General features: G+C 39.6%; 22 protein-coding genes and 1 non-coding gene across 30 annotated transcripts in view; 8 read left to right on the top strand and 15 right to left on the bottom strand.

Annotated features, from left to right (window-relative positions):
- myom3 (myomesin 3) overlaps positions 1-15,090 on the top strand; it is a 50,541-nt gene extending 35,451 nt beyond the window's left edge. Inside the window, exons 20-37 of one of the 2 annotated variants that reach the window (XM_077720013.1) lie at positions 711-892; positions 1,363-1,477; positions 2,744-2,900; positions 3,523-3,629; positions 4,674-4,718; positions 4,824-4,960; positions 8,020-8,164; positions 9,416-9,475; positions 9,597-9,664; positions 10,512-10,622; positions 10,699-10,786; positions 11,776-11,814; positions 11,898-12,003; positions 12,852-13,015; positions 13,081-13,117; positions 13,191-13,213; positions 13,282-13,337; positions 13,746-15,090. In XM_077720013.1, coding sequence (XP_077576139.1) covers positions 711-892; positions 1,363-1,477; positions 2,744-2,900; positions 3,523-3,629; positions 4,674-4,718; positions 4,824-4,960; positions 8,020-8,164; positions 9,416-9,475; positions 9,597-9,664; positions 10,512-10,622; positions 10,699-10,786; positions 11,776-11,814; positions 11,898-12,003; positions 12,852-13,015; positions 13,081-13,117; positions 13,191-13,213; positions 13,282-13,337; positions 13,746-14,018 — 1,913 coding nt within the window. In that variant the 3' untranslated portion in view covers positions 14,019-15,090. Of the gene's footprint in view, positions 1-710; positions 893-1,362; positions 1,478-2,743; positions 2,901-3,522; positions 3,630-4,673; positions 4,719-4,823; positions 4,961-8,019; positions 8,165-9,415; positions 9,476-9,596; positions 9,665-10,511; positions 10,623-10,698; positions 10,787-11,775; positions 11,815-11,897; positions 12,004-12,851; positions 13,118-13,190; positions 13,214-13,281; positions 13,338-13,745 lie in introns of those variants that run through there. The other variant, XM_077720012.1, reaches the window with a different exon arrangement.
- Position 15,091: 1 nt separating this feature from the next.
- Positions 15,092-15,791, top strand: fabp10a (fatty acid binding protein 10a, liver basic). Its single transcript, XM_077720018.1, has 4 exons — positions 15,092-15,187; positions 15,264-15,436; positions 15,534-15,623; positions 15,696-15,791. The coding sequence occupies exons 1-4, from the start codon at positions 15,121-15,123 to the stop codon at positions 15,744-15,746; spliced, it is 381 nt and encodes a 126-aa protein (XP_077576144.1). The 5' UTR covers positions 15,092-15,120; the 3' UTR covers positions 15,747-15,791.
- Positions 15,792-15,912: 121 nt separating this feature from the next.
- On the top strand, positions 15,913-19,758 carry srsf10a (serine and arginine rich splicing factor 10a). Of its 3 annotated transcripts, none has more exons than XM_077720016.1 (6): positions 15,913-16,128; positions 16,913-17,017; positions 17,693-17,796; positions 17,863-18,022; positions 18,120-18,152; positions 18,277-19,758. In XM_077720016.1, exons 1-6 carry the CDS (start codon positions 16,064-16,066, stop codon positions 18,542-18,544), a joined length of 735 nt encoding a protein of 244 aa, XP_077576142.1. In that variant the 5' UTR covers positions 15,913-16,063; the 3' UTR covers positions 18,545-19,758. The 3 variants fall into 3 exon arrangements, with proteins under 3 accessions (XP_077576142.1, XP_077576141.1, XP_077576140.1); XM_077720015.1 differs by having other exon boundaries at positions 18,117-18,152; XM_077720014.1 differs by having other exon boundaries at positions 18,102-18,152.
- On the bottom strand, positions 18,963-22,848 carry pnrc2 (proline-rich nuclear receptor coactivator 2). Its single transcript, XM_077720017.1, has 3 exons — positions 22,642-22,848; positions 22,064-22,339; positions 18,963-21,283 (listed from the first exon to the last, which is right to left on the bottom strand). Exon 3 carries the CDS (start codon positions 21,259-21,261, stop codon positions 20,761-20,763), a length of 501 nt encoding a protein of 166 aa, XP_077576143.1. The 5' UTR covers positions 21,262-21,283; positions 22,064-22,339; positions 22,642-22,848; the 3' UTR covers positions 18,963-20,760.
- A 9,410-nt stretch (positions 22,849-32,258) lies between these two features.
- On the bottom strand, positions 32,259-39,365 carry ccne2 (cyclin E2). Its single transcript, XM_077721819.1, has 12 exons — positions 38,997-39,365; positions 37,143-37,184; positions 36,551-36,632; positions 36,429-36,485; positions 36,166-36,308; positions 35,500-35,635; positions 35,272-35,418; positions 34,952-35,047; positions 34,732-34,866; positions 33,148-33,259; positions 32,915-33,072; positions 32,259-32,780 (listed from the first exon to the last, which is right to left on the bottom strand). The coding sequence occupies exons 1-12, from the start codon at positions 39,083-39,085 to the stop codon at positions 32,664-32,666; spliced, it is 1,314 nt and encodes a 437-aa protein (XP_077577945.1). The 5' UTR covers positions 39,086-39,365; the 3' UTR covers positions 32,259-32,663.
- A 566-nt stretch (positions 39,366-39,931) lies between these two features.
- Positions 39,932-46,400, bottom strand: tp53inp1 (tumor protein p53 inducible nuclear protein 1). 3 transcript variants are annotated; one of them, XM_077721333.1, is made up of 4 exons: positions 46,282-46,400; positions 43,398-43,711; positions 42,321-42,783; positions 39,932-42,220 (listed from the first exon to the last, which is right to left on the bottom strand). In XM_077721333.1, exons 2-4 carry the CDS (start codon positions 43,528-43,530, stop codon positions 41,998-42,000), a joined length of 819 nt encoding a protein of 272 aa, XP_077577459.1. In that variant the 5' UTR covers positions 43,531-43,711; positions 46,282-46,400; the 3' UTR covers positions 39,932-41,997. The 3 variants fall into 3 exon arrangements, with proteins under 3 accessions (XP_077577459.1, XP_077577457.1, XP_077577458.1); XM_077721331.1 differs by lacking the exon at positions 46,282-46,400 and adding an exon at positions 45,230-45,450; XM_077721332.1 differs by lacking the exon at positions 46,282-46,400 and adding an exon at positions 43,990-44,213.
- A 1,777-nt stretch (positions 46,401-48,177) lies between these two features.
- Positions 48,178-52,598, bottom strand: nagpa (N-acetylglucosamine-1-phosphodiester alpha-N-acetylglucosaminidase). The gene is given in 11 exon segments (XM_077720849.1): positions 48,178-48,747; positions 48,998-49,049; positions 49,455-49,580; positions 49,647-49,748; positions 49,751-49,866; positions 50,072-50,200; positions 50,280-50,388; positions 50,466-50,605; positions 50,983-51,250; positions 51,460-51,743; positions 52,357-52,598. Coding segments are annotated over 11 exon segments (1,560 nt in total). The 5' UTR covers positions 52,446-52,598; the 3' UTR covers positions 48,178-48,602.
- Positions 52,599-52,751: 153 nt separating this feature from the next.
- On the bottom strand, positions 52,752-57,159 carry plekhf2 (pleckstrin homology domain containing, family F (with FYVE domain) member 2). Its single transcript, XM_077721771.1, has 2 exons — positions 56,917-57,159; positions 52,752-54,854 (listed from the first exon to the last, which is right to left on the bottom strand). Exon 2 carries the CDS (start codon positions 54,841-54,843, stop codon positions 54,115-54,117), a length of 729 nt encoding a protein of 242 aa, XP_077577897.1. The 5' UTR covers positions 54,844-54,854; positions 56,917-57,159; the 3' UTR covers positions 52,752-54,114.
- A 2,711-nt stretch (positions 57,160-59,870) lies between these two features.
- LOC144199545 (adenosine receptor A2b) lies at positions 59,871-62,768 on the top strand. Its single transcript, XM_077721260.1, has 2 exons — positions 59,871-59,906; positions 61,665-62,768. Exon 2 carries the CDS (start codon positions 61,699-61,701, stop codon positions 62,761-62,763), a length of 1,065 nt encoding a protein of 354 aa, XP_077577386.1. The 5' UTR covers positions 59,871-59,906; positions 61,665-61,698; the 3' UTR covers positions 62,764-62,768.
- Positions 62,769-63,877: 1,109 nt separating this feature from the next.
- On the bottom strand, positions 63,878-67,381 carry ndufaf6 (NADH:ubiquinone oxidoreductase complex assembly factor 6). Of its 3 annotated transcripts, XM_077720925.1 has the most exons (9): positions 67,168-67,381; positions 66,767-66,866; positions 66,518-66,640; positions 66,390-66,446; positions 66,139-66,241; positions 65,898-66,031; positions 65,227-65,328; positions 65,101-65,157; positions 63,878-64,247 (listed from the first exon to the last, which is right to left on the bottom strand). In XM_077720925.1, exons 1-9 carry the CDS (start codon positions 67,350-67,352, stop codon positions 64,119-64,121), a joined length of 990 nt encoding a protein of 329 aa, XP_077577051.1. In that variant the 5' UTR covers positions 67,353-67,381; the 3' UTR covers positions 63,878-64,118. The 3 variants fall into 3 exon arrangements, with proteins under 3 accessions (XP_077577051.1, XP_077577052.1, XP_077577053.1); XM_077720926.1 differs by lacking the exon at positions 67,168-67,381 and having other exon boundaries at positions 66,763-66,866; XM_077720927.1 differs by lacking the exon at positions 67,168-67,381 and having other exon boundaries at positions 66,708-66,803.
- Positions 67,382-67,775: 394 nt separating this feature from the next.
- Positions 67,776-72,302, bottom strand: wdr73 (WD repeat domain 73). The gene is made up of 8 exons (XM_077721673.1): positions 72,145-72,302; positions 71,496-71,563; positions 69,712-69,797; positions 69,332-69,420; positions 69,199-69,266; positions 68,974-69,126; positions 68,339-68,689; positions 67,776-68,144 (listed from the first exon to the last, which is right to left on the bottom strand). The coding sequence occupies exons 1-8, from the start codon at positions 72,201-72,203 to the stop codon at positions 67,927-67,929; spliced, it is 1,092 nt and encodes a 363-aa protein (XP_077577799.1). The 5' UTR covers positions 72,204-72,302; the 3' UTR covers positions 67,776-67,926.
- On the bottom strand, positions 69,869-71,497 carry pdcd7 (programmed cell death 7). The gene has a single exon (XM_077721671.1). It carries the CDS (start codon positions 71,421-71,423, stop codon positions 70,152-70,154), a length of 1,272 nt encoding a protein of 423 aa, XP_077577797.1. The 5' UTR covers positions 71,424-71,497; the 3' UTR covers positions 69,869-70,151.
- Positions 72,303-72,483: 181 nt separating the features above from the next.
- cfap418 (cilia and flagella associated protein 418) lies at positions 72,484-74,155 on the bottom strand. The gene is made up of 6 exons (XM_077721672.1): positions 73,580-74,155; positions 73,360-73,450; positions 73,241-73,293; positions 73,096-73,161; positions 72,866-72,961; positions 72,484-72,643 (listed from the first exon to the last, which is right to left on the bottom strand). Exons 1-6 carry the CDS (start codon positions 73,711-73,713, stop codon positions 72,484-72,486), a joined length of 600 nt encoding a protein of 199 aa, XP_077577798.1. The 5' UTR covers positions 73,714-74,155.
- Positions 74,087-74,183, bottom strand: trnas-aga (transfer RNA serine (anticodon AGA)). The gene is given in 2 exon segments: positions 74,087-74,131; positions 74,147-74,183. It is a non-coding gene; the product is annotated as a tRNA-Ser (tRNA).
- A 377-nt stretch (positions 74,184-74,560) lies between these two features.
- Positions 74,561-82,611, bottom strand: LOC144199681 (uncharacterized). Its single transcript, XM_077721492.1, has 26 exons — positions 82,591-82,611; positions 81,267-81,351; positions 81,124-81,189; positions 80,918-81,055; positions 80,594-80,739; positions 79,813-79,866; positions 79,684-79,737; positions 79,446-79,499; positions 79,305-79,358; positions 79,125-79,178; positions 78,988-79,041; positions 78,823-78,876; positions 78,674-78,727; positions 78,290-78,334; positions 78,071-78,124; positions 77,881-77,934; positions 77,741-77,794; positions 77,333-77,404; positions 77,218-77,253; positions 76,651-76,695; positions 76,533-76,565; positions 76,093-76,239; positions 75,852-76,028; positions 75,535-75,625; positions 75,384-75,461; positions 74,561-75,106 (listed from the first exon to the last, which is right to left on the bottom strand). The coding sequence occupies exons 1-26, from the start codon at positions 82,609-82,611 to the stop codon at positions 74,904-74,906; spliced, it is 1,977 nt and encodes a 658-aa protein (XP_077577618.1). The 3' UTR covers positions 74,561-74,903.
- Positions 82,612-83,458: 847 nt separating this feature from the next.
- snrnp48 (small nuclear ribonucleoprotein 48 (U11/U12)) lies at positions 83,459-86,137 on the bottom strand. The gene is made up of 9 exons (XM_077721178.1): positions 85,805-86,137; positions 85,187-85,300; positions 85,055-85,115; positions 84,868-84,948; positions 84,537-84,719; positions 84,359-84,480; positions 84,180-84,298; positions 83,754-83,867; positions 83,459-83,690 (listed from the first exon to the last, which is right to left on the bottom strand). The coding sequence occupies exons 1-9, from the start codon at positions 85,946-85,948 to the stop codon at positions 83,606-83,608; spliced, it is 1,023 nt and encodes a 340-aa protein (XP_077577304.1). The 5' UTR covers positions 85,949-86,137; the 3' UTR covers positions 83,459-83,605.
- Positions 86,138-86,311: 174 nt separating this feature from the next.
- Positions 86,312-90,083, top strand: sri (sorcin). Its single transcript, XM_077721179.1, has 8 exons — positions 86,312-86,533; positions 87,304-87,354; positions 87,437-87,506; positions 87,597-87,640; positions 87,736-87,883; positions 88,629-88,742; positions 88,816-88,874; positions 88,942-90,083. Exons 1-8 carry the CDS (start codon positions 86,495-86,497, stop codon positions 88,966-88,968), a joined length of 552 nt encoding a protein of 183 aa, XP_077577305.1. The 5' UTR covers positions 86,312-86,494; the 3' UTR covers positions 88,969-90,083.
- On the bottom strand, positions 89,588-95,970 carry LOC144199507 (uncharacterized). The gene is made up of 11 exons (XM_077721177.1): positions 95,516-95,970; positions 94,526-94,906; positions 93,507-93,872; positions 92,692-93,048; positions 92,597-92,614; positions 92,015-92,078; positions 91,904-91,947; positions 91,149-91,299; positions 90,914-91,027; positions 90,143-90,210; positions 89,588-89,775 (listed from the first exon to the last, which is right to left on the bottom strand). The coding sequence occupies exons 1-11, from the start codon at positions 95,897-95,899 to the stop codon at positions 89,752-89,754; spliced, it is 1,971 nt and encodes a 656-aa protein (XP_077577303.1). The 5' UTR covers positions 95,900-95,970; the 3' UTR covers positions 89,588-89,751.
- A 667-nt stretch (positions 95,971-96,637) lies between these two features.
- mettl25b (methyltransferase like 25B) lies at positions 96,638-99,721 on the bottom strand. Its single transcript, XM_077721692.1, has 8 exons — positions 99,308-99,721; positions 99,115-99,233; positions 98,572-98,788; positions 98,424-98,486; positions 97,884-98,024; positions 97,135-97,784; positions 96,862-97,046; positions 96,638-96,797 (listed from the first exon to the last, which is right to left on the bottom strand). The coding sequence occupies exons 1-8, from the start codon at positions 99,440-99,442 to the stop codon at positions 96,709-96,711; spliced, it is 1,599 nt and encodes a 532-aa protein (XP_077577818.1). The 5' UTR covers positions 99,443-99,721; the 3' UTR covers positions 96,638-96,708.
- isg20l2 (interferon stimulated exonuclease gene 20-like 2) lies at positions 99,665-103,575 on the top strand. Its single transcript, XM_077721693.1, has 4 exons — positions 99,665-99,828; positions 100,374-101,038; positions 101,827-102,027; positions 102,111-103,575. The coding sequence occupies exons 2-4, from the start codon at positions 100,394-100,396 to the stop codon at positions 102,249-102,251; spliced, it is 987 nt and encodes a 328-aa protein (XP_077577819.1). The 5' UTR covers positions 99,665-99,828; positions 100,374-100,393; the 3' UTR covers positions 102,252-103,575.
- Positions 103,576-103,750: 175 nt separating this feature from the next.
- Positions 103,751-111,616, top strand: bcan (brevican). Its single transcript, XM_077720292.1, has 14 exons — positions 103,751-103,836; positions 105,887-105,969; positions 106,106-106,492; positions 106,672-106,849; positions 107,082-107,209; positions 107,281-107,538; positions 107,619-107,990; positions 108,099-108,617; positions 108,895-108,999; positions 109,062-109,220; positions 109,764-109,846; positions 109,923-110,067; positions 110,516-110,698; positions 111,301-111,616. Exons 1-14 carry the CDS (start codon positions 103,793-103,795, stop codon positions 111,420-111,422), a joined length of 2,766 nt encoding a protein of 921 aa, XP_077576418.1. The 5' UTR covers positions 103,751-103,792; the 3' UTR covers positions 111,423-111,616.
- An 84-nt stretch (positions 111,617-111,700) lies between these two features.
- Positions 111,701-114,478, bottom strand: hapln2 (hyaluronan and proteoglycan link protein 2). Its single transcript, XM_077720293.1, has 6 exons — positions 114,074-114,478; positions 113,843-113,941; positions 113,368-113,751; positions 113,189-113,305; positions 112,858-113,040; positions 111,701-112,328 (listed from the first exon to the last, which is right to left on the bottom strand). The coding sequence occupies exons 2-6, from the start codon at positions 113,919-113,921 to the stop codon at positions 112,048-112,050; spliced, it is 1,044 nt and encodes a 347-aa protein (XP_077576419.1). The 5' UTR covers positions 113,922-113,941; positions 114,074-114,478; the 3' UTR covers positions 111,701-112,047.
- Positions 114,479-119,023: 4,545 nt separating this feature from the next.
- Positions 119,024-124,791, top strand: rhbg (Rh family B glycoprotein). Its single transcript, XM_077720291.1, has 11 exons — positions 119,024-119,244; positions 121,621-121,807; positions 121,998-122,148; positions 122,215-122,362; positions 122,443-122,609; positions 122,999-123,136; positions 123,202-123,335; positions 123,407-123,528; positions 123,630-123,703; positions 124,292-124,364; positions 124,475-124,791. Exons 1-11 carry the CDS (start codon positions 119,055-119,057, stop codon positions 124,498-124,500), a joined length of 1,410 nt encoding a protein of 469 aa, XP_077576417.1. The 5' UTR covers positions 119,024-119,054; the 3' UTR covers positions 124,501-124,791.
- The last annotated feature ends 10,098 nt before the right edge of the window (positions 124,792-134,889 follow it).

Here is a 134,889-nt window from a genome sequence, read left to right as displayed (position 1 = left end):
TGGTACCAAAAAATGGTACCAAAATATGGTACCAAAAATGGTACCAAAATATGGTACCCAAAAATGGTACCAAAAAAATGGTACCAAAAAAATGGTACCAAAAAATGGTACCAAAAAAATGGTACCAAAAAAATGATACCAAAAAAATGATACCAAAAAAATGATACCAAAAAAATGATACCAAAAAAATGATACCAAAAATGATTTAGCTACATCTATTCATTGAGCCATATAATATTCACATCATGCAAACAAACTTATTCCAACTCGCTCCTTTATATCATACATCATTTTTCATCACCCATAACAAGACACATGACGTATTTACCCATGCTGGGTCATTTGTTGCCCGTCCTTCAGCGTTGCCATGGCGATGAAAAAACGCCGCACTGAAACAAAAGCCCTCGGAGATGGTGGGTGTGTGCTGAGAGATGTATGATTATTACATAGAAACCACACACACACACACACAGTTCCCATGACATTAATATTGAAAATGGAAAGAGGCGCTCTCAAGCCCGAACCGGTTTTGAAGCGTGGATCATTAATCCAAGCAAATGGGCTTCCCTTGATGACATTAATAATTCTAAAGTGGCCCCCAAAAATCATTACGCAAATTAACCGCCGCAATCGGGTGGCTGGCGGAATTTTGTTTCGTCCGTTTCTCCATGATTGATGGACGCCGTCGCTCGGCGGTCAATCTTCCTCAGGTTGTCCTTTTGACGTGGAGGCCCGCGAGGTGAAGGACCGCTCTTTAGTGCTCCGATGGGAAGCCCCGCTCTACGAAGGCCGAGGACCCGTCACGGGATACTTGTTGGAAATCAGCCAGGGCGACCAATCCGAGGAATGGACTGCTGTGAATGCCGAGCCGGTTATGCACACGCATTATAAGGTATATATTTTAAAAAATGAGTGTGAATACAGCGGGCTAAAATAACATTAACTATATTTCATGTGGGCTGGACCATTTTAGATATAATATTTAGATTTATTTTTTTTATTTGGATTATAAGAACTGGATTAAAGTACCTGAATATTCATTTTTTATAGGTCTAAAACAATGTTTATTTTAGATTTTTTTATATATATTTTTAGATTTTACAAAATGATTTTCTAACTAAAAACTGAAAAAATGGTTAAAAAATTACAATTATTAATTTAAAAGGGGGAAAATCAGGAAATCTAATATACATCTATACTCTTCATTTTAATTTGATCCTAAAACAGAAAGTCAGCACTCATCATTTACCTTCTCGAGCCGCACAATATGATGTGGCGGGCCAGATTTGGCCCCCGGGCCGCCACTTTGACACCTGTGCAATAGAGTGTTAAATGTTTGATGGTTTTTTTTATGGTTCGCAGGTTTCGGGTCTCGAACCGGGTCAAACCTACCGTCTCCGTGTGTCCGCTGTCAATGAGGCAGGAAGGGGTGCCGCATCACTCCCATCCGAGTCAGTCGTGGCACTGACCTTGCCAGGTCAGCTCCCGCATAATATTTATATTACAGTATATAGATTCTGATATGGCCCTGTACAAAAAATTCATTTCATATTTTTTTTAACAAAAGGTAAAATTATATATGTATACATTCATGGATATATGGCACAAAAGGGAATCCATTTGGTTGTGGTTGTGGCTCTACTCCAAAAACAGCAATTTATCCAAAGAAAATGCTTTGGAAAAGAGTGTAGCAAGAAATAAAAGTATGGATCTAGTAGTACCTTCACTTTATTTTATTTAAATTCAACTTGTTCTGCTTGAATCAATTTTAAAGTACTGCCTTCTAAAGCAATGGCAAGATCAGACAATAACATAACATCAGACTATATAATTTTTTGTGGGGTTTGTGTATATGTAGCATATGTATATATACATTTATATATGAAAAAAATTACAACATTAACTATGCAAGACTATGACTTGCTTTTTTGTTGTCCATCTTTTTAATATTTTATCAAGTATTGTATTTTCAAATATGTATTTCAGCCTACCCTTTAGTTTTTTCCTGATTTCAATGCACTATTAAAGTGAATGACGGCCAATACATTAACATGAATGTAGTTTTAAGCATATGTATTTATATATTCCTTCATTATCAATTCTGCTTATCCTCACAAGGGTGCTGGAGCCTAAACAACATTTCAAGATAGGTATATTTAAAGAATATACATCCATTTGTCTCACAAACCTCACAAACTGGCTTCAAAATCACAATCAAGCACTTCAATGTTACTGAATGAGTCATTTCTCTTTTGAATCCCAAAAAGTGGCCTCCAACTTAACAATCTTTGATGTTTTTTAAGGGCCAAATCATAAACAAACCCACAATAATAATAAAAATAATTATTGGACATAGGCTTTTTCGTCATCATCAACAACAAAAGCTTAATTGTCATCATACCGAGAAACTGCGTATGACAAAATTGGTAGTGCTTCTCCATAAGGTGCGTTTTCTCGGCAAAAGACCCAAATAAGTAATAATTTTGGACTCATAATTTGGCATTCTGCCATTTTGGATACATCGCAGTCAGCCAGTAGGAGGCATATCACTGCCCAACGTCTTTTAATATAACCTCACCCCGAAATTATTACACAGAAGGGACCATGTGTTGTGCTACCGCAAGTTTAAAGTCCTGATGAATGCGGAAAAAACTCTCCTTAACCCTATAATAGCCAATTTCCCCTCTTAATATGCACCAATTCAAAACAAAACCAACTCTAACATCCCTTTTGTCATCCCCAGACACCAAAAACATCGAGGTTGGCGTCGACAACGACGGCTTCATCTACTTAGCGTACGAGTGTGATCGTGTCGCCGACGGCAACGAGGGGCTCTGGAATAAAAATTACACCGAGCCAATCGACGGCGCCAGAGCTCAGACGAGCAACGAAGACGGCAGGTAAAGATGCCCCGCCCACAAGTGCGAACATGGGGTGACGGGGAAAGGACACGAAGCACGACTAAGTTGTATTTCGCCCTCTGAACTCAACTTTCAGACGTCTGTGACCTTTTCACACTCCTTAAGTGGCTTCTCGTGTTCTGGAAAGCGATGTTCCGTCGTCGTCTTTCCGGTCGTAAAACGATTTCATCCTGCCAAGGACGAAATTTATTAGGATAAATGACATCCGTTCTCCTTAAAATCAGAGCTAATAGAGCGACTGTTTTATTAAAATGAGGTTTACAACGTAATGTCGGCCCCCCACGAATACCCGAATGTAGATTTGTGTCCTTGTTAATGGGCTGCGTGGAAGAAAAATTGACATTTGAAAAAGCTGGTATACAAACGCTGGTATTTCTAGAGTGCGTGTCGTCCTGTCAAGTGTGAAATTACACGACAAATTCAATCTTTTCCAAGCTGCCTATTTCCAAAAAATGCTCCGAGTGGTCCCGAATGATGGCAGACCAGACAAGGAGATGTACTCTATAGTATTGTCGGTGGGGGGAAATAATGTAAAATGTGTCGGTTTTTGCTGTTTTGTATGTAAAATTGAGTCAAATGGATGGATTTTTATATCCTGCAGGTCTGTCTTGACCTTCAGTGACCCCTCTGAAGAAGATCTGGGTCTCTACACTGTGGAGATGAAGGACGATCCCAGCTTGTCATCCAGCCATCTCCTCACTGCGGAAGGTCAATCTACTTTAAATAGTTACTGCTACTATGTAAAAAGTATTTAAAAATATACTAATAACCAAGTGGCAATTACAAAAATTCGAACAAAATAATTGTAATACAGCTAAAAATCAACATTTTTCCAGTTTTTTTCAACTTATATTCTTAATTTGTTTTCTATTTTGTAACCTACATTTTACTTATTCTTTTGCCTTTTTACTTAATTTTTTACTTTTTGATTTTTTTTTTACTATTTTGTCGTCCATTTCATATCAACTAACATCAATGGCAGCCAATTACATAATTAATTTTATCAAGCTACCACTCTGATATTTTTTAAAATTCTCCCATTCACATTCCATGTGCATTCCGCTTCTCTTCTCAAGGGACATGGGGGTGCTAGAGCCTATCCCCACAAACTTCAGGCAGCAGGCAAGGCACACCCTGATTTGGTTGCCAGTCAATTTTAGACAAACAAAACCATTCACACTCATAACTAGCATAATTTAGAGTGTCTAGCAGCTAGACACTCTAAATCAGTGTATATTGGTAGACTCTAGCTAGCCTAGCATGCATCAGTTGAGGAATATAGTGTATTTTCCGGACTATAAGCCGCATCAGCCAAATACTATCTACTATATGAACAGCATTTTTTGGAGGACATTTTTAAATGTTATCATAAACTAAGAGTGAGCATACTTTAAAGTAAAAGTAGTTAAATGGAGCCCAACAGGCTATTTTTTTTTATTTCTATATCAATAGCTTAAATAAAACTGAAATAAAAAAAATGTAAAAGTTGCAATTGAATATATTAGTCACAGGCCCAGAAACTATAAAAAACAAAAACATGTGACTTATAGTCCGGAAAATACGGTATTATGATTAACTTCAGGAATATATATAGACTAAAAATCACCTTCAGGGAATCGAACACGTGAACTCTTCTTGCAAAACGACATCTTCAAGGTCACGACACTAATAAGCCATCATGTCCGTCATCAACTTTTCAAACTGTCATCAATGAAATCAAAGTTTAATGATAGTTTTCTGACTCTCTGGCAGACCTTGAACGCCTCAAAGAACTCAGCCATCAAGTCAGAAATCCACGTACGTATACACACACTCTTGCGCACATTTTTTACTGAATTCGCTGGAGCACTTTTGAAACCATTGATCATTTTTTAATAACTGCAACGTCTCATCCTTCGCTAGTGATCGCTCTCAAGTCGGGATGGAACGTTGACGTCTCGGAAACCGGCGCCGTACGTCTGTGGCTTCAGACGGAGAGCCTGAGCGACGATGCCGAGCTGCGTGTTGTGTTTAATGACCAAGAAATTTCCAGTACTCCGGTAAGAAACAATACAAATTTTTCATTTTTTTAATCAAAATAAATGAGAAAGACATGGTGGCACTTGTTACCATGGTTGCCATGGCAACCGCTGTTGATTCAAGTGATGCCAATTGCACTTGAGTGGGTGGAAATATGGACGAAAAGTATGAAATATGTAATATCCACATGACGTTGAACTGACCAATCATAAAAGTTGATTGGATTTTTGAGAGATGTCATATACATTGGTACTATGATTAAAATTAGTTATTGGAAAGTAATGGATAATTAAAAACGGGCTCTTTGTAGTTGGGAAATGAATTTTAACAGTATTAGAATAAATGTACTGATCTCTTAAGTGAAAGAATTTAGCATTTTTATAATGAACTCTATAGCTAGATTTGATGCTAATATTTTATCAGTTTTTTGATAAATACAGCCATGTTAAAAATAGCTTTTTTCATATTTTGAATGGGAAATGAAACTTTTTTTTCACGTTTTCTGGTGTTTAATTTTTACTGAAAAAATTTTGCATTTTTATTGAACTCTTTAGCTTAAATTAATGCTAATATTTTATCAGTTTTTTGATAAATACAACCTTGTTGAAATAGCTTTTTTTCATATTTTGAACGGGAAATGAAGCCATTTTTTCATGGTTTCTTGTGTATAATTTTTATTGAAAGAAATTTGCATTTTTATTGAACTTTTTAGCTTCAATTAATGCTAATATTTTATCAGTTTTTTGATAAATACAACTATGTTAAAATAGCTTTTTTTCATATTTTGAATGGGAAAATAAGCCATTTTTTTCATGGTTTCTGGTGTTTAATTTTTAATGAAAGAATTTTGCATTTTTATTGAACTCTTTAGCTTCAATTAATGCTAATATTTTATCATATTATATTTTATTTTGATAAATACAACCATGTTAAAAATAGCTTTTTTCATATTTTGAGTGCGAAATTAAGCCATTTTTTCATGTTTTCTGGTATATTATTTTTACTGAAAAACTTTATTTAGTATTTTCAAGAAGTGGCCTTTGGGGCTGACATTTTATTATTTATAATTATGTACAAAGAAACTAATTATAAGAACAGAAAGTATTTTTCTTCTATTTTGAAAATGAATCTATACTATAGACTATTTTAAATGCTATTTTATTCTTAGCGCATCTCCAAATTGGCCATCTGTCCCTATTAAAACTAAAAATAACTCAACTCAAAGCGCCCCAAACTGCTTTTTAAATCATTCCATTTTAGAATTACAAACAAAAATTGATAAAAGTGTTAAAAAAAATGGGTGAGATATTGATAAGAAGCGGGTGAGAGAAAAAATATGGCCGACGTGGGTCTAATGTGGACTGTAATTTGAAAAAAAGAAAGCAGACGGAAAGGTAGAACCAATTGAGCATTTTTATTTATTTATTCTTTTTATCTTCTAAGAAGGAAATTACCTTTGGGATGGCGGTGAGGAAAAATGACAATAACACGGTTGGGCAGCGTAACACAAACATTATTTACAGCGGTCTCGGGAAGGACCTTTTACGTGTGTTTTGACACACAAAACAGAAACTGAGCCATTGTTGTTATTGCATGATCCGTCTATAATGAAGTCGGACGAGAATGACTTCCCTCAAGGCCCCACTGTGTGGGCAAAAGTGGCAAATTTATGATTTTACAATTTGAAAGGCGGCGTATTGTTTGTGGGGGGCCGTAAAGACGTATGATGATGAAGCGCTGAAGGAAAGGCTTGCTTTTGCTAGTTCAATGTTTTATATAATGAAAGGATTGTGTGTCAAACGCAGGTTAGTTGGTTGCAGTTAGTTGCTGCTTGTTATAAAAGAAACTTCATGAGTCAAACTGTCCGTTGGGGGAAGAAAAAAAACATTGAATCAACAGGTGCAAATTCAATGAATGGCGTATCTTAATGTTTGTTTTATATATAAGGCACACTGGATTATAGGGTGCAGTAGTAGTAGTAGTATTAGTGGAAAGGATTGTGTTATATACTTACAATCGACGAAGCTGTAGTAGTAGTGGTGAAGGTAGTAGTGGTAGTGAAGGTGGTAGTGGTGGTTGTAGTGGGGGTGGTAGTGGTAGTGAGGGTGGTAGTGGTAGTGAAGGTGGTGGTAGTGGTAGTAGTGGTAGAAGTGGTGGTTGGAAGTGGTAGTGGTAGTAGTGGTGGTTGGAAGGGGTAGTGGTAGTAGTGGTGGTTGGAAGTGGTAGTGGTAGTAGTGGTGGTTGGAAGTGGTAGTGGTAGTAGTGGTGGTTGGAAGTGGTAGTGGTAGTAGTGGTGGTTGGAAGTGGTAGTGGTAGTAGTGGTGGTTGGAAGTGGTAGTGGTGGTAGTGGTGGTAGTGGTGATAGTGGTGGTAGTGGTGATAGTGGTGATAGTGGTGATAGTGGTGATAGTGGTGGTAGTGGTGATAGTGGTGATAGTGGTGGTAGTGGTGATAGTGGTGGTAGTGGTGGTGGTTGGAAGTGGTGGTGGTGGTAGTGGTGGTAGTGGTGATAGTGGTAGTGGCAGTGGCAGTGGCAGTGGGGGTGGTGGTGGTGGAACAGAAACACATGAGTAGACAGATGTTAATTCCGAAGCAAAACTTTCCTATAACAATATGGAAACTTTGATTGAACACAATCAGTCGATTCAACCGAGCAAAATGCAACGAGAAATCAACATGACTCCTGTATTTTAATTAACTTTCTCTCTCTGTGTGTCTCACGCAACCGTCACTCAGACAGTACTCCCGTCTCATTTCCATTCCGGTCCATTATCTGCCCGCCATCCCAGAGTTCCATTTGAGAAACGCTGATTACACGGCGTCGCTCAATGATCGCAGCTGAGGTTTGCCAACGCCAAAGCCCATTTGCCTGATTAGCGCCCTCGGGCTCGCCGTACATCACGTCCAAGTCCCATCACCATCTTGCCTGGCGCTCTCAAAAATAATGAACGTAAAAGCGTGGGAAATGAGCTCAAATGATGTTTTTCCCTCACGTTTCATTGTTTCGGGCTCCAGTTGGCAAATATATCATAATGTAGTGCTCGGAATTACATTTTTTTTTTCTCGTTTGTGTCTTCAGCGCCGCACGATTAGCTTCGACAAGGCCGCCGGGCTGGTGGAGGTGAGGATGGATCGTTTAAGTCACGACGACGAAGGCTCGTACACGGCCCAGCTGCGAGATGGACGCGCCAGGAATCAGTTCACTTTAGTCTTGGTGGATGAAAGTGAGTCCCGTGCAACATTTAAAAGTGATGCGTCATTTTTTGGTGGTAGACAAATTAGTCTAATTGGGTGGGAATTACAATTGTACACTTTTTTTTAAAGACTGAAATATAGATTTATTTGCCATGATTATGGAATTTAACATATTTGTATTTAAGATTGTTAGCATTTAGTGAGAAATAAATTATTATCTAAAATGACTATATAATGATAATCACAGAAATGTCAACCCTACAAAAATGTGGAAACATTTTTGGTATGATTTTATTATTAGTATTTGGTTTTATCTTTGTAGTTTTTCATTTATTTCATTTTTTTGGGGTTTAGATCAGGGGATATTATTATTGGTGGTTAATATATTTATTTATTATATATTTATCTATTGTATATTCATTCATCATATATTTATATATTATATATTTATTCATTATGTATTTATTTATCATATATTTATACATTATAATTTATTTATTATATTTATTTGTATATATTTATTTATACATATTTATTTATTATATATTTATTTATATATATTCTTGATTCTCATTTTTATTATACTTTTATTGATTTAATCATTTAATCACTACTATTCTTTTATTATATTTACAGTAAATTATTTCTTAACCGTTTTACATAGGGATGACAAACTAGACCACTACAAACACACTTCCTGCTCACTGTACTGCTCACATGACCTCCTTTCTAAATTTTTCTACTTACAGTCAACACCTTTTCGAAATGTTCAATTTAGTAGCCGATTTATACAATATCTCAACTATATATATATATATATATATATATATATACATATATATACATATATATATATATATATATATATATATATATATATATATATATATATATATATATATATATATATATATATATATATATATATATATATATATATATATATATATATATATATATATATATATATATATATATATATATATATATATATATATATATATATATATATATATATATATATATATATATATATATATATATATATACCAAATGCGATGATTTTTATTAAGATTTTCCCTTCAAAGTAACACATTTGTACTCCTTATAAAAACCACAAATATGGAGTTGAAAATTATGAATCAGGGGGCAGCCTATATGCGAGAAATTGTAAAATACAACGATTTTAAGGCAATTTTTAAGGGTATAATGGGAAAAAATATGGTAATTAGATCGGGATGGCAATCTGATCTCTAATTACCCGCGTTCCTCCCCTTTAGAATTCCGTGAATTGATGGCCCAGGCGAACATCAAACGACGCGAACACGAGAGAAAGAGCGGTAAGATTCCGATACCACGAAACACGCATTCAAACATGGCCGCCTCATTACGATAACAAATGCTTTGCACTGACCTTTGGACACCGAATTGCCCCTCCCCTTTGCCCCTCCCCCCACCCAGGGCCATACTTTGAGGACTTCTTGTCGTGGGACGTTAACGAGGAATGCCAAGTGATCATAAAGTGCAAGGTACTTAATTGCGGCAATGAAAATAACGGCGCCGTTTTTGTCTGTGGTGGCGCTCGTTAGTGCCTAGCGATAAAAGCGCAACTTTTATATAAATCTCTAAAAGCTCTTTGTATAGAATTGTGCAGTCGTTGCAGTTATTTCTTCTTCTTTGGTGGTTTTATGTCGTTTATGTATTTATTTTCAAGCCAAAAGAGATTAAAAACAGTATTTTAAAATGTTATTAGTTTTTAGTAAAATTGATAATGAGATGTTACATAGCACAATTATCGTATTAATTTAAAATCAATATGCATATGTGTATTTTTGGTGGAAATGAACGATAGGTAGTAACACTTCAACTTCCATCCACTAGTTGACCGCAGTCTTCTGCTATGCCCTTACGTGTAGTAACTAATCTTGAACACAAGGGGCGCTGTTTCCAAGCTCAAGTCCGATAATATAAAATCGCATATTGAGTGTTATACATCCTTTAAGATGTTTTTTTTTCGTATTTAGAATTGCATTTAAGCTGTTTTAGACGAAAGGTGTTTTCATTAAAATTCCTTTGTGTTTTTTTTAATTTATTTTATTTTTAGAGTTAATTTGTAATTAGTTTTTTCCATTAATTATATTAGTTTGCGTTTAATTTTGCTTTTACGCTCTGGGTTATTTTTGTGTGATGGATTTTTTAAAAGTAATTTAAAATAGATTACTCCATTTTCTTCTAAATTTCAGTGCTATTGACTGCAATAAAGTCCTCCAATTCATTTGAACTCAGTGATAATTCGCTGTTCCCAGATCAGTTGGAATGGATGGATACGGTGGGCAAAGGTAATTAGAGCAATTTAACACTTTAATATTTCAAAAGGTGACAAACACAACTAAAGACTCCAAACTCAAGTGGTTCAAGGACGGCGGCGTAGTGACCCAGGTCGATTATGACTACTCCTCTGGATCCAGCGCACTTACCATTCCACAGGTAATCAAACACTAAATCAGCATGCATCCCTTTTGAATGCACAATTACAAGAATTGTGTCTAATGTGTTCCCTCAGATGGAAAAAAAGCAAACGGGCTCGTACAAAGCCGTGGTGTCGGACGCCAGAGGAGAGGACGTCAGCACCTTGGCTTTGCGAGATGGAGGTGACAAGCTCGTTTGTTTAATGGGTTTTTTTACGCCGAGGCATTTAAGCGAGGTTCTTGTTTAGTCAAATTGGAGCATTTTTACGTAAATGAAAGTAAAAAAAAGGCTCGATTGACAAGCTTATTGTGTTTTTGGGGTGATTTTGTAGTGTTTTTTTAACAATATTTTTTATAAAAAGAGAAAAAAACCTACAAAAACACGTTTGGGTGATTAGGGGTTTGCCACTAGAGCATGGGTGGGCAAACTTTTGGTTGCGGGGGGCCGCATTGACTTTAAAAATTTGACAGATGGGCCGGGTCAAAACAGAAGATACGAAACATATAAAAAAGTGCATCCGTTAACAGTACACATGAAACATAAACAGAAAAAAAGACTACAGTATTAACATACTCATCACTCATCATTAAAGTCAAACGTATATAGGTTCAAAAGGTAAATAATAGTACAGATATACTTTTAAAAGAACATGGGTGGGTAAACTTTTGGGCCCTAGGGGCCACATTGACTTAAAAAATTTGACAGATGGGCCGGGTCAGCACAAGATACGATACAAATAAAAAAGTGCATCCGTTAACAGTACATATGAAACGTAAACAGAAAAAAGGACTTAAGTATTAACATACACATCACTCATCATTAAAGTAAAAAGTATATAGGTTCAAAGGGTAAACCATAGTACAGATATGCTTTTAAAAGTCTAAATATTACTGAATACGCACCATAAAAACACAAATTTCCCAAATTGTGGCAGCTCCTACAACCTGTTAACCATCATAAACGAGGTATTACTGTAGATTGAACATCTTTTGCCGTCAATAACCCCGAAATGTGATCATTCCCTGCCGACCCTCCGCCTGAAAAATTGGACTACCCACTCTATTTCTTCATAACCTTTCTAGAGAGTGACCTGGCACACTCATTACCATTCGTTGGGTGGTAAATGTCAGCTTCCGCTTCTTATTATCTGTTGTGTTATGTTTCTTTACAGAGTACGAAAAGCTCCTGCAACAGCTGAGCAAACAATGCGGTGAGCAAAGCGCGCGTTCGAAACCCGTACGTCGTTGTGCTGTATTGACTGGGTCGGTATCCATTTTTTTTCTATCTCGGCAGGATTGTCAGCAGGTCCGCTGAGGGTTCAGAGTACGGCAGAAGGTTTCAGGCTTTACTGCTGCCTCACATATTATATAAGCCACTTGAAGACCACCTGGAGCTTTAAGTAAGCGCTATAGCGTGAAAATCAGACTCAAGAGAAAGATTTTATTCCAATGTTGCTAAAAAGTATGACAGAAAATGGCTTTGAAATGAAAGCAGACTCAATTTTGGACACAAATCCATCCATGAAAGTGACAGAAAAGGCTTTAAAAAGAAATTATATTCGGGTTAGGTCTTCATTTGCAAGATGTTCTAGCTCCGCCCACAAGGAAAATCACCAAATTGAAGATGTAGAAGTCACACTAGCAGGCTGTTAGCATGCTAGCAAAGGTTTTATTGTTGATATGTGAATGTTTTGTCCACATTTATTAGCACTCGATATCTAAAAATGATCTAGTCTGGTTGTGACGTCACAAATCGAATGCTGGGGGAAATAGTGGGCGTTCCCTGATTTTTTTTCCCGTTTTGGGGGGCGGGGTTAACTATAAAAGGGTCAAAGGATTACAGTTTGTGTATGTAAAATTATGTGAAAAATATCACAGTCTGCTTTTGTTGGAATTTTTACAGTAAATCTATAGTACCATCTACTGGTCATCAAGATATTACACTTAATCTCGGTTAAAATTTAACCAACAAATGAAAGAACTGTTAAAGAAATCTGGATTCAGATCTGGCATTTTTCGGTAGTGAACATTATGTGGCTCTTATGCTATGAATTTAAATTAATGAGTCACTAGTGGATGTCCAATTCACTTGAACTAGGAGATTGGCAGCGAATGAACATGTGAGTTTCAAACTAGTAGACCTCCCACTTTCAATAAATTGGACATCTAGTGTCGTTGGTAGCAGCGAATGAGTTGAAATGTAACATTTAAGATAATTCTGTAGTAAATTCCTGTTTTTGTCTCGCAGAGGTAAACAAATGGAGCCTCAGTCCAGGATTAGGATGGGAAGCAACGTTCATACAGTTTGGATGGACATTTTTAACCCAACGGAGAATGACAAAGGCAAATACATCTTGGAGATGTTTGACGGTGTGGAGAAACATGACCGTCACATTGACCTGTCGGGACAAGGTAAGGCCCGAGTGCCATATTTTTCTTATGAAGAAACGTTGTTGTAATATTCACATTTTTCACAGCATTTGCAGATGCCTTGCTGGGACACCAGAAGTTGAAGTAAGTTCAGTTTAAAGCGATATGGCGTGTTTTGCTGAGATGACGATCTGATGTTGCGTTTTTTACCTTTCAGGCAAGAAGCCGTCGTTGAGAAAAGTGAGTTAAAAATGTCTAATGGGTGAATATTTGAGAGTGGCTGTCATTAAGGACTCATTTTTTTTCAGACCGGGCCAAGGTCATTAAAGGTCTTCCGGATATGGTGGCCATCATGGAGGGCAAGGTGAGTGAGACATTAAACGATATCATGATTATAGTATCTTCTCGCATATAAGCCGTATTTGTAACTCCAAGAAATGATGACTGGATTGAGAGTAAGGCTTATATGCGCACAAATTGGACTTTACATGCACAAAACTGCAAGGTGACAAAGACCAAACGCAAGTCAATGCAGCCTTCAAGGTCATTTATTTCAAAAAATGAGAAGAGATAAAGAGATAAAATGCTAAACAACATTTATTTTGGCGTCTACGAATGAAATTCAAGAAAAAAATAAACCGTATCTTGCATAAAATGTGAAAAATCTCACTTATTTGGGCCTGCCATGTTTTAAGAGTATGGCTTATACGCAGAGGCGATCAATATGTGAAAAAATACGGCATACAAATGGACGCTATGTTTTCTTGTGCAGTCTTTGTGCCTGACATGCTTCATCGAGGGCGACCCAGTCCCGGATGTCTTCTGGTTGCGCAACGAGCGAGAAATCGTCGGCGAAGACCAGTACTTCATCACCAGGGAGCCAGGCTGCACCACCATCACCATAAACAACGTCCGAACGGACAACTCGGGCAAATATTCTGTGCTGGTCCGCAACCGATGCGGATCTGAGTCGGTGGATGTCACCGTTAGCGTGTACAGGCAAGATGAGGCGCCGCCGGCGAACGCTGTGGAGATGGGATTGTAAATGGAGGTTGGGAGCAAGGACTAGGGGTGGGCAAACTTTTGGGCCCGGGGGCCATATTGACTTCAAAATTTTGACAGATGGGCCGGGTCAGCACAAGATACGATACATATAAAAAAGTGCATCCGTTAACAGTACATAGGAAACATAAATAGAAAAAAAGGACTAAAGTATTAACAAACTCATCACTCATCATTAAAGTATAAAGTACAAAGTCAACATTTTTTGGACAATGTCGGCGGGCCGGATTAAAAGGCCGTATGTGGCCCGTGGGCCGTAGTTTGCCCAACCCTGGTCTCATATTGTAATAACATTATTACATGTCCTTATTAGTGCCCCCTTTTAAATTTTTCAGATAACAAAAGTCTAAAAAAAGTAGGTAGTTAGAGAGAAAAAAAAATCTGATTCGAATATTGGTCACAGATCCAGTCAAGGGATGAAAAAAATGGGACTTATAGTCCGGAAAATACGGTATTTACTTTTGTTGCTTTACATGTTTAACTAGGGTGATAAAATAGAGCAATTCTATTTTGGATGTTAAGTAATGCGAAAGGATTTTGTCACGTAGGTTAGTTTGATTTGAGAATCAAGGGAATGAAATACAGAAATAAAAAAAGCTGATTTGTACTTTAAATGTGCAAATAGTCCACGGGGTCGTTCACCTCCCCTAGTAAGCCCCTGAAATCGAGTTAGAGGGGATTTGCGTGAAGTTCAATGGCACTGCGGAGGGAAAGGTTGCGGACGTGTATGAAGTGAAATTGCTACTGTTTATTTTATATTACGCCCTGTTTGAAGATGGTGTCTATTTAAATGGAAAAAAATATGCAATGTAGTGCTGAGTTTTGAAATAAAATGTATTTTGTGTGTCCAAGTTTTGTGTTGATTGGTGATGCTAGCCATGTGAATTTTGGGTTGTGGCTTAGTAGTCACACTGGAAGACAAAAGTTGACGGTACTTAGATTTCACTCCATTTTTTGTAGCATATGAACTCAGGGTTGTTCAAACAATGTCCGACGGGGTTACTAATTAAACGACTTGTCCGGGGGTGAATATAAGCAACTTGCCTGGAACAGACTCTTCCCATTCAGCCTCCTATTTGGTCAACATGGACTTCAATGGAACATGGCAGGTTTACGCCCAGGAGAACTATGAGGCCTTCCTGAAGGCCATGGGTGAGGACACTAAAAAAATGGTTCTATCTTGAAGTGAGTATTTATTATTATTTTTTAATTTTATGCCACTCAACAGATCTCCCCGATGATGTCATTAAGATGGCCAAAGACATCAAGCCAGTGACGGAGATCACACAGAAGGGCAATGATTTTGTGGTGACCTCTAAGACCCCAGGCAAGACCTTGACCAACTCCTTCACCATCGGAAAGGAGGCTGACATCACCACCATGGATGGCAAGAAACTCAAGGTTAAATGCTCATGAGGAAAATATAAACATTTGCATATCATTTATGATTATTGAGATCTAGTTTTGATATATATTCTCCGTTCTATGATTTATCCAGTGCGTTGTCAACGTGGAGGGTGGAAAGCTAGTGTGCAACACTGGCAAATTCATCCACATCCAGGAAATCAAAGGAGGCGAAATGATCGAGGTACCCCGAACGCATCATTTGCCAGACTTGTAGAACTGTCTCAATTTGGATTTTTTTCCCTTCTCATTTTAGACTCTCACCATGGGCTCTGTAACTCTCGTCAGGAAGAGCAAGAAAATGTAATAACCTGGGCAGTGAAATCTGAAATAAATGTCTATTTAAATCAAATTCAAAGTCGGATATTTTTGGTGTTTGTATTACAGTAGTTGTACATTTTCCGTTTTTATATTCCTCCCCTAAATCCACCCCGGTTTGGTCATTTGTGCGCATGCTCAAACCAGAATCTGATTCCAAAAGCGCAGGCGCATTGCGTACTGAGACGTTAGCAACATAGCGTGCTAGCCTCGAGGCTCGGCATTATTATTGCAACAAACAATAGAGATCGTCGAAAGATTTTGGCTAAAATTACTACCGCTGCTGCTAACAAAACGCCGCAACAAATGGCGAGGTATCTGCGACCCCCAAACTCCTCTCTCTTTGTTCGGAATATTTCAGATGAGTCCAGGTGAGTCTTCACAGCTAACCGTGTGTAATATCCCAACCGAATGATAAGACATTTTACAATCAAAGGCGACTTCGTTCGCGAATCGGTGTACGTTTGTGTATGCAATCAAAATCAGATCAGATTATAAAGAAATCGCCATTGTTTAAATATATCTATATGTCAGAAGAAATGCAACGGAATTAGAGGAGGCGTTTGCTAACATCCGGGTACTTTGAGACATTGCGTTTAAGCAGCCACCATATTGACGTAGTGACGTAGACACAACATATAGCTAGCAGTTAAATAAGTTTAATTGTATTTTTAATGTCTTACAATTAATTGAATTGTTTTAAGAAGTTAATCATACTGTATATTCAAATTTGTATATTTTTTGTCTAGATAAGAGAAGCTATTTTCTATCATTTGAAATCGTATTTATGTAGAAAACTGAATTACTGGCGTTATTTCAGAGATGTGAATTAGAATACAAATATTAAAAATTAGATGCCTTTAAAACAGTAGATAAATGCACCTCGTACATGAGTCGTATTTATAAAACATACTAAATTGGTGCATTAATATGTTTATAATCCTAAAAAATATTTCAATAATGTATCATGCAGCCATGTTAACCTCCTTTTGTAACCTATTGTGATTTTTTTTTTCTTAACCCCCTTCATTTCTTTCCCAAACTTTGACCAAAAAAGGTTTCCCGTGTGGGTTTGTACATGCAACTCGTGTGGTCTTGAAAAAAAAACATGAAAGCAAAACACTGTGCTTATGTGATTATTTCACAACACTTTAGGCCAGAAGATTTGCGGCGCGAGTTTGGCCGTTACGGGCCTATTGTAGACGTCTACATTCCACTTGACTTCTATACGCGGCGACCAAGAGGATTTGCTTACATTCAATATCCTTTCTCTTCTGCTTTTGACTGTAATATGCGTCAATGGTAACTGCCATCTCTTCTGTTGTTGCCTCAGAATGGTAAAGATACAGTTCTGGAGAGCCCCCCCTCCCCCTACCGCTCGCTACACACAGAAAAGTTACCAGGTAGAGTAGCCAAAGACCAAGCGCTAGCAAAAAAACGAAAACCCAAAAAAAAACAAGCATCAAGATGCAAAGATGGGGGCGAACAAGAGCGAGAAAACAGCCATTTTGTGGAAAAAGCGAGCGAAAAAGGGTTTATTGGGCAAAGACAAGTTCTACGTATCTTCTGCCAAGGCATTAAAGAACAAGCTCAAGTTCAAAGAACAAGCGTGTTAAAAGGTAATCAAGACAAGCCTTTTATTTTTGCATATGTATCCTCCTCAAATCTAATATGTCATGTATTCCAATGACTAAATGATGGTTATGTATTGTTCTTATTTTATGATGGGTCCGGATTTGGCTTCATATAAATAGGGGAGGGTCTCTGTAGTGTTTGTGTGATTGGGTGGACTAAGTAAATACTATATTCTTTTGCATATATGCCATATTTGTTGCAAAAAAAGCAATTTATTAAATGGCATTGGAGAAAATATTGAGGTCCCGCATGTGAGGTCAACTTTCCCCGCCAAAATAAAACCCTTAACCGCGTCAGCACGTTCGAAGATGTGCGAGATGCTGAAGACGCACTCCACAACTTGGACCATAAGTGGGTGTCCGGTCGCCAGATTGAGATCCAGTTTGCCCAGGGAGACCGAAAGAGTAAGTTGAAAGCCCCTTTAAGTCCCTCAACTGTACAATTCTCTAACTGTTCTCTCCCAAAAAAAGCTCCCAACCAGATGAAGACAAAAGAGCGACACTCCCCTCGCAGTTTTTCGCGTTACGACGACGATCGGCGAAGACGCTCACGTAGTCGCAGCTACGGCCGCCGGCGCTCACGAAGCCCTTCTTACGACCGCCGATCTCGGAGGTCCGTCAGTCCGAGACCGTAAGTCATTCCATCTTTTTTATCTATATATTCTCTTCCCTGCATTTTTTCAAAATAAAATATGACATGCTATTTACAGTTCACGCTCTTACAGCAGGCACAGACGCAGTAGAAGCCGTGAACATGACAAGTAAGCTTTTTTCTTCATTTTTACCCTTATTTTTATGCCATTGACATTTTTTCATGAGCAGATATAAGTACAGTAATCCCTCATGTATTGCGAATTAACTTTTTTAAATTTTCTTTGTGGCTAGGTACAAAGGCGGCCAAGACAAACGTAGTAACCGAGGCCAACGCGAGCCCGCCCCTCGAGACCGCTCTGCGTCCCGTTCGCCTTCCCGCAACAGGCCCAAAGGCAGAAAAAGTCCATCCCGGTCTCGCACCCCCGAATGCCAGGATGAAAACCCCCGCCTGGCACCCGGTGCCCGCGGCAACTCCTTCACACGCTCTGTTTCACGGTCTGTATCACGCTCGCGATCGCGCTCCCGTTCTTGGGCGGAGTACAAATCCGGTCACCGTTAAGTTCGATAATTTTGGAAAATATTGTGACTTTTGTAGGGTGGTTAAAGACGTCAATGCCAGTGAGTTTCAAATTCTTTTTCTATCTATATTACTAAGGCTAGCAATACCTCGAACGCCACTAGAGGGCGATATAACCGTATCAATCTACAGAGCTCAAGTACTAATGTGTCCTTAAGTACTTTTAATGCCGCCTAGCAGTGATGTTAATTTCGCTTAATAGACAAAAGCTAATATTTTGGGCAAATTTACATTGTTTCAATGTTAACTATAGTCAAGCTAACAATGTATCTTCCAGATTTGTGTGTTTGTTTTTACAATGACATTTCTCAGTAGTTCAATAAAATCAAACACAAGTTTCAGTCTTACCCCTTATTATACAATAACCCCAAAAAGATAGAAAACAAGACAAACACATTGCTTAGGGGGGAAGGGAAAGGGAATTTATTTTTGTTTTGACAAATTTGAATTTAACCAATTATTTCTAATCTTATACAGGGCAGTTTCTATTCTTCAAATATAGTGACAACAGTGGGGGGACAGAATTTTAACCCAATTCGTGACAAGTTTTAATTTAGAACAATGGGACATTGCAGGACTTTAATCTGGATGAAGTATTGTTTAAAAAAAATAATTTAAAAGCTGGCGGAAGAACAGCTTGAGAAATTTTCATTTTCTAAACAAAGGGTGCTGGAGCCAATCCCAGCTAACTAAAGGCAGAGTGGCCAAAATGATCCAATAGTTTTTTCTACAAAGGCTTTAAATGAAAAAGTGAAATCCATCCAGATTAAAGTCTTACATGGGCAAATGTCTCCGATTGAAATTGTAACCTTACGCTGCATTATACAAAATCATAAAAACATGTGCAAGATCTCCGAAAAGATTTCAGCGCAAGGACTAGCTCGCTCATACTGGCAAATGCTCGGTTTTCATTTTTTTTCTTATCAAAAATATTCTTCAGCATCTTCGAAGTAGAGACGCAATGCATCTCATAACATTCAGTGTTATCGTTAGTACTAAAAAATACTTTTCGTCCGCAAGCCTCCATGGCGAATGGGCCTGCAAATGTACAATATGCTACAAGTACTTTATACATACCAACATTAGTATTTACACGGCTCCTGAAAAAACATGTTTAAATGAGGTTTTGTCGTCTTTAGTCTGGCTATGAAGCAGATTCAATTCCACGCAGGGAAAAACAAGAAGAAAAAAAACAAGATAGTCAATGACGCGTCTGCTGATTCAACAATGTCGCGGCTTGTAATTTAACAAAAACGAGAGTAAGCGAAGTGCAAAATGGGCTCAAAAATGATAGAACGCAAACAACGCACTTGGCTTGATTTGTCACAGAAAAGGCGGCAGGTTCTCGTCTTTTTGACGTCAATTTGCGGCACGGGCAAGACCAGATTGAGCTGGTCTTCTTCCGCGTGCCATTGCGCCGCAAATTAACGTCATTAGACGAGAACGAGGAAACTGGAACGTGAGGACAATGGGAGGAAAAAATGGCTTTGGTTAACGCACGGCACTACCAAAGCCCGCCAAGACCGTTAGGATACGCTTTGCATTTTTTTTTGGGCGCAAAGCGTTCGGCCTTGAATTGCACAGCGCCTCCCAAAATGGAGGACAATAACGTTTCCGGGAGGCAGCGCGAATACGATGAATAGCGACCAGGCCTTAGAGCAACTCGCCTCCTGTAATGCATCTGCGCACAGCGCAATAAAAAAAAGAATGATGGGTACACAGGAGTCGAGTGCTTAAAGCCTAACCCGTGTGCCAATGGCGTCAACTTCTCGACAAACCTTATTTAAAAACAATGTACACGTGACTTCCCTGCAGAATCCAAGTTTTCAAACAACAGCACTGGGGCGGGCGGGGGTGGAGGGTTTTTTTTCCGCATATCTCGAAATGTGCTACAAAAACAGAGGCGGCCGCTCAACTGGGAGTTACTGAATATAAAAAAATAACAACAGCCGTGTATGTTCACAAAAAAGCTAAAAGTGATGGGATTAAAGTAACATATGGAAAGGGGAGGGGGTAGTGTACCCAATCTGCTTTGATAGCCAAATCAAAAAAAGAAAAACCGACGCAAAATACCGGGGGGGGGGGGGGTGTCTGTTTGTGTCTGTTTATGTCGTGGCCGGGAAGGCAGTTCTGTAATGTGTGATTTGGTGGTGTTTTTCTAAAAACGCACTTAAAAGTATTGCAGCCATTTTTCTCTTTCAGGCTTGCACCTTTAAGAGGCTCTTGAGCTGGAAGCTCATCATCTCCCTGCTCTCTCCGGCTCCCATGGGAAAAGCCACCCAGTGGCTAGGCGGCTTGGGGAGCACGCTGGGCGAGGGTGGCTCGCTGAACTTAGGCCCGGCGTAGCTGGGGCTTCCCCTGGCGCTCAGCAGCGTATTGAGGTGAGATACAGCCCCCTCCCAGTCCCGCTCGTAGGCGGCGGCCAGGCGGACGATGGAGGCGGCCGCCTCCGCTTGCCGCGTCTCCGTGGAGCATTGGTATGGCAGGGATGCGCTCTTGTCGGCGCTCCGGCGGCGGTGATGGTGGTGGTGGGCGCCGACGGCCCCCGCGCCTGATGCTGACGACGACGTTGTCGTCATGTTGCCGCTCTGCTCGCGGCTCCTCTGCTTGGTCCGGCCCAGATGCTGGTTCTTCTTCTTCTGGCGCTCGTTGTTGGGGCTCGGAATGTTACTGCACCGTTCTCCGCTTCCACCTCCCATGATGCTTCACCTCGAGTGTCACCTGAATGGGAAAGGTAAGTGCGAGGGTGAGTCCTTTTCCTTTACATTTTATGTCAAAAAATGTATATGCCTTAAATTGTTAAAAGCTACCTAAAAAAATGTAGTGGATAGTAAAATTTTGCTAGTGTTGTCGGTCGTTTTCCTTTACATTTTATGTCCAAGACCGCCCCACCCCCAATGATATGCCTTAAATTGTTAAAAGCTACCTTAAAAATGTCATGGATAAAGATTTTTTGCTAGTTTTTTTTCATGAATATTTGTGTCAGGGAGCTGATAGTTTGATGGCAGTCATATTTTAATATGAAAACAATTTAATATAGATGATTTTTAAAAATGCTATCAAAAATTGATCATTCTGAATTGTGAGGACGAGAATTTTAATCGTAAATGGGGATGCATTTTAAATAAAATCAAATATTGTATAATAGAAAATAATTAATATATGAATACTAAAATAGGATATAAATAATTAATTGAAACTCGTTCTTTTAGTGAACAAAACGTATTAAAAAAAACTTGTAAAGGTTAGCAATAGACGAAACCAAATATCCCTCAGTAGGTATTTACACCAAAAATATCTCGTCACGCTAATCCTCCATAAAATTAACTCTGTTAAATAAAAGTCCATTGCGTAAGATTCGTGCCCATTGTAATAGACGGCCGGAAAGGTGCAGCAGTTAAGCTAGGTGTTAACCTAACCTACGTGTTAGCACTGGCCTGGCCGCCCCTCCTCCCACCGAAACGGGACGAAAACAAGCCTCAGGCAGGGCCCTGAACGCACCTCTTTGTTTCCACCAAGCAGTCTGAGAAGAGTTGCCTCTTCTTCGTTCTCTTTGCCTGTAGTTCCCTTTCAAACGGCCTCCGTCTCCAAAAGCAGCCGACGTCGAAAATGTCGTCGTCGTCTCCGGTTCTCCTCCTGCCGGTACGGAGCGTTCTTTGTCTAGTCGAGTAGGCCGGTCTGGCGGTCGTCGTGTGCCTATGGGCGTCGCTTGCTCGCGGAGCCGAGCTGAACATGAATTCACCTCGGCGCACACGATACAACACGAAGCCGCAGGGCCTGATAAATATAAACAAAAAAAGAGAAGGGCCATTTTTGTTACATTCATGTGTTTCATGTTTAGCGCAGTTGTTGTTGTGACGCAGTTTCATTTCGTTCGGTGCAAATGGTCATTTAGTGGGGGGTGGGGGTTGATAATAACTACGTAATTACGTTGTAATAAACATAGTAAAGCTATTTAGTCGTTTAGTTTGAGAAACGTTGTTGTATATCTATGTAGTATGGCGAAGAATCAAAACAATAGGGTCGAGGCTGTTGTAATGGCGACCAGTCTAAGAGGAAGAAAAACAAGTATCCCTTACCGACTTCTTCAGGCTTGGTCGTCGAAGCCTTTCGTCCGGGGTTGTTGTTTTAGAGAAACAAATATTGCTCGGTAGTATGTTCCGCAATCAAGAATAGTGTTAACCCTTAAAATGGGAAAACAGAACTTGAAAAAGCAATCGTCTCCGCTCGCTCTCTCTCGCCTTCTTTTCCGACTGCGTCCGAATTGCCACAAAATGTCTCCCTTGGCTTTGCTAAGTATGCGGTCGAGGCCCGCCTCTGGCCAATCACGTCTAGAGTTAGAAGGGTTACAGCCAATCAGCGGCGAGTGAGCCGCTTGCATTCTCGACTGTTGCCAGACGAGTGATGTCAGTTGCCGAGTCGTCTTTTCGCCATTGTGCTTTTCCGCAGTTTCCCCATAGAGAAGTGAAAACAAAATATCAAAAATTACGACATACGCCTACTTAAAAAAAAACCTTCACTTCCAGAGAAGTTTGTAAGATAATCAAAAGTGAATATACAAGCGACAAGACAAGGAAGGGATTAAAACATTATATAATGGCGATTCTCCGTCTAAATTCAAGAAAACACTTTGTTTCCCTTGCCCCACTCGAACGACAAAAACATTGACTTTACAGCCAAAGTTAGGCAACTGCGTTTTAGTTAGTTAAATATTACACAATTAAGTCTTGTTTGAGCTTCAGGAAAATTAGTTATAAATGAAATTTAGGGCTTAAGTGGTTATCAAAACCATTGGAAAGTAAAGATAACATTCCAGGCCATTTTATCTGAAGTCACTCAAGCCTGAAAGTAAAAAAAAAATTCTGATAGTATAAAAAATAAGGAGATACGTATGTCAACATTTTGTTTACATGTTTTTGAAACAGGAGAGTGGGTAAAAAGTACTGAATGGATGTACTTGGCCAATAAATAACTACGACCTAAATCTCTTTAAGCAAACGTCTGCCTAAGCAGCCAAATTCAAAGTCACATTTCCTGTAACCCCAAATGTAATCAATAATAATCCCATTATTCATTTGTGTGTTATCTTTCAGACCAGAATACTTGCATAACCCGTAGCCACAAAAAAAACTCCTAACTATAGCACACAAAGAACATTAGATTTTTTTTAAAGAAACAAAAGAGCACAGAGAATGTCTGCTAACTACTTGTAACAAAGCTACCAAACAACTTGGCTCCTTGTTTTTTTTTACCCATTAGGCCATTAGTACGTGCGTCACAAAGAGTTCGACCTTGCGCTTTGAGGTAAACAACAATACTACTCGAATCGACCTCGTGACCCAGTCGAGAATTGCTTTCCTACGCTCAGATGTGTGCGAACTTTAAAAGTTGCACAACACTCAAGTGAGCTTGCTCACTGGTTGGGGGGTAGGGGCCAAGTCGAAAATTGCAAGTCCAAAACAACAGGGTGTTCCATAATGTTTGAACCCATTTTGTAGGCTCATTTTTTGAGTATTTTCATTGGAATGACCCCAAATTTTCATGGCTCTTGTAGTAACTTTTAAAGGTTTTTGTGGTAGTTCAGTAAATGGAATAACTTTTTAAAATTAAAATAAAGACTTATGTAATTTTTTTAGCAAAACAATTATTCTGTAAATGGAATAACTTTTTAAAATTAAAATAAAGACTTATGTAATTTTTTTAGCAAAACAATTATTCTGTAAATGGAATAACTTTTTTTAAAATTAAAATAACGATGTAGTCATTTTTTCCAGCAAAACCATTATTCTGTAAATGAAATAACTTTTTTTAAATTAAAATAAAGATTTAGTCATTTTTTTTCCAGCAAAACCATTATTCTGTAAATGGAATAACTTTTTTTAAATTAAGATAAAGACTTAGTCCCATTTGGGAAACATTTTCCCTTATTTTTTCTAGATATATGTAGTCAAGACCTTCCACTAATGACAATAAGAAGTGTGGCCTAGTGGTTAACTCACCTGTCTTTCGTCTAGGTGGCCTGGGTTCAAATCCTGGTCTGGCAAAATTTTCCCTTAGTTATTTCTATTTATTTGTAGTCAACACCCTCAAATAAAAAGTAAGTGTAGTCACTTGGTGGCGCAGAGGTTAGTTCACTGGACTCCTGTCTGGGAGGCCTGGGTTCAAATCCCGGTTCGGACACATCATTTTCACTTAGTTATTTGTGTGGATTTCTTGTCAAGACACTCAAATGATTACTAAGGAAAGTGTAGTCACTTGGTTGGCGCAGAGGTTAGTTCACTGGACTCCCGTCCAGGAGACCTGGGTTCGATTCCCGCTGTCGTCATTTGGCTGATAACTGAACCAAGTCGTCTGGAAAATGGAACAAGAAAAAAAAAAAAAGAAAAATCTTTTTAATTTATATTAAACACTTAGTCATACTTTTCAGCAAAAGGTTATATTCCGAACTGCCTTCGGCAGTTCGGAAGACACTTGATGGAACTGTCTGTGCGAAAGGCGTTCTCGGGTCGGCCTTCGGCCGACCCTCGACCGCTTGCTTGGTCAGTGAACCGCCGACACCGGGAAGCGAACTCACGTTCTCTCCGTGCAAAGGCAAGTGTGCAACCCACTACACCAACTCGTGCCCCACTTATACATAGGTGTTGAAACGTTTTATCCAAGGAAATGGGGCGAAACACTTAGTCATTTTTTGGACAAAATGCTTCATCCACCACTGAAGACTTATACACTTAAACACTTAGGCATTAGAACTTATTCTTTTAACTGAATAATATTTGGAAAATCTTTGCAGGCACTGGGATTTGAACCCACGACCTCAGGGGTGGCAGACTGATGACTTAGCCACTGGGCCACCACCTTGTGAGAGAAGGTAGTAATACTTATACTTGTATCTTATTCATTTATCTGAATAATATTTGGAAAATCTTTGCTGGCACTGGGATTTGAACCCAGGACCTCAGGGTTGGCAAACTGATGACTTAGCCACTGGGCCACCACCCTGTGAGAGAAGGTAGTAATACTTATACTTGTATCTTATTCATTTACCTGAATAATATTTGGAAAATCTTTGCTGGCACTGGGATTTGAACCCAGGACCTCAGGGGTGGCAGACTGATGACTTAGCCATTGGGCCACCACCGTGCAAGCCAAGGTAGTAATACTTATACTGTTATCTCATCCATTTACCTGGATAATATTTGGAAAATCTTTGCTGGCACTGGGATTTGAAACCAGGACCTCAGGGGTGGCAGACTGATGACTTAGCCATTGGGCCACCACCGTGTAAGCAAAGGTAGTAATACTTATACTTGTATCTTATTCATTTACCTGAATAATATTTGGAAAATCTTTGCTGGTACTGGGATTTGAACCCAGGACCACATGGATGGCAGACTGATGACTTAGCCATTGGGCCAGCACCATGTAAGCAAAGGTAGTAATACTTATACTTGTATCTTATTCATTTACCTGAATAATATTTGGAAAATCTTTGCTGGTACTGGGATTTGAACCCAGGACCACAGGGATGGCAGACTGATGACTTAGCCATTAGGCCACCACTGTGTAAGCAAAGGTAGTAATACTTATACTTGTATCTTATTCATTTACCTGAATAATATTTGGAAAATCTTTGCTGGCACTGGGATTTGAACCAACAACCACAGATGTGGAAGACTGATGACTTAACCACTGGGCCACCACCCTGTGAGAAAAAGTGGTAGTACTTGTAATTTAGTCTCCTTCATTTACCTGAATAATATTGGGAAAATCGTTGCCAGCACTTGGATTTGAACCCAAGACCAAAGAAGTGGGAAACTGATGACTTAACCACTGGGCCACCACTCTACAAGATTAGTTAGTAGTATTTGTGGTTTTGCTCTTTTCACTCCCAGATCATACTTAGTACTTTATTGTACCTTTAAGTGGGAAAAGTTAGATAAACTTATGAAGCAGAGCAAACCATATTTACTATATCATTTCATTAAGAAAAAATACTTAACTATACTATGTCATTTTTTAAAGAAAAAAAGCCTTACTATACTATGTCGTTTTTTTTAAGAAAAAAGCCTTACTATACTATGTTGTTCTTTTAAGAAAAAAGCCTTACTATACTATGTCATTTTTTAAAGAAAAAAGCCTTACTATACTATGTCGTTTTTTAAAGAAAAAAAACCTTACTATACTATGTCGTTTTTTAAAGAAAAAAAGCCTTACTATACTATGTTGTTTTTTAAGAAAAAAAGCCTTACTATACTATGTCGTTTTTTAAAGAAAAAAGCCTTACTATACTATGTCGTTTTTTTAAGAAAAAAGCCTTACTATACTATGTCGTTTTTGAAGAGAAAAAAGCCTTACTATACTATGTCGTTTTTGAAGAGAAAAAAGCCTTACTATACTATGTCGTTTTTGAAGAGAAAAAAGCCTTACTATACTATGTCGTTTTTTAAAGAAAAAAGCCTTACTATACTATGTCGTTTTTTAAAGAAAAAAGCCTTACTGTACTATGTCGTTTTTTAAAGAAAAAAAGCCTTACTATACTATGTCGTTTTTTAAAGAAAAAAAGCCTTACTATACTATGTCGTTTTTTAAAGAAAAAAGCCTTACTATACTATGTCGTTTTTGAAGAGAAAAAAGCCTTACTATATTATGTCGTTTTTGAAGAGAAAAAAGCCTTACTATATTATGTCGTTTTTTTAAGAAAAAAAGCCTTACTATACTATGTCGTTTTTTTAAGAAAAAAGCCTTACTATACTATGTCGTTTTTTTAAGAAAATAGCCTTACTATACTATGTCGTTTTTTTAAAGAAAAAGGCCTTACTATACTATGTCGTTTTTTTTAAGAAAAACGCCTTACTATACTATGTCGTTTTTTAAAGAAAAAAAGCCTTACTATACTATGTCGTTTTTTAAAAGAAAAACGCCTTACTATACTATGTTGTTTTTTAAAGAAAAAAGCCTTACTATACTATGTCGTTTTTTTAAAGAAAAAAGCCTTACTATACTATGTCGTTTTTTTTAAAGAAAAAAGCCATACTAAACTATGTCATTTTTTAAAGAAAAAAAGCCTTACTATACTATGTCGTTTTTTTAAGAAAAAAGCCTTACTATACTATGTCGTTTTTTTAAGAAAAAAGCCTTACTATACTATGTCGTTTTTGAAGAGAAAAAAGCCTTACTATACTATGTCGTTTTTTTAAGAAAAAAGCCTTACTATACTATGTCGTTTTTTAAAGAAAAAAGCCTTACTATACTATGTCGTTTTTTTTAAGAAAAACGCCTTACTATACTATGTCGTTTTTTAAAGAAAAAAAGCCTTACCATACTATGTCGTTTTTTTAAGAAAAAAAGCCTTACCATACTATGTCGTTTTTTTAAGAAAATAGCCTTACTATACTATGTCGTTTTTTTAAAGAAAAAGGCCTTACTATACTATGTCGTTTTTTTTAAGAAAAACGCCTTACTATACTATGTCGTTTTTTAAAGAAAAAAAGCCTTACTATACTATGTCGTTTTTTAAAAGAAAAACGCCTTACTATACTATGTTGTTTTTTAAAGAAAAAAGCCTTACTATACTATGTCGTTTTTTTAAAGAAAAAAGCCTTACTATACTATGTCGTTTTTTTAAAGAAAAAAGCCTTACTAAACTATGTCATTTTTTAAAGAAAAAAAGCCTTACTATACTATGTCGTTTTTTTAAGAAAAAAGCCTTACTATACTATGTCGTTTTTTTAAGAAAAAAGCCTTACTATACTATGTCGTTTTTGAAGAGAAAAAAGCCTTACTATACTATGTCGTTTTTGAAGAGAAAAAAGCCTTACTATACTATGTCGTTTTTTAAAGAAAAAAGCCTTACTATACTATGTCGTTTTTTTTAAGAAAAACGCCTTACTATACTATGTCGTTTTTTAAAGAAAAAAAGCCTTACTATACTATGTCGTTTTTTTAAGAAAAAAAGCCTTACCATACTATGTCGTTTTTTTAAGAAAATAGCCTTACTATACTATGTCGTTTTTTTAAAGAAAAAGGCCTTACTATACTATGTCGTTTTTTTTAAGAAAAACGCCTTACTATACTATGTCGTTTTTTAAAGAAAAAAAGCCTTACTATACTATGTCGTTTTTTAAAAGAAAAACGCCTTACTATACTATGTTGTTTTTTAAAGAAAAAAGCCTTACTATACTATGTCGTTTTTTTAAAGAAAAAAGCCTTACTATACTATGTCGTTTTTTTAAAGAAAAAAGCCTTACTAAACTATGTCATTTTTTAAAGAAAAAAAGCCTTACTATACTATGTCGTTTTTTTAAGAAAAAAGCCTTACTATACTATGTCGTTTTTTTAAGAAAAAAGCCTTACTATACTATGTCGTTTTTGAAGAGAAAAAAGCCTTACTATACTATGTCGTTTTTGAAGAGAAAAAAGCCTTACTATACTATGTCGTTTTTTAAAGAAAAAAGCCTTACTATACTATGTCGTTTTTTTTAAGAAAAACGCCTTACTATACTATGTCGTTTTTTAAAGAAAAAAAGCCTTACTATACTATGTCGTTTTTTAAAGAAAAACGCCTTACTATACTATGTCGTTTTTTAAGAAAAAAGCCTTACTATACTATGTCGTTTTTTAAGAAAAAAAGCCCTACTATACTATGTCGTTTTTTAAAGAAAAAAAGCCTTACTATACTATGTCGTTTTTTAAAGAAAAAAGCCTTACTATACTATGTCGGTTTTTTTTAAGAAAAACGCCTTACTATACTATGTCGTTTTTTAAAGAAAAAAAGCCTTACTATACTATGTCGTTTTTTTTAGAAAAAAGCCTTACCATACTATGTTGTTTTTTAAAGAAAAAAAGCCTTACCATACTATGTCGTTTTTTTAAGAAAAAAGCCTTACTATACTATGTCGTTTTTTTAAGAAAATAGCCTTACTATACTATGTCGTTTTTTTAAAGAAAAAAGCCTTACTATACTATGTTGTTTTTTAAAGAAAAAAAGCCTTACTATACTATGTCGTTTTTTTAAAGAAAAAAGCCTTACTATACTATGTCGTTTTTTTAAGAAAAAAGCCTTACTATACTATGTCGTTTTTTTAAGAAAAAAGCCTTACTATACTATGTCGTTTTTTTAAGAAAAAAGCCTTACTATATTATGTCTTTTTTTAAAGAAAAAAGCCTTACTATACTATGTTGTTTTTTAAAGAAAAAAGCCTTACTATACAATGTCGTTTTTTAAAGAAAAAAAGCCTTACTAAACTATGTCGTTTTTTAAAGAAAAAAAGCCTTACTATACTATGTCGTTTTTTTAAGAAAAAAGCCTTACTATACTATGTCGTTTTTTTAAGAAAAAAGCCTTACTATACTATGTCGTTTTTTTAAGAAAAAAGCATTACTATACTATGTCGTTTTTTAAAGAAAAAAAGCCTTACTATACTATGTCGTTTTTTTAAGAAAAAAGCCTTACTATACTTTGTCGTTTTTTTTAAAGAAAAAAGCCTTACTATACTATGTCGTTTTTTAAAGAAAAAAAGCCTTACTATACTATGTCGTTTTTTAAAGAAAAAAGCCTTACTATACTATGTCGTTTTTTTAAGAAAAAAGCCTTACTATACTATGTCGTTTTTTTTAAGAAAAAAGCCTTACTATACTATGTCGTTTTTTAAAGAAAAAAGCCTTACTATACTATGTTGTTTTTTTAAAGAAAAAAGCCTTACTATACTATGTCGTTTTTTAAAGAAAAAAAGCCTTACCATACTATGTCGTTTTTTAAAGAAAAAAAGCCTTACTATACTATGTCGTTTTTTTAAGAAAAAAGCCTTACTATACTATGTCGTTTTTTTAAGAAAAAAGCCTTACTATACTATGTCGTTTTTTTAAGAAAAAAGCATTACTATACTATGTCGTTTTTTAAAGAAAAAAAGCCTTACTATACTATGTCGTTTTTTTAAGAAAAAAAGCCTTACTATACTATGTCGTTTTTTTAAGAAAAAAGCCTTACTATACTTTGTCGTTTTTTTTAAAGAAAAAAGCCTTACTATACTATGTCGTTTTTTAAAGAAAAAAAGCCTTACTATACTATGTCGTTTTTTAAAGAAAAAAGCCTTACTATACTATGTCGTTTTTTTAAGAAAAAAGCCTTACTATACTATGTCGTTTTTTTTAAGAAAAAAGCCTTACTATACTATGTCGTTTTTTAAAGAAAAAAGCCTTACTATACTATGTTGTTTTTTTAAAGAAAAAAGCCTTACTATACTATGTCGTTTTTTAAAGAAAAAAAGCCTTACCATACTATGTCGTTTTTTTAAGAAAAAAGCCTTACTATACTATGTCGTTTTTTTAAGAAAAAAGCCTTACTATACTATGTCGTTTTTTTAAGAAAAAAGCCTTACTATACTATGTTGTTTTTTTAAAGAAAAAAGCCTTACTATACTATGTCGTTTTTTAAAGAAAAAAAGCCTTACCATACTATGTCGTTTTTTTAAGAAAAAAGCCTTACTATACTATGTCGTTTTTTTAAGAAAAAAGCCTTACTATACTATGTCGTTTTTTTAAGAAAAAAGCCTTACTATACTATGTCGTTTTTTTAAGAAAAAAGCCTTACTATACTATGTCGTTTTTGAAGAGAAAAAAGCCTTACTATACTATGTCGTTTTTGAAGAGAAAAAAGCCTTACTATACTATGTCGTTTTTGAAGAGAAAAAAGCCTTACTATACTATGTCGTTTTTTAAAGAAAAAAGCCTTACTATACTATGTCGTTTTTTAAAGAAAAAAGCCTTACTGTACTATGTCGTTTTTTAAAGAAAAAAAGCCTTACTATACTATGTCGTTTTTTAAAGAAAAAAGCCTTACTATACTATGTCGTTTTTTTAAGAAAAAAGCCTTACTATACTATGTCGTTTTTTTTAAGAAAAAAGCCTTACTATACTATGTCGTTTTTTAAAGAAAAAAGCCTTACTATACTATGTTGTTTTTTTAAAGAAAAAAGCCTTACTATACTATGTCGTTTTTTAAAGAAAAAAAGCCTTACCATACTATGTCGTTTTTTTAAGAAAAAAGCCTTACTATACTATGTCGTTTTTTTAAGAAAAAAGCCTTACTATACTATGTCGTTTTTTTAAGAAAAAAGCCTTACTATACTATGTTGTTTTTTAAAGAAAAAAGCCTTACTATACAATGTCGTTTTTTTTAAGAAAAACGCCTTACTATACTATGTAGTTTTTTAAAGAAAAAAAGCCTTACTATACTATGTCGTTTTTGAAGAGAAAAAAGCCTTACTATACTATGTCGTTTTTGAAGAGAAAAAGCCTTACTATACTATGTCGTTTTTGAAGAGAAAAAGCCTTACTATACTATGTCGTTTTTTTTTAAAGAAAAAAGCCTTACTATACTATGTCGTTTTTTAAAGAAAAAAAGCCTTACTATACTATGTCGTTTTTTGACAACGCCTGAAGCTTATTGCAAAAGTGTTGACGTCAGCGCTATTTACAGGACATATTTCATACTTTTAATGGGTGTGGAAATGTGTCATTCATTGCTAAATGTTTCCTATTACTTCAAATGTAGTCATTGAATGTGACAATTGATTCTAAACAATGAATGTTAACATGTTTTTTTTTTAAATGGTTGTTTTTTTTTTAAATCCTTAAAATGGAAGTGTAATTCATGGTCCATCAGTTATGTATCAATGAGCTCAATTTTTCACTCAGATAAAAAATATTTTTTTTATTCCAAGGAATTGCAACATAAAAGAATGTTTTTTTTCTTTTTCCACAAAGCGTAACACTGTACAAAACCTGACAATATTTGCGCATCTGAAGGCACAAACGTGGCTTTTCGGTCATAAATAGCGCTCAAAATTTCATATTTCATGACAATAAATACGAGCTGGCGACGGCTCGGGTCAAGTTTCCAGGAAAGTAAGACTCTGGGGGAGAAAAACAACAAAAAAAAATGAAAGAAAAACGAGAAAAAAGGAGCAGTCGCTACAGCGACTGCAGCTGCATGTTCCCATGTTGACTATGGGATGGAATTGTAGTGAAGAAGCAAGCACCAAAAAGGTCTTTCACAAAAAAATCTCATTTTGTCACTTGAAATAAATTACTTTTTCTCTCTTCAGTGATTGGCCGGTTTTTCCGCACTACTGGGCGGAGTCAAAACTGTCGACACTGGAACTACAGGCGATAGCGGACAGTCGGCAGCGTCCGGAGTTTGGCGCTCTTGTGCTTTACGCTGCAAGGCAAGTATTTGAAAATGACAATATATTAAAAATATTGATTTTTACATTAAAAAAAAGTTATTATCCTAAAAAAAAAAATGGAAAAAATATATCATTTAGGGTAAAACTAGTCTCCTAAAAGTCTCACCAGTAAATCCAAATAGGCAATGTGCGTCTGTATGTTGTGCCTATCATCCGCTTTAACGTTCTCAAAGGTCTTTAACTCCACGTTGCTTTCAGAGCGGAGCGTATCCGCGAAGGCACCCATCCACCGCGCACACCCCGACACACTCTCCCACGTCAGACCTGACCGAGACGGGCGTTAGCCTGTTAGCATATCCTAGGCTAACTTCCCATTCGACATGGACAGATGGAACTTACCGGACACTTTGTTGACTACGTCAAAATTGGAAAAGTGGCAGAAGGCAGCAGCTGCGAGGACGCTGTAGCTGTAGTCCAATGAGTGAATGTCCATCATGCACAAATCCAACAGCTGAGAGCAGATAAGAGGAAAAAAAAAGGTCAGAGAGTCCAGGTTCATGATGACCACAGCCAATATTTGTCAAAGTGGCTTTTTATCAATTGGACCAGGCCATATGGCTCAGGTGCAGATGATCTCGTGATCAAGCCTGACATAAACGACCTGCCACAGCTGCTCATTAAGTCGGGACTTTTACTATACTATTTTGTTTTTTAAAGAAAAAAAAAGCCTTACTGTACTATAGTGTTTTTTTAAAGACAAAAAGCCTTACTATACTATAGTGTTTTTAAAGGAAAAAAGCCTTACTATACTATGTCATTTTTTAAAGGAAAAAAGCCTTACTAAACTATGTCGTTTTTTAAAGGAAAAAAGCCTTACTATACTATGTTGTTTTTTAAAGAAAAAAAAGCCTTACTATACTATGTTGTTTTTTAAAGAAAAAAAAAGCCTTACTATACTATGTTGTTTTTTAAAGAAAAAAAAAGCCTTACTATACTATGTTGTTTTTTAAAGAAAAAAAAGCCTTACTATACTATGTTGTTTTTTAAAGAAAAAAAAAGCCTTACTATACTATGTTGTTTTTTAAAGAAAAAAAAAGCCTTACTATACTATGTTGTTTTTTAAAGAAAAAAAATGCCTTACTATACTATGTCGTTTTTTAAAGAAAATAAATGCCTTACTATACTATGTTGTTTTTTAAAGAAAAAAAAAGCCTTACTATACTATGTTGTTTTTTAAAGAAAAAAAAAGCCTTACTATACTATGTCATTTTTTAAAGGAAAAAAGCCTTACTAAACTATGTCGTTTTTTAAAGGAAAAAAGCCTTACTATACTATGTTGTTTTTTAAAGAAAAAAAAGCCTTACTATACTATGTTGTTTTTTAAAGAAAAAAAAAGCCTTACTATACTATGTTGTTTTTTAAAGAAAAAAAAAGCCTTACTATACTATGTTGTTTTTTAAAGAAAAAAAAGCCTTACTATACTATGTTGTTTTTTAAAGAAAAAAAAAGCCTTACTATACTATGTTGTTTTTTAAAGAAAAAAAAAGCCTTACTATACTATGTTGTTTTTTAAAGAAAAAAAATGCCTTACTATACTATGTCGTTTTTTAAAGAAAATAAATGCCTTACTATACTATGTTGTTTTTTAAAGAAAAAAAAGCCTTACTATACTATGTTGTTTTTTAAAGAAAAAAAAAGCCTTACTATACTATGTTGTTTTTTAAAGAAAAAAAAGCCTTACTATACTATGTTGTTTTTTAAAGAAAAAAAAGCCTTACTATACTATGTTGTTTTTTAAAGAAAAAAAAAGCCTTACTATACTATGTTGTTTTTTAAAGAAAAAAAATGCCTTACTATACTATGTTGTTTTTTTTAAAGAAAAAAAGCCTTATTATACTATGTTGTTTTTTAAAGAAAAAAAAAAGCCTTACTACACTGTGTCGTTATTTAAGGAAAAAAGCCTTACTATACTAGAGTTCTCACCTGTGTGATCTGGACGTACGTTTCCTGCGAGAACTGTGGCACCAGGAAATTCTCGCCATCTTTCTGAGCTTCCACCTGAGCGTAAAGTTTCAACCACGAGATGGGGGTTTCAGGACACAAGTTCCAGTCCAGTGCCTACAGAAAGGAAAAGAAGCTTTTCCATCAGTCAGCCGCTTAGAAAAGCTCGGCTTAATGCCAGGTGAGAGAGAGAAGGCGCCACCTTGAGGACATGAAGTTCAGTGCGGCGGATGTCCCACGTATCGCACGCGCCATCCGTCACGTAGGCAAACTCGTTGATTTTTGGGGGGTAGATTTCCTACGGGGAAAATTTACAGCAAATGTTCAATATTACAATGAATAAAGGGAATTGAAGTCATTTTCTTAATGCATTTTTGTTGTAAAAATTACATTCAAAATGTGACTTATGACAGCCTCTTCTTTGTGTTTTATTTGTATTATTGACTTACATTAACCACTGCTTAAAAAGTAATATCACAGTTTGAAAAATCAGTTAAAAATGTGTTAATTTTAAATCCTGACCTCAATCTTGGAGGCGATGAAGAGCGCGGTGATCCCGATAAGCTGCAAGTAGTCCTTGTTGACGTCTTCCTGCGTTAGCATGAAGCGGTCGAAGAAGTCCTGCGCCAAGTAAGCCGTCTGCCGGTGGAGGCAGTACACCTCGCTCACCTGTAGGGTACATCAAAACTTATTATGAAAAAGGGAAGGAGGAAAAGAAGGAAGGCCTTGATGGGCAATTTGTCTACTGACCTCCAGCAGCCAGTCGAGGAGGATGGCCCTCATGCCGGGCTGCAATTTGCCGTGCCTCTCCATATAACTGCGGTCATGGATGTATTTGAGTTCCTTGTTGAGCATTTTGATCCACACGTCGTCTGAGCCGGCCCAACTGCAAAGACCGAGTCTCCATTCTGAGTCTACTTGGCGTACAAGAGTATATACAGTGTTCCCTCGCTACTTCGCGCTTCAGCTACCGCGGACTCGGAGCTTGGCAGATTTTTTTCAGGAAAAAATAAATAAAAAAATTAAAGATATTAAGTTAAAATTATAAATTACATCATTTTACAAGAGGTGGAAACAAAATATTTAATAAGAATTAGTAATTTCATCAAAAAAGGCCAAATAAATGGTCAATAACATGGTGAGAGTTCAGGAATGGCATTGATGACATCATGGCTGTTTACAGGCCCAAAAAACAATGTTCACAACTCCCAATAACGATGTTTCTTACGTGCAAAAAAAAAACTGCAGAAGATCCTCCATTCGGACTACTATGATGTTTTTGCTTGGTGGTGCTTTTGTGCATGTGTTATACGTTTCTTTAAGCATTTTTGAAGGGGCACGCCTACTTCGCGGAAATGCACTTATTGCGGGGGGTCCCGGTCCCCATTAACCGCGATAAGTGAGAGAACTGTATACCTGAGTCGGGGGAGTGGCGAGGCCTTGACGAAGAGGTTCTTGAAGCGGTAACGTTTGAAGCCGGACGGGTCGGCTGGTCCCAGTTCTTTGTGTGGCGTCTCGATGAGGACGCATGGGCTGGCGCCATCTTCTGACCAGCACTTCTGCTCAAGAGAAAACAATATGGATTATACATAATATAAAAGTTGTATTATACTATGACAAGGCTTTTTTTTCTTACTATACTATGTTTTTTTTTTAAAAGATAACAGACAAGAACAAACCTGAATTTCATAGCAGCTTTGTTTCTTGGGAGCGGGTTGACTTTTCTTGCAGGGTTGCTAGATGGAAAAACACCAGTGTTGTCACGTAAAAGGACATGAAACCAACCATTATGTTAACTAACCTCACACTTTCTTTTCCTGGGAGGTGATCGGACGGCAATTTCGGGGGTGTTGGAGTCTCTGGGCTGAAGGGTAATGCGCCCGCTAAAGGGAGATTAGAAAAATCAATATTTAAAAGTGATAAAACCAAAAAAAAGTATGTAGGTTTTTCCATTTTTTTGTATTTTTTCAATATATTCTTTTTAATATAGAAGAATATAAACGTTTCCCCCCTTTTAAATTACCTTAACATGTTCTCAAATGAAGAATTTCTAGTTACACATTTTTTGTTTTTAATTCATTCAACAATTCTTCACATGATCCCCTCATTCATCAAACAAATAATCAAATAAACCCAAAATATTACAATATCAAAAGATAACGAGCTCATGACTCCTGCACTAATGCTTTTATAATCATGTCCTCCTGCATAAAAATCAACTGGTGATAAAGTGATCCTCAAAACAGATTAATTCGATCATGACTAAATTGATGGTGGCAACCCTGCTTTTCCTTCGAATAATCTCATAATAGTTTTGGGCCCACCCATCCTAACCTAATCCCACCACTTAGAAGACCCCCCCCATTCCTCCCACAGTATTAGTAGTATCTCACCTGCGTCTGGACATGGTTGCGGTTACTTGAATTTTGGCGCTACTGCAAAAAAAGACACAAAAACATGAGTGACATCATCAAAATGGAGGGAACATTCTTTCGGCTGATTCTCACAGAAGTGCTAATGATCCACAACATGGCCTCTCAAGTCAACAAAAGCCTTAAGCACTCATCTCAATTCAGCCCATTAACCCATTGACGGTACTAGATGTCCAAACAATTTGACGTGGAGGGTCGGCGGGAGGCAAACAACTTATATTCGTCGCCGCCCGCCCATTTCAGATGGATAATTAGTTTAAAATTTGATGACTATAGACGTCCAATCTGTTTAAATTGGGAAATTCGGCAGTGAGTTGACCAACATTCTGCAATTCAAAAAGAATTGGACATCTAAGGGTGATAAACTCATTTTAAATGAGTGATTTATTTAATTTAAATGTGGACGCAAGCATAATAAACCATGTGACTCATTGACAAAATCTAATTAAATGTGTTCCACATTTAGTATCCAAAACTTAGGGTTATTCTAGATTAAAATAACAAGAAAATCATTCAAAATATTTTTTTAAAAAATACACAAATACTATTTACTATTAAAGAAAATGGTTGCATGTTTATAAACGTATAAATATAGGAGTCAAACAGCTAATCAACAAATTATTTGGCATTAATAGTTTAAATATTCACTAGTCTTCATTGCAGTTTGTTATCTAACAAGTTAATTTACTAATATATTGATTATTTTACACATAAAAAAATAAATAAAATCCAGTCAAACTAAACTCAAATGTCAGTGACAACCTAATAACACTAACAAAATCTTATAGCACATTACTAGGACATAAACAGTTCTAAAGTAATATTAATAACATAAAGTGACCCCAAAAACATTAAACTTACGCACTCGATATACACTAAACAAAATGGTGGATTTAATGTTACATAAATAATGGAATATAACAGACAACTAGACTGGAAAGACGAGGGGGGGTTGTTGTTCTTTCGTTTCCAAACAAAAAAAACTCTCAAAATACTTTTTATTAATACACAATTATTACCTCCAGTACTAGAATAAACGCTTCCGAAGCTTTTCGATGTACTTTGAGCGTCGACAAATACCCGAAAATGTAACTTTATGCGAGAATACAAAGCCAAAGTCGCGCCAATTTAAGCAGCGTTAAGCGGGAGGATTGGGGAGCCCCCTCAAAAAGCTCGACAAAGTAGCCCCCCAAATCCCTCTTAATACATATTTATTAACATTTCATCCCCGTGAAGGTTAAACCAAAGCCCCAAGCCCCGAAATAAGCACAGTGGTTAATGTTAAAAAGCGTTAAACGAGTTGAAAAACGAGTTCGAATTTGGGAGGGAAGCTACTATAGCTGTGGTTAGCAAAGCTGCTAACTGGGTTAACATTGTTCACGACGCTGTTAACAAAAAAAATAACAAAATAAGAACTTAGTCCTTCTAGCTAAAAGATCTACGATGACAACGGAGTCGAAAATAAATTTAAACCCCATATAAAATAAATTGTATATGACTTTTTGTCAGCAAGACTACGTTCCTTCAAGTAAACGAGCTAAAATTCCAAAATTGCACCAGCTGTTCACAATAATATATTATCACCATGTTAAATTATCATCGCTGATATTGCTATGTTTATTCTTTGTCTTTAAATAGAAAAATACTAAAAGATACGGGACTAAGGCGCGTTTTCGTGGGCACAAACAGCACAAAGACGGCTTAAAGGAACGCCTTCACCTCGGCAAGCAAGACTAAAAACTAAAAACACTTTTTATAGTGATTAAAATGTTTAAAAATGGTTTACATTTCGAAAGAAGAGCTCCTCAAACTTACCTCCAAGGGGGAAAATGAATGAGTGGATCAGCTGTGGCGCCGGCGCCAATCCTTATATCCGCCTGTCCTGCCGCGCGTCCAGTGCGCATGCGTATTCCCGTACCCCACACATACGCGCTCAAATGTTTGAAAACGAGCGGAAATATTCGACATTCGATCCGTCCAAGTCTAACCTGAACCCCAAACTTCGTCCGCCGCGACTGGGTTGCTTCTTTTAACTATATCCCAATGTTTTGGCAAGGTTTTCCTCACTTCTGTTGTCAAACTCCATTCATTTCAATGGGCGATGTTGCTTCGCGATGTTTTTTGACGGAAATATGACTTTCCGTATGTTCCGGTTGGATTTAAAACACGCGGTACTTCCGTCGACGTCTTCCGGGACGTAAAAAACGTGAAACTGTGGTCCAAAAGTGGCGTTTTGGGACACTTTTTAACAAGAAGTCGGATAAGCTTCCGCGTTTGGGGGAGGAGTCGGCTTGACAACTAGCCAATGAGAGAGTTATCTGTATTGGACATGTGACTACTCAGACAGAATGTAAACATTGAGCACGTGGAACAGCTGTCAAAGTTGTCAATAGGATGGAAATGTGGCGTTTGGAAGAACAATGTCGCACAAAATACATTTAGGATTAAGTTTTAGTATTTTTGAAACAATATAAATGGTTTTAAATCAATTTGTGTTGACCAAATATTGGTGAAAATTGCAGTATTTACTAAGAACAGTCTATTTTGATAGTAATAAACAATGGTAATTGATTTTATTGCAAATTACGGGCTCATATTTTCACACAATTTTATTAATTTTAGGAGGTTAAAACTCCATTATAATGAAAAATGAGGATATATACAGTATAAAATTATTGTCATTTTTGCAATATCTTAAAATTGCTTAACTAGGTTACCAAATAATTACAGAAAAACTAAGATGAGCACAATGTGTGTATGAAAACATTTATTTATCGACTAATAAGAGATCACACATATGAACTATGACATTTTCAAAATAAGACGCCCCATCAACGTCAGATTTCCAAGCAAAGTGAATTGAACAGTCGTACATACACAAAAATACAAAGATATGTTGATAAATAAAGAATATAATAACCCTACAATTCCTACACCATGTTTTTTTTTTCCTTTTGGCAAAGTGCGGTATTATTCCAGTAAACTACACAACAACAAAAAAACGTGTAACACTTGGTGAAAAAAAAAGTAACAATAAAATGCCACAAAATTTGTCTTCACACTCAAACTGAAAAGTGGAGGTTTTGCTACATGATTCTGCTTGCTTGTGAGTCTTTAAAAAAGGGCAAAAAATAGAGTGTGGGTGCATAGTTGACATCCGTTTGCCATCCAAAAATAACAAACTACAGGGAAAAAATAGTCCAAGTACTTCTTGATGTATTGTCCTATAAACATCTCAACCTGGAAGGCACGTAATGCACAATTTTTCAAGGCATTTTACATGAAAAAGTCCAAAATATGACAAATCCCTGTTAGTTTCCATGACGACCGATCCAAACGATAAACTGTGATCCTTCGGTCAGAGGAATTGATGAAAAAAAATAAAGATTGCTGAGCTTTACATTCAAGAAATGACCGTTTCTCGTGTGGATTCATTTGTCGGTGCTTAAAAAATAACGCACAAGTCCTGATTTGTGCCCTTTCCTGTTTTTTTAAGAGAAATAAAATAGTAATCGACTTAAATACAACAGCCAAGATATTCAAATTAGGTCATGAACAACAATTTAAAAATAATACAAAGACAAAAGAATAAAATCTAAATATCAAAAATTCTTGCTACCCTTTTTTTGGTTTAGTTTTACTAGACTAAGTTAACATAAAAACACAATTACAATTTTTCACAAGCAAATCGAGGGAAAATAATCATAATAATAATCAAGTAAATCTGCATTTTCCATGTAAAAAGTGATTGGTTGTTATGGAAAAGCATTGCGTTCACATGGAGGGAAAAGTTTGTTTTTTTGAGTAATATATTCAGTTAAAATATTTTTTGAAACCTATCATGATTTCATTTTTTTAACCTGTATCCCTCTTGAATATTACAAAAAACTTTAGAAAACAAAGAAAAATAGTCATAAACAGAAAACAAATGTAAAGATTTGGAGTTATTGCAAAACTACAGAAAAAAGTGAAGAAAATCAGGAAAAATATACAAAGTATAATCAACAAAAAACAGGAAAAATAGTCAAAAAAATGTTTTTTTTTTTTAAATTACCCTCCCCCCAAGTGAAAACAATACACCTCCATAGGTTGTGACCCTGAGAAGTGAACTGCAGATTTCTTTAAAAAAAACAACAAAAATAAAATAGCAATTTTTGCTTTCTTGCATACCGGCTAACAATAATTCTATCGGCACACTCATACACGCGTCGTCATACTGATATGTAATCTTGTTTTTCACTTTTCCAAAAAAAAAATATTTTAGGCTTTTTTTTTTTAATACATTTTTTTGTCTATACATTTCTATTCATCATAAAGCTACCATTCAAACAAGGCAAGTTTAGTGATATCTAACCCAGTGACTTTTTAACTTTTCCTTTTTTTATATATTTTTTCCTCTTTTTTTTTTTTTTTTGAATGCTGAAGAAAAGTTGAAATTGACAAAAAAAAAGTCAGAGGCAGGAACACGGCCTCCATTTTTAAACTTCTCCTTGAAATGGAGTGGGGAGGAAAATGACGATAAAAAGAATAAGTTCTCTATTTACATTAATTTAACTGAAGGGAAAAATGGGTTTGAGTTTGAATTTTACAACAACAAAAAAACAATTAAATACGCCACAAAAGGAACCGTTTTTAAATCACTGCCAAACAAGGTGTTCAAGTCTAATGATAGGTCAATGGGGGTGATGATGTCATCACATTGTTTAGTGAGCCTGCCTCTGAGTAAAGTGACCTACAGCGCTAATTCTACAGGAAGAAGTGTGGGTGGCTCGCCAAGATGGCCGCCGACGCTGGTGCTTGTTTTGCGACGGCGCCCTCAGAAGTTGAGATGGCGCTGGCCTGGCTGGTGAAGGTGGGCGGGGCCTGCCTTGGGTGGGTGCAGCAGGTTAAGGCGGCGCAGCGCGTTACGGGACAAAAGCGACTGGCCGCCGCCCATTCCCGGGCGAGTAGGCGGGAGGCCGACGCGGGCGGATAGCGCCGCCGCGTAGCACGCCGACTGATGGAGGCTACTGCGGCGTGGGACTGATGACACTTCAGATCTAAGGGGGAGGGGCATATCAACGTAGGATTGTTGAGAAACATTGCCATAGTTTTAAGGGATGTAAAGTTGTTGTTTTTTAAGATATGCGTCATTCTCACCTGCGTCGCGAGCCATCCAGAGATCGCCGTCCTTTCTCCTTGGGAGCGGCGGCCATTTCCAAGTCCAGAGAAGCCGGAAGGGTGTCAATTTCGAGCCCGGGGAGACCGCGATGGGCGTAGACTGACATGCTGGGGTGTTCGATCAGCAGGTTCTCCAGAGGACTGGTTTCCACCAAGACGGAGCGGAGGCCGCGGCCGGTGAAACATGGCGGTGGGGTGACGAACCAGCTCTCTTCCAGGGACGCCGCGTCCACACGGAGGAAATCGCCATCCTCGTCGTCGTCCTCCTCCTCCGCGCCGCCATCCGGGTCCGTGTCGGCCGTGGAGTCCAGCGAGGTGCAGGAGGCGTAGCGGATTGGCGGGCTGGCGGCGGGGGAGGGGATCATCACCAAGTCATCTTCGTCTTCGTCGATGGCGGCGCCGGAGAGGCTATCGCTGCCGCATTGATTGGTGCAGCTGTCGGCTGGAGGGAAAAAGAGCGCTTAGTTTTCACGTCATTTTTTGGACAACAAGGTTATCTCATAGTCAGTTTGTATGGGGAAAAAAAGACAACAAATGCAATGTGCTACTGTGACCGCCAGAGGGCGTTGTTATTCATATCCAAATTTCACATGACCATGACAGACCTCAGTCTCCTGAATAGCAGCTTTTATAAACCCAAGGTAATTATAACATTATTTTTGCATCCCGTGGACGCCAAAAAACACACTCCAGTTAGCATATGAGTGTGGTTTCTCCACTAGAGAGGACGTTTTAAAACATCAGCTGGCTAGACACTAAAAATAACCCATGACTTTTTCCTTTTATTTAAGCAAGCACATACCAAATATTGCTGTTTATCGTTTACACCTTGAGTGCCAAAGATTTAATAACATATCTTGCACCCCTGCAGAACATGAACCGACTTGACCCGAGTTACCGTCTGTTTATATTTTGACTGGGATCTATTTTCAGTCCGTAGATGGTCCCGAAATAATGACCTGATTCTCCAACTGTTTGACCTCAACTCTCACCTCACCCTGGCACCATTGTACATTTTCCTATGTAAAATTGCCAGTTAAACAGGTTTTGACTCACCTAGGAAGTTGACCAGGATCCAATCTTCCTCATCCTCCTCCTCCTCAGGTTGCATTTCATGGCGGCGGAGGCGGCTCGGTTGAGGCGTGACTTGGTCGTCGCCAAACAGGGCACTGGCCAATTTCTGGAACATCCTGCTGAGGCGCGGTTCGGGTACGGGTGGCGAATCGATTCGGTCATCAGCTGCGGGCGGAGATGCGCTCGTCCGGGGCGCTAAAGTGCATCAAGTGCGAGGTGGCGCGGCTCATCGGAGAGCCACCGGGCAAAACATGGTTTAAAGTGGGGACGTGGAGGAGAGAGAACGATCGGAAGACCTGAAAAAAATGGGGAGACAAAAAAAACAACAATTTAGCATTGTGGTATTCACTTGCTAGCTTGTTTATGGGAGTTTGCATTACATGTTAGTTTTCAAACTTTTGTGTTTCCTGTATTTAAAAATGTAGGAAAATGACAACATGAAGTGAGATAATTGAATGACTCGTTTATGGTCATTTTAAACCTCAACTTTTAAAATCGCAGCACTAATATGTCATATGTTTCCAACTTTTGGCTTTTTCAAAAGGTTAAAATAAAATTCACAGTGGCATCTAACCTTTGTCTATGGACGCGCCACTCTCCTTAATGATGGTTCTTAAGTTGCCATTTCGAAGAGGAAAAAGTGTAAGTATTATGTAAATCGAGTGACAGCACTTGTGTTTACATTTTCAACTTGGTTTATTACTTCTGAAATGTTTGTCGTTACAGAGGCGCGTGACGTTCACGGTACACGCGCTCTTTGTTTACCACAATCGAAATGAGCGCATTCACGTGATTGCCGTTCGTCAGAACGAACCCATATTTCGTAGTTTTTTGTTCCTAAAGGTGGAAAGGTTTCCCCCCACACATTTTGGGGTACCGGAACCTGCTATACATCGTGTACTTTTCTCAAATTTCATTTGTCCGACGACACTTGAACACAAAATGAGTTCAAGATTTGGGTTCACTGTGGTTGTGCTGCGTTCAGTACCTTCTCTTCAGTATCGTACTTTTCTGTGTTAGGGTAAAAAATATATTATTTTCTTTAACAACTGTTGTACTTTTAAAAGTATTCGAACGAGAAAGAGCCCAAACGAATACGAACAAAATACTTAGTAGCGATAACTTTCGTCAAAAACAACAACAAAATCGCTGATAATCCACTGCGCCGCCTCGACACTCAATGTAACAAACATTTTACATGCACGCAAATCACTCCATTGGCTGCGTGCTAAGTGGCTAAAAAGTACAGATACTTATTCGACTATAAAAAAATGGATACATTAGCAAAAACACCATGTCACTTGTGTAAATAAGTGGTTACATGTAAGCTTTTTGTTGTGAATTCAAACAAATAGACTGGTGGCAATATTGGCTGGCTAGTTTTTGGTGTTAAGTCACTTTAAAAGTGGGGGTCGACGAGCCTGTTTGTGTAAAGACGGTTTAGCTCGTTAGCAGTCGGGCGTGGAAGAGGAAGGGAGGAGGGGAGATGTTATTCGACACGAATAGGGAAGGACCAACCGACGTCTGTATGAAAACATAACAATGTTATCATCAAGCACTAACACAATTAAAATCAACGAAAAAAAAAGGTTTATAATCCTGCAGAAAGACTTAAAAACACCGAGCAGACACCCCGACTAATCTAGAACAAAATGTACAACGACGGGAAAAAAAACAGCCTGCAAATGACAATAAATCTCTAACAAATATTTGATATCAACTAGAATTTATGGTGAATAGTTTTCAAAATGTGTCAAGCCTCATAAGAATGTTTCTGGTCGAAGTAAAATGTGTGGAGAAAACAAAGAACCCACCTGCAGTTCGGTCGACGACTTGATTTTTATCAAAATAAGAAAAATCCTTTTCGATCGCGAGGTAGATGAGTTACTTTTTCCAAGAGTGAAAAACTTGCCTTATTCTTCGCAGAAGAAATAAAATTACAAAAAACGGCGTTATGTTTTGGAATTGAACATCGACTGTGGATACTTCTTCTCTCCGACTGCTCTCCCTCTTTTGTTATTGTTGTGTGGATGGAAGGCCTACTAACAGCTGATCGGAGTGACGTAGTCAAATAGGCGGGGGCAACAGAAGCGTCTCGACCAATTGCAAGCCGCGGAGCTGACTGTCACTATCCCACGTGACCAATGTTCGCCCTGGGACAAGACTGGGCAACGCTCGCAGTTGCATTGTTACATAAGCCTAACCATATCCGGTTCTGGTTTTCTTTTGTAATGTACTAAAGATTTATGACTATTTTTGCTTTAGGGTGTTTGTTACCGGGGTTTTTCCTTCTAAGTTGTGTACTAAACGTTTAAAAATAAAAAGTATGCTATTAAAAAAACTAGTTTCTATTAAAACCACCAGCAAGTTGCAACATGCTAACGAGAGTTAATCACAGGTCAAAACGACTTTTTTCCACATTTGATTAACCTCCAAATTGTTCAGATACACACGTGCTTCTAAAATGTCATCTTGGAAATAAAGTTGTTTTTGTATCCTAATGTTTAATAGCAGTTAACTATTAACATAAGCGCAAACATGTTTATAACAAGAGTTTTGTGGACGCAATGTTTTTTTTTTTCAAAATATTTTTCTTCTTTGGAATACTGCTTTATGGAGACTTCAACTAAAAGCTGGATTTTTTTTAAAGTATGCTATCAAACACAGTAATAACAGTAACCTATTCAAGCAAAGTTTAAACATTTTCCCTTTTAAATAGAAAGTAAAATTTTTGTCAATATAAAGACACTGATTAATAATATTTACATTAAATATGTCAGTCTGTCACATAACTGTCTTTGCTTTTAAACTAGATCAAAACATAACCATAAATTGGAAAAACACAAGCGAGATAAGGCGTACTTACCGTCTGACCCACCGTTTTTCCATTTGCACACAAACAGGTGGCACCTGGACATCTGATGACATCACACAACTGATAAGAACGCCGTTCATGGCCTTGGGACTGAATCCGCTCCGACGCAACACGAGCCCTGGAAAAGTGTGTAAATCATTTTGTAAACATTTGACTGAACGCCATTAAATCATTTACTGCCATTGACAGCGATCAACGTCTATGCAGGAGGACAGCAAACAATACATTACAATGTTGACAGCAATAAATGTCCAACCGTTAATGAGTAAAATCAGAGTATTAAAATATGAAACAATGCAATTTCTCAAATACGAGATGAATAAAGTTATCCATAATCCATAAGATAACTATAAAAATGCAAAGAATTATGTGAAAATAATCTTGCCATTACTGGTAACACCCCAGTCAAAATGGATTGGACGTCTATCATTGTCACTGGCAATTATATATATGTATATATATAGTCTATTTTATTTTTTGTCAAATGGATGTTTTTTCTGACATGGTGGAAAATTCAGACTTTTTAATGTATCACTAAAGGTATATTTTATTCCCCCAAGTGTGTGTAAACGTTCTACTCACAGTAGAAAGTAGGACACAATACTTATGTAAACTTTTCTTCTTCTTGTCACGAATGACGTACGCAATTGTTAAGGAATGCTAGTGGACAAAAAGTTCTCCGATCAGTGTGTCAGTGTTTCAGGAAAACAATCCTAGAAAGACCTTACCACATCCATATGTGGCGGCGGATGTCTTTACATAATAGTGTTTTTGCATGTGTTGCACAACTATACTGATCATGTCAATAACATGCTTTTTTTAGGGTCTAGTGGGATGTCAGAACAAAATGTACAGTATGGGAAATGGAAATGCAACTGTAAAATGAGGGGGGGGGGTGTTTATGTTGTTGTGTTACAAAATGTTTGAGATAAAGACTTTAAAGATGTTTTTTCCACAAAAATATGTATTTTTTCATTGAGTGCACATTAAGGTGAAGCATTAAATGTCATTGTAGTTGTGTAATCACAATAAAGGGATTCAATTCAAGAATGTTAAGTGCATGGAACATAGTAAGTGTTACAGGTTAATTCTATATCTGGCAACCCACGCGGTGACGACCTTACGACTTTTCAGGACGTAAACATGCTGAAGGGAATGTGGGCGGAGCCGATATGACACGGTGACCTCCGACTCGCCCGTGTTACACTTTTGCTTTTGACTTTAACTCTTTTGTGAGCTTATTCACACATTTTTTTGAAATTGTCATGACTCATTTTTTGGGAGTTTGGGTGGGGTGTTACAGTGCCAATATTTGAACACACCTATGGGTGTGAATGACAAACAAAGACACTTCCAGAGACTTTCGGTGTGGTGTTGAATGAGCATGATTGACTTGAAAACAGTAGCCAAGTCTGCTAGTTTGTTCATAACAAGTCTCGTCTAACGTGCCAAAAAAGGGTCAATTTGATTTAAATTGGAATAAAATGTAGGTATTTTAGTTTACTTTTAGAGAATTGCATGTTTTGGTTTATTTAGATAGTGATGGCATTTAAAAAATAATAAAAATAATTGGACGTGTGTCATTGTTAAACATTGGCCTTTTTAAAGCTCACATTTTCATTTGTATATATTTTAGATATTTTAGTTTATGAATTTGGTATCTATTTGAATTTTTAATAGATATTTACGTTTTTAAAATTTAGCATGTGTATTATTTATATTTTGACTTTCAAGATTTCCAATTTTGTATTGAATACTAAAAAACAACATAAACACATACGTACCCTTCCTTACTTGCTAGGTCTGCCTTGTCGCCCGCTGGTGTTTAAAATGGGTATTACATGTGTCCAGTTTTCTACCGAAATCAACACAAAGGGAAAAAAAAAGAACAGGAAACACAAGTCTTTAATTTCTTCTGTTAATTAGCATTGCTTAAACCAGTCCTACAAACCATAATTTGACAACATTAACACAATTGGCATATAATTATCTCGTCTCAAAAGTAAATGTCAACAGCAGTGTTTATAATTCCTGAGAAGTCCTTTAATCTACAATACAATCATTTTGTCTGGAAAGTTGGACTGAAATTGATTAGCTTGTCTTAAATTACCCTGGAAATGTGTACATCTTGCATATGAAATGCTTCAAAGTGCAATAAAATGGAGGGAAAAAAAGCTACCAACCTTACTTACACTTTGAGCTTTTCCAGTGTTTGGAAATGACCAAAACTTTACAATCGGCTTTCTGTCTTGGATAATACGAATTCCAGAGAGCTGGATTAATCTAGATCCCGTTTCCCAGATGTTTGCTTCTCAGTCGGAGGCGGTCAAAGGCAGGTAGGAGTAGTTGGCGTGCGAGGCGGTCGCCGGCGAGCGCCTGCACAGCCACGCCGCCGTAACTAGCAAGTTGATTGACAGCAGAACGCTCAGGACGATGGTGAGCGTTAGCCATGTTCCTCTGGTGAGACAAAAAAGTTAAAAGTAGCAAAGAACACACAAAAATGTCGTACCTGTCTACTTTCCTCTATGTTTCCCTTTCCTTTTCTTTGTCAAATATATCCAAAAAGCATAAATGATAAGTTTATCCCATTTTGCTGTTTGTTATATAGCCAGAGTCAATCACAGGCTTTTTTGTATGTCAATTTTGTAACCATGGCAACATACGAATTGACAGGTATGTCTTTTATTGACTACTTTGTTTTACTTACTCAGTCAGATAATGATTTTCTTGTGCTTGTTCTTTGACCAATGGGTGTCCATCTGTGGGGAAAAACTTTTAGTTACAATAACTATTAAAAGCAGAGGGCAGAAAATTCACATTTTCTATCTTTTTTTCACATTTTTAAAAATATTTAATCGATTAAAACATTGACAAAACTATTTCAGAGAAAAAAAATTAACATTTTTATCTTTTTCACATTTTTAAAAATACTTCATCGATTAAAACATAACTGAAAACAATTAGAATTAAAAACATATACAATCTTCTCCAAAAAATCAAATATTCACTATATCTATATAACCCTCATTTGAATTGTATCTTAAAATATAATTTTGACACACGATGTACTTTTCCTGGCCTCGTAAAACAATACAACTAGGCCCTGGGCCGATACTTTAACACCCATGTTATACTGTAACAACATTGAATCGCTATTCTGGTACCTTCACAGTTTTTTCCATAGAATCCTGGAACACAGCTGCAGCCACCATGGACGTGATGGCACGAGCCACCATTAGTGCAATGGCACGTCTGATTGCAGGTTTGTCCGTAAAAACCAGGCGGGCACTCTGAGACAAAACCCAAAATTTACCTTAAGATCTTCTTTCAAGTAGTTTTGGTATATTTATGAGTACCTTGACTGCAATTGTGGCCTCTCCAACCGGCATTGCATACGCACACACCTACAAAATGACATGAATGAAATACTTCCGATGCTTCCGATTTCGAGATGCTCAACATTTACCGTCATCGCAGACTCCATGGGGGCCGCAGTCCGAGATCTGGCAATGTCTGGGATGGACGCAGAGAACAGTGGAAACGGCCCGAGCACAGCGCCACCTATCGTCTCCTTCGCTAAAGTGACATTAGGACAGTTACCATATTTTCTGGACTAAAATGAGCCACTTTTTTAAAGTAAGGAATGCCATACAGTCCTATAGCTAAATTACTTAAGGCTAGCATTAGCTGTTAGCCTTGGGTTGCATTTGTGAAATTTGGCCGGTTTGGCTTATAGTTAGGTGCAATTTAGAGTCTGAAAATGATTGACGTCCGATCCTACCATTTGTCGGACGGGTAGTTTGCTAATGAACCCTTGGAGACAAATGTGGCAGAGCCACCACCGTCCATGTTGATGGCGTTGATGACACCGTAACTCTGGAGGAAGTCGGCCATTTCCCAAAGACTCATTCTGTCAAGACATACGTGAATAAAAATTATAGATCTGGACATAATTATTATTTATTTTTTTTTAACTCAGTTTTTCGCACCCTGTTTCTCCCGTCTGTCCATCCACTTGGAATAAGACGACTCTTCCCTCAGCGTCGTGCCCCAACGCCGTCCTGGCCGACAAGACATCGGCGAAATAACGGAAGGCGCCTGCGGAAGAAGATGGCGACTTTGAGTGGAAGATAGCGAGGAGGAGGCGGTGAGGAAAGGGGAAGGGAGGGCCTGACCTGTCTCCTGCGTCTTGTCGCACTCGGCCTCCAGACTGGAGTGAATGTAAACCTGTCCGTTTCGAAGCAGCCACACCACTCCACTCACCAGCTGGACAAAAGGGTTAGACTTTTCCAAAACTTCGTCCTGAGACAAATACCTGCAAATAAAGTCATCGAAAATGGACTGATTGTCATTTGAATCGACGATAAGTCAACGAATTGTTCAGTAAAATCCTCTTAAATAGTAAATGTTTTCTCAAATTCAAATTATGAATAAAAAATTGTAATTATGTTTGAAAGTATATTTGAATGGAAAAAAACGAATTAAAGTGTATTTTCATGAGCTTTTTGCTCATTTAATATTTGAAAACTGTTTTCATTGGCATTTTTATTCATGTTTTTATTATTATAAATATTAGTAATGAAAACTAACAGTCACATAATAGCAAAATATTAACAGCACATTTTTTTGTTTCTTGGATCATTTCCGGCAAGTAAAAGGAGCCTCCAAATTAAACCCGTATTTGTCTCCTACCCGACGACCAGCGTCCCGTCGCTCCTGATGCCAAACTGTGCGTTCTGCACGCCACCGCTGTCCCGCACCAACCTCCCGTCACTCACTATGTTGCCCAGACATTGGCCTGCGTGGGTGTCGAAGTAGCCACCGTTTTGGGCCACCAGGCAGCCGGCGGCTCGTGCCGTCTCCTCCACCGTGGCCAAGCGAGAAGCGTTGCAGCCCCCGGGTCCGCCGGGCTCCAGCACCGACAGGGTCCGCAATGGATCTCCCACCACTGTAAAGTGACCTGACGTAGAGTAAAAATAATCAGACAAAACGTTGGTCACTAACAAAAGAAGAAGGTCAAAATTGGTGGTAATTATATTTTCAACTTTGTTAAAGCTACTCAGTAACTAAAAAAGAATCAGTGATTTATAGCGACGCCGGTGGTCAAAAGCAGTACTGTTTTTTTCCCCACAGAAAAACATATCCAGTCTTTTTAAAGTTCTGAATTACCTGTAACGACGCGTCCGGGAAGCTTGTGGACGATAAGTTTGGTCTCGACCAGCGGCCAAACACTCCGATTACTGGCAGGAAAGCTCTCGTGCGTGCGATTGCCGTGCACGGCCGGCTGACAGTCTCGGACGTGCCGGTTCGAATGGCGAGGACCGTGGCCATCCGTGTATGGCTGAAGGAGGTCATCCGTCGCCGACGGCCTTATGGAAGCACAAAGTTTTTCCACATGGATTAAGGAGGGCACGTGACCATAGGTAGCTGGGATAGGCTCCAGCACCCCTGACCTTTGAGAACATGAGAAAATGAACGAATGGGTTAATCTGGGTGATGACGCCTCCAGTTTCGGAAAGGAACTTGTTCGTAACTCGAGGAGTAGTTCTTAAAAGAACTTTTTTGTTACTTTGACCCGAGATATTATTTTAAGATTATCATTTGAACGAAATATGCTAAATTATACACATTTCTTGCGATTAAAAAATGGCAAATTAAAAAGGCTATATTGGCCGTAAAATGTCAAAAAGAATATGTAAATACCGTACATTAAAAATATGTACTTTTAATAGGATCAATTATCGATGATTAATCTAAATAAAACAGTTGAATTTTAAAGCCTTCAAATGCTTGTAAATATCGTACTTTACAAGCATGTTTTCATTCAATTTTTTGTCAATATGACACAAACACCAGGTTAAACTAGTACTGAATAGTGGGAATAGGTGGACTTTGCAGAAAAGAAAATTTAGGAAAAAGGAAGACATATATGCACATAAATACTTGTATTGAGGCAGAGTATCCAAAGTTCTAATAGAATTGTGGTTGGGTTGAAATCAAAAGTTTGCAAAAGTAGCTAACTAATTAGCATCGAAGACCGTGAAACCGTTAGCGAAGCGGACTCACCGACACCCGGAAGTCCAGTTCGTCCATATGGGGCCACCGAGACATAAAAGTAGCCAAAAGAGCCCCACGCCAAATCGTCTGGTTCCCATGAAAGGAGTTTTTCTCCTCTATGAAAGATTTAATTGAGTTTTTTTCTTCTTGTCACGCGGCATTTCGACTTTTTAGGTCTCACAAACAAACGGAATAGAAAAGTAAACTCCCTGCGCCATCCGGTGTTGCTGTACAAAATAAAAGACACGTTGATTACGCAGACTGAGTTACAAAATAAAAGCCTGAGCGCTTTCTACCCATGTAAGGCATATACTTTTCAAACTTAAACAACATTTATGTATTTAACTTTTATATCACACTATATTGTTTATAATCACAATTAACATATGAAACAAAACAGCAAACAATATTTGTAACATTTATTTGTTTTTTGACAAAACATGAATTACAAAACTAGTAATCTGTTTGTTATTGCGCCTTGGCATTTAGATTGAACCCCCTTTTTAATATGAACAAACATTCAAAAGACAAAAACAATGTTTGAAAAGCAAAATGTAATTGATTGGTTAAAGAAAAAAGTACAATAATTATTTTTAAATAATAATACATTCTTAGTAAGTGTCATGGCCCTTTAAGACATCCACCGGAAGGACGGACAAAACATAAATGAGGAAATTGCAAAAAATCCCTTTCTACGTTAGCTGGTTTTACTTTTGACTCATTTTGTGCATTGCAGGATATTAGAAGTACACAAAAATCTGGTATTAAAGATGTTTTTTCCCTCAAAAATAGGTTTCCTACTGTGAAAAGTATTTTATTTAGTTTTATCAAGAGGAAAAAATGCCACTTGAAAGTAAATTGAGCGAAAAATGGTTGTAAAATTAACATTCAAACATTTCTGCAAAGAATAAAAGTGACATTTCTTTTTAAAACAACTGAATCCGATCACAATAAGATTTGAACGCACAAACATCTAAACAAAAATAAATGCCGTTGCTATGGTGACATCCTCCATGCACCAAATTCCTTTTTTTCCGGGGCGGGATTAGTGTGTTACACGACAAGGCACCAAGGTGAGGGCGCACAATGATGATGTCATCATCGTGGGCTCACGAGAGAAAGTACTAAGAAAATATCGTTTTACTACAAGAGAAATTATTTCAGTAGAAAGATACACTCATTGATTTAACAAAATATTTTCTAATCAACTTATTGGTGGCCATTGACGTCAATAGAACGTGAAAATGTGCATTTATGGTAGGAAAGTGGATTTCAAAATTTGTCCAAAAATAGTTTCTCAGGTGAAAAATACATTGTGCTATTTTCCAATCCCTGAAATAATCCATTGAAAAAATATTTTCACACTTTTATACTTGTTTAGCTCCACGGGGGGGTGCTTCAGTCAAAACGCTATTACTTGAGCATTTTTTCTTAGAAAATAAAATAAACCTTAACCCCTGAAAATGGCCCCCAAACAATATATTTCTAGAAAACAACCTTTTTCAGATAGTACTGGACTTGTTAACCTTGGCGTGAGACATTTGAGTCTAAACGTTGCTTTTTTTGACAAAAAAAAATAGACTCATAGCCCTGGAAAATATGACTCCCACATTTTTTTCCGACAAAACAACTTTTTTTCAGAGAAGATTTCACTTGTTTGCCTCGTCCTGAAGTGTCCGAGTCACTCGAGCATTTTTTCTTGGAAAAAGTAGACTGCAACCCCTGAAAGTATGATTTTTTTAACTTCAGGCGGAATCCACGCACGCCTCAGTCGCTGCTGTCGTCGTCGTCATCATCGTCGTCATCGGAGACGCGGGCGTAGTCGGAGGGGCGCCCGGCGGTGCCGTAATCGTCACCCGCTGTCAGCCGCCCGTAGCAAAAGTGGCAAACGCGGACGGGCTTGGAGGACTGGCTGGGTAGCAGGTGCTTTTTGTCGGAGCAGGGCCCGCAGACCACGAATCCGCACTTGCGGCAGTGGTGGCGTCGGCTGACGGGCGTGAATTTGACCTTCTGGCAACGCATGCAGACGGCGGCCTCCGAGTCGGGCACCCATACGGCAGCGTGCTCGCCGGCCGGCGCCTTGCCACTTTTGCGCAGAAGCTCACGCACGCATTCGCCAATGTGGTTCATCCATTCGGACTTTTCGCCGGCGGTGGCGGCGTAGACGGCGAAGGATTTGGTGGGCGTCTTGACTAGCCAGCCGTTGCGCAGCTCGCCCTCGTCGGGCACGGCGTCGATGGTGACGCTCTCCAGCGGGATGATGTGCTGTTTGTTGTACTTCTTCTTTTGCAGAACGATGTTGCCATAGACCAGGATGTCGTTGAAGAGGAAGAACTGCCGCGCTTTGGGCTTCTTGCGGCACAGCTTGGTCAGCACGCCCTCGCCGATCAGGACGCGGCCCGGGATGGCCAGCGGCTGGCCCGCCGTGCCGAAGCAGCCCTCCACCGCCGAGATGCGCTTGGAGTTGGCCTCGCTGTTGGCCAGGCGGTCCACCATCTTAAGCCGCCCTAAAACCAGACAAAAAAAACTTAGCCCTCCAATTGATGGACAACCATATGCTAAGGCATCAATTTTAGGGTAGACATTTTAGCATGCTAAGCTAGCCAGAATGCTAAATGGTAGACATTTTAGCATGCTAAGCTAGCTAGGATGCTAAAGGGTAGACATTTGAGCATGCTAAGCTAGCTAGTATGCTAAAGGATAGACATTTTAGCATGCTAAGCTATCTAGCATGCTAAAGGGTAGACATTTTAGCATGCTAATCTAGCTAAGATGCTAAATGCTAGACAAGTTTTTGGCAGTGGCGACGGGAAGAAATCTGCAGTGAAATTTGGCATCTCTTTAATGAGTCTTAAATTGAAATGTTACATAACCTGTTTCATGACCGTCAGCAAATTCTCTTTGTCAAGTTATAACACAGATCTCCAATCTAACCATATGATTGGCTGACCCACGTCCAAACATGTCTTCCGATCTTTTGAGGTGCGTCAATGGAACTTGCTGAAACCCATTACTTGCTACTGGGACTCAGCACTAGATTTTAGATATAAAAAATAATTAGCTCTTTAACTGCTTCTCCATTGGCAATGAATATTTTTTATGTAAAATAAGGGCAATTTTTCAAAATATATTTTTTACGCACAATAAAAAAAACTAACGCCCTAAAATTAACAGCAGGAATACGCAAAAATATTCAGCCCATGACAACAAAAACCCTCTAGTATTAATAATAAAAATATTGTCCGTAAAATTTGAATATACAAAAGTATCCCTTTAAACCATTAAACTCAGCCCCCGGACTTGGTAAAGATGTTGCCTTGGCAACGGGGAGTGACGGGCTCTTTCTAATCTGCAGCCATTTATATACACTGATATATTGGATTATGATTACACAACTGTTTGTGTATAGAAATTAGTTGCTAACACATATGCCCTCTCTTCTTTTTTAATGTTTTTCTTTACTGTGACATCAAAAACACAATAATAGTGCTAAATGAGGGCTTCTTTGTCGCAAATGAGCAAGAAAGCTCTTGTTAAGACGCATATTTGTGGATGTTAAGTAGCTTAGTGGACCAACTCCCCAACTTCTCTTGCGAAACAGGAAGACGACTCCTTAGTAGTCTAGATGGCACTTTCACTACACTTTAAAAGTAGTTTCCATTAACTCACTGCCCAGGTTAGACTGCCAATTCATTTGAACTGGGAGGATTGGCTGTGACTATTTTTCTCTCAGTGCAATCGTGAAGTCCAATCTTTCGACTCTTTTCAGTCCAAATGAATTGGACATGTAGCAGAAAGTGAATTTAAAAACAGTTGCAGTACTGTTAACGACTATTTGGGAGTTGTGTTATATTATATTGTCTCAAGATTGCACAGTCTGGGCATTCATTTGTCGATAATCAAAAATAGAGTGGACATTTGTCCAAATTGATTGGACGCTTAGCACCGTCAATGGCAGCCAGTGAGATGTACATTAAATTCGGCAGTTCACCAGAGAATAGGAGGACACCTACAGAAAACTATCGTTTAATATATCGAAAGCAATAGATATTATATTAGGGGGAAATCCGCACGTGCACATGAGGAAGTCGATACTAGAAACCGGAATTTCCGAACTTTAAAGCATATGTGATAACCTTGAATGCAACCTAATTCAGGCCGATGAATTAGTTCATGGAATAATTATTTAAAAAGTCACTCAACTTAATACATATCAACAAGCACATTTATCGACAAGAACATAATAAAAACTCCATTTAATGTCTAGCTATGCACAACTGTTGCTAGTGTTAGCTTAACCTAGCTTAGCCTAGCTTCGACAGAAAGTTCCCCGTCGCCTTGCTCTTGGATTGTGTCCACTTTTTCACAATTCGAACTCATTTAAACTCAAAAGCAGAGACTAATCCCGTTTTTATTCCAGACTGAATACCCCAAGGGAATAACTTTAAACTCTGGTGAGAAGTAAAGGCTAATGGTCAAAGCTAGTAAACACTCGTATGTATAATATATTTTGTGTATATTATGTAGGTATATTCAAGCGAGTAACTTTTTGAAAGTCAAAGTACCTACCAGAGTATCTTCTCTGTCTTTTGTTGTTAGCTGGTGGCTATGGATGTGCAACGGAAACATCCGAAGGAGAGAATAAAGCGGCGGGTCCCATCAGAAAGTGACCGTAAAAGAGTAGTGGAGCAACCGCAAACGCAACACCGCCCGCCGCTACTTGTCTGGAAAAAAACACAACAACATGGAAGCCGAGCAACGCGAGGCTTTCAGGGGAAAATTAAACGGTCGAAAGTCCGACCGCTACTTGGAACAGACCCCTTCACGAGAATCGGAAATTTGACACCCATAAGGGCATCTTTAAGGAATTGGAAAAAAGAAGGCCACATTTACATTACGTGCGTTAAAAGATGGATTCTGTGCCTTGATGGAAGACTTTAATAAATTCACGGCTGCCATTGACGGCAATAGACGCCCAATCTATTTTTAATCTAAAATATACATTAAATTGTGCGAATTTTGTTACTGATTTAGTATCTCAACATGACTATGTAGTTTAAAATAGAAAAGTATATAAATTGGTGATATTTTTTTCATTAATCACTTGGTCTTTAAAATGATTGATTATTCATCCACTGTAGTGTCCTTGAAAGGTTTAATACATAAAAAATTTGAATAAGTGTCCTATAAAGGGTTGAATAGCAATTGGAGTTAAATAGTTAATATGGTAACGCATACCATTTGTGAGCAATTTTATGAACTTTGGACTTATTTGTACATAATGTGTTTCATTACACTAAGTCATGAAACACAATGTGTAGAAATGAGTCCAAGGTTCATAAACACATTCAGATTTTTACTTTCAATACTTTCTCCTTCCTCAAGGTCACTTTTTATGAATAATGTTGTTTCCCGCGTGAGCGATGTTTGGGAAATGACAAAAAGTCATACATTGTTAAAAATAACATTGCTTTTAGATTTCATATTGGGGGGCAAAGGTCATGAAATGATACGATTAAAATATTATATCACTTATTTTTACAAGGATTAGGCGTATATGACCGCCAATGGCAGCCTAAGACTTATTAATACCTAAAATTTGATAAATCCACTTTAAAAACTCCAGTATAATCCTCTGAAAATGATAGTGCTAGTTTTCTGATCATGTAATCCAATCATAGACATCTATAATTAACACAATTTTAATTTCAAGTGTATTGTATGCAAATTGCTATTAATGGCAACCAATGAATGAAGACCTAAAACGAGATAAATCCATTTTTAAAAAGCCATTATGTGCAGTTAACTGTATTTTAATCTGAAAAGGATGATCCGTCTATGGCCTTCAATGTCACTGAAACGCCATCATTTCACGCTAACGTTGCATAAACGCATAACACCCCCCCCCCCTCCTCCCCCTCCCCAGTTTGCTTACTTGCTTGGACACGCAAGTCCAAACAAAGATGACATCACCCGCACGCTGAAACGTGACTCAGAGGCGGGCCCGCTGGAGCGTGAGGAGGCTCGCTGACCAGCGCCCGCCCGTCCGTCCGTTCATCCGTCTGTCCATCTGGACTAAAACCCCCACCCCCTCCCCTCCGGGGACTCACCCAGCTGGGGCGCCGGCGGCCTCGGTGGCCCGAGGACATCCGGCGGAGGGCGTCCGAGTCATGGTGAATTAACGCCGTGCTCTTCGGTGGCATCCTCGTCGCCTGAAACGTCCCCTTCTTTCTCGTGGAGGCCAGCTGGGGATACACAACGCACGGGGTGTCATTATCGGCGGACAATAGGCAGAATAGTGTACATCGTATGTGTCAAAGTGGCGGCCCGGGGGCCAACTCTGGCCCGCCGTATGATTTTGTGCGCCCCGGGAAAGTCAATCATGAGTGGTGACTTTTTGTTTTAGGATCAAATTAAAAAGAAAAGTATAGATGTATATTAAATTTCCTGATTTTCAACCTTTTAAATCAATAATTGTCATTTTTTTAATCATTTTTTTCTGTCTTTTTAGTCAAAAATTATTTTGTAAAATCTAAAAATATACTTAAAAAAAGCTAAAATAAACATTGTTTTAGATCTATAAAAAATTGAATATTCAGGGAATATAATCTAGATTTTTTAATCCATTTATAAATTTTAAAAAATCTAAATATTATATCTAAAATGGTCCGGTCCACGAGCATTTGGTGTCGTTGGCGCTTTTCAAAGCGTTATATTTGATCCGCCGCTTTGCCCATGTTTTTCTTGTGTACGCGCGGCTAATCCTTAATCCGGGAGGGTCGGCAGGCATGGCGCAGATTAAAATGTTGTGTCAGTATCTTCAGATTCATTTTCAGCAAAGCGATGACATCATCATTCGTTTTTTTTTTAAAAGCACATTTTCCCCAATTATGTAATAGATGGAAATTTTGTTTCATGTACTTTTTAGCATTTTTCCAAATGAATTTTAGATTAAAAACTAATATTTAAACAGTGGATTATTATAAAAATACAATTTAAAAATAATTTACTAATTTTTACTAATAATTTACTAATTTCTAAAAAAAAATGGAAAAAAAGGGAAATATTCTCAATAATATTCATTAAAATTTTAGCAAAAAAAAACATTTGCCACTAAAAATCCATTTTGTCGGGCCGCCCAAAGTGACGTGGCCGGCCGTATTTGGGCCCCCGGGCCGCAGCTTTGATGCCAGTGCCCTACAGAATTGAAAATAAATAAATAAAAATACTTCTCCTAAACTTGTTTATCGTCTTGACGGACCGGCGGCGTCCCGCAATGTCAGAAGACATCACGGCAAAGAAGGAATGTTGGGGGTGGGCGGAGTTTATGTCATTTTCATCATCATCATCATCACGCTCCACCAATAGAGGCGGCGACGGGAGACCCTTATAAAGCGGAGCGGACCACCCGGCATCCTCATCCTCAGCCTCCGAGCCCAACGTCGAAGACATGAGCTGATGACGGGGGGAGGGGGAGGTTTCTTCTTTGGGAGGGGGGAGTCGGCAGGGGGGCAAGAAGAAGAAGAAGTGGGCGGAGACTCTTTCCACTCACTTGCAAAGTAAGTCTAAACCGCTCGATGTGCTTTTTAACGCGGGTAGACGTCCGATCCATTTGTAGTGGGAGGTTAGCAAACGTCCATTCGCTGCCAGTCTCCCACTTCTAATGGATTGGACGTCTATTAGAAGTAAACTAATTGGTGGGAAGGTGCACTTTGGCCAGGGGAAGATCATAAATGTTGTTTTTCTTACCTCTGTTGCCCTTGATGATGCTAGATGACCAATCCATTTGAAGTGGGAGGGTGGCAGGGAAGATTTTCTCACTGGTGGTTTTCCACTTTGAACTGATTGGTCGTCTATTAGTGATAAACGCTGTAGTGGGAGGGTGTATCTTGCCCTGAGTAAGAACACATTTTATTCATAACAGTTAAAAAAATTGGCCACAAATTAATTGATATTCGCAATACGATTTGCATACCGCCTATCCTCACATGGGTCGCGGAGGGTGCCGGAGCATATCCAGCCAACTATGGGCAGCAGGCAGGAACACCTTGAATTGGTGTGCAGAGACAAAAAATAAACAATCACCCTCACAGTCAAACCTAAGGACATTTTAGTGTATAATTATCTTACCGTGCATGTTTTGGGGATGTGGATGTACCCGTAGAAAAACCACACCAGCTCATAACTTGCAAACTCCACACTTGAACCCACAATCTCAAAACAGCGGGGCGGACATGGTAACCACTTCTTCACTGGGACGTAATATCCAAACAATCAATATTAGCATAAAAATCTAGTTTTGAAAAAAAAGCCTATTAAAACAAACAAATTTAATGGCAAAGGGTGTGCACACTTATACAACCAGACCCCCCACGGAGAAAGTTAGCCGACACCCCAAAACTTAGCCTCTTAAGATGGTGCCGATTTGACATTTGAAAGGGTGTGTAGACTTTTACTGTTAGCACTGCCGCGCACGTGTGTTGTCGTGTTATCTATTTGCGCCGGCACTGCGGGGAAGATGATTAGCCGGATAGGAGCGAGCCTTCCGCATGAGTGGTCGCTTGGACTGCTAGCTTGCGCGACCACACGCGCGCGCGCGTTTAGCTGCCGGAGGAAATAAATGTGAAAGATAAGCAATGACAGCGAAGATCGCCAAACTACTGTACGAAGCGCTCGGGGATATGCTAGCATCGCTAGGGATGCTAATTTACGTTAGCATTGACAGCTATAGATGTCCAATCCGTTTTGAATGGATGTCTATCACCGAGCAAGGTCGCGGTAATATAGTTAGCGATGAAGTTGCGTACTTTGGGAAAGAAATATTATTCGTTTTGAGGCGGAATTAATAAAATATTTTGTTGTATTTGTTTTTTTTAATTTAATGAATAAAGGAGAAAAATGTTTTTAGGGGTTTTAAAAAAAGTTAAAATTTAAAAAACTGAATATTCATGTCCCTAACCAGTTTTTCAAAATAAGACTTAAAATATAAAATTTTGAAAAATAAATTAAAAATAATTAGTTTCCAATGGAAATAAGTTGAATATTCACTAGGATTCCCTTTTTAATAATGAAAAAAAATATTTAAAAAAATGTTTATCTTTTCATAAATAATTTTAAAAAATATTTACAAAATGTTATTATTAATATTAATTTACAACAGAATATTTGTAAATAAAAACCTAAAAAAGTCTCAAAAATCAAAAACGGCAGCTTAGTCAAAAATCAAGAAAAAATAAGTTTTAAACACCCCCGCATGAAACTGGATTAATCCAGACAAAAGTGGCAACCAGTGTAAACCCCCGATTCTTACCTTCCAGGTGCTGACGTGAGCCTCAGAAGAGCACTCATAAAATGATGGACGCAGGCCCCCCCGGCGCGGGGGAGACCCCACGTGAGGCCCCTTGCACTTTGTGCTGCTGCACCCTGACCAACCGAATCCTGATGGTCGTCTTCATGTCACTCCTGATCGTAGCCATCCTCCTTGGCAACCTTCTGACCTTAGCCGTGGTCCTTGGCACCAAACGCCTGCGCACCCCACAGGGCTACCTCAAGGCCTCGCTGGCGGCGGCCGACTTAGCAGTGGGCGCCCTGGTGGTGCCGCTATCCGTCTACGCCGAACTTCGACTGATGGGCGCCCAACCGGCGCCAGAGTGGACGGCGTCCAGCTCGGCGTGGGACTCGGGGGGGCTCCACCCCTGCGCAGTGGTGGGGCCAGTCTTCGCCGGCTGCACTTTAGTGTCCATCACCACCATCTTCCTGATGACTATGGAAAGGGGCGTGGCCGTGCTTAGACCCTTGCACAAGGACGCGGTGGTGACCCGGAGACGGACCGCCGTCCTTATCGCGTTGTCTTGGCTGGGTAGTTTCTTCCTCGCCGTTTCGCCGCTCCTCTTCGGTCGTGATATCGTCCTGGAGTACAACGCGTGTAGTCGTATGTGCAACTACGCCCCGGGCGGGGTCGGCGGCGGCGGCGAGCTGCTTACCCGACGCGCCCGTAACATCCTCCTCCTCTTCCCGGCGTTCGATTTCACGCTACTGGGCGGAACGTTAGCCGTCAACGCCGTCTCGCTGTCGGGCATCCGACGGCATTCCCGGCGGAGAAAGCGTCTGGCGGAGACTGAGCGTCCCAAAGGCGGCCGGCCCGCCTCCTCCGACGTGAAGGCGGCTAAGACCATCGGTACGTTGACGGCGGCCTTCGCCGCCTCATTCGCACCCATCGCCGTCTTCGTGGCAGGTGATGTTCTGGGCCAGGAGTGGTGCAACTTCTCCTTCTTCGCCTTCTGGATTTTGGCCGCCAACAGCTGCTGTAACGTCATTATTTACAGCGTACGTGACCGTAACTTTAGGCGCCGTGCACGGAACTTGCTGTTCCGAGACGGCGCCCCAAGCTGTCCGAGACAAGCCCTTACCGACTGACGGCGAGGCGTTTAGGGGCCGTCGGTTGTTACAGTTGGGGCAAATTAAATGTCTTTGATAGCTGAGACTAAGCTCAAAAGCCCATTTGACGGAGCACAATTTCAACTTGGCACACAAAAGACATGACAAAACATCCTTAGGGTGTTCTCGACATCTACAAATGAGCATTAATTGGACTATGGCGGAAAGCGCTAGTGATGCTAACCGCTTTTGCAAGGGGTCACTTAACTATACTTAGACTGTTAGGAATAGATTCAACTGTAAAATCTATTGTTATCAAATAAAATGATCTCCAAAATGTACTACAATGGAATTGTTGTTTTTTCGCTTATAACTTAGTCTTTTGCAGAATTTTTTCCCTTTTTTTTTGTACTCGCTAGCCCTCCCAGTGCGAATTCTAACCCGTAAAATACGGTTTGTTTTCCTCTTAATATGACAGACTGACGCGACTTGCGGTCCGCAAAAGACACTAATTAGCGTCTAGCGTGTAGCCATGCGCAAAAGCCCAGGCTAGCCAAGCGCAGCTGCTGCGTTAGCTTGTGTAAACAACAAAGCTGTCAATTAAAGCAGAAGCTCCGAGCCAAATGCTTCATTTGGAACTAACGAGGTCCAACCTGGACTCTCCTTTGGGAGGCCCCCCCAGAAACACGCACTATATTTCTTTCTTTCTCACTCCAGTAAAAAAAAAAATTACCCTTGAAATGTGTGGCTTTTTTTAAGCGTCACTTAAATCGTGAAATATTAACGTGCATGAAAACACGTGCCGCCAGCAAGGGCGAATTATGTAACGTGCCTTTTCTATTTAATTTTTACAATTCTTGAAGATATTTTTTTAAATGGTAGTTTGAGTAATTAAGAATATTCATTTAAATAAAAAGGAAAAAGTAATTATCGATATTCTCTTGTTTTTTTTAATTATTTTATAAAGATATGAAATTCAGAAATATTTGATTTGATTTTTTTAGCTTTAGGCTAGGGAATATTAAACTAAGTAAATATTGATATACCTCTATTACTTCATTAACTATGGCAAAATAATATTTCAAAAATATTGCAACAAAAAAAGAGAAAATCAGTAGTTTTGTTTTGACTTTGTCGAAATATATTCTTTTTTATATAAAAACAAAATCCTATGCTTTCTGCTTCTTGAATAAGAGCAGATGATTATTACTGTAACAAATTAAAAAGATAGATATTTAAAAATGTAAAGTATAATGTCAAAGTAAATGAAAAAAAAACTTTGTCAGAGTTGTAATGGATAATTAGGGCCAAAAAAATAAAAACCACATGGAAATAAATAAGCATTTATATTTTGATTTGATTTAAATTGTACTTCGGGTCTTTGGCGGGGGGTTTCAGTAGGTCTTCTTCCAGGAGCGCAAGTAAAGCTGCATGGCCAGTAGAGGGTTTCTTTTCTGCAGGCTGGGGTGGAAAATGTCAAAGTCAGCCTTCCTCACCCGCTGTAGAAAGTCCTCTAGCGCCACCTACACACCACAGAAGAAGAAGACTTAGTCCCATCACTTTCTGTAGTGCTCTATCTCTCAATCTTCGTTTTTTGGGGTAGAAGAGTGAGTCAGTACGTTTTAAACTGTAAACACATAATCTTGAGTGCCCACTAGCGCCGCCCTGCTGACGAATTTCTGTCATGACAACAAATAACTTTAACCCCTCTGTATTGTTTACATTAAACATGTATCGTTAGTGTACAGGGATCCGAAATTTATCGTAAATAGGGTAACAAATATCGGATTTTAAGAAAAATGTTTTTATTTATTGAAAATGTATTGCATTTTTAACTAATCAGCCGTTATTGACATAAATAGGTGTCCATTCCAATTTAAGTAAGTAAGTATATGCAAACATTTTATATTTCTAGATTATATTGACACTATTGAAATAAACCTTAAAGTTAAAAAAAAAAGAATGTCCAACAAATCAGAACTAAAATTTGCTGTATAATTCTGTTCATGTAAAATACATTATTTAAACAATTTGTTTCAAATCAGACGACTCACGTGCACAAATATGTGATGGCGACATCAGCGATTGCTTGCAAAGCACTGGTTGGCGCCCGCAATTACTCGGAATGAATTTTTAAACAGGTCGCCAGAGGACGCCTTGCACGTTTCCTCGCGAGAAATAACCACTGCGGCATGAAAATCATGTTTTTTGCATGCCCGGTGGCTTTTAGCGCCGACCTTTCTCCCTTTCCGCACGGGATAGGCACTTGCTGCCAAACCTCCACAGCAGAATATGGACACTTTCCATGCAATATGGTGATATCTGGCAATTTAAATGACTTTGATGGACCACTGAGGTGACTTTTGAGGGACTTACCGTGTGAAGGAAGGCCGGCATGGCGACCGCTGGGACTCTGGGGCGGAAGGATCGTGCCTGGGGCAGGAAAAAAGGGGATAAATGTCAAAATACAACACATGTAGTTGTTCTCGCGTGGTTACTGACGTGTTGAAGGTGAACATGAGCCTGGCTGGCGATGTCGTACACCACGTCCCGGACGTGCTGCTCTTGGTTGCGGCGAATAAAGTCTTCTTGAGATGCGCCATGCTACAAAAAAAAAAGCATTTACATCTAACAGGCAAAAAAAACGTATTTTACGGACTATAAGTAGCACTAACCAAAAATGCATGATGAAAAGGGGGTAAAAAACTATCCAAGTCGGATTTTGGGGGCACTTTTACTTTTTAAAAGGATTAAAAATAATGGTAGCAACAACAGGCTATTTTTAAAGCAAAAAAGTAGTTATAATATTTTCTATTCTCTCTTTTTATTTTAAATAAGTTAGTGTTTTCATGGGTTAAGCCAAAAATCCACCCAGAACCAACACATCACTAGCATGCGCCCTCTTGTGGCTCGGTATAAAATAACATGTGAAGGGATAATGTGTGAATATTTGCCCTTGTAAGTCGCACTCCCCAAAAAAACTACAATATGGCTATTACACATAAGACATGATACCCCCCCCCCCAAAAAAAAACAAAAAACATACAGACAGAGTCACATGACCCACAAAAACAAACCACAAAAAAACTACCAACACAACAAAATAACTGTCACAAAAGAAAAATCAACCCTCCCAAAAATCTGTCTTTCGCCACGGGCAGCAAGTATCTCACCAGCATGCAGATGTCCCACGGCAAGTAAACGCGTCGGCGGGCGCTGTGGTGCGGGGTGGCCCTGAGGCACGTGACGATGCCGTGCGCCTTGCCCACGTGACTGGCCGCGTGATCCGCGTGGACGTCCTTCACTCCTGCCACCGCCAACAATGCGCGTGCAAGTTACTCAAATGTGCCATTTTGGGAGAAATTGTTCATGTGTGTGTGGGTTTGAGTCCTTTAGCTGCCGTTTGCTTCTTACCTAAACACTCAAGGAGGAGATAGAGAAGTGGAGATTGGACATTTTCGGCATACGATTCCAACTCCTGCAGATTCCGGTAGCCTCGATCTTCCAAATCTTTTTCCTGAAATGGAACACAATACACAGTTTCAAATGAGGAAGAATAAAAAAACATCTGGGAAAACCAAGTTTATTTATAAAAAATATTCCTAAGGCCAAACTATGCATTCATTATTCATCTCTCTGCCAATTGAGTGACTTTCTTTACTTACTCTTTCTGCTATGATCCTTGTCAACCATCTTTTGGTCAGATTATGTTTCTTCACTGCCTAAAAAAATAGACAAAAATACAAGTAAATTATCATTTTTTGCTAGTTTTTGCTAGGATTTTGCTAGTTACCCTCGCAAGCTCGATGGCGACGGGCTGAATGGGTACTTTGTCTCTGTAGATGTCTTCAATGGCCGCCTTCCAGAATTGCATTCGCATCAGGCCCAGAGACTTCTGGGAAACAGAGTCTTTCACCTAGAAGAGAAGTGGTGTCAAAGTCATTTTTTTGTGTTGTCTTTCCGCTTGTATTCGGGTTGCATACCAACGAGGCTGCGGCAATTCATCAATTGAAATATTTTCTGAGATAGATGGACTACCTGCCTGTGCTAGCTCCACATTGAAGGCTCTCAAAGCTAAGGAAGATCTTCGTGCCGCCTCAGGAAGAAGGAGCGAGCACACAAAGCCCTCATAGTCCCTGGACCTGGCAGGGAGAGACGGGAAGGGGTTAATTGATTGGAGGAAAACAATAAGATACGTAGCCAATTACATTGAGGAATACTGTCATTCTACATTGTAATGAGAAGTTGCAAACATTGGCTTCAACTAGGATGTCTGTCTTTTTTAAGCTTGTTTGTCGGAATTATTACAAGACGTCTCAAAATATAGACTTTGGATGTTTTTTCATTGATATGAAATGATGGACGTGCAACCAGTCACGTTCATTTAATCCCAGCCATTGACGACAATGGCCGCCCAATTCCTTTAACCTATCTGCGACCCACCTGACCAGGTCCAAGCAGAACCTCTGATTGTCCGCAGCAGCACTGGCCGCAAGTCTCACGCTCCGAATTTCCGCCGCCCGCTGAGGACACGCACCGACCGGGGATGTTTTTCGCTGAACCGTGAAGAACAGCGACTGTTTAATGTACGAACCGGCGTGTTTCATGCAACAGACATGGGCGGCCATGTTTTTGCCTTCCTTCAACTTCCTGCTTTTCTTCTTGGTATTATTTTGCCGAGGACGCCGTATTCAAGGTCACTACCGCCATCTAAGGCAGGACGAGGTAATGTCGTGTTTAATTGGGCTAAGATATGCAGTATTGTATCACGTTCAATTATTTCACATTAAATATGAATATAGACGGCTTCTACAATCACTGGTATTATGTATCGTTAAATTTTAATGTTATTTAATTGACAGCCCATATGCTTAGACAAATTCATATTTTACAATCAATAAATACTGTAAAATGAACAAAAGTGACCTAGAAGAATGGAAAATCTTTCTTTTATTATTGTAATGTTCATTTTCCAGACTTTTTATCCTGACTAGCGTTGCAGGGGGTGCTGGAGCTTATCCCAGCCAATAAAACTGAAGCAACAACCAATGTCATCTTCTCATTTTCGCATTTTATTGTTGCTCACCACGCAATACAAAAAGAACATATGCTTATATTTTCAAAGTCTTTCTTTTTACGTAATGTTCTTTTCACAAAGGTAACTCACCTACTTCCACTTTTCAGTTGTTGTTGAAACAATCATCAGGTACGCTCTGGCGTGGGGTTCCAGTCCCAAAGGTGCAGCGTGGCATCGTTGGCGGCGGACACCAGCGTCCGGGATTTTTGGGGGTGCCAGAGGTGGCGAGCGAGCGTGTGGGGTGAGCATGCAGAGTGGCCGCGGTGTTGGAAGAGTGGCTGGACAGTGCAGGGGTCCTGACCCCAATTGGACGTGTCGTAGATTTGGACTAAACCATTAAAACCTATGGAGCAAAAAAAAAAAGTATTGAAAATGTACAATTATTGATTTAAAAGGGGGAAAAAATCAAGAAATTTAATATACATCTAAACTCTTCATTTTAATTTGATCCTAAAACAGAAAGTCGCCACTCATGACTTACTTTCCCGGGCCACATAAAAATTAACTTTGACACGTTAGCTAGTGTGTGCAGCTAACCTGATACAGCCACCACGTCGTCTAGTCCGGGCGCCCAAGAAGCGCATACATCCTCCGGGTTAACAGGTTGGTCGCCGACCTCCAGCTGAGCCCGGCACGCGCCGGCCGCCGACGGGTTCCTGGGGTCGGAGATGGCAGCCCGTCCGCATGTTGTCACTCGAAGAAGCCGGGACTCGCGCACGTCTGTTTGCCAGGCGCCAGAACAACCGGGGAAGTCCGGTGCGGGGTCGCGGTGGGGCGGCGTCGAGGCGCGCGTGTCCACTGTGAGGACGTCGCCGTTGCTGCAGGCCACAAGGAAAATGGCGTCGCTGGTAAAGTGGAAGCTGCTCACCAGCTCTTGGTCAGATGACTCTGCAGAGAACAAAAAATAAATTAAATCAAATAGATAATAAATGACAAAATAAAGAAAAAGAGTACTAATAACATTTCCCAAAACTCTATGATTAATCAATTTGCCAAAATTAAATAAATGTATATGTTGAGAAAAATATATTTACAATTATATTTGACTTATAATAAAAAAAAATGGCAAAAATACAAAATAAGAGAAACTTCAGAAAATGAGATGAGAAACTTGAAAGACAAATTTAGCAAGACATCAAATATTGGGACAAATTGAGAAGACACTTTCTCACCCAACTTATAAAGGCACTGCCCCGTTTCCAATCGCGTCAACTGGACATCGGCGACCTGTCGCCCGTGGAGGACTTCCGCCCGTCTCGTCGCCACCGCCGCGCCGCCCCGGCTCTCCGCCGAAGCCGCCAAACTGGCCACCCGCACGATGACATCTAACAAAAAACATGAGCCCATTGCTTTCATGTCACTTTTGACAGCACAGTCACTTAACTCACCTCTGTCACCCTCGCCGTCGTCTCCGAGGTTCCAAACCAGCAAGTCTGGCGCTCGGCCGTCATTGGTCACAATGAGCCTTTCAAAATAAAAACCAAACCAGATTAGCACATAAATGAGGTCATGCCATTCGGGAGTACTCACCTGGATTCTGGCACGTGTTTGAGGACGCTGACCGGGCCCGGAGAAAAGCCGCCACGGAGAACTCGAAAGTCCCGTTCGGCACAGACGCCCTCGAATGCATCACACGCACGTTAAATGAGCATACGCCCAAAATATGACAATCTAGATTAAAACCGGTCCAATTGGCGGATAGACTATGTCAATATATATCAATGTAAAAAAAAAAAGTGTACAGTGGAGGAGCGGCCACTAGGAGGCAGTGTCTACCTAAAAGCACACAGTGATACCCTCAACGGCAGTTATTCATCTATTATGTGCCATCAAGCAGGGATAACTAACCCTCTTTCCTGTTATGACTAAATAATAAGCGACAGACGACATCTTGTATTGCATTGGTTTACCTTATTGGGCGCAAAGAGTTTTGGTGGCAATCCCAGCTCCAAAATGTGATTCTGCTTGACGGCTTCGCAACTGGCCACACACACGGCTGCGGATGACAAACACAAATTCTCCAACCACAATTAAGAATCTTTATCATGGGAACATAATACAAAAAAATCGTTTTTGCTTCATCCTTTTTTTATTATTCATGATTTATCCTTGGTGAGGTGACATTTTTCTGTTGGGACCACAACACACACAACTAAAATGGACTTCCCCAAAAAGCATGGAGTATTAATGATGGAGCTTTAAGGCCATTTTGGCATGTTTAAAAAGCATTTTCTATGGTTCCAAACGTCTACTTGAGACAAACTGGTTGAAAAACTTAGTCTTTAGTCCTTAAGAGCCACAAGATTTGGTCAATTTTTCCCTGTTCGGGCATAATTGGGATCGTTGCAGATCAAGAGTCAACCAGGGAATCCGGCCAGCCAGGTCCGGATGGCGGCTCGGGCACGACCCACCGCGTCGGGATGGCGCTCCCATCCGGACACTCATCGGGAACCAAAAAGACGTCCCACTGCCGCCGTACGTGAACCAAAGCGTGGAGCGACGACTCGGCCTGAGCAAAGTAATCCGCAAACGGCTTCAAAGCGGCATCCACGGGCGCTTCATCCCCGAACAATACAGCGTCCATTTTGTGCTTTTGCCTCCGTTCTCTCTCCTTCTTCAGCGCTCGTCGTTCTTCCTCTTGAACGCCATCTAGCATGACAGTGAGCGCCTTCTCCTCCGCCGCGTAGATGAGCGTCCTTGCCTTCGCCAGACGCCGCATCTCGTCCAGCCTCTGCTGGAATTCCACGTCTCCTCCCTCTTCGGCGACGATCCCCCGACGAGCGGCGGCGTCCTTTCGGAGACGCCGTAGCTTCTCCAGCGAGCGCAAGACGTCCTGCGTCCTCTTGATGTCGCTCTGCTTTTTACGCACTTCACACAAAACCGAGTCGGCCGCCATTTTTAGCTCACGTTCCTTCTTCTCTTCCTCTACACGGTGGATTTGTCTCAAACGCCATTTGTCCACGGCGTCCTCCTTTTCCGCACGCTTGGCTTCTCGCTCGGCGAGGAGCAGCTCGGCTCGCCGTGCGCTGTTTTGCCGTCGACGCCGTACCTTCGAAACGTGACTTTTTTGGGCTTCGAAAGAACTTGAAAGCACGTCCAATTTCTCTTGAAGTTCGCTTTTAAGACGTAAAGCATCGTTGTGAGACGACGACCAAGTTTCCACGTCCTCAATCAGTCCGTTCGCCAATTTTTGGCAAGACTCAGATAAGCGGGATGCTAGCCCGTTGGCGGCACGTAACGTCGCGGCGAAATCTCGATGGGATTTGGACTTAGGCGTTTTAGCTTCTTTACTCTTCCCAGATATTCCTTGTAAAAAAACACTTAACCATTGTTCATCTTGCTTCCTCTGGAGTGCTTTTTCATCAACGGGCACTTGGGGAAAACTCTCCGCCTCCATTTTGGGGGGATTCCAGTTCAAATTGGGGACCGTTGGAGGAAAAGCCGGTGGAGGGATGTTAGGGAAATATCCCCCTGGAGGTGGGAAATTGCAAGCGAAAGCAGGAGGAGGATAACTGGGGGGTATTTCATAAGCATAGCTGCTCGCCGCCGTTCTTTCGTCAGGAGGGTAGTTGGCAGGATTTGGGGGATTCCCATGTCCACCGGGGTTGTATGTCCAGTCCATTTTTTTTTGTATTTGATTATTTTTGTCCCCTTTACAATGAGTAAAACGTCTTTAGGAAAAGGGTTTACTCACTTTTAGCTGATGTCCACTCAATAACTCGGGTGGGGAACTCCAGCTGATATACATGAAGGTCTCCGTACCTGTCCACCAAGAGAAAATGGGATTATTTATTCTGAATAAAGTGTTAATTTGACCAATTGTGGGATGTAATTGAAGTTAGTCTTCTTTATTGGCGCTAGCCCCGAAGAGACGCTGAATTTATGGAAAGTACGAGGGCTAAATAAATAATGGAGAAACTACAACGAAGCACAATTTAGACAAGGGCCCAATGAAAAGAAATCATAAAGACGTAAGCCAAAGTCTATATGAGTAAAGTGGATAATATTCAAGAGTAGGTCTGCATGCTAACGATGTTAGCATGGTGATATTGTTAATAACAGTACACCTACGGCATAACCAAGACTAAATTCAAAAGTAAAAGCAAGTAGAAATAAGGAATGTAGTATCTTCTGTTTGGAAAAGCCTTTTAAAGAGATGCATTTTATTATTGAATAGTTACACGTGTTAGAAGTTCCGTACTAACACAATGTTAGCAATGTGGTATACTGTTAATAGCAATACGATTATTACTGAGCTGTCAAAACACGTTCGGATTCCCCCGATATGTTTCCTTCTTAAAGTAGAAAGCCATAAATGATCAATAATTTAAGAAAAGACTTACAATTTCAAAGACTCAATAAACCAGTCGTCTAAAATCTCCTCAAATTCAGCCTCATCCATCTCCGTTTCTCGTGTTTCCCTTTGTAGTTGCTTGCACTTCTTATTGCTAGCGCCGTCTTGTGGCCTGGCGGGTGATTGAATAAATTACGTAGTACATTTTTCTGCCTTAGGATTTTTTTTTAATTGTGTCATTCAAATATATAAATACTGGGGAGAAGCTATCAGTAAATGATACGTCTTTCCATGCAATTGACGTTTCTCAGCCCATTTGATTGTGAAAATCTGTCACTGTCAAAATGGATGAACGCTTAAAGTCTTTGGAGTGAGTCTTTGGGACTCTTCAGTCCGGGTGTCTGGCGCAGGCCCATTTGAGGTTCGGCTGGAGGGACGAATCGATGACGTCCGATGCTGTGAACCAACTGCACTGGCAAGCGTATGCCCGGACGCCGCTCTTCTTCCTCAACTTGGCTGCTAGCTTCTTGTGCTCGGGCATGTTGTTCCTATGTAATTAAATTTAAACTGGATCGGTTACAATGTCATTAGATAGTCATTGTATGAAATTATCATGATTATTTATATGCATCTAGGTATTCCCCATTGATGTTTATATAACTATATTCAGGCATCAAAAATTGAATTATTGTAAATATCAGGCTGTTGTTATGTAATCCTACTTATACACAAACAAATTTGTATTTCCTGTAAGCCATATTTTGACTCACCTGAGAAAGAGGTAATTGCACGACGAATCCCACTCGTGATTGTCAAACATCACAATCCGGAAGTCGCAGGACGTGCATCTTAGCTGGTCACATGACCTACAGTTGCCCAATGTAAACAAAACGTGCATTTAAACATTGCGGCCCTCTGACGGAGACCAATGTCCAATTCATTGGGAATGGATGAGCCGACAAAATTTGGACGTACAACCCAGTCAATGGCATCCAGTCACCTTTTAGATGTCGCCGTTCCTACTCCATTTTCTACAGCACTGCCTCCCAGATAAACAGGACAGCACCTGAATGCATCATTGGAATCACAAATTTGACATCTTCATCTTAAATCTTATTTTTAATCGTTTTGTATTTGAACCATACCTTCTCCCTCCAGGTGGATAATTGATTTGCTCACCTTTGGAGAAGTGCGCAGTCTGAAATGCAACATTTTTTTTTTTTTTACCTCAGTTTCTGCTATTCTTGTTTATAATATTTATTACCTTAGTTGGAAGTGTGTTGTGAGCTTCCTCCCCAAATTCCTCCAAAAGTGCGTCAATGTCTTCACTTATGGTTTTTGTCTTCTGTTCACATCTGCTGGCACAGAGAAAATATCAGTTAAAGCCGTTGTATAATAAACAAAATACAGCTAGTACACTGAGGATTTGGAGTAAGGATATACTACCATCTGGTCTTTAGCTTAGCCACGTTAGCTCGTTTTACCTGACATTTCGAGGCCCGTCTATTCCACTTGTTTTCTCTTTTTTGGAGTCCGCCGCTTTGTCGTACGAGACGGAAATGTTGTGACAAAACTTTTGTTCCACTTCGTCCAACAGTTCGTCCAAATCGTCTTCCATCGTAGCTAAGCTAGCTTGCTAGCTAGCTAGCCAGGTCGCCATTACAACATTTGCGGTTGCTAAGCAACGCTTCCGAGTAGTGGAAATTCACCTTCAATATAAAGTGACGATTGTATGTAACGTTCTTAACTCGGATTATTCTAATAAAGACAATAACAAGAAAATGAATCAGGTACAATCTTTATTGGATTAAAATTACCTTTGATTCGAATTCGTAAAATAAAGCCAGAATTGATACGATTAGATTTAATTTGAAAAAGAAAAGAATGGTCACACCACCATAAAGTAGCTGGGTTAAACCGACGAGCAATACGTCATCAAATGTGAAAATGCGAGTGAATTCAAAGTTGAAATGTCACAAGATTTCAAAATGCGTTGTCGGCAGGATTCGAACCTGCGCGGGGAGACCCCAATGGATGACTAGCTCATTGCTTTCTAGTCCATCGCCTTAACCACTCGGCCACGACAACCTTCTGACGAGCCGACACCCAGATGTAAAAGGAAGTCAAAAACACAAGAAATTCATCCATTACGTCACTATCTCCTCACTGCAAATGGTTTGGACGACTATTGCCGTCAATGGCTCGACTGGTCGCCAATCATTTAAATTGTAAAGACTGTCTCCCGTTTCAGTGTCAAAGAACCAACCGTTTCATTCAAATTCAAAAGCCTTTATTGTCATCATGAAAAAAACTTGTTTAGAAAACTGACCAAAATCTCAAAAACCTCCACAAATCCCACGGAATTATTACATTTCACATTTAATGAAGTATTTAAAACAGTTGTAAAAAAAAAAAAACACAATACTACTTTAAAGTCTTTGAACGAAAAAAAACAAAAACTCCCTAGCCTAGCGACCAATCTCACCACACCGAATCAAACGGGCTTAAAAGAAAGAAAGAAAGCAGTTTTTCAGACACACTTCAAAGCATTTTTCATGTATTTGTGATACTTTACATTATATTTACACGCCATTCTTTATTTACTTTCCGCATATCTGGAAAGGATTCACCAGGTTTCCACTGTTTTTTCAAGCCAAAGATAGTTGTGATGACAGAGAGATAAAAAAAAATCTCAAAACGTTATAAATATGTTTTTCAAGATTGCTGTTATGAAACCAAAAAGGAAAACCCCATGAGTCCTTTCCAGATATGGGTATATATATATTATTATTTCTCAAATTTCCCACTTTAGTAGGAGTTGTGGGGCCCCTTAACCAAACCCTGCTCTTTTCGCATGACCGGAGCGTGGATGCTGCAGTCCCGAGCCTCGCAGAAACCCGGAATACCGGCGTTCCCCAGCATTCCAGTGACGCCCACCGAACCGGGGAACCCGCGGGGGCCGCGTGGACCCTCCATGCCGTTTTTGGCCACGCCAGGCTCGCCTGGGAAACCTAATTAAACAAGAAACATCAAAAGTCAAGCTCAGTTCCATCCAAAGTATTGCCAGATTTTAATGGCAAAAGATGACAATATATTAAGTTCAGCTTCACTTCTCAGTTTTAACACTAGATGGAGACAGTAACTAAACAGCAGCCCCATTTGCCAATATTGTGGAATATGGCCCGCAAAAGAAGCTTAAATACAGCTTCACTTCTCAGTTTTAACACTAGATGGAGCCAGTCACTTAAATAGTGGCCCCATTTGCTCTTAATAAAGACACAAACTCACCAGTGACCCCTTGTGGTCCATCAAGTCCTGGGAAGCCTTTCCCATAATCACCAGTTATTCCTTTAGGCCCCTTTTTGCCTGCTCAAAAAGAGAGTATGAACTTCCATATAATCAATGAAAAATGAAATAAAAAATGAAGAGTGGCGTTGACCTCGTTCACCCTGCGCCCCTTTCTCGCCCTCCAAGCCTCGATCGCCCTGAACACCGCGTGCCCCCTTGGATCCTGCTCTGCCCGCTTTGCCCTGCAAACAATCATACACTATTTTCATATTTTTGTAATACGAAACAAAATATGTATTTACGTTTGTCGCCCAATCGAGGGAGGAGATTTTAAATTTAGAGGAAAAAAATGAACAAAAATAACTATTATTATATTACTGATCAAATAAAAATGTATTTACATTAAAAATGCATGCCAAATAACCTAAAATGTATTTTGGGGTCAAAAAGGCGGCCATTTTGTCTCACAGTTTTGCCGGCCGATCCCATGGGTCCTTTGGCTCCGGGTGGTCCGATGAGCGCACGGTTGTTGACGGGGCAGCCCTGAGAACATTTGGCCCGGATGGAGGAGGCGTACTGCGACAGCTGAGCCGTGACCACGCTGCGACACAGCTGCAGCACCTGTTCGTCCGACAGCCCGGGACCCTGAACGCAACATTGGGTCACAACGCCATCACCAACCATCACTTCAACGTGACCAGGGACTCACCGTTGGACCGGGGACTCCTCTAGGTCCGGCTTGACCTTTGACCCCGATGTCTCCGAGAGGGCCGCGGTTCCCTCGGGGCCCAGGAAGTCCGGGAGGACCCCCTGGACCCGATTCGCCCATCCGACCCACCCCGCCTTTAGGACCGCGCTGAAATGACAAAAATGGAAAGAAATGGGAAAAGCAGAAAGAATAATTTTCTTGAAATATGTAAATACAATGACAAAAAATTGAAAAAATAATATATGAACAGTCATATTAATAATGAAGTTAATCATCATTAATAATGAAAGCATTTGAAAAAAAAGAATAAAATTATCAATTATGAAGTTCAAAAGATCCTTCTACACAATAATAATAAATCATTCAAATGGATTGTTACAAACACATTTGAAGTCATTGGCAGCCGCCGTTAGCTGTTAGCTCTCGGTAAGCTAACCCACCTGTCCTTTGTCCCCGCGGCCACCGCTCACTTGCTGAAAGCAGATGCAGAATGAGTGGTTGAGAAGGAGGAAGAGGCGTGTCAATGTTTCACCTGGCTGAACTTTCAAAACAATGTACCTTTTGTCCTTTTTCGCCCTTTGCTCCCTTCCTTCCCTTTATACCCTGCGTTATAGAAAAAAGGACATAACAATGGGTTAAATGATTGAAAATAAGCCATCATTGGCACAGATGGATGAGATTTTGAATACGTTTTAACTAGACTTAATTGAATAGAAAGATACAAGTGAACTGATTTTTCAATGTAAATGTTTGTTTTGTTCATTTTTGAAGATTAAAAAACTAGAAATAAAAATGTAGATGAAAATCTCATCTCATTTTATGAATCGCTCTATCCTCATGAGGGTTGCGGGGGGTGCTGGAGCCTATCCCAGCTCACCTTGGGCCAGAAGCGGGGCGGGGCCACCCTGAATTGGTGGCCAGCCAATCACAGGACACGAGAAGACAAACAACAATTCATGCTCACACTGGGAGAACATGCAAACTCCACACACAGACCTGGATTTGAACCCAGATCCGCCCACTGTAAGGCCGACACGCTACGTGAATGTAATAAATCCATATTTTATCGTGAGTTGAGCATGAAGACAAAAGATAATTTACACTAGATTAGATGACTGGTCTCACCGTTTCTCCGTCTGGTCCAGTTTCGCCTTTGGGTCCCTGTGGATGATTATGATTATGATTAATATTCAAGTTTATGTTGTTGACAAGTGTGAAATGATTTTTAGCCAGCGCTCACAATTGGTCCCTGCAGCCCTTTCGGTCCATGCTTTCCAGGTATACCAGGATCTCCAAGTTCTCCACCGGTGCCCTGATGGAAGGACAGACTTTTTGAAGCATTTTTATCATCAAAATGTTAAACTAGCTCGAGAAAATGTACACAATTATAAAGTACAACAGTAAAGAAAAGTGGAATTTGAGATTACATAACCACAAACACAATTTTTTGGGAAATCAAAAGCATTTTCATATGTCAATGCGACAAAACAAATGAGGAAATACCACTTAAGAATTAAAAAAACATGTGATGCATCCATGGTACAGCTGAAGAATGCTTTGCTAGGATTAGCGCTGATAGCCATTAGCTGTTAGCCGTTAGCCCGGAAGTTTTAACGGGACGGAAATCAAACCCGCATTGCGTGCTCACCCTAGCGCCCTCTCGGCCTCGGGGTCCTCTAACGCCGACTTCGCCTTTGCTGCCCTGAAACAGTTAAAAAAATATTTGACGCATTTCCTTTTACTCTATACATATATTTATGTATTAGCATAAATCGGTTGTGACATCACCTTAGCCCCGAAGGAACCCGGCTCGCCCATCAGACCCGGGACACCCATTGGACCCTAAAGAGACAGATTAGAAAAGTATATTCAGATAAATAATCTGTTAATAATGTTTCATCAAGGAAACCTTAGGCCGAGGTTGACAGGTATGTTAACCGTACATATACTTATTATTTTATTATTTATACACACTCACGTCTTCTCCGGGGTCACCGTCACTCCCTGGAATTCCGCCCATCCCTTTGGAGCCCTGCCAAAGGGGGGAGAATTAACCTTTTATTCATTTGAACTTATACAGTACGTGAGGAATAAATCATAATATAAAAAAAGTGAAAGGGAAAGGAAATTCCATTGCAAAGTAACATTTCTACTGTTTCCATAAGATAAACAATAAAAGCCGAGAATTATTGAATACCTTCGGTCCAACTGGTCCTGGGCCTCCAGTCTGGCCGGAATAGCCCTGAAGGCAACAAGGATGTAAATATTCATAGAAAAAATGTAAACATAGACAAAAACATCTATTTAATGAATAAAGTCAAGTTGGTTTTTCTGGTTAACTTTACTCAGATTTGCCATTTGTTAATTTTGTCGGCTGGGAAATGATCCAGCAACCCCCGCGACCATTATGTGAATGCATGGTACGGATGATGAATGGATTAAAGTTATGACGTGACCACATCAGGCCCAATAATAGCATGAATATTAGTTTTTCTCACAAATCTACTGAAATAAAATGAAAAAGTACATTCATTTAAAACGTATCAATTGACTTATTTCAAAGAATGAAAAGAGTGCCTACGGTGTAGCCTCTATCGCCAACATCTCCGGAGAATCCGGGTGCTCCAGTTTGACCCTGTCCAAGCAGACGAAACCATTACAACTCAATGGCGACACCTAACGGTGACTGAAGTAAGTACATAGAGAAGAGCTCTAAACTAGTTTGTTTACCTTTCGGCCTTCTGGTCCTTCAACTCCGACTTTGCCCTCCTCGCCCACGGATCCCTAAATACAATTTAAAAAGAATACTCACACAAATTCAGTATATGATCAAATAATAATAAAGCATGAATCCTCGTAAAAATATTTTTGTTTATTTTTTTATTTTTATTTTACCTTGGGACCTTTACCTCCTCTTGATCCCGGAGAACCCGTGTCACCACGAGAACCCTAAATGAGGTGGACGGAAGTGCAATTTTATGTGTAATTTTAATAATAATGTCAAATTTACTTTATGGAGTGAGCATCCATACAGTGTTACCGGGCGTTCCGACTCCTCCACGTGGTCCCTCCATGCCGGAGTCGCCCTGCACAAAAAGAAACGATGTTTGATTTCAAGAGCATGATTTTTGATCGGTTAAAATACAGGAAAAAAAGTTTAAGGGCAAATTTTGTTCATTTTTTTTGGTGAGTTTTTGGGGAGAACCTTTTACCTTCAGACCCGGTTCTCCGGGCTCACCACGAGCTCCCATAAGTCCTGGCTCTCCCTAGAACAAAAATATATATGTTAAAAAATGTAATTATTTGATATTTTTTTGGGGTGGTTTGTCATTTTTTTTTAGATTTTGACTCACCATGCCTCCAGAGAAACCTGAACCTCCATCTTCACCTTCGGGTCCAGGATCCCCCTAAAATCAACGGACAGTAGACGGCACCAGACGTAAACTACGGAAGATACGTAGTATTTGGCAGTTCTGTTAATATATTAGCGGTATCGGCAGATGGTCAAAATCAGGTGAGTCGGGATACGGAGGCTAAAAAAAGTGTGGTCGGGATGGCATTCATTTCTATCTGTCATTTTGAGTGACTCACCACTGGGCCCGGGTCTCCTCTTCGTCCTAGTACCCCTTTGGTACCTTTGTAACCCTAAAATAGAGAAGTTAGTGGTTCATATGTCATTATTTTTTGGGGGATAATATGTTGCTGATTTTGCAGCCTCACCTCTCTCCCTTGATGTCCCGGCGATCCATCTTTGCCATAAAAGCCTCGCAAACCCTGATGGGAAGCAAAGAGTTAAACTCCAATTAGGACTCGGGATGAGAGGAAATACCTATTGGATGCTCACTGTCCAATTGTAACAAGAGGTCGGAATTATGTACTATATTTTCCATTACATTTCCTTTTGTATGTATATATAAAAAATAAAAAAAATTCAATTTGAAGTACAACTTTTTAAATGTTTTTATTTTCTGAACCGGGGGTGCTGGAGCCTATCCCAGCTGATTCACAGGGGGCGGGGAGACGCACAACCACCGCACTCATACCTAGGAGCAATTTAGAGTGTCCAATCAGCTTACCAGGCATATTTTTGCAATGCAGGATGAAACTGGAGTACCCAAAGGAAACCCATGCAGGAGAACATGCAAACTCCACACTGAAGGACCAACTTGGATTTGAACCCAGAACCCCAGAGCTGTGAGACAACCGCTCACCACTAATGCCGTTGACAATAGATGTTTTTGTTATTCAAATAAAAAAGATACAGCACCAAACTGGAGAGCAAAGAGCCGCTACACCCATACATGCCGCCATCTTGGCTCTTTTTAATTTAGTCTGATTTTAATGAATACTTTTCCTCCTTTTTCACACATTTAATACAGAATTGGTACAATTTAGTATCATTATAAAAGGATTTAGTTGGCAGTATTTGCGAGCATCAAAAAAGTGTGTTGTGTTCATGGTGCAACATTTCAACTCCCTACTTAGAAATGGAGGCTAGCACCTTAGATCCAGCAAAACCGGCGAATCCGGGCTCTCCGGGTTCACAGTCGCACTCGGTGGGGCCTTCCTCGCCGAGAGCGGCATCGCCGCCCGACTCCTCCGAAGTACCCGCGTCGGGGCGCTTGAACGGCACCTGCAAAGACCGTCAATTATTATTATTTTTTTGCTCATATATTTTTGATATCAGTTGACCCGTCGTTGCGGCCCTGGTATAAAGCGGCAACCGTACCGCTTTCTGTTTTGGACTACATATCAACGGATCGACTCCTCGAGCGGACGTCTATCGGCATCAATGGAGTATGACCCACCCTCCTCCGACCTGGCTTGTCCTCCTTGGCGTAGTGCGACTCGGTGGCGGTGACGTAGGGGAAAGCGTCCTCGGTGATCATGGTGACTCGGGTGGGCGCCGGACCGTACGGGTCGTAGTCATCCTCCTCCGGGTTCTGTTCTCCGTGAGAAGACTCTGGTGGGGACGAGTGCTTGGTCAGAATCATCGGGTATGGGGATGTAACGGGACGGGATGTGACGGACCTGGCTGCTCGGGTCTGGAGTGGTCGTAGCGGTCCGGAAAGGAGCCCTCCAAAGTCCGCTCCTCACCTGTAGATTTAAGTCACACCCAGGCCATTAGGTGGTCCTTCGACGGACCCCCGGCACAGTCGCGCGTCGGTTCCGACCCGAGTGGTTTCCGGAATAATCGTCCTGACAGAGAGCACCCGCGATGGCGAGCAGCAGGACCAAAAGCGTCCGGCGTGAAGACGCCTATAAACAAAAAAGTGGAAAAGGAAATAAAAATACATTAATCGAACCCTCGATCTCAGGTTTGTGTGGGTTTTCTCTGGGTTCCTCCCACAAAAAAAATCTGATTGGTTGTCTGTCTCCTTGTGCAATGTGATTGGCTGCTAACCAATTGTGGGTGTCCCCCGACTACTGCTCATAGTTGGCTGGGATATGCTCCAGCACCCCCCATGGCCCTTGTAAGGATAAGTGGAATGGAAAATGAATCTATTATATTTATTTCTAATGACTTTTTTTTAATCCAGCTTTATTTATTTTCAAAAGATAATTGTATTTACGTGTATTGGAAAATGTTAATTTTCAATGAATTATATATACTATATATACATATATAATACTAAAGCATACTTATAGAAGCAGAAAGGGTGACGTGGAAGCCCCACTGGAGCGCAAGGCCAGTCAGGTGACCTACATTAGCCTTTCTTATCTTTCCACAGCAACTTTTTCAATAACCAGTCCTAATAATTATTAAAAGTTGTGGAAATATACAAGCCTCATCACATTTCACTTCATTTTTAGGTTAATAGTTCGTACTAGATTATACTTAACCAAAAATCACTTTTCCCCATTGTTCCCTCAAATTATTGTTCTTTTCTGGTTGCTAATTGACATATTTAACGAATTTATTACTAGAATGAATGTGCATACATTGGCTGCCAACCTCCCAGTCCACACAGATTGGACATCTAAAAGTGATAAACCCATTTTAAACGTTCAAAATGTACTTTTCAAAGCCCCTTTTAAAGTAGGTGCAATTGACAGTAAATGGAGGTCCAAATCCTTAGAAGTAGGAGGGATGACAGAAAATGCAGGAATATTTTATCCACTGCCACCCTCCCACTTGCAATGAATTGGACATCTACAAGTTGTAAACTAATTTTAAAAGGGCAGAAAACGAACATTCATATAGATTGAACGTCTCCAAGTGGTAACCAAGTTTTAAAAATGGACGTCCAAACAAATTAAAGTATTTGGAGGCCCGGACAGTGGCAGTGAATAAACATTAATATACTGCCAACCTCCCACTTCAGATTGATTGGGCATCTCTGCAAATGGTAAGCTCAATTTAACAATAGCAAGCTATTCAATCAGCTTTTTTTAATTTAATAATAATAGGTTAAAGTACAGCAAATGTGGTAACATTTCATTTTAAAAGCAGTTTTAGTTGATGTGATTGGCAGCCAAGGCTTTAAAAGGAAGTACCTTGTCAGCGGAGGTTGCCATGGTGCAAAGTTTGACGCTCTCGGGTAGAAGACGACGAGAAGAAAAGTGGCGGCGGCGGCGTCCTCACTGCATGATTCCCCGGGAACGGTGTCCCGCCTGGACTGGACGCGGGAGATTGCGGCTTCTTCGCAGGAGCTCTCGGCTTGGTCTTCTTGTCGGTAAGGTGAGAAATACCTGAGGCCGAGATGGAGAGGGCGCCGAGGTCACCCGGGCGGCAGTTGGCGCCGGTCCAAAAAGATGAAGCGGAGAAAGAAAAAATTTGAATTTCCTGGAAAATGAAAACAAAAATGGCACATTTGAAAATGACCATGAATGCCTTAAATAATGGTTATTAGTTTAAAAAATAAAAAAATGTGCATTATTTTATGATCCATCTAATGAAAAGAAATATCAAAATACACACAATTAGTAGAAATTATAAAAATTGAGATTTTTTTGTTTGATTAGAAGTGCGATATTTATTTATTTTCCTGCAGGTTTGTGCTTTTTTTTTTTAAATAACATGAAAATGAAAGGCAAAACAACTTAAATTTATGATGTGTTCATCCTCTTTTGTGTAAATACTCAAACTTGCACTTCCTATTTATAAAACCCAGAGGAAACATTTATTATTATACTATAATTATTATTATACCAATGAGAGAAACAGCTTAACATTTAAACAAAGGCCGAAATGCTTGAAATAAAAGAGCACGGCGACCTTTGAACCTCTACTGGTGTGTCGCTCTTGTCCAAAATTCCGTGGCTTTCACTGGAAAAACTGCCAAACAATCAGGAAGCCAGTGCGTAGTACCCTCTATCACCAGCAGGAGACAGCAAATCACAGCAACGAATTGACAACTGGAGATTCAAAGAAGTCAGCATAATATTTAACGCAAGAATATCTTTACAAGGATTTCTCAATGCATCAACGTTCAAATATTCAACATGGAGAACTCCGCTTTTAAAAATGCCACGTTAATTTTTGAAAACTTTATTGACACAATGAATCGGGTCAGGAAGTGTCGCTCCTCCCACGCTCTTTCCTTTTTTTCTTCTTTTTGCCATGGTGGGATCTGTCATCCGGGGATCGGGAATCCCTGCGCAAAGAAGGTATGAGTACAATTCCGACGTCGGCAAGGCTGGAGAAAAGGGGACTTTACCTCTTGCGTTTTTTCTTCTTCCGCTCTCTTTCCCCGCTCCTCTCGCGGCTGCCACGGCGGCGGCGCGTCCGGCGGGACTCCGAAGACGCGGACCGGCGCTCGTCCTGGCGACGCCTACCAAATGCCGAATTGTTAGACATCTGTCTAGTGGTAAAGTCATTTAAAGTCACGACGGAAGGATGACAAGAGCCAGGTGAGGCTCAGGAGCCCTAGGTTGCAAGCCCCTGTTTGTCAATATCAATTGTACCCAATAGGAAACAGTGATAAAAGATAAAAATAAAAAAGAGAATTTGGGGACTTTTTTGGACAAAATAGTGTATCAAATTTATCAATTGACTATAAAAAAATATGCCAATTTATTGGGTATGAGATTATTTATGAGAGAGGTGATTCATTGTGGCAGTGATAAAAAAAAAATTAACAAACCTTTGAGAAGTTCCTTCTCTGGCCTCTTCCTTCACCTTCTCTTCTTCATCCTCTTGCCGTTGCTCCTTCCACTGTCTGCCGAGCTCCTCCGAGTGCACCTTAATGACTTCTCGAATGACCTACCAGGTTGTTGCGACGTTAGCATCACCCAAAAATGGCACCGAGACCCAACCGCATACCTCCGTGTAGGACTTCTTGGTGATGTGAACATTCTTGGCACGGTACGATTGCCGCCTCCTCTTGTAATCCCGCATTTCCGCCATCAACTCCAGATGCGTCTTGGGCTCGTCCTGCCGCTCGGCTGATGTGGACACGCGTTTTAGCTAGGGTGAGGCAGTCGCAAAACGTGGCTTTTACCTTTCTTCAGCTTGGACACCAAGTCCGTGTAAAGTTCGTCGCCGGCTGAGGCGGCATCGGCTCCTTCTGGGCGGAGGGCGCCGATCACGTTGTCGTAAAGTGCAAGGCGGTCGGCCACGGTCAGGTCGCAAATGGCGCGCTTGTGGTTTTGCGGCACGTCCGCGGGGTGCTGGGAATACTGGCCTGATGATCACATAAAAAAAATTAAAATTCCAATTAATTACAAAATTGTCACTTAAAAACAGTGCCACGTTTTTTCCCCATTCTTTGACTTTGGTGCGATTTATACTCCAAAAATCCAAAAAATAATATAATTTTTGGAAACCAGTACCTTGCCAGAAGACACCCTCCATCTTCATGAGTGGCGCAGCTGATCTGGCTTTTAAAATCATCTGGTTCTGAAGGTCCTTATCTGCAAAAAAAAAAATATATATCATCTCAGGATTCTATAACACAAAAAGGAAGCAAGACATTGCGAATTATAATGCGTATAATACTACAGTGACATTTTCACTCACTCATCGTAAAAGTTTGGACGCAGGTGTTGTCGTAACAGCCAGGGGAGTGACACATCTCAGCCTGCCAGACACAAAATGATTGATTACTTAACGTTGTGTTTTTTAAAATGCAAGATTTTAAAATGGCGTCACCTGCTCTTCTGAAGAGTAGCCCATCTTTCTGAGATAGCACAAGATTTTGTGTCGCTCCATGCTACGTACAGGGACAAGATGGCCAGGGTCGTATGGACACAATTCTTTAGGCTCCTGGATTTAAAAAATAAAATAAAAAAGATTAATGATCACATCCTGATTGGAGAGCAGATATCCCTACATATTTTTCATTTGTTTACATTGTTGAATGCAGAAAAAAGGGAAAAAACTTCTAATACCTAATTTTTAAAATCCTGTTGAATTAAGTACCAATATACTTCTTTTCAAAACAGTAAATGTTATTAACGTGTTTTTGTTTGATAATGACAATAAAAACAAAAAAGCCGAAAATAGTAAAAACACTTCTATTTATTGTTATTTTCATAGGAATATTCTAATTACTGCAGCCGTTGATTCCTAATTGGCGGTAGCAAAAAAATCGTTTTAACTTTATTTAAATTGGAATTCAAAACATTTTGACTGGGAAGGAATGAACTTTTGTTCATTCACCCCTCTTCTATTCAAATAAAATAGACGTAGTTCAGTTAGTGACATTTCGTGAAATGTATGTTATGACAGGAAATAATAGTTATACACAAATATATCAATAAAAATGACCTTCTCTATGTCGGAGTCCGGCGTCCATCCAAGTGCGTCGTACATGCCTTGTATTTGCTCCTGGCATTTTTCAGTAAAGTCTAGCAACTCCTGCAAGAGTTTCTTTCGCTGCTCAAGTGTTGGGTTTTCCAAATTCTCAGACATTTTCGAGTTTAATGGTCTAAAAACAGAAAGAAACCCGACCAAAATCTACACAGTTAATTTCCTTAAATCGCCATGTTTTGTTCTACCGCCAACAGAAAGTCTTCTTTGTGTATCTTAACCCACTTGTTTAGTCAGCCTGCCATCTAGAGCAAAGTAGCTGAATAACAGGTCATATGATCAGAGCCGACCAATGGGAGCGTTAGATCGTGAAGGGCTATCTTTAAATAAATTAAATTACCTGTACATTTTTTCTTGAATTTTCATGTCTCTGAATACAGTTTTATGATACAAAAACTTTTTAAAAAATGATTTTAATGTTTCACCGACGTTTTTGTTCGTTGAACAACACGCCCTCGAGTGGGAAAAAAATGAAGTACTAGTTTTTGATTGGTGAGTGTTCGTACTCTAACAAAACCGGAAAATAAGAAATTAGCGACGTTAAACTTGTAGGAGGAGCCGAAAATAACTTTACTATTAGTTCATTTAACAATCCTCCATCGAGCTATTTCTGAGCAATCTCTGCATTTGTCACAATTTTGGTTGAAAATGGCCTACGCTGGATACGGTGCAGCTCCGGGAGGAATGGTAAGAAGGGCGAGGATTGGAGGAAATGCGGCCGAGAAAAGGGCTTCGTGCCCCGGGCTTTACTCGTCCGTTGCGAAGGGGTGCGGTTAGGCGAATTACATTGATTTTTTTCAGAAAAATACAAACGTTCATAAACAAAACCGTGAACAAGATGTGACTTGATGAATTACTTTATTTATATTACCTCAGATGGATAAGTGTGGCCAAGTCTTGCTAGTCAGAAAAGGTGTGGAGGATAAATGGCCAATGTGGTTTAATCAGGTGCTCTTAACAATTACAGTTTTTAAAAATAGAATATAATCAAGTGCCAGATCATTGATAATGGATTTACACTTAGTGTTATTTTATTCGATGGGATTTGAGCTTTACTTATGTTCGGCACGCCCAAAATCTATACGTAACGCAGAAAGGTACACGTAATATTTTGTCTATATTATTTGTATTTTTCATTTTATTAATTTTAAAGCGTTTTATTTTGGGATACATTTTTAATTTAAAAACATACATTTTCCTCCAGGATATTTTTCTTGAATTTAATAAGTTAATAAATGTTTTTAAAATTATTATTTTGTATTTATATTTTCATTTCAATTTCAATTTTTCAACATATGTTAATGTGTGTCTTCGATATATTTTAAGTTTGTGCTAATTTATTTTTCACCAAAATTCAGTATATTATCCTCTTTTTTGAATTCATTGATTTTAATTTTAGCAGATATTTTGGCATTTAAATCCATGATTAAAAAAAAATATCTAAAAATGTTTTGCAGGCGCAGCAGCAGGATCCTCTGTACGGCTACTTTGCAGCGGTTGCTGGCCAAGTCAGTTTAAATTGAATTCAACACGACATAGAAATTGATCAAATCAATAGTAACTATTGCTTTTTTCCATGCGTTTCCATAGGACGGTCAAATCTCTGCAGACGAGCTACAACGATGCCTCACTCAATCTGGCATCTCTGGCACTTATCAACGTATGACTTAATATCTAGTTTTCCTAGATATACTCGATAGATAGACTACTACTAACTAAGCCATGTTGTATTTTTTTTTTTCCAACCCAGCTTTCAACATGGACACCTGCAGACTGATGATAAACATGCTAGATGTATCCTTCCTAATGTTGAATCATTTTATAAAAGCCACAGATTTGAAAAGTTTGCCCACTTCTGTGCTAATGCAATCTTTGACAAATGTCCACAGCGAGACATGTCGGGCAGTATGGGTTTTGCAGAGTTTAAAGACCTATGGCAAGCCCTGAATGGCTGGAAGAACCTTTTCATGTCCTTTGACCGGGACCGTAGTGGTACGGTTGAGGGACAGGAAATGCAACAGGCCATCAGATCTCTGGGTAAGTAATGCAAAAATAATAGGACTCCATTTTTTGTGTGTTGTGATATAATTAATAATACTTAAGGTGAAACGCCATAGGTAATTCCTGTGTATTTGCTCATGCTTTTGTATTGCATTTCCTATAGATGTCCCAATACATTTGTACTTCTCTTTTTTTATCCACTCGTTACTTCCGCCATTAGGTAAAATATTCAAAGAGAGTTTAAGTATTTATATATTTCATGAGATGATGCAAAAAATGAATGAAGGAATTCTTCAAATTGAAAATTGCAGGATATGTTTGTAAATAAGCAATTTTGGAGTATGAGGTCAAAGGTCAGAAAGGTAATTTCACAATAACCAAAAAGCATATTAAAGTCAAATTTGCCAGGTAGAGGGGATGATGAGAAGAGGGTCAAAGGTCATATAGGTCAGAAATATGGTGATGCTTTGACTTTGGTTGCTTAGGGGGAAGTCTGCATGCTTATTAAAAAATATTAAATAAAGTTATTATATCAGCATTATCTCTGATTACAAATTGACAAAAGTGATAGCAAAATATTACATTGTAGTCATATTTGGTATTTTAATTTGATTGCATTTGTTCTGATACTTTTCAAAACATGTTTCTTTTATGACTGTAGTACTACTTCTTTCCTCAATGTTGATCATTTGAAAAAATATATTAATAAATATAATATAATAATAATATAAGTATTGTATATTTTAATTTTTTGAAATTGACCATGTATTTTTTTGTGCAGGTTACAATCTGAGCCCAAACGCAATGAACATGGTCATGAAGCGCTACGGCGTTAGCGGAAGAATCCCTTTTGATGATTTTGTATGTTGTTGCGTTCGACTTCGCGCCCTGACCGGTACGAATTCGCCAAATCTCCAATTCATCTGAATATAAAACCCAAGTTTATTAACAACGTGCGTCGTTTTCAGATCAATTCCGACGCCGTGACACCTCGCAAAAGGGCAGCGCCACCTTCCAGTATGATGATGTAAGTACCAACATTACATATATACTGTATACAACCCCATAATAATGTATTTTTTTCCCCTATCTAGTTCATCCAAGTGACCATGAGCATGTGAGGAAGAACAACAGTTTTGAGTCATCTTATTCATCGACTCATTTTTTTGATTCCAGTACAGCTAAAAAAAAAGTCCAAAAACTTAAAATAATTTACTTTCATAGTTCTACTCTGAAATTAATATTTGTGTAAGTTACCACTATTTTTTATACACTTTATTGACATTAGCACTTGCCTATATATCAAACCCGAGTGCTGTGCGATATGAAAAAATTAAATTGATAACTATATGGAACAATGTGAACGGCAGATATTGATATGCGACAAAATATTGCATTTTTTTCTTATTATCAGAATTATACGACAGTTATGATACATCCCCAAGCCTCTCTCAAATTTGAAAATATAATAAACTAACCTTCTACATTACACCGTTTTTGGAAAATATCCACTTAAGAGAAAATCAATTCATATAAATAGATATTTGTAGTTCTAATTTGATGTATATTGCAATATTCTTGCATGCATTACTCACATATGGGTGGCAGGTGGCTCCAGTTGGCTGATAGTGACACCTTATGTCCGATTGGTGGTACTACCACGGCATATGGAATCATCAAAGTAGCAATTGGGCGTCATCTGATCTATTTATGCGATAATCGTGACAAGAAATGTGGATAGAAAGTTTAAATGGGTTTATATATCATATCGTACAGCACTAATTCGCACTAGAAATGTATTTCAACATGTTTATAACCTATGTATACACATTTGTAGATGTTAAAATAGTTTTGCAAAAAGATGAAAAGGTGCTTTTACTACATTTGTCGGTTCACGTTGGTCCTCAGACGATGACCGACTTCAAGAACTGGAAGGAGAAAAACATATTTCCATATTTATTAGGTCAGTCACAAAATATTAATTTGCCTGTGGTCGTCTAATCACTGATTATTTTTGCGATTATTTCACAATTGATAGTCAATTATCTCAAAATGATGAATCAATGATCAATTTTACAAATTCCTACACATACATATACTTAACATTAAAAGGGAGTACTAGTTTTAGTTTGAATCAATGTTTAGATTATTATATTCACAATGACTTTAAATACAAGTGTTTGTTGTATCTAATTTGTACTACGTATTCACACTAATAAAGATATTATTTCATGAATGGCTCTCGGGTTTCAATGTGGTAGTTGAAAATGAAGTGTCGGGCTACAGTAAACGTACCTGCTTGTAAGAGAAGCTGGCCACTTGGCAGTCGCACGGCAAATTGAGGAGGTTGGCGTGGAAGCGATCTGTTCAAGTGGGCCATAAAGAAAGACAACTGTGCTTAAGATAGCCAAATAACATTTAAGGAAAAAAATAAAGGAAGAAATTGCACTATGGAGTCGATTATTTCTGAAAAAAAATTCTTAAATTCAAAATTTGAAGTTGTTTAGATGTGTTTATGTGCATGTGTTAACCTTATCTTACTTCTTATGGTACTGTTCGACTGCACAAATAGAACGTTTTTGTATGTTTGTTATTCATTTGGATATATTAATAAACTATTTTCTAATCATCACATTTTTCATTCAAAATTGTGACTTTTTAAAGTGATTTTTAAAAGATTTTTTAGAGTACACTGGAGTGAATTAGAGCATTGTTACATAAAATATAAAATACTGTTGTATTTGTGAAAAATTTGTCTGAAGATGTTAAAAACGTGGATTTTTTTCCTCCCTTTTTGGGAGCAAAAAACTGACCGCCAAACCATCGGAACTAAAAACCTGCATTTGCCTATATCATTTCTTGCAATAGACTTTGGGTTCCCTGTCAAAAGACATATGGGATTAAAAAAGATTTTTGTTTTTTTGTTTGTTTACTTTACAAAGAAAAGGACTAAAAATGGTGGCTCAGTCAAGGCTAAACTATCCAATTCAGTAAAGTACCCAACTTGGGACAACAAGACTATTAATTAATATTAAGAGACAAGAATGAAAGCATATATTTTGGTACCTTTAAGGATCTGCATTTTGGTCAATAGGGCGATGAAGTCGTCGTACTCCAGCCTTCCTTGCTTACTGTACTCCCACCATAGTGCATTCAAGCTGTCATTTTCCAATTCAAACCCTGTGGCAAAAAAGTACACATACACATTACGGAATCGGTCACGACTTCTGCATTTGTATTTTGTAAATTGCTTAAAACTTCAAAGTGGACAGCTCATCAAAAAAATAGACCGTAGTCGTACCCCTCTGAGCTAAGGCCTCATTCATATTGGCTTGAGTATAAGATGGCGGTTGCCTCCTTTCATAGGTGTCCACATACTCTCGTCTGGCGGCCGCTACGTAGTGATCCAGGTTGAAGTACTCCATTACATCTAGATCTCCGGTATGGTCCGCCTGCCATGCCTCAGCTCAGGAAACTGGCACATTCTTTTATAGACTGTCTTTTTTTAACTATAAAACGCACTTGGAGAGTTGTTTTTGTGAGAAAACAATAGAGGGCCACCCTAGGGAGTTTCTCAAGCAGGATGCAATGCTAACGCGGCCATTTCAAAATAAAATAATAGATACCAATTTCATTTACCTATTTCGTCATACGCAGCTGGGTATGATGACAATTATAGGCTTTTTTTGTCGAGTCAATGATGATAATAAAGCCTATGTCCGATTATTATTATTATCATTATTATACACGTTTCGGGGATACATAATTTAGGTCTTGATTTTGTATATTGGAACGATAATTCGCATGTCAAAGGGTTTCGCAACATTACAACTTCATAAGTAGTATTTTCATCTATACTTATAGGTAGTATTTCATATATACCTCTACTTATGAAATTGTAAAAGCCTGTTGTTCCCCATTAAACATTTTTTTTAATTTTTATAGTATGTTTTTGCTCAAAAAATGTCCCACCCTAAAATGCAACTTATATAATCCAGTCTGATTTATATATAAGGTAAACACAAATCAGTGCTAACACACATTAGTAAAGGATACATCGGCAAGTGTCAGCAGCAAGCGTGCGGTCCTGATGGTCAGAGCTTTGTTTGGGAAGAAAAATATAATCATGATAGGGAAAAATAGGTTTAGAGCAGCAGGAAAACTGACATTTTCCTCCAACCAAGTGGCCTCCAGTCAGGAGCGCGGTGACGATCCCTTCAGCGTTCATCAACTGTTGTGAGCAAACATCCAAGCATTAACTTCACTTAATATGGTCAAAACGTCACAATACCTTAGCCTAACCTGGTCATTTATTTCCAGTGTTTCAATATTTTAGCCCATTTTATTTTCTGCCGCAATGTGTACTTACCGTATTTTTAAAAAGTAAAATTTCGGGCAAATATTTACTTTGAGATACAAGACAAATTTTGATTCCTGTCTCTATGAGCACTGGGCGGAGCATTGCATTTTTTTTCAGGTAAAACAGTACTCTTAAACCACTAGTTATTTGTTACTTTGTTAATAGATGACAAATTAAAACAAATATATATATTTTTCCAATCTAATATCCTGTTTTGGATGGTTTTTTTTTCAGATGGTTGGAACAAATTAATAAGTTTTTAGTTTATTCCTGTGGGAAACGTCCATTTGAGTTACGAGTAAATTGACATACGAGCTCAATTAAGCTCGTATCTTAAGGTACCATTGTACTTGGAAAAGTACTCCATGTTTTGTACTGCGAATGCTTACATCTGATCTGTTGTCCTCCTGTAAAAAAAATAGAGAAAATGGCAATGAAACGTGACCCCAACATAACTCTCGATTCCAAAGTCGTCGGTACATACGGTGACGCAGTCGCGCAAGGGGAAGTCCTCGCAGTTCAGCTCCGGTGGCCACGAGACGCCATAGCGTCCCAGACGAGCCTCGCAGTGGTCGCGTGCCGACCGGCAGAAGCTCCGGCAGGGTCGCAACATCCGGCCCTGGGAGCAGCGGGGGGCGTAGGCGGCGCACAGGAAAGGCCGGATGTCGTACGTGCAGGCGGACTGCGCGAAAGAGTGGAAGAAGGACATCTTGACGGCGGCGTCGCGCTGGCTGACGTGGCCCAGCTGGTTTGGCATCAGCGTCTGGTTGTAAGGCACATGGCCTTGGCACATAGAGATGCTGAGGGGCTCGCAAACGCCGCCGCCCTGGCCCACGCCAAACTGCGAGGTGGGGACAAAAGCTCACTTAGTCAGTGGTTGCTATTGACGACACTAGACGTCCAATCAGATTCGACTAGACACTTTGAATGACTTCATTTTAATATCATTTTGCAGGTGTGCTTTGGCTATAGTAATACCTCGTCTATCATACTTAATAGGTTCCAAGATGTGCCACAAAAGACTAATAACTGTGTCTACTTATTAATATTTGAATTTTTGAAACCCTCTCTGCACTTTTGTTTAACTCCCAAAGTCAGACACTGCCTACTAGTGGTAAGTGAAACACTTCCCAATTGTGACATGCTCCTATTTTTCCACAAATCGTTTGGAATTGGCATCCATGTTGGGGCAATTTGCATGTGTGCTTTTTTGTAGTTTCCCTGACACTTTTTGGTCTATGCAGAAAATAATAGAATTAGCTTGATATTGTTTTAGTGACTGCACAACTGTTTTCTTACATGCTGACAGGATGCGGTGGTGAAAGCGTTGCATTTGAGCGCCTCGGGCCAGGAGTAACCCAAATCCCTCAGTGTTGGCTCACAGCTGGACCGTACCACCTCACATAAGGTCCTGCACGGGGTCCTGGCTTTTCCATCCTTGCACTCGGGAGTGAAGACCGAACACAGGAAGGTCTTGAGGTGGGGTGAGCAGGCCAAGTTGACCAGTGAGTAGTACGCGCTGACTTGTACGCCGACCTCCATCTGCGTTTTGTGGCCCAGGACGTTGGGCAGGACGGTTTCGGTGTACTGGAGATTTTTACAGAGAGGCTCGGTGATGCGCTCGCACTTTGTCGAAACCGCCGTTTCAGAAACGTCGCTGGGATCCTGAAGAAAGAATTAGGGTAGGGTCAGTTAGGGTAGGGTCAGTTAGGGTAGGGTGGGGTAGGTAAGGTATGTAGGGTAGGGTCGGTAGGGTAGGGTAGGGTAGGTTAGGGTAGGGTTGAGTAGGGTAGGGTTGGGTAGGTAGGGTTGGGTAGGTAGGGTTGGGTAGGTAGGGTTGGGTAGGTAGGGTTGGGTAGGTAGGGTTGGGTAGGTAGGGTTGGGTAGGGTTGGGTAGGGTTGGGTAGGGTTGGGTAGGGTTGGGTAGGGTAGGGTAGGGTAGGGTAGGGTAGGGTTGGGTAGGGTAGGGTAGGGTAGGGTAAGGTAGGGTTGGGTAGGGTTGGGTAGGGTTGGGTAGGTAGGGTTGGGTAGGGTTGGGTAGGTAGGGTTGGGTAGGTAGGGTTGGGTAGGTAGGGTTGGGTAGGTAGGGTTGGGTAGGTAGGGTATGGTAGGTAGGGTTGGGTAGGTAGGGTTGGGTAGGTAGGGTTGGGTCGGTAGGGTTGGGTAGGTAGGGTTGGGTAGGTAGGGTTGGGTAGGTAGGGTTGGGTAGGTAGGGTTGGGTAGGTAGGGTTGGGTAGGTAGGGTTGGGTAGGTAGGGTTGGGTAGGTAGGGTTGGGTAGGTAGGGTTGGGTAAGGGAGGGTAGGGTATGTTTGCTTACCTGCTCACAAGAATACGTGGAAAAATTCTCACAATTCAGCTTTTCTGGCCATTTGAAGCCGAAACTGTTCATCAAGGTCTCGCATCCGGCGCGGGCCGTCTCGCACTGAAATTTGCACGGGGAACGAACGGCTCCCGCCCGGCATTCCGGGACGTAGACGGAGCACAGGAAAGGCTTGAGTTGAGGTGAGCACTGCACTTGGACCAGTGGGTAGAACTGGTGCACCTCCAGGCCGGCGTCCTCCTGTGACATGTGGCCTAACGAGTTGGGCATGATAGTCTGGGTGTATGAGATATCCTTGCATAAGGGGATTGAGATGGGTTGACATAATGGAGAGATTGTTGGTGGTGGTGGTGGTGACCGTGCTTGTGCTTGTGGAGCCTGAAAGAACAACAACACAGGGGTGCTTTGAATTCTAAAGGAAGTCGGCCATTTTAGAGTCAAGACAACATGTTGCATTTGGTCACATTCTTCTGGAAAGTTAGCACACAAACCGGTTTCATACCGACATAATAACAATGACAATGGACATGACAACATGTCCAAACAAGCCTTATCCAAATTGAAGAGGAAATCTGTTATCTTCATATGAAGTAGCCATTTTGCAATGAGTTACAAACAGCCAAAAAGTTTTAAAAAGTCAGATTTGGTGGAGTTATTTTTTATGACAGGGTACATTTTTAAAAAGTCTCTGGCAACCTTACCCTAAGTCAGAAGTTAGTCTAAAGTGGCCATTTTGCAATTGCAAAAATCAGCCCCAGAGACCAGTTTAATCAACCAAATTAAAATTTGGTAGACTTGTCAATCATGACAAAATGCACAAAAAAGTCTCAAGGACCCACCATCAAAACTATCTCCATTAAAAGCAGCCATTTTGCATTCATTTCTACCCTGCCTATTAGCCAATCGTGCCCCAAAAACATATTTTATAGAGATTCTAAATTGTGTTGAGATATCTAAAGCAAGAACTCGACAACAAGGACCACCAACCTGCACACAGTTCGATTCTGGTAACGTGTCACACTGCAGCTTGCTGGGCCAAACCAGGCGCTTGGCTTTCAGGGCGGCATCGCACTCGCTCTTCACCCTGTTACACAAGGCCCTACAGGGCCTGGCTCGAGCGTCGTCGTTGGAGCACTCCGGGAATGCCACACGACAAACCAGCATGGCGATATTAGGCGAACACGCCGTCTCCACGATCTGACTCAACTGCTGGACATTGAAACCTTGGACGCCGCTCGGGTACCGGCTAGTGCTGTAACCCACGGTTCGGCAGAAGGTGGCGGTCAGCGACCGGCAGCTGGGACGATCGTCTTTGGCGGCGTGGGTACGAGATGGCAGGAAAAGCAACCCCACCAGGAACCAATGAAACATGGTTGTGTTTAACTGTAGAATACAAAGTCAACTTGAATGTTGTCTGACAACAGAACGCAACTTCGAATGATGGTGGACTTCAACCTGCTTGCAACATCTGCTTGGCATAATGCGTGTGTTTGTATTGGGGGACTAAAAACGGGGTTAGGAAGGCTCCTGTAAAAGCAAAACAATATTGTCACACATAAAATAACAACAGCTGTAATACTATGGTATTGAGTTAATAACTGGAAACCAATAACACTGGTAAAGTAATCCCTCAAATATTGCGGTTAATGTAGAGCTGAAATGGCAAGTAATAATATATATAGTAATAATATAAGTATGTACAGTCTTCCCTCGATTATCGCTACTTCACTTATCGCAAATTCCCTTCTTTGTGATTTTTTAAAATTATTATTTATTAAATCATTAAAAGTCTAGAAAAATTGATGCTGAAAATCATAAGCCACATGTGTCAAAGTGGCGGCCCGGGGGCCAAATCTGGGCCCCCGCATCATTTTGTGCGGCCCGGGAAAGTAAATTATGAGTGCTGACTTTTTGTGTTAGGATTAAATTAAAATGAAGAGTATAGATGTATATTAAATTTCCTGATTTTCCCCCTTTTAAATCAATAATTGTCATTTTTTTAATCATTTTTTTCTTTTTTTAGTTCAAAAATCATTTTGTAAAATCTAACTGTATTTCTTAATGAATCATGGCGACATGTTCATTTTCAGTGTTTTATTGCACAGTGAATACAAAAATAAAATCACATTATTTTCATCAAAACATCTACACATTTAAGCAAAAATACCTTTTGAAGTACTCTACAATCCATTTGACTTCCCAGCAACCAGTACAAAATTCCTTGGAGAGAACTTAGGGTCGAAAAGTGGAATAAGTCGACTGCACAGCCCTGTTAGAAATAATCAAAATGAACCAAAATCTGAATGTACACAAAAAAAAAAATGGCAGCTTACCGTTCTCCCTTAAGTAGATGACACGATCTAGCAACACCAGGGTCTCTACCACCGGAGCCAACATTTGCGCCAAGCTGAAGAAGACCACCACTCGGGCTTGTTGCGCCAACATAGCCTCACAGCGCCCTGCGTCCAGAGGGAGGGACGTGGGTAGACCCACTCGGGCTAGACCCAAACGGGCATACCTGAGAACCAACATACAACGAATATCATTGATCATGTGACTTTATGCTTTTAGTAATCAGGTTTTATAAAAGTCAATGTTTTACTCACTCATTAAAAGTCAACAAATGGGCTTTTTTGACCGTCTGTATTCCCGCCCTAGGAAGATCCGGCCTTATGTCGGTGATGAAGACCTCCAGGGCGGCGCGGTAGCAGTGCGTCCTCAGGAGGGCGCTCTCCTCACGGAGTCGTGATGCGTAGTCCTCCGTGGCGTGGCACGCTGCTTCCCGCGCTTTATAGGACAGCTGGTGATCTGGCAACCCCCGGACATGTCTGCTCATTGGGTAACCAAAATCCTGGTCGAGATGGTCTGACTGTGTTGAATTGGGTGGTCCCGTTACCCCAGGAGGGCTTGGTTCTTCTTTGGTGGTGAGTTTCATGTAGCAGCATGCTACGGAGGTGATGGCACGGATGTGAGGGCATTTGACAAAATGGCGGAGAAGGGTGGGGCTGAGGTCGCCGCAGGCGTGTAGGCCGGTCAGGACCAGTTTTTGGTGAGAACCCGGTTGAGGGGTCGCCGTTTCCTCGAGTGAGTGCTCGGGGGATTGAAGTCTCTTTTTTGAGGGCGTTGCCAGATCGTCACCATTAGCTTGATTGGGGGCCAACTGGTGGATAAAGACTTCCCATGATGCTTTGGGGTCCACCCAACCCGTCACATGGCGAGGACAAGCTTCAGATGATGGTGCTTCACCAGAACACTTCTGATGATAAAATATTTGTGATTATTAATGTAATATAATGCATAGCATTGTAAGTTTTTTCAGTACTTTTTATTTCATTTACTTTTAACATAAAATGACCTGTTGCTTCCGCCTCTCCTTTTCCAAAGCATTCAGGAGTTCTCCGTCAAACTTGGTTGCCATGGCAACTAGGGCAGGGTCAGCCTCGATGGCGGTCACCGATAAGCCTAGCCCGAACGACAGGTATCGAGTTAAGTGACCCTGTTGTCAAAAAGGAGAAGAAAATTGATTTTCTAGTATATGAATTTATGTACTGTATTTTCTGCACTATAAGGTGCACCTTCAATGAATGGCCCGTATTAAAATGTATTTTATGTATAAAGCAAACTGGATTATAAGACGCAGCAGCAGTAGTAGTAGTAATGGGGAATTGTGTTATATCTCCACCAGATGACGCTGTAGTCGTGGAAAAGGGAATTTCATACAAAGATGTATTATTATTAATTATTATATTTTTATTATTTACCATTATTGATCTCTATATAAGGCGCACTGGCGGCTTTTGAGAAAATTGAAGTCTTTCAGTTGCGTCTTATAGTGCAGAAAATACATGATTCACTTGAATGAAGCACTTTACAATAATTCACTGATTCAAATTACCTGTCCAGAACCAACATCCACGACTTGATTACACTCACTTTGCTCGCAAAGTTCTTTGACAAGCTGAAAGAGTCAAATATTTACAAGAAAATACTTGTCAATAGTCATAAAAATCTTCCTATAATAAATATATACATTTCTGGATTACCAAGCCCAGCTCGCGGATTTCGTGTTGCTTCTTAGGCTTGACGTGTTTGCGAAAGGCGTGCGCCAGCAGCGAGCTCTGGATCTGATTTTCCTGAAACCCTCTGGGCTCTGCTGCACCGCAATTGCCAGTTGAGGACTTTGGGAAACTTCTAGGAAAGGCCAAGGAGTGAGCCGTTTCCCGAAAAGCCAGGAGGGACAGCGGCCAAACACACGGGTACCTGAAGAAGATACAGTGTTAAAGTGGCGGCCCGAGGGCCAAATCTGGCCTGACACGTCATTTTGTGTGGCCTGGGAAAGTAAATCATGAGTGCTGATGTTAGATTCATCAATAACCTCAACCCAAAAAATGCATAGTAGGCTAGTTGAACCACTCTAAATTGCCCCTAGCTATGATTGGTTGGCTGTCTCCTTGTGCCCTGTGATTGGCTGGCCACCATGCTTGGTGGCCATAGCTAGATGGGATAGGCTGTAGCACACCCACGACTCTCGTGAGGATAAATGGTTCAGAAAATGAATGAATGGTGTAAAAGAATAGTGTCTGTACCTCCTGTGTTGATGTTCAGTTTCCAGCAGCAGCTCTGCTATTTGTGGATAGGACAAATGGTGAAGAACAGATTGCCAGCTAACTGGCAACTTGTGCCATAAATCCTTAGTGAAGAACTCCTGTTTATACAAGAATATAAATACTTTGTAGCCATTTAAGAGTTATCTTAAAGAGTCAGTATAATTCTACTCACAATGATGTACGACTCCGATAAGAATTTGTATTGGGATAGAAAACGAGTTATTTTGGATGCCAGCTCATTTTGTTCCTTCGTAGAAAGATTAATTTGGGGTTCTTCCAACATGTTTTGTTGGTGATGCTTAGGCATTTGAAAAGTGAGGAGCCAGACTTTGGGCTAAAAAAGTAGTTAAAACGTAATTAATATAACCAGTGATGGTGTTTTAGTCTTTAGCTTCAAAGGTAACTTTCCACATGAACGCTGATGCATTCACGTGTTACCGGTACATTTGTAAGACGTACTAGTGTTTCCCGTCACAACAAAGAAAATATACAATAAAATATAATATAAACCATTATTACATCTTAAATATAATAACAGAAATTGAATTATGAATATTTATAGTCCTTAAAAATGTTATAACATTATTATTATTATGTTACTTTCCTACGTCTTATTTTCTTTTAATGCAACATGACCCGGAAGACTATGGTTGTAGTCTCTTGAAAAAACCCACCATCCACGTTATACTGCAGGTCTGTTTCTTTTTATTGTTTCAAACAATTTCAAAATAAAAATACATTCAGTGTAAGTTTTTATTTATCTTAAAACACGTTAACCTGTTTTAGACCTTGTTTGTATCGAATGTCTCTGTTGTCTAGCGGAATATAGGCGTAATATACCGTGTGTTAGCGTTTCCTAGCGTAGCCATGCCGAAAGCTCGCGATGTTGACAAATAACATTTTCAACTTCGAACCCGAGAAAAAGGACAGAAGTCGTCAAAAAATATCCCATCTGATCTCTTAATATGACTGTGTAATGGTATCATTAAAGATAATTTTTCATTAGAGATTTCTAGCATTATTCTGTCGAAACATGGTTGCTTGCCACCAATATGTTGCTATGTCCAAAGAAAGTTCTTCAAATCACTTCAACTTTATTCAAAATCAGTGCCAATTTATTGTTTGGACCACAAAGTAGAATAAAAATGCTCGTATTGCTATGGTAAAAAAAATAACTCCGAAAAGAATGGAATTGTATTTTAAAATGACCTTTTTTTCCTCCACTTTGTATTTTTCAGACGGAGTCAAAGTGACCAAAATGGAGGATAACCTCTTTATCAATATATCAGAGGTCATGCCAAGCGGGATGAAAAAAAAAAAACAGAGCCGTAAATCCCCAAAACGCCAAAGAAAGACACACCTCTCTCATGCGGGGCGGTCCAACAAACCTTCTTCTTCTTCCTCACGCCAGCAGCCATCAACCTTAGGCAACAACAAATCGACCAAATTGGGGAATCGACCGATCCCGCGTGAACGCAAAGAAAAGGGGGCCCTGCATACGTCAGAGCAAATTGTCCCGTTTCCACAGCGTTCGTCGTTTGATCGCGTGTCCGTTCTCGACCGGGTCTTCGCTCATGCGGGACGGTTAAACAAACCATCTTCTTCTTCTTCACGCCATCAGCCTTCAACGTTGGCCAACACCAAAACGACCGAATTGAGCTCTCGACCAATCTCGGGTGTGCCTAGCAAGTACCTCGCCATAGATTGCGAGATGGTGGGCACGGGTCCCAGGGGAAGCGTCAACAGTCTGGCGCGCTGCAGCGTTGTGTCGTACGAGGGTGATGTGATATACGACAAGTTCATCAAACCCCCGGCGCCTGTCTCAAACTACCGCACACGCTGGAGTGGCGTTCGCCCACATAACCTCAAGAACGCTACGCCACACCTTCTGGCTAGGAGAGAGGTGAGGAGAATATCAACAAATCTGCAGTGATTTATTGTTGATAGTAGGGCTGTTTTAATAATGACCGGATTTTCTAGCATTATATGCCGTATTCGTCGCAAAAAAAGATGAGTGAATTCAGGCTACGACTTATATGCGCACAAATTAGACTTGATTTGCTCGGTGCTCGGACGTTTGGTCGCCGGTCTTTTGGTCGCCGGTCAAATGGTGACAGGGAGTTTACTGTTGAAGCCAGCTCTCAAAATTATTTTTATGAGAGAGAGTTTAATATCTAAGTACTGTTTAATATCTAAGTACTGTTTAATATCTAAGTACTGAATAATATATAAGTACTGTTTAATATCTAAGTACTTTTTAATATCTAAGTACTGTTTAATATCTAAGTACTTTTTAATATCTAAGTACTGTTTAATATCTAAGTCCTGTTTAATATCTAAGTACTGTTTAATATCTAAGTACTGTTTAATATCTAAGTACTTTTTAATATCTAAGTACTGTTTAATATCTATGTACTGTTTAGTATCTAAGAACTGTTTAATATCTAAGAGAGAAAATTTAATATCTAAGTACTGTTTAATATCTAAGAGAGAAAGTTTAATATCTAAGTACTGTTTAATATCTTAGTGCTGTTTAATATCTTAGTGCTGTTTAATATCTAAGTACATTTGACCGGCGACCAAACGACCAGCGACCAAACGTCCGGTCATGCATCTAGTCTGTGAATACTATCAACTGATTGAATTGCATTTTAACTTGACGTTTAACATGTTCCCCCATTCACCCGACAGATCCTGAAGCTCCTGGCCGGCAAGATAGTAATCGGTCACGCCGTCAGCCAGGACTTCCGGGTCCTTCAATACTCGCACCCGGCCGAACTCACCCGGGACACCTCGCGTATCCCGCCACTCAACGTGCGGGCCGGCTTTGGAGAGAAAGATTGCGTCTCGCTCAAAAGGCTCACCAAGGCCATCTTTAATCGTGACATCCAGGTACAAATGTTACTTTTTCCATCAAATGATTTATTTAAAAACAACGACTAAAGCTCGATTGTGGTGACCAATCCTTTCTTCAGATGGGTCGCTCTGGCCACTCGTCGGTGGAGGACGCTCAAGCAACCATGAATCTCTACAAAGTGGTGGAAGACGAGTGGGAGAAGACTTTGGAGAGCCAGAAGACGTTGGAGAGCCAGAAGACAGACGGTAGTGGCAGCTGATTGGCTCATTTCCAAAACCCCGCCCACTTGCATCCTGTTTTGATTGTGACCAGCAGTTTAACCGAAGGTGATCAATGAGTGTATTGTTAAACGAAGCCACTAGGGGGCTTTAGATTTTTTTATAACATGAACATTCGATGACAACCATTTTGGTTCAATTGAATTTGACATCTAAAATTGTCAATTGCAGACAATGAGTGAGTCATTAAGGATAAATACAATGGAGGTCCTAATTATCGCCTTAAAATCCACCGTTTTAGATGCATATAATTATAGCCTCTATTTCTTATTGATATTGAAAAAAATATCAGTTGGATTGTTTCTTTAGGTCCGTACATTGTAGTTTTGAAATCATTTTTTTTGTATTTATCTCCTTCACGTATCGTTCTAACGAATTGGTTGCAGGATTTTTCATGTTACAAGATTTAACTGATAAATATTTCATAATTACTGTCCTCCCTACACACAAATAAATGGGAATTTCCGTTGAAAGTTCAATAGGAAAATCTACAAAAACAATTTAAGAAAAAGAAAAGAAAAAATGTAAATATACATACATTGTTGCAATTGAAAATAGAGTGAAATGAGTACAATTTACATTGAGGCCTAAAACGAATATAAAATGGAATAAAAAAAAAATCTTAATACATTTAGGATTAAAAAGCCACTCATAATTTTATAACATTTAAAAAAGGAAAAACAAGAAAAGTAAATTCTCTTGTATACAGTTTAAATAGTTCAGTATTATCCCCCAAAATTACTCATTCAGTCCAATTCTAATACAAAGGAACCATTTTTTTCCATTGAATTTTTTTGTTAATTTATTTAAAAATTCTTTTTTCCAACTTTCAAATCAGAGATGAACCTGTTCTACAAAGTCAAACCATAAAACTTGCATATGTGTTACTCACATAGGATGTTCTGTTAGGTTTAGGTCTGGGTCTAACTTGTTATCTTGCTATGTTTCCTACCTTAAAACTCAAAAAGTTAACACTGTTTTTTGTAATGTCCTTTTTACAAATAATGTCCTCCACGTATAAAAGTTAAGCAGATTAAGTGCTTGCGTGTTGCATTTTCCGGAATCTGACGTTACGGTTTCCCGCTGGGTCGATTTATTGAAAGCGAGAATAATTCTCGCATGTGGTGCTTGAACCAGAATTAGTGGCTAATTCACTTTTGATGAGCTTCAAGCAGGAATTTGATAATGTTGCACATTTTTTTAGCAACATACCTGCTTCAAAGCAAGTCTTTGGACAAAAATGTTTCATCTGTACATGTTAAAAAAAAAACAATTTTGACTGATTAAAAATCACTTTTGCGGAAACACTTCTTTTCTTTTGGTGTCTCAACTTCCCATTTTACTCACTTTGCACTTTGTTTTGTCGTCCAAAGGTAATGTCCGACTTACAGGAAGGGTCCCAATCCTTCATTCTCTTGTTCTAATACTTTTGATACTTTGTAGCAAACAGATTTGTGCCGTGCCCCCCCAGATCCCCTCCCTTTCTCTACTTTATCAGGGTGAACAAAACCAGGCTCCCTCCATGGCTTTGCCTCAAGATCTGGAGCTGCACCTGACCAAAATGAGGTGAGTACTCGTCTTCATGCTTAAGTTATTATTATCTATGCCAAAGATATGTATATATATTTATTTATTTATTTGCTTTTTAAAAAAAAAAGTATTTTTGATATGTATTTATGTTTAGAAATTGCAAAATCAGCTTTACACTGTCCAAAAACAATTTTGCAACATCTCTAATCAACTATGCTAACTATGATAATTGTAAAAAAAATATAGCATCCTAATGGATTTTTTATTTATACCTGTATTCCTATTATATTTATTGTATTATACATTTTCCTTTATTGTGCCCCAATTTAACACAATATCTACTGGTAAACATTCATCTATCAATAATATATAGTATTATATGCTACTGTATAGTATATAAAGTATGGCTAATGATATTGAGTTGGACTGCATTCATATTTTATACTATAACATAAAAAATATAAGAAAAGTATATACCTAAATGTATATAGTACATTTTGTACATATACATTTTTTGTCCACAGCATGTATTTATATATCAATATACCCTTTCCATATAAATATGATGTATTACAAACTAATACCGCACCATTAACAGATATTAAAGTACATCTAAATATATTGCTATATTATTTACAGATTTTTCTCTATCCACTGTACAATTTTAGTGATAATACACTTTGTGTATTTAATATAAGTCCTATATACAGTATTGTACTTATAACAGATATTTTACATGGTAAGTGAGACATAAAATATATGTATACAATATCATGTATTAATTATGCTTGTATTTTAACATCAGATTGTTTTTAATGTACATATGCATTTAAATATACTTAAGAAATGATCTTACAAAGTATTAAATATAAAATCCATTGTTAGGCCTGTGTACTCCAGGCCACACGCTGATGAAAAAAATTTAATGGCAGACATGTTTTTAAATGTATTGCATTTTCTTTAATTCTTTTTTAAAAGAAATGAACCAAGTGTTTTTGCACCTACTAAAAATTCAAAGAGCCTCAGTGACTTTCCCACATGCTAATTGTCTGATCTAGTTGGCTTCAAGTCAGTTCCTAAGACGGAACGCCAACCTAATCCAACACAAACGTCGTAATTCTCACTCTACAATGGAAGTCGTGTATTCCTTTTTTTCCATCTGTCCTGCCTTCACATGACAATTCCTGGCAGCTTGCGATTGGTCTCTTGGTTTTTTTCCACTAGGCTATTGAACATGTTGGGATTTTTGTATTCACTACCTTGTTGCCTAGATGATAAAACTTTTTCAGTGTCATTGAAGGCAATAGATATTCAATCCGTTTGACCAAAATGTTTGGACTTCCATCACTGTCATTGTCAAGCCTGAAATCCTAATACTGACTATTTGTGTGAAATCATTACTTTCCTATTCAAACTTATCTAACCTAAAACAAATATATTACTCTACACATAATACTTAAAAAAATAAAAAAATACATATATAAAATATACACATATACATATACATATACATATACATATACATATACATATACATATACATATACATATACATATACATATACATATACATATACGTATACGTATATGTATACGTATACGTATACGTATACATATACATATACATATACATATACATATACGTATACATATACGTATACGTATATATACGTATAGCAACAAGGTATATTTATAAATGTTTAACAAGGCTTACAATGCTGGTAATAGTATTTTAATACAGTAAATTAATTCAGTGGGTAAGTCAGGTTTAGAAAAACAAAATGCTAATGAATGTGTTACACAAAGAAGCAAGTTGAGCTTCTTTGTTAAAGAGAATAAATTGGAGCCACTTCTGGGAAAACCTCTCTTTGTGGTCAAACATACTTTTTTCTGGAATAACCTCGAGCTCAAAGAACTGGAGAACGGTAAATCTTGTTTTATTCAGTCCGGTCGGTCCTTTGCTGTTTTTACGGCCAATTAGAATTCGGCCCACGCATTTGAGCAGCAGGACCACCCTACAGGTTTACACATACACACACCAGCTTTTGACAAGATTTGTTGTTTGTTTTTGTTATGTTGTCCTCAGACAGGAAGTGCTTTGCCATGCCACGTTGGTTGCCATCGCTCTGCTCGTTCTCCCGTCACTGTCGATCGCTCAGGACGGGCTAGGTGGAGTACTATTACAAGTTTTTATCTCCTTTGATGCCATTGAGGATGATCATCACATACCTGTCCATCTCAGCCAAATGCTCCCCTTATTATTGATTGCAATTCTCTTTTAATTTTAATTCTTTTATTGTTTTAGATGATACACACCGCCTACATGTGACCATCAGCTCCGGCCCGAACGCTCAAGGCGAACTTGGCTCCACGCTCACTTTGCCCTGCCTGGTGTCTGCAGGCGGGCCACCGCCCGCCACCAATGGCCGACACGCCGTTATTTCTCTTCCCCGAGTCAGGTGGAGCCTGCTGGGAAACGGACAGGAGACGGAAATCCTCGCAGCTCGTGGCGATAGCGTGTTGGTGAGCGAGGCCTACCGGAAACGAGCCTCGTTGCCGCATTACTCCGTCTCGCCGGCCGATCTGACGCTCCGGCTGGAGGGGCTGAGGTACGAGGACGCCGGCAGGTACCGGTGCCACGTGCAGCAGGGGTCCGAACAAGACTGGGATGTCACGGAGGTTCAAGTCAAAGGTAAATAAAATCATGAATTAATTAAAAAAACAGTAAGGAATAGCTATACAATGATGCAATGTAATCCATGGACTAAAGTTTTTCATTGTCACCAATATTATATAGCGAATATTCACTGCCCCACTTTGATTTTTCTCAGACAATATTAAGTATATGGCTTTTTTTTTTTTAAATAACAGGTCTGGTGTTCCATCGTGGGGACCGGTCCAAAAGCCTGGGGGACTTCACCTTTGAGAGGGCCCGAGAGGCCTGTATGGAGGTGGGGGCCCAAATAGCTTCACCAGAGCAGCTGGTGGCGGCCTATCACGGCGGGTTCGAGCACTGCCACGCCGGCTGGCTCTCAGATCACTCGGTCAGGTGAGGATTTTGACTTTACTTTGTACTTTATACTTTTTACTTTAATGATGACTGATGAGTCTGGTAATACTTTAGTCCTTTTTTCTGTTTATGTTTCATATGTACTGTTAACGGATGCACTTTTTTATATGTATCATATCTTGTGCTGACCGTCTGTCAAATTTTTAAAGTCAATGTAGCCCCCGGGTCAAAAAGTTTGTCCACCCCTGACTTATATAAATGTATGTCTCAGATCTGTAGTCCAGAAGCCACGAGTGGACTGCGCGGGATTCCCAGACGGATTTCCGGGCGTGCGGACCTTCGGAATGCTAGCAACTCAACAGCCCCTTGACGTCTACTGCTATCTGGGCGCCATTGAAGGTGTCTACCAGTTCTTCTACCTTTCGCATGACAAAAACATGTTTTCTTGACTAACATTTACACAAAAACAGTTGGCGAGGTATTCTATGGTTGGGCACCCCATGGTTTCACCTTCGAGGAGGCTGAGGCGTACTGCCTGAGTGAGCATGCCCAGCTAGCTACCCTTACCCAGCTATACACTGCCCCCAACCACGGACCCAGGAACTGCAGCTCAGGGTGGATCAAGGATGGCAGCGTGCGCCAACCGTGGGGGCGCTGCAGCGAAGCACCCAGCAACCAGACGGACCTCATCGAGGCTACTGGTCGCCATGACGTTTACTGTTTCAAAAGTAAGAAAATAAGCTTTTCAGTACTTTTTCGATGACAATGACCAGCAGTTCCTCATGAGTTCTATGTGTTGCCTCCTCAGATGACTCCACATCATCTTCACAATCTCCTCTCACCACCGAGTCACGTCATGTCAGCCATTTTCTTTCCTCCAAGACTGAGTCTTGGACTTCAGATAGTTCTCACTCTACCCCAGAGAGTCCTACTGTCAGTCCAAAGTCAATCACTGAGGTGACATCCAGACCAGATACTCCCCCAACCCCCTCAAAGGAACACCAGAACCCCGACTTGACATCACCTCACATGGAAGAACAGAGCACAACTGAGTCACCCATTTTGGAAAACAACAAAAACCCTGAAGACCACACAGAAGCTGAGGGGAATCCGACAATCAACTCCACTTTTACTACGAAAAATGACTTATTCACCTCATCACAGGCATCCTTTCATTCAAGTAAGTCATCACAACTACTTTGTTGCTAGCTGTGTGACATTTTCTGGACCTAGGATTGGTTTACTGATTTACTAAATCTTAAAGGTTAACGCGCATCTGTTTTTACAGGTGAGCACTCCGTTAAGGTGAGCATCACGCAGGTGACCCCGACAGTTGAGGTCCTCACGTCCTCCCACTCCAGTGATAGCTCCTCTAGCTCCGCCCCTGAGGCGTCCACCTCCGTTCCACACCACACAGAAAAGGCGGGCCTCCTGGAGGCGGTCCAAGATGGTACCACGCACCAAGGTACAAGTGAAATCTCAACCAAAGCTTCAGATGATTGGTCGGAAAGCACTCCGCGAGGAAATCCAGAAGCAATCCTGACAAGCTCACTGGAGCAGCACACCGATCTCGGAACACAGACACAAAGAATCTCTGGATTCCACACCGAGTCCAGCACAGGAATTCCTCTTACCTGGCAAGAAACCACTAGTGGACCAAAAGAAGGACCAGAGGAGACCAGCACTCATGTAGTCTCAGTTAAAAAATGCTTTGGTTGTCACCTTAAAGACCAATCCACCACGACCAATCCGACTACAAACTCTGAAAAACCCACAGCCATGGCTGCCAGACAAGAAGTGGTGATTGGTAAATTCAGTTGAATTATTTTAGAAGAGCATTCACAGACATTAAATGATTATGTGAGTAGAAATGTAGTCAAAAAATCATTTTAAATGGGGATATTTCCATTTTAACTGAAATGGCTGGCATTGAGAGTCTTAAACAGCGCTTAGGTCCAATTATATTTGACTGGGAGAGATGGCAGCAATAGTTCGATGCCACAAAATAATCAGAATATAACCCTTAAATCCTAAAACCAACAAAGAATTACCACAAAGTCACCAAATTTCTCTCTTCCATGCAGACCTATGCGGCGGGAGGCCATGTTTGAATGGCGGTACATGCCTGGACGGTGAGGAACCCAAGTGCCTCTGCCTACCCGGCTACAGCGGCGCTTTCTGCCAATCAGGTAAGAAATAACTCCGCCTCCTCAAAGGCATCGTTCTAACTGCACCACGTTTCCCCTTGTAGATTTGGACCTGTGCGAACCCGGTTGGCAGAAGTTCCAAAGCTTCTGCTACCGTCATGTGACCACGCGGCAGAGCTGGGAGGGGGCGGAGCAACACTGCCGGCTGATTGGGGGGAACCTTATATCCATCATGAACCCTGAGGAACAACACTACGTCAATGGTAATGAATTAAGAGAGCAAAAATGGTTCAAAATATTGAAATAAAATAATCTTAAAGCATTCAATAAGAAAGTTAAAAACATTAGCTTGAGTAATCCAGGTGTGTCAATCACAATAGGTCCAAAAGACAAACATAACTTGTTCAAGTGAGGTAGAATGTTCTTGTTTTGGGCATTTCTGTCCACTTTTTGAATAAATGTAGTAGTATTGAGTGAAATTTGTTATTGGACTGTTTAAGTGGATTTGAAGTTTTTTTCTCTGTATATCAGTGTGAGAGATCTGCGTCCACATTCCTCAATTTCATGTCGCAGAACCCCAAAAGTGTTGTCGAGGAGACACAACAGCAGCCTTTAATGTTACAAAGATTCCGTTAATGTTTTGTCTCATCTCCAGGAAGTTTAGATGCTATCTAAAGTTCTTCTCTTCATCAAGCGAGGCGTTTCAATGAAACATTTTATTGCATTAATCGAGAAAATACAGCTTATCTACATTTAAAAAACTAACTTAGACTCTATCGGTCATAATTCTTCTTCGTTCCTTTCAGAAAAATACAGAGAATATCAATGGATCGGCCTGAATGACAAAACCATCGAGGGAGATTTCCGCTGGTCTGACGGCAACCTCATGGTGATTTCCATTTCTTTTATACAAAGGCTTTAAAAATGGCTCTTTTTAACACGACTTTGGTCTTTGTGTGCATAAGATTTATGAGAACTGGCACCGGGGGCAGCCTGACAGCTACTTTCTGTCCGGTGAAGACTGCAGCGCCATGGTTTGGCACGATGGGGGGCGCTGGAGCGACGTTCCCTGCAACTACCATCTGCCATTCACCTGCAAGAAAGGGCTCAGTGAGTGAATCGCGCCTGTTTTATACAAGATGCAATATTTGATTGCAAAAAATATGGATACTGTTACTTGGTTTTTGAACCACTAAATCAGGGGTAGGGAGCCTATGGCTCGGGAGCCACATGTGGCTCTTTTGATGGGTGAATCTGGCTATCCGCTAACCTGTGAGCTAAAATATGGAAACTGTTGGTAATAGAGCTGAGATATTATGTTTTTTTAATTTGTATTAGACTCTTCTGGAAGGCATACTATCATTGATTAGTAATAAGAATGTTGTCAATGTTGTTTTCCACTTTAAAAGTGGGGAAATTACTAAAAACCAAGGCACCCATTTACATGTATTTTGAGTTTTAAATTTGGAGTATGGCTTTCAAGGAATAACATTAGAAAATATGAATTGTTTATGGCAATTGACGAACGCAATGTATTCATTTTTTTGTCTTTCGGCAGCGTGGTGCGACCAGCTTCCGGAGGTTCCCAACGCCAAGCCTTTTGGAAAGACGCGGGCTCGTTATGAGACCTTCGCCAAGGTACGCTACCGTTGCGACTTGGGCTTCGTGCAGAAGTTCCACCCACTCGTCACTTGCCTGCCCAGTGGACGCTGGGAGGAGCCTGCCATCGCCTGTTTGCCAGGTAGTATTTTTGGCGTTCATTTATGCTTTTGTAGCTGTAAATTGAATTGAGTTTATCGCTATTAGATATTTATCGGTGTTAGTGGCAGCCACCCAGTTCAATTGGGTTATATACACATACACATACACACACGCATACGGATACACACACATGTACATATACACACATACACATACACATACTATATACATACATGTACATATACACATATACACATACATGTACTATATACATACATGTACATATACACATACACGTACTATATACATACATGTACATATACACATATGCACATACACGTACTATATACATACATGTACATAGTATACACATATACACATACACGTACTATATACATACATGTACATAGTATACACATATACACATACATGTACTATATACATAGATGTACATATACACATACTATATACATACATGTAAATATACACATACACATACACATACACAGACACATGCACATACATATATATATATATATATGGGAGGAAAAAGAAAATATTTTTCAACAAGATTCAAACTTTAAAGTCAGAATTCATTTTCAGCGAAGGCGCTTTTTGTTCACTATTCGTTGTCCTCTTCAGCGGATTCACTCGCATCCCGGCGTCTCGTTACAACGACTCAGCAGCCACGTCGCGATGGGTCGTCCCAGAAGGTCATCACGGATGTCCACGCCCAAAGCAACGCCCCCATCCGTCCACATTAAATCCAACGTAGCTTTGTACCGCACTGCGACTAATCTTAGTTGATTGAATCAAAATCGCCGTAATTCCAATAATGCCGCCAAACGCTGTCAATGAGCATTTTTAGGCTGGCTTTCATGCCTGCATAAATTTCGTTTGTATTTTTTTTAGCTCACCGAAAGTATTCTATTTTATTAAAGCAAAGATGTCGGTGCAATCATGCTTTGCTTTTTCTTATTAACGTCAATGACTTGAGTAATTATCACAAGAGTCTTGGTAATGTGAATGCTTACTGGCTTTATTATCACAGTAAATCCATAAGATACACCATTTTTTTTGAAAATACAAGGATCATCGTAAAGTGTCACCCCAAAAAGAGGAACTTTTTAACTATCCAAAAAAAAACCAAGATTGAATGAAACCTTTAAAACATGCCATTTACAATGGTGGAATTTTTATTTGTTCAAAATGCCCCTCAGCTAGGAATCAAAAATGTAAAATTGTCAAAAACAAAAATACCCTAGTTTTTACTCACTCAAATTTGCCATCTTTCAATGTTGACGCTTGCTCATGTCTGCCAATGCCCGCTTCAAAATGTCCTTTTTTTGCAGTCACCCTATATATTTTGAATCAACCACTTTTTTGAGACTACCTGTAGCAATAAGCTCCATAGATATGCGACGTCTTATTGGGAAACCCGAAGGAGCGCACCCCCGGCGTAGGGATGCCGCCGCCACAGTGGTCTCTGGGCGTGCTGACGGGGAAGCGCACGCTGCCGTCCCTCAGCCAACCACCATCGCAACGGTCGTAGCCTTGGAAGCGCCAGGCGGCGTACAAGTGGCCCACCAGCGCCAGCGAGGCCGAACGTCGGGCACACGCGCCCCCTGCATCCTCGAAGGAGAACGCGCCATGGATGTAGAAAACGGAACCTGCCAAAGACATTCTTCAGCAATGCAAGTATTATCTTTATTTATATTATTAAATAAAACAGGCAAAATTGTTTTTGAGTGTCAATATGTGTATATATATACATATGTATATATATGTATATATATGTGCATGTGTATATATGTGTATATATATGTATACATATGTACATATGTATATATGTTTTTGAGTGTCAATATGTATATATATACATATTGACACTCAAAAACATATGTACATATGTATACATATATACACATGTATACATATGTATACATATATACATATATATACATATGTATACATATATACACATGTATACATATGTATACATATATATTTACACACATATATACACATGTATACATATATACACATACACAAATATATACATATATATACATATGTATATATATATATATAAATTGACAAAATCTAGCAAAACGAGTATATAACATTAACTTAGAACTTGTTCAGGTACTACATTTATTTATTTTAAAGATGTTTCTCTATTAAGTCACCAGATCTCACCTGGGGTCAAAGAAGTGAAGCAGAATGCATCGAAACGGTCTTTCTTCTTGTCTTTGGGTGAGTAGGTCCGAATCCCGGGCCGCGTTGTCGCTCCGCAGGCGGGCCGGGGGTTTATAATGGGGTAGCGCACACTTCCATCTCGCAGCCAGCCTGCTTTGCACCAGTCCAGACCCTCCGTCCAAGCTAGCGCACATGACGGGCTAAATTCATCACCATTTCACAACTTAAAAGTACTTTGGACACAAATACACTCAAAATGGAAAGAACAGGCCCCATCATGCAATTAGATCCTAATTCATCCTCTCTTGTCAGCCACCTTGCTATACAGTACCTCGGTATAGTTGCTCGTAGGACGCCAGCATGCCATCTTGCTCTTTGCACGCCAACTCGGCCTCAGGAAACGTCATGGCGTAGCGGCCCTTTGGGCTTTGATAGGGGAAAACTACCCCTGAGAAGTAAAAAAAAAATACACCTGAGTCGGTCAACCCATCGGCACCCCCGATCGGTTACCTTCAATCCTCAGCGTGACCGTCACACTCTCGTCCTCCAGATCGTCGATGAGCTCGCACCGGTACCGCCCGCCGTCTCCCAGTTCAAGCGCTTCGAGCTGTAGGGAGGCGTCCAAGTCGTGAGCCCGCCGTGGGCTGGCGCGGGGTCCCAGCCGGCCATGCCGCTTAAAGGCACTGGCGTCAGAAATCATCACGATATTCTCCGGGCCCGGGGGACCCCTTTCCAGTTTAGTCCACTTGACTTTGTAGTCCTCGGGCTGGGTTTTCAGGATGCACGGCAAGGTGGCGCTCTCGCCGCGGCGGCCGACGATCTCGGCGTAAACGGGCGGGTTCAGGAGGTACTTGAGCCCGGAGGGGCGCTTGCTTGGACTTGGGATGTCGTTGGCTGTTGAGTGGGAATTAGAAGGGAGTGAAATGGTGGTTTGGTTTGATGGATGGCTAATACTCAAAGCTGATTGGTCTGAAAGCAAGTGTACCTGAGATAAGAGCCGTGGTGCAAAATATGAGGCCCACAAGGAGGAGCAAAAGAACACTCATGGTTGCTGGAAAAGCCATGTGGCGCTCCTTTAACTTACCTTTAAATGCACAAAGGTAACATTTTGGGATAAATTGTACCATTAGATCAGATAGCTTTATTCATGTTGTGTTTGGGAAATGTCACAGTAGCAATAGGGTGAGAATACAGACACAGAAGAAGAGTTAAATACCTGAAGATATCTTACATGGTGTAGATGTTGGCTTTAGTTGTAGTAATTATCCAGTTTCATCCATGATGGCTCAAAGTTTTTCTTGATTTTCTCCGGAAACTGTGTTTTTCAGAAACCAAAACGACTAGCAACTAGCAAAGAATTTAAAAAAAGCTAGAAACAGATTTTCTCATGAAAGTATAGAGTCAACACTTTTAGGTTAACGGACTACAATAGCAGCAGTCTTACCCCAAAGACGGCGAGTCTTGAGAAAAAGGCCACTCTTTAGTGTAATTTTGTATTTTCTTTACTGGCTTGGCGGTCCAAGTCCCAGCTTTCATCCAGGATGGTTGTCCTCGGACTCGCCCTGTTCGTCTCTCGCTTTCTCTCCTCATTTTGATCACGTGGTCAAGCGTGAGCTATTGTTGTCCTCTGCAGCGCCCCAGATGTTAATGACTCTTGTCTTGTCATACGCCAGTCCAACTCAAGTTTCTGTCAAAAACCTTCTTGGGTAGGATTTTGATCGTTATTACCTGTTGATACTCTTTGGTAGTGTGAACACGGAAGAACAGATTCACTTCTAAATCCAGTTTTGGAGACCTCTATCTTGTCTAAGACTCGATTGTAGTTTAAGCAAACATAGAATGTAATAAGGATGACATTTTATGTTTATATCTGGGCTGCTTTGCTTTCTCAGAGCCTGGACCCAAATCACTTTCAATCCGGTTTATTTGGAGCCCCTTCGAAGCTGAATTTCCTCGTTTTGACGCATAAATCTGACTATTAGTGGTCAACTAAGTGCAGTATTTACTGTTTTCTACACACAATGGCGACGTTAGTGTCCATGTCGTAGCAGGCTATGGTTTATTGCCACAGGTGGACAACAAGTCATCTTGTGTGTGTGTGTGTGTGTGTGTGTTTGTGCGTGTATTAGCGCGTCCCAGTCTTTGGCAACTAGAACTGAAGCTGCCATTCATGAATGTTAATGGCCGCTGGGCGAGAGGAAACCGCGTTGGCCCGGCGACACAAGGCCACCATTGTGACATTTTGATTGTGTACGCGCACAAACACATAGCTGAGGTGGACACAAGATGAAATAGAAGTGTTTTTTTTGTGTGGCTTAACCATTGTTTTCTTTATCAATGAACCTCTTTCTCGGACTCCAATTAGTATTCACCTCAAAAACATCCGGCTGTTTCCTATTGAACGTATTTTTGGGACTATAAGCCGTTGTTTTTGTTTTTTTTTACCCCCTCCCTTGCGGTGTGTTTATGGATTTTTCCGTTATGGTTCTTCCATGTTTAAAGGTAAACATTTTCATAGGGATGTCGTAAGAGTTGCTACTTGCTACTGTGACTCAATTTTAAAAAAATTAGAATTCATGTTAAATTAGATAATTGAGAGAATATTTATTGTTTTCCCCTTTTCCCCCAATTTAAAATTTAATTCAAGTAATATATAAGTAGATAAAATATTCTTTCTTCTTTTGAATTTTAAGCCCTAATGTCATGTTTATTTGTTATTTTTTTCTTTTTCTCCATAATTAAATCAAGTAATAAGTAGATAAAATATTAATTCCTATTTTGAAAATTTGAAGCCCTAATGTCAAATTGAATATTATTTATATCTATTTTTTCTTTTCCCCCCTAATTGAATCAAGTAGATAAAATAACCTATTTTGAAACTTTTAAGCCCTTTAAGTCAAATTGAGTATTATTTTTTAGTTTTTTCCTCCTATTTAAATCAAGTAATATATAAATAGATAAAACATTCACCACTAAATTGAAATTTTTAACCCCTTGATGTCAAATTGAATACTATTTATAAATATATATTTTTTCTTCTAAGGAAATCAATGCGATACACACCATTAGAAATAGTAACATGTAAAAAAATAAATGAGAAAATATTAATATTTCCTTCTTTTTGTGTCCTTCATGCCAAAATCGCCGAGATGAAGAGGCATTGGCCCCGCCCACCGGATGGCAGTGCAGCGTGACCGCCCTGACGACAGGCGTGACGAGCGTCGGGGTCACGCCGCCGTTGGAGCGCCAAAAGTATGCACCGCCGTGATGGCTAATAAGTCAAACATTCTTTCTAGGGTAGCCCCATTTCCACCTGTCAAAGTGCTGCCGACAGCTTGAGGGCGCTCACCTGTCTGAGTACTTGACGCCCTTTATGGGTTTCTTGCCGCTACATGCGGACCCTCTGCTTGTTTTGACATACCTGAAACACGGGACAGCACACTAAAAGCCCCTCGACAATTGGGAAATAGACCCTCATTCAATGGTTGAAAGCGAGCGTGGGATTTTATGGCCTTCTTTCCTCATCATTTTCTTAAGAAAAATTTGCCTAGCCTGGTGCCCATAGTCTGGACGGGACGTTTGGTCGCAGGTCTTTTGGTCTCCGGTCTTTAGGTCGCCGGTCAAATGTACTTAGATATTAAACAGTACTTAGATATTAAACAGTACTTAGATATTAAACAGTACTTAGATATTAAACAGTACTTAGATATTAAACAGTACTTAGATATTAAACAGTACTTAGATATTAAATAGTACTAAGATATTAAACAGTACTTAGATATTAAACAGTACTTAGATATTAAACAGTACTTAGATATTAAATAGTACTAAGATATTAAACAGTACTTAGATATTAAACAGTACTTAGATATTAAACTCTCTCTCTCATGAATATAATTTTGAGAGCTGGTTTCAACAGCAAACTCTGTCACCATTTGACCGGCGACCAAAAGGGACCAACAGACTGGCGACCAAACGTCCTAGCACCCCCATATTTGGCTGGGATAGACTCTAGCACTCCCTGCGTCGCTCGTGGTTTGAAAAATTCTTTACTGATTTAAATGTAATGGCAAAAATCAAAAAAGTATTGAGCAAATAATAACTTTAATCGAAAATGTAGACATGTTTTTGTATTATATACATAATAAGAAGACTCCACCTGTTCCCCATCTTTGCTTTAGCGCCATTAAAGCACTATTTCGTTCTTGTGTTCTTCCATAGAAACACGACAGGCAGGTTTAAACCTGCTTTTATCGTTTGTCATTTTTTTTAAACCATCATCCGATCCCTCTGATTGTGTTATCAGCACCGACGCCCCGAAGCCGTCCCCCCCGGTGCTGATGCACCGATAACCGCTAGCTGGAACTTGAGGAAAACGCATGTTTACTTTGTTTAAATTGAGAACTTTTTCGCAGAAACTTTATTCCAAGAAATGATGAGGATCTGCCAACCTTAAAAAACGATTTAATGTAGCGCAAAGCTACCGTGCGTAATTGTTAACGACTATTATCAAAGTATTAGAGCTACTACGTTGACTTATCTACAGGTATGATCGGTCATGTGCGACAGGAATGTACCATGTGTGTATTTGTGTGTCATCACAAGACCGACGCCAGGCGTTTGGAAGCGACGTGCCTTCATTTTGCGGCAAACGTGTCAAAAACACAGCTTTTAAATAGGGATTAGAAAAAAATAACAATCTGGTGATTTAAATGACATTGTGTGTCAAACAGCCATTTTTTTCCCATGGCTTGTACCTCATTGGCTAAAAGATCCTTGTTGCCGGGCAGTTTTAAAAACACTTTTGTGCACAGGTGTCAAAGGTGACACATGATTTTGTGAGCCTCATATGGGAAAATATTCAGTTTTATTCTTAATTTGTTCATTTATTTACATTTTTTTATCAAAAAAGGGAGGGGCATTAAATAATAATTAATTTTCTCTTTAATAGAAACACTATTAGTAAAAAGTAAAGAATAAAGTTTAAAATTGTAGTTGATAAAATGCTGCAGTTTGAAGAAACAAGAGTGTATAGACTTTTTTATTGTTATTTTTATTGCTTTTCATCTCAAACGCTTCAGGAAAACTTGGTGTCTCTTTTCATGAATTGTTTTCATGGAGGCCTCTGATTGGCTGAGCAGGTTCAGGCGTACTTCAGGTGCTTTTCTTTCTTCGGGTAATAGTTGACATTCCGACCAATCATAACAACATTCCTCCTTTAGCCTCTGGGGGGAGATGAAGAGGCCGATATGAGGGTGATTGACATCTCTTATCAAATTTCTGCCGTTTGAGGGGACAAAAAAAAAAACATGAATTTACTGTATAGGTGCTTCAAGACATTTTGTTCCTTTTTTTCCACCCAAATTCCTCCATCACAACCTTGACAAAATCTAACAGAAAGAATAATGTCCTGTCAGATTTAATTACCAAAGCGTCTTCTAATAACCATGTTTATCGTTTTTGCGAATTTTTCTGACAAATTTTCTACAACTGTTTTCTTATAGGGCTGGCCCCAGTGGACAAGTGGTTAGCGCGTTAGCTTCAAGATTCTGAGATGGAGGGTTCAAATTCCAGATTTGGACTTTACTGGAGTTTGCATGGTTTCCCTGGGCTCGTGTGGCTTTCCTCCAGGTACTCCAGTTTTTTCCCACATCCCAAAACATGCATGCTAAGCTAATTATATGCTAAATTAAGTTATGAGGTTGAGATGGTGGCTGGGAAAAGCTCCAGAAAAAAAACCCCTGCTTTCTATTTATTCCATTTTAAAAGCTTCCATTTCTGATGGGTAGCAAAATATGACATGTTGTATGATTGACAGTCGCCATGGACACGCCTATAGAATCCTACCACTGCCAATTTTCTCTTTTTTAAGCCTTATTATATCAACATAAATACATTTTTTTTATTCATTTAAATTTTAAAAGTCTTTACTTTCGCTCCATTCAACAATTGATTTATATTTCCAGCCCTTTTTCCCAAATTTAAGATTAATATTCAACATAAACGCAACTAAATAAACGTCCTACATGCCTTATGTAAATGCAGTAACCAAAGTAATATATTGCCTTACCTGAGGCCTTTACCTGGAGCAAGGAGGCGTGGCTAAAAGTGCCCCCGCCTGCTTGTCAGAGGAAGGCGTGGGGGGTTAAAAAGGCAGATGAATGAGAAGCTGACGGCTCTATTTTCTCTGGGCGAAGATGACGGAGGCCTCCACCAATATGCGGCTCAAGCTGCCCATCGTCTGCTTTATCCTGCAGATCATCCTCATCATCCTCTTCGGCGTGCTGGTCCAATACGACGATGAAGTGGACGCCAGGAAGTGGCACGAGCACCAGAGAAAGCACAACAGCTCGGACTATGATAACGACTTCTACTACCGCTATCCCAGTGAGTTTCCCCTTCGGAAAAGTTGTCTAATTGTCCAGTTGGAGGCTTTCCCAGTCTCGTCAAAGTTTATTTTCGTCACTCTTGAAAATAGATGCGCCATTGTTAGTTCGGCTATTGGTGGAAACGTCCTCATTAGGATCACCTGATTGGACATTGGGGACGATCACCTTACTTTTAGAAGATAGAAATTGGGTTATTAGAATGTCGTTGGATTTTTTTTTAAGTATTAACTCGCTGTTTGGCACTGTCAAATTGGTTTATTTCCAATTAAATGTGATTACCCAATTCCTCTCCAAATAAACATAACGTCTTTAAAAACATCTAAAAAAAATAATGGAGGAGCATAACAATTAGGGGCGTCGTCCTCCATCCCATCTTTGACCTAAACTCATCATTTTCAGAAGAGCAAAATCGGGTGGAAAAAGATGGGGTTGTTAAAATTAATTTATTTATTTTTGAGGTGGTCCGGTGGGGCTAGTGGTTAGCGCGTCCGCCTCACAGCTCCAGAGTCCTGGGTTCAAATCCAGGTCATGCCCATCTATGAGGAGTTTGCATGTACTCTTTGTGGGTTTTCTCTGGGTACTCTGGTTTACTCCCACATTCCAAAAACATGTCAATTAGGGGAAGTGTGACTTTGAGTCTGAAAAAAAGCTGTAAGTCATGTGATGTGCGAGCAGCAAGTGACCCATAGACGACCCGCCACTCCCTCCAAGTGACGAGCGAGTGAGCGCTTGTCGTTTTTCTGACTTTCCTGCGGGCGAGAATGACGAGAATTCCCCAGAGACAAATGCTTTTGTTACTCTTGTCTAAACTCTTCATCTGCAAGTCGCACGCTTGACTTTCACCCCCATCCATATACGTTTTCATATTTTGTGTAGTATGCAACTCTTCTTTTTTGTGACTTCTTTCATCTTTTTCAGATGGGGAATGCACAACACCCGTTTGTTTGCGTTCTTTCAGTTTGTACTTCTTTTTTAGCATTACAGTGTATCTTTTACTTCTTATTTATCACTTCACAAACCCCCTTTTTTTCGATTTCTGATTTTTTACCTTTTGCTTTTGTTACCCTTAGTTCACAATGTACTTCATTTTCAGGCTTTCTGTACAAAAAATGTCTTTTTAAAAAATATATTCTGTAACACAACTTATTTTCAGTCGCTTTTTTCACGCTATGCTTCATTTTCAGCCACTTTTTTCACTTTGTGCTTCATTTTCAGTCACTTTTTTCCCTTTATGCTTCATTTTCAGTCACTTCTTTCCCTTTGTGCTTCATTTTCAGACACTTTTTTCACTTATTGCTTCATTTTCAGGTTATGTACACACGCCACATAAGTTTATTGTACTTTTTACTCTACTACAATCCTTTTTCAAACTTATTTGCAGCATATTTTCCCTCCAATTATCGCAAATTCACTTCCTTGCAATTTTTTTGGCCATTATTTATTCCCCAATACATTTTTTTGTTCATAAAAATGTGAATATCCACACTGAAACTTCTAAGCAAAAGCCTACTTGGACTCAACACCAAAAAACAATAACAAACGGTAGTACTAACAGCCCTTTGACCCTACTTTATGATTTTTCAATTATCATGGCCATGTCTGGTCTATATTACCCACAATATTCGAGGGATCACTGTACTTGACACTTCTCAAACTATGATTCATTTTCAGGAATCTTTGCAGACCACCACTGTCTTTGTTTCTCATTTTTTTGGCTTATTTTCCTCTTTTTCAGTCTCTCACTCCAACATATTTTGACTGGTAGCGTGCAATTTACGACTTTGTGTCCTACACTCGTAGATTAGATAACGCCACGGTGACACATTTGCTCGGCGGCGGCGCTTTTTTTTGGTCAGTTACGGCGCGATTGCATCGCCGCAGATAAGACGGCGCCCTCTCCGTCACGCGAAAACAAAAGGCCTGTTGTTGTTCAGCATTTTCTCGATTTCTGTGCGAGTAAGCATGCGGGTCAAGATGGTCAACTGTCACTTTTTACTCTGGCTTTGGTCCTGCTTTTATGATTTTTTAAATTTTTTATTCATGTCTATTGTTTTTTGGACCACAAGTCCCACCATTAAAAAAAAAAAAAAAAAGAAATCCCCCAGAAAAAATCTGCGATGTCGTGAAGCCGGGAAATTTGAGGGATTACTGTATAGATATATATTTGTTTTTTTTCAATTATTTAGTTTTTTTTATTTATCTAAAAAAAGATATTAAATAAGCAAAAATATTTTTTATTGTATTGTTTTTTGTGGAATTATTATTCTTGTTTACACAGTGATGAGATTTTTTTTTTAAATTCTTTAGAATTTTTAAAAATGTTTTTATCAGTGGGCAAAGTATTGAGCCTTGTGGAACGCCACTTTGTGTCCAGGCTTCCAGGACGTCCACGTGATGATCTTCATCGGTTTCGGCTTTCTGATGACTTTCCTGCAGCGCTATGGCTTCAGCAGTGTGGGCTTCAACTTCCTGATCGCCGCCTTTGCACTACAGTGGGCTACTCTCATGCAAGGATTCTTCCATGGGATGCACGGAGGGAAAATACACATTGGAGTCGAAAGGTGAGCCCAAAAACAATTTCTATTCATTTATTTATTGCTTGTATTTATTTGTGCATAAATATTATTTTCCTTCATTTTTCTCATTTTATTTTGGGTTTTTTTGTATTTAAAGTTCTATGTTATTTTTCCTACTGCCTTTTTTTATACTGATTTTCAATGGCATTTATTTTAAACATTTTTTGCATTACAGCATGATCAATGCCGACTTCTGCACCGGCTCCGTCTTAATCTCCTTCGGGGCAGTCCTGGGAAAAACCAGTCCCATCCAACTCCTAGTGATGGCGCTATTCGAAGTCACTCTCTTTGCCGTCAATGAATTCATCCTTCTTTCCGCTTTGGGGGTAAGTGAGTTTGTCCGTTTGGAGGCCACGATAAGACGCTTTCAAAAACGTTATTTCTCTTTCCAGGCCAAGGACGCTGGCGGCTCTATGACCATCCATACCTTCGGGGCCTACTTTGGCCTCATCGTGGCCCGGGTTCTCTACCGACCCAACTTGGATAAGAGCAAACATCGCAACAGCTCGGTTTACCACTCGGACCTCTTTGCCATGATCGGTAAAATCATTATTATTATTATTTTTAACATAAATCGGATTAATTCTGACCACTTAATAATTCGACGCCGTTTCCCATAGGCACAATCTACCTGTGGATGTTCTGGCCCAGCTTCAACTCGGCCGTCACAGCACACGGCGATGACCAGCACCGCACCGCCTTGAACACCTACTACTCGTTAGCCGCCTGCACGCTAGCCACCTACGGCATGTCGGCGCTCACCGCTCACGACGGGAAGCTGGACATGGTAAGGCGGCGTGGCGCCGATAGAAAATGCCAAGTTGGGCTAGACCGGTTTCCATTTTGACATAATCTCGCTGCTTTTGGGGAAGTTTCGAGAACAACGTGATGTTTTCGTATGTGTTTACTAACTAGTTTTTGCTATGGGTAATGCGGGCAACTACACAAGGCGCAATCTATTTGTAGGGCGCACAAGTGCAAGTTCTCAAATTTGCTGTTCCTTTTGGGTGTTAACTTATCATTGGATCATTTTTTTTGGTGGGTGGGGCCAAGGCATCTCATAAAGGAAAACTATCTCATGGCATAATTAAGCTAGTTTCAGATTCAGTTAACGTCACCACCGTGTCCACTTTTGGGTTCCATTACCGATACTAACGACGACGTTTGTGTCCACAGGTGCACATCCAAAACGCGGCATTGGCGGGAGGCGTGGCAGCCGGGACAGCGGGTGAAATGATGCTAACGCCCTATGGCTCCATGATCGTGGGCTTCCTGGCTGGGATCATCTCCGTCTTGGGTTTCAAGTACCTCTCGGTAACAGACCGCCCATGCCGTCCCTCCGTGGCGTCTTATTTACTTGACATATCGTTTGTGTTTAGCCAATCCTGGAGGAGAAGCTGAAAATCCAAGACACGTGTGGTGTCCACAACCTCCACGGGATGCCTGGCGTGTTGGGCGCCATCGTGGGGGCCGTCACCGCCGCCCTGGCGTCCTCCGAAGTCTACGGAGACGGGTGAGGTGACGGGCGAGTCGAGTTCAGGCGGAGATGAGGAATTGAAATTGTCTTGCGTTTGCCTCATCCAGCATGGCCGACGTCTTCCCGGATGTGGCCAGCGGCGACGTGGAAGCGTCCTTCCAGGGTATCCGGCAAGCCATTTCCTTGGCCGTCACCCTCGGAATGGCCATTCTTGGGGGGCTCATCGTCGGTATGTTTTTCAATTCTGATTTTTATAACGAAGCACATGATTGGATGAAGAGTGGAGGTATGATGATGTCATTGTAACAATGGTGAAAATCTCCATTGCAGGCTTCATCATGAAGTTGCCCATCTTTGGAGCTCCCCCCGACACCGTCTGCTATGAGGACAGCATCTTCTGGGAGGTTAGTGCAAGATAAACTTACCTCACTACTTAACTAGTTAATTAACTAGTAGTAGGAATTTGGCTGACTAAAATGGGAAAAAAAGGACTGAAATCCTCAAATTGACCGTTACCTTTATTACCACAAGATAGCAGCATTTGATTAAACAGACGCTTGTCAGAGGCATCCATAAGTAGCCACCAGGTGGCGACATTGCAGTCCTTCGGTTTTCGAGGTATCACGTTATGACGTCATGTTTTAAATCATTTGGTTTTGGAGTGGGCCTTTTTGTCTTTTTGTGCTCCAATATGCCCTTGTAATTTTATATTTTATTAACAGATAAGTGATTTTAATATTATGGCTTTTTTACATGATCTTTTTATATTTTAGAATTTAATTCAGTGATTACATTAATTCTACTCAACAATTCAAGCTTATTTACTATTACTCAATATGCTGTAGCATAGTATTTTTACAATAAATTAATCCAGTAATAACAATAATACAATAATAATTATGATACTTAATATAACAATACATACACGTCTAGTGTAATCTGAAAAAAACGTATTTTTGTGTATTTTTATTCTTTTTGATGTATTTTTGTAGGTTCCTGGGGCCGATGAGGGGCACGATGACCAGCTGACCACAGTCGTTTCCGCGGAAACCGAGAAGCTCAATGGTTAAACACACGCACACTCACACGAGCACACACGCACACATACATGTAAAAAAATATGCAGTCATGCTTGCGGCCCTCTGCGTGTCAAAAGGACATTTCTTCTCCAAAAGGACAAGATGAACCCGAGCATTATTAGTCTTCCACCTGTAGGTGGCACCGTGCTGCACGTCTGCGTGGGAAGTGATGGATGCCTCCACAATTTCCAAACCAAAGAACAAGTAACTTTCTTAAGAGCGGCTAATTTTCTTTCCAATTTTTGTACCATTCCTGTCATTGTTATTTTCTTTTTCTTCTTAAACTTGTACAACTATTTTGGATTGGCCTTAACATTTTCTTTTCTTTGTCCCGTTTGTTTTCTAGATTGTGGCTTTTAACCACAATTTTGTATTATTTTTGTTCAAATAAACTTTGAGTTGGGGCCATTTTATTCAATTCCCTTCCAAGTGTTCTCCATTGGGTTTAAATCAGGGGAACATGCAAGGAAAAGGGACGTGATTGGGCCCGATTTCAAATCTGGGACATCTCTAACTTTTTTCCCCATTTGCTCATTTCCGATTGACCTTTTTCCAGCGCCCTCTCTGATTGTTCCCGGAACAAAAGCGACTCATCGGCGGAGGATCCCCGTGTCCTGGCGCCGTAGCGGGAGGAGGGGGGCCCCCGCTCTACTAAACGCAGGAAGTTGTTCAGATGGAGAGCTTTTCTGCCACTTGACTCAAGGCAATTTGCTTGTGGCGTGCTGCCGCACTCCAAAGTGCTTCAGTACGTGCAAAAAAACACAAAAAAACACCCAAAAAAGACCAGTCGTGTCTAAAGGGTTTTGACAAAAGTGCCGATTTCTGACTTTAATCTCAGAATTTGGATTTTAAAGTCAGTATTGTGACCTCAAATTTAAAAAATAACTCAGAATTCTGACCAGATCATCAAAATGGTGACATAGAATTCTGAAACTGACCCTCAGAAGACACATCACGGAACCAGCAAACACCCCCCGCCCCACAATTGAGGACCACACCAGATCTGACGACAGTGACTGGTCGTGTGAATGACCGATCGCGTTCAAGCGAGGCCCCTCATCCGTCGCGCTAACGAGGACTCCCGGCGGAGTCGTTAGTCCGGGAAAAACCAACAAAGGCTGCCATTACATAGCGCTTATGAAAGACCCCGGGGGCGCCGGACACCGCCGACACAAAGGAGCGATGACCCCCTCCTGGGGGGGAGGGAGTCGCCATTCACTCTTCAACCTCCTCGAGCCAGGGGCCAGATTTCCTCTGGCGGGCAAGCGTGCGCCATCGGGGGGCACGCGAGGGGCCTTAAAAAGACGGAGGTCGGAAGAGGTGACCACTAGGGGGGGCCTGGACGCTCATAGACGTCCATTCTGTTGAAACTGGCAAGTTTGTAGTAAATGAAAAATGTGGCCTCTAAAAAAATAGATTTCATCAAATTGTTATTCGATTTCATGCTAAAATGCGGAACTCCAAGAAATCCAAGATGGCCGTGTGTGGGGTTGCAGTGACTTTTTTGCTCTCCTGATTTCAATTAGATATATATATATAGTCTTAACTTTTTTTCTATATCATTTTGCTTTTATTGAGTGACAGGTGTCCAGCCAATCATTAGAGACAATGCAATCATGCTATGCAGCCAATCAAGGCGGTCCTTACACATGAGGCTAAAGTTAAAACAGCTGAAGTGATTATGATACAATGACTCCCCAAACTAGAGTAAAAAAAAAGAACTGTTTACAACTTTTAATGTGGAATGGCTGTCGGAATAGGATGAACAAGCTGTCCAATTTGGGGACAACTTTTGTTTATCGAGTTAGAAAAGTTCTGTTTTGGCAAAACATGCAGTGAAAGTGTATAGTAATGACTTTTCCAAGTAAAAATGTGGACTAGATAGACTACCAGTTGTTTGAATGAAAATGAGATGTAGGAAGGACAGACCTGAAAAATAAGGTAAGTTCAATTCGTGCATTTATTAAGACTTTTTATGTATCGGTATTTATAATGAACTGTTATTATGACTAGATCATTTATGGGCAGTAGAAATCCACCAGGTTTGGTACTGGTGTGTGGCCATAGTGAGTACTTTTAATGTTGCTCACACTGGTCCTTGGTGTGCTCAGGGAGGTTGTCTGTATACCTAGATGTAGCCTAATAGTGAAAGATAGTCAAGTCTTGGCTGATAGTTTTCAGTTTAATTAATTATATTCCATCTGTTTATAAAAAAACGTGATAAATTGTGTCGCTTTTGGGGGTGCTAAGATGTACATTACACTAACAAAACTCTTCTGTTGTTCACATTTCAACTGTTTCTTTTAAGTTGTTGACCTTCAAAATAAAAGTCACACATGGAATATGGACATGTATACATATATACATATATACATTTACAGAAATTGTACTAGTGACATCAAAACACTGTTTTAATATATTTTGCATTAGTTCCTTTACAACAGACATATGAAAAATTAGAGGGAATTTTAAGGAAATTTAAAGGGCAATTTTGGGCAAAAGCAGTAGAGTTTGATGGCGTATCGATAGCCATTCTTCTTCTTCTAGAGGTGACATCCACTAGCGATGGGAATTGGGGGGCGGGTGTCTCCCCACAACCCCACCTAACCTCTCCTATTGGCTACCCGGCACAAACCGTCCATTGTGGCCCCTGCCAAAAAAACCTCCGTCGGGCGCCAATTTGCATAGAAGCGACAAACGGACGCACACACACAGAACAAACGTTCGTGTACGGTGACGAGGTTCCCTTTTGAGCGTAATTAAAAGAGGAGGTGCCTTGACCCCCCGAAAAAGGGAAATCAAAAGCCTTTTGTCTTATGGCGCGGCAGGAGGAGGCGGGGCCCCGCATATTAATTAGGAAGCCGTCGAGCGAAAGCTGATCGGGCGTGCCGAGCAGATGACAAACGCCAGAGTTTCCGGGCCCTGGCCGTCGGCCATTAGGGGCCGGGGATAGGCCGGGGTGGGGGTCCGGGGGTGGAGATTACCTCTAGGGGGCTGTCTTGAGTTAATGTTGGCCATTGAAGGAGGGTAGAGGTTGGCACTTGTAACTTTCATCCATCCATTTTGTGAACTCCTTAACCGAACAAGGGTCACGGGGGTGCTGGAGCCCATCCCAGCCAACTACAGGCGCCAGGTGGAGGGCACAAGCTAGACCAGGGGTGGGCAAATTTTTCGGCCCGGGGGCCATATTGACTTTAAAAATTTGATAGATGGGCCGGGTCAGCACAAGATGCGTTACATATAAAAAAGTGCATCCGTTAACAGTACATATGAAACATAAATGGAAAAAAAGGACTAAAGTATTAACATACTCATCACTCATCATTAAAGTCAAAAGTATAAAGTGCAAAGTAAAGTCAAAATGAATGTTTTAAGAAATATTAAAATGTCATTTAAAAAAAAGATAAGAGGGGCTGTAAAACACAAAAAAACAAATAAGAGTGGACAGAGCTACTGCCATTGGCTTCTACGTGACGGCGCCATCTTAGGGGAAAAAAAAACATTATTTGGCGGGCCGGATTAAAAAGCCTAATGGGCCGAATGTGGCCCACGGGCCGTAGTTTGCCCATCCTGCGCTAATCAAAAATCCAATCCTAGCAAGCATGCTTTTTAGGCTGTGGGAGTACCCGGAGAAAACCCACACAAGTCCGTGGTGTGTTCATGCCAATTCTCCCAGCTAAAATGCATCAGACGTCTACTCGTCATCAACTCGGCAAACAATTTGAATTTTCAATTCATTCAAATGCTCTGCACGTGACCAAAATGATTGGACGTTTATCGCCGTTCGTCCCGAATTCCAGAAAAACAAAAGTAACCAAGCGAGTAACGGTTTTGAGGTTTTTTTTTCTTCTGAATGCCCACAAAAGGCGCAAACACATGCAAAATGAGCGCCATCACCGTGACAACAAAAAGCGTTAGCCAAGATTTAGCACGGCCGCGTCTTGCATCTGCCGGACCTTCTAAATCAGTACAAAGTGTGTTCACGTCTTTGTTTGTTTGTTTTCTCTTTCTTTTGTGTCTTTTAGTCGCCGTTTCCTTCTTTTTCACGGCTTTGCTTCATTTGCTTAATTTCTTTTTTCAAGTAAAACCAAAGAAATGGCTGGCAACTTGTCAAAGAGTTCAAAGTTCCTTTGCAATTTGTCTTTTCAAAATTTTAAGCACAATTTCCTTTTTATAATGATTATTTTCAATCATTAAATTCCTAAAAATGACCTATGACCACCCGGCTTTGACCAAGTTGGAATATACAGGCCGCAATCAATTTATATAATTTGTCAATCTTTGGTCAAAAAAAAAATACATATATTGAAAATCCAAAGGCAAAGCTTCCTCTTAGCCCACCTCCATTATCTCGTGCACAGGTGTCAAAGTGGCGGCCCGGGGGCCAAATATGGCCCACCACATGATTTTGTGCGGCCCTGAGAAAGTCAATGATGAGTGCCGACTTTCTGTTTTAGGATCAAATTAAAATGAGGAGTATGGATTTATATTAATTAAATATTAATTATATTCCCCCTTTTAAATCAATAATTGTCATTTTTTTAATCCATTTTTTTCTGCGTTTTTAGTTCAAAAATACTTTTGTAAAATCTAAAAATATATTTTAAAAAAGCTAAAATAAAATGAAAAAAAAATGAAAATCAGACATAGGCATTGTCGTCATCATTGACTTGACAAAAGCCTAGTAGTCATCATACCCTCAGCAGCGTATGACGAAATTGTATAAACATTGTTTTAGATCTATAAAAACTGAATATTCAGGTCTTATAATCCAGTTCTTTTAATCCATTCAAAGAAAAAATTAAATATTTTATCTACATATACCCCTGTCTTAGCCAATGGGAGGTCAGCGGCGCGTAGGACAGCCAATAGTAAAACAACTCTAGGATGCCAATATCAAAATGATATACAAGAAGCCTATTTACATTTCAGGGAATGTTCAATTGTTTTTTTTTTAATTTAAATTGTATTAATTGAATTTTCTTTGTATGCAGAGGCAATTTTTTTGAATATTCTGTATGTAGAAACATTGTTTTTTTCTCCATTTTTGGTCCTCTGTGGAAAAAAACGGCCACAACCTGTAACATTGAATGAAAAGCCCCCCCACTGCCACCGGACGCCCCCCCACCACCAACCACCACCCTCCACCATGCCCTTTCGGCCCCGTCCCCCCATTCTTGCCGCTTTGGATCTCCGCTCTTGGCACTTGCTCCCCAAAACTGTGTATGAGCAAACGGGGTGCCCACAAAGGGGGCTTTCTTTGCCCCCTCAATGGCCTCCATTAACAACCCCATGGGGGGTGGCGAAGGGGGTTCTCAGGAAGCTGGCACAAGGGGCGGTCGTGCCAGTCCATTTAGAGAAAAACACACGTGCAATTGGGGAACAAAAAAGGCACGTTACACTTGTCTCTTTTCCTTTCGCATCACGTTCACAAATGGAAATTGGGGAAGTTTTCCTCTCTCAGATTCGTCGGATTTGACGAACGTCGTCGTCAATGGCGCCAGTCGCGCTTCTGACGACCAGAATGATGGAAAAAAAAGCACAGAATGGCGGTTTTGTTATGAAAAAGTTCAGTTTGGTGTTTTGGGTCAAAGGTCAAAAAAGTTTGTGTATGTCATGATAACTCAAGAAAGGGATTTTTATCAAATTTGTCAATTTGTGAGTTGCCTTGTTGGTAATAAAACTTTATTAGGACGCGATTGGCCACAAAAATGAGTTGATTGTGCGGCGTACGCGAGTGGGCGGTTCCAAAGGAAGGAGATGAAGTCCATGTATGTTCACGTATTGGATTCACATACGTGTGTGCGATTGTATGGCGGTGGTTGGATTAAAAGGAGGCTAATCCAATCCCCTCCTCCTCCTCTTCTTCTTCTTCTTCTTCTATTTCTCGGGCGCAGCTGCCAGTTTCCACTTTATTCATGTTGGAGGTGGCAGCTGTTTGTTTACGCTTTCCCACGACGGACGCCAATCGGGCATCTTCGCTCCGTCGGGTTACATTAGGGAACGATGGGATGTCCAAGGTGTGGCCTGTGGGACGATAGTGGACCGTTGTGGTGCTCTGATTGATGGACAAGGAAATTAAAAAAATGAATTTAATGGAAAACACTTAATGTGTTTTTACTTTTAAAAAAGGAAAAAAACTTTTCTTTTGATAATTTTTGGGGAAAATTTTATATTTATTTTTTTTATTTATATATTCATTCATGTATTTATTTATTAACTTATTACCTATCTATTTATGTCTAAAACAACAAAATTTCCTGAATGCAGTATGAATAAAGTTATCCAATCCAATTAAAAACTGTTAATTTAATGTTTCAATGGAAAAACTTAAAATATTCTCAGGCTTTTTTAAAATTAAAAACCAATTTCATTTTTTAAATGAAATTAAATATTTCTATTCAAAGTTTTCAAATAAATATTTCTATTTAGGTATTATGCTTTAATTTTGACATTTTCTTTTAAAAACAAAACAAAGTTTGACCAAAAAATTTGAAAAAATGGAATGACAATCCTTCATGTCAATCACGAGGCCACGCCCCTTAAAGGACATCCCATAACTCTACGCGCCGTGACTTTAAGAAAAAAAAAAGTCCATTCCTTTTAACTGTTGTGCTTGGAAATGCTGACGAAGGCGACTTGTCAAGATCCGGCGCGCTAATTTGACCTCCCAACTCCCCTTTTGTTCCCCCCAGACAGCAAATTGTCAGCGCGGCGCTCCCCTCAGTCAGGTCATTTAACGGCAAAGTCCATTCCCATCCACCCCCCGCCCCTTCGTCCAAAGGCGTCCAAAGGCGTCCCACACGCTCCCACACTCCCAAACAAACATAGGGCGAGACGCCCCCCCCCCCCCCCCCCCCCCCCCCAGACACCTCCCTTGTCTGAGATTTAATGAAGACCCGTGAATGAACATTATTAAGGGGGACCCCGAAAGAGGCCTTCTGCGTCTAGACCCGGGAAACTTTAATCCCATGGAACCAGCCACGTACGTAAATACCATCCTGGCTAATTTAGTGCCATGGCTAGACCCACAAATTCAAAATTTGGGGGGATTTTGTAACTCAAATTTTTTTTTTTTGTATATTGGAATGGTCATTTGAATGTAATGGGTTTCGTAACTTGACAATTTTGTAAGTAGAGGTAGCACTTTATAGTAGAAAAGATAATAGTAGTAGAAAAAATTGATATATCTATCAGAATAATGATATATCTAAATATTGGTGATATTGGGACTTTAGAGGAGCCAATAAGAATTGAAAGGGGTTTAATTAGTATTAATGTACATTGAAGTAAGTAGAGGTAGCACTTTATAGTAGAAAAGATAACAGTAGTTGAAAAATATGATAGATTTATCAGGATTAGCTTCTTTAGCAACATATATATCTAAATTTAGGTGATATTGGGACTTTACAGGAGCCAATCAGAATAGAAAAGATGAGTTTAATTAGTTTTAATGTCCATTCATGTAAGTAGAGGTAGCACTTTATAGTAGAAAAGATAGCAATAGTCAAAAAAAATTGATAGATTTATCAGGATAAGCTTCTGTAGCAACATATAATAAATATATCTAAATATAGGTAATATTGGGACTTTACAGGAGCCAATCAGAATTGAAAAGATGAGCGTAATGAATATTAATGTCCATTTAAACTGCTTGAAATTTTGGGCCTTCTTGTTTTTCAGATGTACAATTTCAAGGTTTCATGTCCAAGCAGGAAGTGAAAATATCACCTGTGAGGAAATCAATCACCCAACCATGACGTCCCGCATCCTTAAGTCAAGATCACAAACGCCCAGCTCAAGTTCTCGGGGTTGGAGATTGTAATCATTCAGTCTTGTTGCCGCTGATTACTCATTGTGCCAAACGGCGGGGGGCCATCAAGATCCGCCTGGAGGTCAAGCCACGTCCATTGGAGGAGTTTGACCTTGACCCCTGTGGGTTGACACCATGTGGGAGGGATCATCAATGGATGTCAATAGGTAAGTGATGAAAAAATCTGTTAGGATTCTCCCAAACAGCAGGTGGCAGCACTCTGTAAATATTTCACCTGTCTAAAAGTTCATTACAAATGCGACGTAATCCAATCAGGGGTCTGATTTCAGGGGGGAGGCGGGATTATGTGGATTAGCCCGTATGTACATGAGCCATTTTGGCTCCCAGGCCCTTGATATTGAGATGGGGCCCCAATAGCCACGCCCATTTGGGTGTTGCTATGCCAACTGTATGAGGTTTCAATTTTAGTATATTAGAGTGTACTATGTAAACACAGGTTTATTGTTACCATGGTAACTAGGGTGCCGGGCGTTGGGGTGCGTTTGCTTTGATTTGTGTAAAAAAAAAGATTTTTATAGCATTAAGTTACATATGACAACAATCAAAAGTCCCATATTATTATTATTTTTAAAAATTCAATATATATTTAGCATTGGATGTTGAAAAAAATGGTCATCTTGGGTAGACTCTAGCACCCCCTGCGGCCCTCATGTACTTAATGAATTAAGACAGACACTTTTCTCAATAGGCCGAAAAAGACCACACGTTTTAGAGAGGTGAAAGGTCATTTTACGGCCATATTGTCCCGACACACTTCCCACCCTTTGACCCCCATGCTCGTTTAGGGTGATGAACGAGGGCGGCGGCCATGTTGAGAGGTTAAGAGCTTCATTATTGGGCGGGATGAACTCTGGCCTGAAGTTTAAACAGGAGGAAACAAACACGTGTTGGAGACTAAAAATGTGTGTGTGTGTGTGTGTGTGTGTGTGTGCGCACATACTGTATATATGTGTGTACATTTCAACTCATTTGAACTTTAGATCCACGTTCAAGCTTAGTGAAACACGCTGTTCACATTATGGTCATACACTTGATCCACTCAGTGATTAATAGCAGCCTTTACTACTTACAAGAACTTCATTCACATTTTATCAATTTTTTTTCTGTGTTTTTAGTTCAAAAATCATTTTTTAAAATCTAAAATTATATTTGAAAATACATCTCTTTACATTATTCCCCAAAATTCCACATCATCCACCGACATCATCCAAATTCAACACATCAACCATCATCCCAGATTTTTTGACATCATTACAAAATTTCCACTTAATTCCAACTCACCCCCCCTTCATAAACATTCCACATCATTCTTTATCTTTTACCATTATTCCACCCATCATCCATCTACGTCAAACAAATACACGTGACCCCAAACCATTCCACGTGCTTTCAAATCATTCCATATTTACCACATCATTCCATATTTACCACATCATTCCAAATTTTTACACAACTCCACACAATTCCACACCATCCAAACCTTTCCTAATCCCCACCCACCATTAATCACCCCCCCCCCTCCCACCCCAATGATTCAACACCATAACACTTCCCACATCATTCCATCACATTCCACTTTTCCCCAAACCCCTAACAATTGAACATCATACGTCCACATCTTGCTACATCCATATAGCTGGCGCCACATTATTCAACACCATCCTACTTGTTACCCCTCATTTCTGACACGGGGGGTCTCGTCCAGTCCAAATGGCGCGACCGTCCATCACTGTCAATTGCAGCGGAGCCCCTCCCAATTCAAACGACAGCCAATGATTTAACCAATGAACATTAAAGGTTGCTTTTGAAAGGACATTCCTGCATGGTAATGGCCACTGATGATGGGAAGCGAAGACCCCCTATACCCCCCAAAAGCGGGGAAGGACGGAAGCTTCCTCATTGAATTAGGCCACACTTCAGCAAGATGTGAAGCAGCGCAGCTGTACTGCAAATGCACACATTTTATTCCATTTTTTTTACTGCCCTATTTTGCATGACAATGTTAATGAATTGCGCGCGCCTTTCCACGGCGGCCATATGTGATGCTAGTCATAAAAATTAAAATAATCTTTACACGTATGCCCGTCTGTTAGCATTCTATACGTGTTAGGCATCATACAGAATTAAATGAAGTCTATTTGACCTATAAATTAAGGTACGTTTAACTGTTATTAGCCCAATCTGGTCAGTTTTTATTATTATTGTTGTTATTGTTATTTAAATTACATATTCATCCTTCAAATTTATTTTGTGAAAGTCTAGAAAAAATTTCTATATAGTCAGAACCTTTAATTATTATTATTTTTATACTGACTAATGGATGAAAAAATATATATTTATATTGTGATATTGTGAAAAATGCATTACATATCATTAGTGTATTTTTTTACCCAACATTTTATGAATACAAAAGTTATTTTTATGAATTTAAGACCAAGAAAGGAAAAATTATGAGGTGAAAAAATTCTAATAAACTCAGTTTTATATTTTTGTACATAAAATACATAATAATACAAAAGTAAATGGAGCCACTTAACAGATAAGATCATTTATTATGGCCAATCAGCAACAAGTAAAATGTAGTGTGAATACTATTATTATTCTACATATTTATTGATGTGCACTATTACAAAAATATTAATATTATTCATCACATTGAGTATTTAGTTTGGTGTAG

The sequence above is a fragment of the Stigmatopora nigra genome, chromosome 7 (genome assembly GCF_051989575.1).
Source record: "Stigmatopora nigra isolate UIUO_SnigA chromosome 7, RoL_Snig_1.1, whole genome shotgun sequence".
Lineage (NCBI taxonomy): Eukaryota > Metazoa > Chordata > Actinopteri > Syngnathiformes > Syngnathidae > Stigmatopora > Stigmatopora nigra.
The sequence above is the reverse complement of the archived record's forward strand: the minus strand, read 5'-3'. Positions and strand labels throughout refer to the sequence as shown.

Excerpts from the sequence above, each read along its gene's own strand:
- srsf10a (XM_077720014.1), top strand. The coding sequence starts at position 16,064 with ATGGCGAGGTATCTGCGACCCCCAAACTCCTCTCTCTTTGTTCGGAAT. Across the intron at positions 17,018-17,692 it reads AGAGGATTTGCTTACATTCA|GTTCGAAGATGTGCGAGATG; the intron begins ATATCCTTTCTC and ends CCGCGTCAGCAC. Across the intron at positions 17,797-17,862 it reads TGCCCAGGGAGACCGAAAGA|CTCCCAACCAGATGAAGACA; the intron begins GTAAGTTGAAAG and ends TCCCAAAAAAAG.
- plekhf2 (XM_077721771.1), bottom strand. The coding sequence starts at position 54,843 with ATGGTGGACCGCCTGGCCAACAGCGAGGCCAACTCCAAGCGCATCTCG.
- bcan (XM_077720292.1), top strand. The coding sequence starts at position 103,793 with ATGGCTTTGCCTCAAGATCTGGAGCTGCACCTGACCAAAATGAG. Across the intron at positions 106,493-106,671 it reads CACGGAGGTTCAAGTCAAAG|GTCTGGTGTTCCATCGTGGG; the intron begins GTAAATAAAATC and ends TTTAAATAACAG. Across the intron at positions 110,068-110,515 it reads CACCTGCAAGAAAGGGCTCA|CGTGGTGCGACCAGCTTCCG; the intron begins GTGAGTGAATCG and ends GTCTTTCGGCAG.
- wdr73 (XM_077721673.1), bottom strand. The coding sequence starts at position 72,203 with ATGGATGAGGCTGAATTTGAGGAGATTTTAGACGACTGGTTTATTGAG. Across the intron at positions 69,127-69,198 it reads CCTCGGAGACGACGGCGAGG|ATGTCATCGTGCGGGTGGCC; the intron begins GTGACAGAGGTG and ends GTTTTTTGTTAG. Across the intron at positions 68,145-68,338 it reads CGACGTGGTGGCTGTATCAG|GTTTTAATGGTTTAGTCCAA; the intron begins GTTAGCTGCACA and ends TTTGCTCCATAG.
- LOC144199507 (XM_077721177.1), bottom strand. The coding sequence starts at position 95,899 with ATGTTTCATTGGTTCCTGGTGGGGTTGCTTTTCCTGCCATCTCGTACC. Across the intron at positions 91,948-92,014 it reads CCACTTGGTTGGAGGAAAAT|CTCTGACCATCAGGACCGCA; the intron begins GTCAGTTTTCCT and ends TCCCAAACAAAG. Across the intron at positions 89,776-90,142 it reads CCAGCTTCTCTTACAAGCAG|TTCTTGAAGTCGGTCATCGT; the intron begins GTACGTTTACTG and ends TTCTCCTTCCAG.
- LOC144199681 (XM_077721492.1), bottom strand. The coding sequence starts at position 82,611 with ATGGCAACCTCCGCTGACAAG. Across the intron at positions 79,179-79,304 it reads CCGGAGAACCGGGTCTGAAG|GGCGACTCCGGCATGGAGGG; the intron begins GTAAAAGGTTCT and ends CTTTTTGTGCAG. Across the intron at positions 79,042-79,124 it reads TCGGAACGCCCGGTAACACT|GGTTCTCGTGGTGACACGGG; the intron begins GTATGGATGCTC and ends CACCTCATTTAG.
- fabp10a (XM_077720018.1), top strand. The coding sequence starts at position 15,121 with ATGGACTTCAATGGAACATGGCAGGTTTACGCCCAGGAGAACTATGAG. Across the intron at positions 15,188-15,263 it reads GGCCTTCCTGAAGGCCATGG|ATCTCCCCGATGATGTCATT; the intron begins GTGAGGACACTA and ends GCCACTCAACAG. Across the intron at positions 15,437-15,533 it reads TGGATGGCAAGAAACTCAAG|TGCGTTGTCAACGTGGAGGG; the intron begins GTTAAATGCTCA and ends TGATTTATCCAG.
- isg20l2 (XM_077721693.1), top strand. The coding sequence starts at position 100,394 with ATGGAGGATAACCTCTTTATCAATATATCAGAGGTCATGCCAAGCGGG. Across the intron at positions 101,039-101,826 it reads ACCTTCTGGCTAGGAGAGAG|ATCCTGAAGCTCCTGGCCGG; the intron begins GTGAGGAGAATA and ends TTCACCCGACAG. Across the intron at positions 102,028-102,110 it reads TCTTTAATCGTGACATCCAG|ATGGGTCGCTCTGGCCACTC; the intron begins GTACAAATGTTA and ends TCCTTTCTTCAG.
- mettl25b (XM_077721692.1), bottom strand. The coding sequence starts at position 99,442 with ATGCCTAAGCATCACCAACAAAACATGTTGGAAGAACCCCAAATTAAT. Across the intron at positions 99,234-99,307 it reads TATCGGAGTCGTACATCATT|GAGTTCTTCACTAAGGATTT; the intron begins GTGAGTAGAATT and ends TTGTATAAACAG. Across the intron at positions 98,789-99,114 it reads ACTGAACATCAACACAGGAG|GTACCCGTGTGTTTGGCCGC; the intron begins GTACAGACACTA and ends TATCTTCTTCAG.
- ccne2 (XM_077721819.1), bottom strand. The coding sequence starts at position 39,085 with ATGCGCACTGGACGCGCGGCAGGACAGGCGGATATAAGGATTGGCGCC. Across the intron at positions 37,185-38,996 it reads ATTCATTTTCCCCCTTGGAG|TAGCGCCAAAATTCAAGTAA; the intron begins GTAAGTTTGAGG and ends CTTTTTTTGCAG. Across the intron at positions 32,781-32,914 it reads TTGCCTATTTGGATTTACTG|CGTAAAGCACAAGAGCGCCA; the intron begins GTGAGACTTTTA and ends CTTGCCTTGCAG.
- rhbg (XM_077720291.1), top strand. The coding sequence starts at position 119,055 with ATGACGGAGGCCTCCACCAATATGCGGCTCAAGCTGCCCATCGTCTGC. Across the intron at positions 122,610-122,998 it reads ACGACGGGAAGCTGGACATG|GTGCACATCCAAAACGCGGC; the intron begins GTAAGGCGGCGT and ends TTGTGTCCACAG. Across the intron at positions 123,137-123,201 it reads TGGGTTTCAAGTACCTCTCG|CCAATCCTGGAGGAGAAGCT; the intron begins GTAACAGACCGC and ends GTTTGTGTTTAG.
- snrnp48 (XM_077721178.1), bottom strand. The coding sequence starts at position 85,948 with ATGTCTGAGAATTTGGAAAACCCAACACTTGAGCAGCGAAAGAAACTC. Across the intron at positions 84,481-84,536 it reads GGTGTCCAAGCTGAAGAAAG|CCGAGCGGCAGGACGAGCCC; the intron begins GTAAAAGCCACG and ends TGTCCACATCAG. Across the intron at positions 83,691-83,753 it reads AAGAAGAAAAAACGCAAGAG|GGATTCCCGATCCCCGGATG; the intron begins GTAAAGTCCCCT and ends TTCTTTGCGCAG.
- sri (XM_077721179.1), top strand. The coding sequence starts at position 86,495 with ATGGCCTACGCTGGATACGGTGCAGCTCCGGGAGGAATG. Across the intron at positions 86,534-87,303 it reads GTGCAGCTCCGGGAGGAATG|GCGCAGCAGCAGGATCCTCT; the intron begins GTAAGAAGGGCG and ends AATGTTTTGCAG. Across the intron at positions 87,884-88,628 it reads ACAGGCCATCAGATCTCTGG|GTTACAATCTGAGCCCAAAC; the intron begins GTAAGTAATGCA and ends TTTTTTGTGCAG.
- pnrc2 (XM_077720017.1), bottom strand. The coding sequence starts at position 21,261 with ATGGGAGGTGGAAGCGGAGAACGGTGCAGTAACATTCCGAGCCCCAAC.
- tp53inp1 (XM_077721333.1), bottom strand. The coding sequence starts at position 43,530 with ATGTTCCAGAAATTGGCCAGTGCCCTGTTTGGCGACGACCAAGTCACG. Across the intron at positions 42,784-43,397 it reads GATCCTGGTCAACTTCCTAG|CCGACAGCTGCACCAATCAA; the intron begins GTGAGTCAAAAC and ends TTTTCCCTCCAG. Across the intron at positions 42,221-42,320 it reads CTGGATGGCTCGCGACGCAG|ATCTGAAGTGTCATCAGTCC; the intron begins GTGAGAATGACG and ends CCTCCCCCTTAG.
- pdcd7 (XM_077721671.1), bottom strand. The coding sequence starts at position 71,423 with ATGGACTGGACATACAACCCCGGTGGACATGGGAATCCCCCAAATCCT.
- cfap418 (XM_077721672.1), bottom strand. The coding sequence starts at position 73,713 with ATGGAAGACGATTTGGACGAACTGTTGGACGAAGTGGAACAAAAGTTT. Across the intron at positions 72,962-73,095 it reads GGAACGGCGACATCTAAAAG|GTCATGTGACCAGCTAAGAT; the intron begins GTGACTGGATGC and ends GGGCAACTGTAG. Across the intron at positions 72,644-72,865 it reads TGCAATTACCTCTTTCTCAG|GAACAACATGCCCGAGCACA; the intron begins GTGAGTCAAAAT and ends TTAATTACATAG.
- LOC144199545 (XM_077721260.1), top strand. The coding sequence starts at position 61,699 with ATGATGGACGCAGGCCCCCCCGGCGCGGGGGAGACCCCACGTGAGGCC.
- hapln2 (XM_077720293.1), bottom strand. The coding sequence starts at position 113,921 with ATGGCTTTTCCAGCAACCATGAGTGTTCTTTTGCTCCTCCTTGTGGGC. Across the intron at positions 113,306-113,367 it reads GGTCACGCTGAGGATTGAAG|GGGTAGTTTTCCCCTATCAA; the intron begins GTAACCGATCGG and ends TTTACTTCTCAG. Across the intron at positions 113,041-113,188 it reads CTACGAGCAACTATACCGAG|CTTGGACGGAGGGTCTGGAC; the intron begins GTACTGTATAGC and ends CATGTGCGCTAG.
- ndufaf6 (XM_077720925.1), bottom strand. The coding sequence starts at position 67,352 with ATGGCCGCCCATGTCTGTTGCATGAAACACGCCGGTTCGTACATTAAA. Across the intron at positions 66,641-66,766 it reads TCAATGTGGAGCTAGCACAG|GTGAAAGACTCTGTTTCCCA; the intron begins GCAGGTAGTCCA and ends CTTCTCTTCTAG. Across the intron at positions 66,242-66,389 it reads CAAGGATCATAGCAGAAAGA|GAAAAAGATTTGGAAGATCG; the intron begins GTAAGTAAAGAA and ends GTTCCATTTCAG.